This window comes from Hypomesus nipponensis, chromosome 21 (genome assembly GCF_054491055.1).
Source record: "Hypomesus nipponensis isolate SF chromosome 21, ASM5449105v1, whole genome shotgun sequence".
NCBI lineage: Eukaryota > Metazoa > Chordata > Actinopteri > Osmeriformes > Osmeridae > Hypomesus > Hypomesus nipponensis.
The window spans coordinates 10,760,562-10,883,499 of record NC_140381.1 but is presented as its reverse complement, the minus strand read 5'-3'; the positions used below and the strand labels follow the sequence as shown (position 1 = coordinate 10,883,499).

Here is a 122,938-nt window from a genome sequence, read left to right as displayed (position 1 = left end):
AACGTTGTCACCGGCAGTATTATTAGCTAGATGGAATCGCAATTCAACCCCTACCATCTGCTGACTGAAAATATGCCCCCAAACACGTAAATAAGTTTGATATTTATTTAGGGGGAAATGGCTTATTCAAAAAAGGCTTGCTGGAAGTGATCATTATCAGTCACAAAGCCAAAAGCGACTCTTCGGTCTCAGTCTAGAGCCCTGCCTGGAGATGTTGAATTGTGCTACGAGCAAGCTACTGTAGCCTAGCCGCTGTTGCTAGCCAAACTACACTGAGGCGATTGTTTGAATGCCATGGAAATTAAAAACGTTTCTTTTGACATAAGGTTTAGGCTGTGGCATTGCGACGCACCACACAAGCTTGAGTATAAATACATTCTTTAATGTGACATTACTTACTGTACATGCAAGCAGTGGCGGTTCTAGACAATTTTTATTGGGGGGGCAGTGTTTAATCAGAGGGGCACATTAAAAAAGGGAAACAAAAGATTTTTCAAACATTAACCTTTAGATGCGCTTTTGAACGCTCACATGTGCGACGCTACACCTTAACGGGTTAAAGACTTTAATTTTGTTTTACATTAAAATCATACAAACGGCTCTGACTCTTCCTCTTCCAGCTCCTCAGTTCTCTCAATACCTTGATATGTTTTGTCTGACTTTTGTATTTACTGTGGCAAAAAAGGCTGCAATGTCCCTTCCTCGGTTAATAATGACTACTGGAATGTTAACTTATGTGATTGTGAATGTGAATTTACAAATGTGTGTAAAAAAATTCAGTCAGCTCAGGGGGGCTACAGGGGGGGCCAGGGACATTTTTACAGGGGCACTGTCCCCTGAAGGCCCCTGTGTAGAACCGCCCCTGCATGCAAGTCTTGAATTGCTTAAATGTATAATGCTGCTAGTACACCAAGGCACGATACGATACTTGCTGTGCAACACTATGCACATCGTATCTAATGCGTCGTTGCTAACGTGTGCCGACGTTATGACGTAGGCTAGCACTGAGTACCCTTCGTTGACATAAAGCACTTTTTGCCTTATGTCAACATAATTTAAACTTAAACTATGCAACGGAACGTAAATAAAAATACAAGCAACTCAATCACTACTATGACGAAACTTTTGACATTGACATTCTCTATGTAGTCCAAATATTGACAGAGGCTTAGGGGGGCAAAAAGAAACAATAAAAATAACTAGAAAGGTGTGTTTGCTGAAAGCAGTTGAAACAATTGTTTTGATGGCTTGAGTAGTGAAGAAGGTTTTACCAAAATTTTAAAAGAGGTATGTGCTTTAAACAAAATGGTGAGAAACGGTGTTAAAAGTATATCTGTTATTGTTATGCATTGCAATATTTTCTTACTGTTGAAAGGAGAAAAAAAAGTGTAAAAAAAAAGAGTATCGTATTGACTTTCATACATTTTTAAGCGTTAAACATACTTAAGAATGAAAGACTGAGAAACAAAAAAAAGTTTGAAGTTAGAAAAATTATAGTAGTGATGAAGAGTATATTGCATAACAGTTATCAATATCACAGTTATCAATATCATAGCAGACAAAAGTATGTCAGGAGTATGACGATGAAAAAAAGTGTTGCTTTGAAACCAAAATGGTGAGACAGTGTTAAAGTATATCTGTCATTGTTATGCATTGCAATTTTTTCTCACTGTTGAAAAATTAGGAAAAAAGGGGGATGAAAGGGGTATCTTATTTAATTTCATGAATGTTAAAGCGTTATGTTTGAGCCATTTTATATTTTATTTTATTCTAAAACCTTTTACATTTTTAAACCCTTAGTATTAGTTAGACTTGTACACTTCTTATTTTAGATTATTGTATGTTTAATGTGTGCACCTTCCTGCCACAGTAAATTACTTGTCTGTGGAATGTTTCTTGGCGAATAAAACCCATTATGAAAAGCATTAATAATTGAAAGATTTAGAAACAGAAAAAAGTTTGAACAGTGGAACAGTGAAGAGCGTTGGCCAATCGGATAAGTTCCTTGTTTTTTGTAATGTAGCAACCGTCGTTCATTAGGGTTCCTCCGGTAGGAAGGAAACTATAGTTTTTGTTAGTGTTCTTATTAGCGTGCCTCCGGTAGGAGGGAACCTATTGTTATTGTTGGTATTCTTATTCTTATTAGGGTTCCTCCGGTAGGAAGTGATGGCATTTCCACCCCATTGCGCCAATTCTTCTGAAACTTGGTGTACATGCCTCATGTCTCATGAGGAACAAAAATGTTGTGCTGTTAAGCAAAGGATTGGAGGTAGTGTTGCTTTCGTCAACGGAAATTATGACTAAATATTGTCGTTGACTAACCTTTATCAAGTGACGAAAACGAGACGAGACGCATCGTATCTGCTGGTGATGTGACAAGGACTGTAATTAGATGTACAATGCAATATCGTTGACGAATAAAAACGAGACAAAATGTAGTTTACAAAATAAAAACGAGACAAAATGTTATAACATAATTTCATTTAGTTTAGTTGCGTTATTATTATTAGCTAACTTATGAGACTGTGCTTACCCTTACAAAAAGAAGTATATTAAAGTATACTATAAGTATACTAAAATATGGATAGTACACTTTTAGTTCACTTTTGACGTAAGAAGTATGCTCAGAAAATAGGTGACTTTTAATATACTTTTAAGAAGTATACTTAGAAAATAGTTCACTTTTAACCTTTAGAGGAGTGAGTTCTAAATATTACCGACTGCCACCAGAGTGAGTAATTTTTTCGAAACGAAAGCTAGCTAGCTTTAGTTAGCTTCCGTCACCTAGCAACCTAGCCTAGTACTCGTAGCAATGCTACTACCTGCTAGTGTTACTTGTTAGCCTCCTAATTGTAAATTTTGAAGCCATACTATAGCGTTTGTCATATAGTTTTTGTCTATCGGAAAATAGTCGGTTGGAATGTTCAGAATCACATATGTGTGACGGTACTCTGTGGGGCCCGCTTTCGAACGATCACATATACGTGACGTTACTAATTAACAGGTTAATATCTCTGTACAATACAGCTATTTATACCATAGTCTGGGTGAATACTCAATTCTGATTGGCTGCAGGGGTGTCCATCATTGGGTGATAATGGACACCTTCTGCGTCACTGCAGCAAAACTGTCTTTTCACCGTTCTAAATTATTCCGCTGGCTACACAGGAGCCTGTACAAAATATCTGAAATAAGTAACCATAACAACAGTGACGGAGTCAAAGCCTCCTTTTACAATTTTGAAAGACTTTAACAAGCTAACTTGTATTTACAACAATGAGTGACTTCAATATTTATTTTCATTTATTTTATTTGAAAAATGTTTCTTTTCTGAATGTCGTGTGTCAGTGTCACGTAACCGCTCATCTCACATCCCATTCGCTATTCACCTTGCTAGTCTATCTACTTCAGACAGGCTGCGGCCAACACGATAGTACAGTACTGTAGCAGCAACTGTACACATGGCCGATAATTTTCTTCTTAAAAATCTTGATTTTTGGGGGACAATGACATGGCTCAATAGTTAGCTAGTTTTGTTGTTCAACATACTGTCAAATTATAATCACTGTTTGGAGAAAATGTCAACTTTGATGCGGTCATCTCACATCCATCTGTTATTCAACTCGCTCCACAGGCTGCGGCCATACTGTAGCCCAGTACTAGTATATGGCCGATATTATTCGTGAAAATCTTGATAAAGATTTTGGGACAGTGACATGGCTGGTTAGCTAGCAAATCTTATTATCAAACATAATGTAAAATTATATCTACTGTTTATCAACCGTACACAATGTTATTGCCTCTGAATCTTGCTAGCATAAGGTTAGCTTTCGGGCTAATAGCTCAGCCAAGGGAAAGCCGGTGTTGGTTCTATGAGCTGAGCGGACTATAAAATATCAGAGTTGGCTAACGTAAATACATGTTAGACTCCTTTTGCAAAACGCCTGAAAACATGAATTGATGTTTGTAAAAAAAGTGACCATGGTATAAGCGGGATAATGCCCTTCGAGGTGTCCAATATAATCTGATAATGGACTCCGCGGAACAATGCTGAGCGTCGGACGGTTCACGCCTCCGCATCGTCAATTATCAGGTGATATTGGACACCTCGTCGGGCATTATCCCTTACTTGACTGAGTCTGGAACAGGGGCGTTGTTAGACGCTTTTTACTGGGGCACGTGCCCCAGTATAAATCTGCTGTTCCCCAGTAAACAATTTACTTTATTAGTCAGTGCATTAATTTAGACTGATAATCCCGGAAAAATAAACGCAGTATCCCAATCAACGCTTGTGCCTGCATAATTCCATGTCAACGCGCTCTTCTAGCAAATAGCACTACAGCAGGCACACAAGTCCAGGTGTCGGAATCGTACACAAGTAAGGTAGGTAGGCTAAGAAACATTACAAAACTAAAGAAAGTTTCCAAATGATAGGCCTACCGAGCATCTTATTTTGACTAAAACATAAAAACATTATTACATGAAGCTTATAAAACAGTATTTGCGCTCAGATTAATGCAAACATTTTTGCGCTTGCATTCATTATTGATGTCCCTGCCAACATATTTTATCAGGGGGGTGCTGGCGGGGGCTTAATGATGGTAAGGAGGAACTGGAAGTAAATATTGGCCCTGCACTTTGATCCAGATCGGCCCACCAGAACTGGCCCCCATATACGCCACCAAGCATATTCTGTGTTCGATGTGATGCGGGTTTGGGAGTTCCATCCTTAATACGAGCGCACGTAGCACGTAAGACAACATTTGTTTGGCTTTATTTGAGCGAGAAAGAGTTGAGCTTCATGTAAAATAAACATAGCCATTTTTCAATTGGTAAAACCTTGTTTAGTGAAGGTAATTTCTTTGTCTCTTAATTTTCCAGCCCCACCCTTCGTTTCTTAGCTTGGTTTTCCATCGTTATTCTTCTCCCGGTGCTCCCGATTGCCAGGCCGCTACTGCGCCCTAATTAGTAGTGCCCTAATTGCCAAGCCGCTACTAATTCTCGTGCTGTCAGGGGGTGCTGCATTACCCTTAGAACCCCTAGTTCCCGCGGCCATACCTGCCAATGCTGATATCAAACTTGCGCCCTGAACCAGTAGCGGACTGGCCATCGGGAGCACCGGTAGAATTCCTGGTGGGCCGAGACACTTCTGGGCCGGAGGGCCGCTTGACTTATAATTTTACTACTATTAACTACTATTAAAATGTCAGCAGAAGATTGAGCGACGTGATTGGCCGGCCGGCCCTTTTCCGCAAGGCCGGTTGGTCTATTCCAAATGAACGTTGGTCTGTGCAGCCCTTACCCCACCCCCTTTATCTCGTAGCTTAAAGTTAGCTAGTAAAGACTATATAACGATCAAATACCAAGATAATAAACGTAAGGGGCTGAAAAATAAGAGACAAAAAGACAGGTTAATCTTCACTCTACAACGTTTTACAAATTGAAAAACTAAAAACTATTTTGCCATCAAATGAAGGCCAAAAAAGTTTCGCTCGTGCACTATGTGCACTCGCATGAACTGTTAAACTCCCTAACTTGCATTACATCAAACACAGAATGTGGATACATTGGCAGGGCAGCTGTGGTGGCGTGTAAGGGGCCGGTTCTGGTGGGCCAGTCTGGATAAAATTCCAGGGCCTATTTTTACTCCCAGTCCATCCCTGCCCTGGGGTCTCATTTATAAAACTGTGCTAGGATTCTTACTAAAAGTGTACGTACGCCCGAAAGCCTAAAATGGCGTACTCACACAAAAATTCAGATTTATAAAACCGTGCGTACGCACACCTGTACGCAATGTTCCCTTTATAAATCACAGATTACCCACAAGTGTGCGTACGTGAATCAGCATTGTACCCCGCCCTGAACACGCCCATTTTTAACCATAAATAGTCAATGCAAAGCGCCTCATGAATGCTAATCTAGTATCTCATCATGACCCTGGCATACGATTGTTCTTTACGGTGAATCATAGCGCATGACAACTTCTCAGACACTGTTAGCCTATTGGTGGAGCCCGAAAACTCCGAAAATGTGGTGGCCGGTAGATCACCAATTTAAAAAAACTGTGCGAGTGGTCAACTGTGCCAGTGATATACTGCGAGTCGAGATACAATTTGAAAACAAAAGCGTTTTGTTATGAACAGTAATCTATTAAAGTCTGGACTGATAACGAGGACGTAGAGTGTAGCGATTGCACGGGAGCTTGACAACTGTATTTCCAGTTTTTGACATATGAGGATATTTGCACAGTATTAAATAAATATATTTAGTTATAGGCCTACACGGTGTTCTGCAGTTATCTAAAGGTAGGATATGTGATGTTATCCTGTATTCCATGAAGTCGGGGAATCTCCCCCTCCTGAACTCCCGTAGTAGACAATCTGATGGTGAGGAAGCCCTGAATTTTTATTTAAAATTTGAGTTGGATTGTAGAAGGTGTTTATGGAACAAGATTCACTCAGTACAAGCGCAAATAACACTGCTGGATGTAATCTTCATGATAATCATGAAATTGAATGAAAAAAACGTGTGTGAGGAAAACAAAATATATAAATATTACGAGTAATGTTCTTCCCACATTCAATTTCTGCAGTCTGACTACAGTACGGTCATCTGCGTCGCCAATTCCAATTGTTTTCAAAATGTGCGTAGGCCTACGGGAGGGTCAGAGTTTGCGTGGAGGACCGCACATTCTCTTGTCAAGTTTGTTTTTTATAAATCACAACCTTTCCGTGGAAAGTGGCGTACGCACATTTTCAGCCACGTTTTGTGCGTACGCAAGCTTTATAAATGAGACCCCTGGTCTGGAAAGAGATCAACTCAGTTTCAATATCTTATAAAAAGTCAATAGGCAACCCTTACTAATCATAACATTTCAGAAGTTGGTGTGTAGCAGAGAGGTTAGAGAGACTGGCTTGTAACCTTATGCTCATGAGTTCCCCAGTCAGCCTATTGTTGGTGGCCAAACATGAAGTAGTTTTGCTCTCTTGTTGTCCAAGTCTCGATCTTCTACAGTGTACATGTTTATAATATTTTGCCATTTTGCGGAGGAACCCGCATGTCTGCTTGCAGCTATATTTTATCATTGTTTTTGTCACAAAACACATTCAATAACTACATCTTTCAAATTACATTCATTCTTTTCTCACTTCGACACAACAACTGCAAAACTCTATGTACCTACAGGCCAATTTGCAAATGCTAACATACTGTTTTCCAAACTGTTAAACATCCGTTCAAAACAATAACATAATACAGAACTGAATAAGACAGAAATTAGCTAAACTTCTTTAGTAATATTGTAATGAAATGTATTTCGAATCAAAAAATAAAATGCTATAAAATTATCTCTATGGAAGGGGTGTGCTAGGTGAGGAAAGGGATGCAGAGAGAAGAAATCAGCCAACATTTGTATGGAACAATGTGGCATGTCACCACTCCTGTGCAGTCACTGAGTGGTTCGCAGCCCATCCCAGAATGGTGTCACTTTTCTTCCCACCTTACTCTCCATTCCTCAACCCCATAGAATCATTATTTTCCTCATGGAGGTGGAAGGTTTACTGTATGACCACCATCCACATGATCAAATGTCCCTCCTGGACGCAATGAATGCTGGATGCCTGGACATTGCCAGGGATGGATCAGGCATGCCAGAAGATTATTTCCTAGGTGTATTGCCCTAGATGACATAAGGTGTGGATGAGAACCTATAGCCAAATGCAGAAGATTACAGTAGCATTACTATTGTGTCTGTATCAGTGGATGGTGTGTGTACAAATTCTTGTATTCTGGAATTAGTAAAAAAAAAAGAAAGATATACAACATATTGAAGCATACTGCATCATGTCTGATTCATTCCAGTAACATATATTGCAGTGAATTCTAAACAGTAGAGAGGTGTCCTTGTTTTACATAAGACAACATTGTATAATGCTACCTTGTTGTTAGTGATTTTTAGGTCATTGTTTTGTGGGTGACAAAGTATGTTTGTTGGATGTCAACCTTTGCTAGTGTTATGGAAGAATGAGTTGATTTGAGATTTGGTAGTTTTAGTGCATTTTGAATGTGAAATTAACTGCTGTGCCGAGCTAAAAGTTGGTTAGGAGAACTGTGTCAAGAGTTTTGAAAAAGTGACGTAAGTATTGAGAAATGGGTCCTAGCGACTGTAAAAACTGTTCTCACCGACTGCATCACAGGCACATTGCACCAGTGACTATAGATTTTGTGAATCCAGATAAGATTTGCAAACAATTAACCAACAGAGGGCACCCTTCACCTCTGTAAATAGCAGTGCAAATAAGCAACGTGAGCAACATTACCTTACCAAAACACCTCTTCCAAATTAGAAAAGTACACAACCTATGTCTGGATACTTCTGATATGTGATGGTAGTTACATGTGAGAAAATACAATTATATTGCAGGCATAAAGAAAGAAAATCCCAAATCATGTGGAACTTTGTTCTTGCCTTCCATTTGTATGTACTTTTACTTTTTGCTTGTGTCTTGGGCTTTGTATTTAATATAGCACTTCACCCACAGGACCCAGAATTATTCTGTTTTGTTTGTGTCCTTTGCAGCCCAATTCCAACACATATGCAACATTTTTAATGCCTCTGACTTTACATTCAATTATTTTGTATGTCTTCTTGAAGTCTGCCATAGCCTCTGCATTTTAAGCGTTTTTTTCCCCACGCATCAGATGTCTTGACACCCGGCTGTCAAAATAATTTCAGTCATAGATAGAAGTGCTCTGAATTTTAATGTATGACATCTATCCAGATCAGATGATGTACAAGATAGACAAGAGGGTTGAACATTAACATAACATCCTCCATATCTCGCTCTTGTCCTCACTTTCTTTCTCACTCTCTTTCTCACTCTGACCTTATGTATCTCTTTCTTTAACACACAATGCAAGAGGATGTGTGAGATTTGAGTTGATGCTTATTGTTCTACATGCTTTAATCCTTTGAAGCTCTTGCTCCGGGCACTGTTGCATTCTGGGAGGACTGAGATGTCACAGGAAAGGCAGGTTGGGTGGTTTGTTGGTTGGTTGCAATCAGGTGATTTACTTGTAACTTGCAGCAACAATACCAGAGTAAACACAGTGATTTGGTTTGTACATGGATGAGAAAAAGGCAAAGTTGAATATATTGTTAAAGCCAAAATAGCCCTACTTGTGTAGACAGGTTTTCTGTACCAATAGCAACAATATTGTAATTGCCTGTCTCCAAATTTGAGAACTAATATGTTTGACATGGGTTATTTGGGCAAACTTGGAGTAAACTAAAAAATAGGAACTAAAACAACAGCAGAATGTGCTTATTTCATATGCATTTTAACATACTGTAATATTAATATACTTTATATATAATACTTATGATATTGTTGTCACCCCAGTCAACAGTTTAAGACACAGTTGTTGATGAGGATGAAGAAGAGGGCTTAAAGCTTTAATCAATTCCCAGGGATATGGAAGAGTCTTGTAAAATCTTCCTCCTTCCGAACTGTTTGGGGATCCCTCGCAGGGGGGATTTTAGCCCAGTGGCTGAGGCCACAGCAAGTAGGGGAATGAGAAGTAAGAGGGGGAGGGGGCCTCAAACGATAGCGCCTGCTCTCCGTCAGCTTCTTTGTCATGTGAGAATAGACCAACCAATTCCTTTTCATAGGCATGGAATAGAAACGTCTATTAGTGCTGAGCTTCTCCATCTGTGAACATCTAGGCTCAAATGTAAATGTAAAAAAGCCTGACAAGACTGGAAAAGACTAAATGGCAGCAGGGTGAGATTATCCTGATGGACTGGAAAGATTGGTGAAAGCAAAATTTTCAAAAAGAGAAATTACAATACTTAAAAAAACATAGACTGTAATGTTTTTGTCATTGTTATTTGTTGTTTGAGATGAATTTAGAGATTCCAGATGTTTTCCATGCACAAAAAGCTTTAAATCTCTATGAGGATATTAAAAATTAATTTGAAACAAGTATAAAATGCCACATAAATTATATTTCATACATTTTAATAAAGTTGTTGAATTTGAATCAAATTAAAAATCAAGAAACCATAATCAGTGTATTAGCTCCAGAGAGAAGCAGAGGGTGATTGACACTTGCTTTAGAGTTCCCTTGATCTGCATTTGACAGGGTTAAATGAACTAGAAAATGAATCACGACTCATGAATGTAATTTGTATTGGTATTGGTATATATAGTATGCAAATAGAGTACATTTTCCAATTTTCTGTGTAATCTAGTGTTCAGAGTCTTGGGTTTTGGGCCCCTCACCCAGCTCTCGTTGGCAGGTTAGAGGAGCTCTTCTTAGAGGAGGGATTCATGATTACCATGGTATGTTCTGTGATACATGCATACTCTGCATGCCCATGAGGATTTCCCATAAATCCATTCAGAAAGAGCTGCTGGGTCATCAGAAGTTCAGAGCCCAACCCACTTCCCATCTTGGGGATGCTGAGGTTAAGATTACTGGGCCTCATTCACCAAATGTTCTTACGAACAAATTTGTTCCCAAACCCCACTTACGAGGTTTTCACGAAGATTCTGGCATTCACCAATGTTTTCTTATTTGGGATTTGTCCTTAGGTAAGAACAGAAGTTACGCACACCCAAGAGCACTCTTACGCACAATTGAGAGCTGACATGTTTGCCAAAATAAGTAGTTATACCTTTTTCGTCCGTTCTAATTTAAAATTGAATATTTCTCTCCTTTATAATTTTCCAACCAATAATTTTGCAAAAATGTTTTGTTTGATTTTAATAAATACACACACTTATATTTCTGCTCATTTGTAAAGTACCTGGAATTTTTATTGTGTGCTGCTAGGCCTATAAATACAGTATTTTACAATCGCTGACAGTTTTTTCAATACCTTTAACAAGTTTTGAGGTAGCCCTCAAAATCCACTTTTCTCAGGATATAATTTTTTGTCTAGTAATTTGAATTCTTAATTTGAAAGGGGAGGCAAAAAAAATACACACTGCTGGCTGTTAGATTGTTTTAAAGTCACCTTTTTGTTCTAAAAAGCTTTTGAAAATATCATTGACGTCATACACATCGTACAACCAGAGCTACTGCATTACGGCAAGCTCTGGGCACTTACTTTTTTCTCTCAGGGCATCGACAACACAGCTGACAGGTTAGGCTCTCCCTGTCAATACACATGCTAGAAAGAGTTTTGGCTTGCTAATGTTGTTGCTAATGTTACTAATGCTCTGACATTCTGATTCCGCTTCGGATGCCATCAAGCGGGTCCTATCAGTCCTTCACTAACCAATCAGCATTCATTAGCAGAATGCTAACGTGTTATGGGCAACAACGACTCACCCTGTAAGAAATCAAAAGGACATAAGTACTCGTTCATTCAACTTTCGACCTATAATCCATGTTAAACATGCAAAAACTACAAATCAGAGATTCCGCTTCGTGTCGTGCCTAACAACTCCCCTTACCTGTTCTAAAATCAGCGTAAACCACTGCCTCTTGGGGATTATTGCCTAAATCAATCATCATCAAATTGCCAGCAGCGAATGAAATTTTGGGGTGGCACCTGGGGTGGCCAATCATATGTCAGGGGTGTCCAGTGACACCCCTTTGGCTCCGCTACTGCATTTTACAGATCAAGATGGCTCAAAAATCTATCGTTTTCCAGGTACAGCCAATTCGTTGGAGCTATTTTAGCTAACATCGTTGTTTCTTTAGCAAAGAAATGGAAAGGAAAATGTAACCCTTGTTAGTTTCACTTGCTAGAAGTGGATGAACCCTAACTCAAGTCACATTAGTTTTAGTACTGTGTATTGTGAGACACTCCCTAAGCCCCTTTTGCGTTCCCGCTCTCGCACCATTAACGGAGAAAACCATAAACAGAGTTAAGGTCAAGATGTTGATGTGATTAATGCCAAATAAGTGGCTTAGATGAAACATATAACTTTTTACCACAGACTACAATTAGAGACTGACTACAGGAAGATTTCGTAGAAGAACTGTTGGTTTATTTGGAACTTATCCTGGTGAGTTGATGTTGTCTAGCTATGATGTTAAAACGTTGTTCACACTTAGCTAACGCTACTGTACAGTAAATGTTTACGGCAGATTACGTGTTGAATGAAATTAATAGTCATTTAAACCAGTCAGGATGGGTGACAACTATTGCAAGTGTTCCCTGTCATGAAATTTGTCATAAACTTGTGTAATTACCGTGTTTTACGTGCATGTAAACTAGCTGTGTTAGCCAAATTTCGATACAATGTGGTAGCTACAAAAAAAGGATTTTCTAAGAATCGATTCCATGTAGGCCTACTTGACCTTGAAACATGAACTTAATTAGACAAATATTTAGCAAAATGTCATAAGACATACAAAACATATGCAACAGAGCATAGCACAACATAATACAGTGCAATTAAGCCATTTAGCTAACAAGATGAACATGAGTTTACCTTCTAACCAAGGTAGGCTATAGGCTAACGTTAAAACTACAGCATAGCTAACCTAAACTACGTAGCCTATATAACATAAGCCATTGTAACTGTAGTGCCCACCATCTCAAACATCGTGTAACGTGTATGACAGATTAAAAAACAGAAAGAGTGTATTGGATGTATTCAGGACTTCGCCGCGACCACTACGAACATTGATTTATTTGGTATAAATGCCAGTTGTTAGCATCGGTGCTGCGCCTCTTCTGGACTGGGCTCACCTTGAATTCTTTAAACAAATCCTGATGACGATCTTTCAGTTGCTTAGCTAAATTGCAAGTATTACCTCCCATGATCTGATGAACACGGCACTATCTACTGCGGATTAATTATAACGGTCATCTGCCTCAAACGCAAAGTAGGCTATTTCCAAACATGACTTTTTGTGCCTATGTTGTAAACAAGTCGAGATGGGGCGATCGCTGCAGTTGCCATTTTGGTTTTCTGAATGTAAACGTCGACTGGAACACCTGAATACTGCCCCCATCAGTTCCAGACCAGAAGAGGCGCAGCACCGATGCTGACATCTGGCATCGTCGCTCACGGTGCTTACGGTGCTTCAAAAAAAATGGGCATTGTCGGTGTTTTGTTATTTTAGGGTGATTGTTTGTATATTTCATGTGTATTGTATGGAAAAGTTGTTATTGATTATCTGCATTGAATAGCATATGCCACCTGTTTTATTAGTGGTAGTTAAGGTCTTCATTGATATTTCATATTACAAGCCATAAATTCAATTGATGATGATTTAAGATTCCTATTGCCATTTCACTCACTGACACTACAGCACTACATTATATATTTTATACCGTTACTATACCACACTGAATGTTCTAGATAATTGAACTTAACCATTAAACTTGACACAAAATATCCTTATCAGCATCTCCCCAGACTACTCAATAGATTTACAATTTTAACCTATTGTTAAATATAACGCACACACTTGCATATTACACACTTTTATTGATGTATATGATGTATTGATACTTTTATAAATATAACTTCATACTTTTTGAAACATTATCTGATTGGTTTGCTGTTTTTATCGTGGGTTTGGGTGGATATTTTGATATAATTAAGCATTACTGCAGTCCTCCTATATGAGCCTAGAGATAACATACCCCTGAGTGAATCTAGTGACAGATATTTTAGAGTTCCTTAATAATAGTGTCTACCCAGAGTCTCTCTGTAGACATGGGGTTACAAAAAGAAAAGGAGAAAAACAACGGGCACTGCAAGCAAATGCTGCTCAATGTAGAAGTATAGAATACATGTTTAGGCCATCAAAAAACCAGAGTGTTGCCAGCCCGAAGATAAAGCTGTACCAGAGGCGCCAGGTGCAAGTAGCCGTAAGCAGCTGTATTTTCAACATTTAGAACTTTCAAATTTAATTCCAAACCATATTGTTTAAATTTTTCTAAGAACTTTATACATTTGGTATTACTGTTAGCCAATATATAGGCTATATATTTTAAATGAAGTAAAATAAATGGCCAAGAGAAAAAGGCACTTGTCTAAATATACACAACATGTTTTTTGGCTTTAAATAATAATGTGCTATGTGGCCCAAATACAATTGTCTTGATTTTCTGTTCTGTGTATTAAAGCAGGGAAAGAGATGGAGGCTGCTGTGGTGACCGGGTCCAGTGGAGAGACAGGTGCAGCACTGCAACTGTACACAAGTCAGTCTGTTAACATGGTTATTATATGGAAATTAGGTTGTTGAATTGATTGTCATTATTGAATATAGTTAACTGATTATTATTCTTTTGCAACATCAAATAGTAGATGCAGAAACAAAGACAAGTATGGAAAAAGAAAGTGAGGGAGAAAGTGAAGGGGGGGGGGGGGCGGTCTGTGTTTCAAAGTCCCTGGCTGTTTTTCGGTCCCAGTCTGACCCTGGTGACAATCCCATAGATATTTTAAAAACTGAAATAAACCCTAAGCTAATAAGAATAAATAGATAAAACTTAAGGGAATCAGGGAGAACAATTAATTGATACTTTCACATTGATTTGGGGAATTACTATTTTCTTATTTTTTGTGTTCTTGTCATTGAGTCAATTGCCATTGTTGTTTTGTTAATGTGTGTTTTGTACATGAGAAGAAAAAAAATAAACAGAGGTGATAGAGAAACAAAATGTCAAAAATAATAACAACAATTCTACTACCTTCTGTAGTGCAAACAGTAACATCTTTCCAAAGAACCACATATTCTGATACATCTCCCTTTGATAACTTTATTATTCTCTGTAGAGGTGTTAAAGTTAGACACTCATTACACATTGATTACAAATAATTGCAGTTTTATGTGGCAACAAACATACGTATTGGTTCAAGCCATTTACTATTCCAAGAACATTATACTCTACATCTACGAATATAACAGAACTCTGCTATCTTATTTGAACAAGGTCAGTTCTTTGCATCATACACTACATCACACTACAGGGATGGAGCAGAAGTAGAAAATGCCATTGTACATAAGGAAAATGCCATTGACATAAGGAAGTAGGAGCATGTCCCGATGATTACTGGCCCAAAAGCATCAAAGATGGTGATGCAAAGAAGGACCAATAACATTTAAAGGACACCTTTTGAGGTACAACTCTATTTGGACAACCTGTGCATCTACAGCTCAAACAAACTCCAGCCTAACTTATCAGAGCGAAAGATGCTCCTTTTTATTTTTTATGCCGAAAGGCAATTACTGTGAGCTCCAAAGCTCTACTTCCCTGTGACCTGGTTATGAGCTAAGACTTTACCCAAACTCACAGTTTTAAATGTGTATCTGGAGTTGGGTGAGTGAGTGTATGTGAAGCTGTTGGGAGGGTTCTAGTTATTAGGTCAGTTGGCATTTCAGGGAGGCCTCTGTGGTTTCATGTCTGCATAGACATTTCTATCACTTGTACTTACACAGTGCTGCAGAAAGGGCATTTCAGGTTCAAGGCCAGTGCTTTCCAGAGTTATCAGGACATAAACAGAGTATTATAAATCACAAACTTAATTTAGTAAGGGATAATACAGACTGTGTTTCTCCAAGATCCTGTTGACAGTTTTCATAGTTTAAATTAACACAACTTTCATCACTATATAACTAACATATTGATAAAAGAATATCTAAAAACAATATCACACTGATATAACTACTGCCTGCAAAAACATATATTTCAAGCTTCACCTCTGAACTGTATCTTTTCAATTTATAGACTATATGTAATCTTTTGGCTTCAGGTGGGGTTGGAAGGTGATGGGGGTTCCAGACCAAGAGTTGGGGATGCAGGAAAATGGGCCTTGCAAACTGTGTCATCATCCCCTTTGACAACCCCACAAGACTTAACAGATTTCTGACACACAAAACACATGACTCAAAGGTATCACAAACTGTAGGAGTTAATTAGCCAAAGTTCTAAATGTAGTTTGGTTGGTCGGTCCAAGGTCTGAACGGTTCCACATAGGTTTAGGGTAAAACGAGAACTTATGCAGGGCTCTATTTGGGGCCCCAAGAACCAAATCTGTGGGTAACTATTTCATGGATTAAGTGGAAGAGTTTTTGATAATCATCCTTCTGGTTACTTCAACCCAAACGTCTTCTGTCCAAATGGAGATCGTTTAAACCAACAGCTGCTGCAAATTAGGATGCATCTGCAGGTATGCAAATATATGCAAATGCATGGCCTCTTTCCCTACTGGCTGCTTTGAAGTGAATAAGGGGGAGTCAATGGTGGAGAACTTGGACTTCTAGCATCTGCTACAGGCTGTTGCAAGTACTGTCCCTCAAGTATTAGTGAGGCAGATTTCCAAGATGGAAATATAGTCCATAAATCATGTGCACACTGTTAACCATTGCTTAAAAATAGCATGCTAATATTTAATTCATGTCCTCCAAAGAATAATTGTTTAATGTTGACTAATTGAGAGACATTTTCTTAAATGTTTTTTTTTTTTTTTTTTTTACAAATTGAGATTTTATTAACTTTTACTTGTATGGTTTCTAATGAAATCTTCAGAGGACAGTTTTGAATAATTTATGTTAAAAGTTACTCTGTCTAGCCGAATTAAATGATTGTTTTCATAAATGTTTTTGAATCTATATTCAACATTGAGTTTAGAAGGTGGATGAAAAAAAAGGCCTGAAGAAAAACAGCAGGAAACGGTGCATAATGTCTGGGTAACCAGAAGTTAAATATACCGGTATATGTGTGTGTTTTTGCATTCGTGCATGTGTGTGAAATGATAAGTGGTCAAGTTTTAACACTTCAACGACTTTCAAGTTTTTCTTAAAGCATCAATTGGAGCTCTGTGGATATTCAACATTTAGTAGACTGTGTTGTTTAGCCTACATTCAACTAAGTGTTCAATCTCATTACAGTATTTCATATTATTTTCTTAGAAATAGACAAATTTGTCCTTGATGGACCATTAGTGAACTTGATTGTCAGCAGGGCTTCTTGGATGACTAAAAACTTACATTACATTTAGTCATTTAGCAGACGCTCTTATCCAGAGCGACTTACAGTAAGTACAGGGACATTCCCCCCGAGACAAGTAGGGTGAAGTGCCTTGCCCAAGGACACACCGTCATTTGGCACAGCCAGGAATCGAACTGGCAACCTTCTGATTACAAGCCCGGTTCCCTAACCGCTCAACTCAAACTTTATGGCCAAATATTATGCAGTATTCAACACTAGTATACTCTATACTAGCATATCATGATCATTTCGAGACAATACCATATGGAATGGCTGGATTCTGAATGGACATTTTAATATTTATGTTTACCCAGTGTTTCCATCCCCCCAACACCAGCCACCACCAATCCCCCCTGGCATCTCACAGCAATTCTCAATCTGAAGCCAAGTAGGATCATAAAACAGGGAAATACGCTGAGCTTTTTAAGACACAACCACAGACTTTGGACATTTTTCTGAAGAAAACGGAAGCACTGTAATTAGGCTAATTTCATTCCTCTCTACGCATTTCCAGAGCATCTTCTCATGATTTTTTAATATTTCCATCCTATAAAACCTACATCAAACAAAACAAAAAGACATTTGTGGGTCAGACGATGTGTTTCCTAGCCTCTGTCTGAGAGGTATGCAAGTGCTTCTGAAAAATTATATGAGACTGGTTGGTTCAACAGTACAGCAAACATCTGTTTAACATTCCCACCATGTATTGTCATGCATCCTTTGATCCAATCATGCATTAACAAACCAGAACTGAAGCAGGGCACCTGGTATCCACACTAGGTATTACAATGCACCAAATCATTGTCTCAAATCACATTATAATTTAATTTGGCATAAATGTTTTTACACGTGTTACAGTCACATGAATGCCAGCTACTGAAAGGAGGTAGAGTGTTGGCTTAATGTTGTATTATTTGAGTTGAATCAGCAGAAACATGCTGTAATTATTTTCACTAGTAATCATGTGAATTATTGTCTTTTGTATGATTCTTCAAAGTGTAGAAATAGTTGTTTTGTAACACTAAATCTGTGACAACTAGGATATAAAAGAGACTAAACTAAGACTAATTTTCGAAGTGATGAAACACATAGATGAGGGATGAAACACAAGGATGTGAGGGTTCCGAAACACCTCAGTGTTATAACAACAAGAGTTGTGAATGACTCTTACATATATTTAGACAAAAACACATAAAGGTCCATAAATGATTTAGAAGACACATTCATCCAAAGAAATACATTCATAACAAATTTACAAATAACTTTTTGTAGAAACACTAATTTGTAGCAGTTAATGGATCCTGTTTTATGAGTGTATATCAATTGGTGGACACCAAACATGATAAACACTGTTTCTCTATGGTTTTGTGGGCAGCCACAATACTAAAAAGTTACCTGAAAGTAGTTTTTCCAGAGATCAATTAACAATATTCGGGAAATGCTTTGAACCTGTTCTCTAAGATAATGCCTCTAAACTTTAGAAGTTAAACGTATAAATAATTATAAGAGAGGAAAATATGATATACTACAGCAGGAGTCCCCAAACTACGGCCTGCTGGCCGAATAATGCCAGAGACATCTTTTATTATATATATATATTTTTTTAACAGTTCACACTGATTAATATGCATAAGTAAGTAAATGTTTGGATTTCAATAGCAATGAATATGAAAAAAGGTAATTACGATAATAGTAATAATGCTCTTTTAGGCTATTTCCCTTGATATGTATGGATGTATGGTGCATAACAAAATAATAAACTAATTTAGCATATAAATACATTCATAATAATTCATAACAAAATCTCCACAATAACACTGGTAGTTACTCTGGCCCATGTAATTTTTTGTTACAGACCGACCCAGCCCCATATTAAAGAAAGGAATAATTATCTGGCCCTTGCAGAAAACAGTTTGGGGACCCCTGTACTACAGTATAAGGTCTGTTTAAAGGCTAAATGGTGGCATCTCAAGACTCTTACCATGGGCGTTGTTACACATGCAACTCTAGTGGGGCACAGGCCCCTATTCATATCCCTTTTTTTTCTTCCAAGCGTGCTGCACACAATGCACTTGGCTACTTGGCTATAGAAACTCCCCTTGCTTAACCCACTATACAACAGTTCAGGGACGCAAGTTTGAGCTTTCGCAGGGACAACATCAATAGTTAATGAGAGCACACATTTTTTTTGCATTCATTTTCTGTGCAAATACTGGTTTTTTGAGCTTCATGTAACATTGTTTTTAGGTTTTAGTAAAAATAAAATGATTGCTATAACATTAAAAAGTGGGGTGGGGGGTGAGCCGCCGGGGGTAAACCTTGCCTCAGGCACCAAATGTGCTAGGACCGTCACTGAGCGCGGTGACATGCATCAGTTTGTGTTTTCGGTTTAACTGCTTTGATTTTACAAGCGTTGATTGGGATACTGCGTTTATTTTTTCCAGGAATATATCAATCTAAATAATGCACTGACTAATAAATTTAATTGTTAAAACTCAAACTTTTGATTTAACTGGGGCACAGCAAATTTATACTGGGGCACATGTCCCAGTAAAAAGGGTCTCACAACGCCCCTGACCCTTACTATTAGAAAGTGGTTCATGCAAGTCGTGATGCTACAGCCTTGCACCATATTAGGCCTTCATAAAAAAGGAACAAGTGGATTCAATATACAAGTTTTACCATTCACAACTTACTGTATGATATTTATAAAGACAAATATTTATCAGACAGCAGTCTTCCAAAATCTTCTTTTTCAGATCTACCACCTAAGCAGATGGTAGTGGCTCTGCTTCCCCCACCAACCATGACAGTGTCCATTACCCAGCATGCTGTGTTCTCTGAGGCACTACGGCCTACTCTTGCACCAGCTGGAAAATGTGCTTTTGGTTGGAAGGCAAGCCACAATGAGCCACATGGAGACACCGGTAAAAGCTCTCCTTTCGGCAGGACAATATTTCACGGTTAAACAGAAATAGGCCAGCACTAAATAGGAGCTGAATCCTGTTTCTAAGAATACCACCGCCTCTGGGAGTTTTTTGGGAGACTGTGTCTGAAGGTTCAGGTGACTACTCAGTTGTGAGTCCTACACTTAGCCAGTGGCCTGATCTCCTAATGCCAACTGTAGTTTTTGCACACTGCACCTACAATTTATTGATACTAGTGCACAATACCTGTGATGCAGTCAGTGATTAAGATGCAAGATAGGGCACAGCCCACGATGATGTCAAGTTAAGGATAGATAGTGCAGTGCCCGTGATGCAGCTAATGATGACAGTTCTTCTCAGTGGCTTTGGTACCTATATTTATAAGATCACAATTGGGTAAACGAGCACCCCATTTATTTGCTTACGTCAAGAAAAGTTGCCTGGAAACGTGATCGCGGATATAAACAGGGGACGAGCACAAAAGGGAACATCAGCAAATCTCTGATTTACCTGAGCTGAATGAGAAGAACATGGAGAAATAACTTGATAATCTACAGTTGCCTGCCTTTATTGTAGCACGTTTTACAAATGGTTGCACACATACGTGACGGTTGTTTGTTGAGTTTATTTCCGTTATTTTAAAGCAGATTTAACCATTTTATAGGCTAATGAACGCTATTATGCTCATGACACAACAAATGTAATTATAGCCTAATGGAGGCCCTAATTAGTTATAATATTGTGGCATGTTACAGTATCAATATAGATTGTTGGCATGTTATTCTGGAGCAAAGACTGAATGAATGAATCATCATGTCTGATAACCATATTGTTATGGTCGTTATATTGTTAGAACATTATGTCAGGTAACACCATAACGATGGCATTAACAATAAACTAGTAATAGTAAGCAACACTCATCATCATTATAACATAGGCTTAATTTAGCTTGTTTTGCCGTCCGAGCTAGAACAACGAAGGAGCCAGATATTCAAGTTTACAGTTTTTTTTATCCGACAATACTTAAGCAGTCAAACAAAAAACACGTAGCAAATAGAACAACGTATAGGCAGTGCACTTATAGCTAATACTACAGTACTAATAGTATTCATTTTCGTAAAGTTCACATGTATCTGCTTCTTGATCGGACCACATTCTGACAGTTTTCTGCTATGCTCACAAGCTCGCGACTGGTTTTCGCAAAGTATGGCGTGTACAGCTAGTTGCAAGCATGCAAGAGTTTCGGAGGTAGGAACAAGCTTCTGCGCAAGACCGGACTAGTCGGTCTGGAAAGATGGCGCGGTCCATTTGGCGCTCTCGCTTGCCTCACTGCGCCACTGAGCACTTTTCATAGAAATGAATGGGGACGCCACCTTGGAAGACAGAAGTAGTTGTCTCTAGTTATATTAACTCTATGATTCACCCCCAGAGACGCTAAGGGTCCGAGGCGGGACATAATCTCAGCATTCATCCAATGACCGTATAGTTTCGAAGCACTGAAAAAACTGTTCAAAGCAGCCCCACTGAAGTCCATAGAAGCTGAGCTTCAACAGGGATATGCACTGTGACGCTACGGGAATGTATGAGAAGGAAATCAGTCAGTCGACCTGCTAATATATGTAGCTGATTCTGAAAGAACTCGTCTACGATATGAACGTGTTCTAAAGCATTTTAAATGTTAAAACAATAGTAAATATTTGACCATACATTTTTTTTTTATTGCAGGGAAGAAATCGCCACTGATAGTAATGTAACACGCACCCCTAGCCAGCCACAACGTCAAATACATTGGAACATGCAGTCAGCGTGCACACACAAAGCCCAGCGAACACAGCCTATTTATAAACAACACGATTGAACAAGTTAATTATCAGGTTGTGGCCGCCTACTGAAAAGAACATAGGCTAGATAATCAGTGTGGGACTAGTTTAAATCCACTAGTGTACTTTTTTTGAAGGCAAAGTCATTAATCAAATCGTTGAAGTCAATTTGGTGAAGCAGGTGACGCTAAGAGAACGTGGATTTAACTACGGGTGGGTAAATGCATAAAAAAAAAAAGATTGTGTGTTTTTTTTTTTAAATCTCCCGTGGCCGGGGCCCCTTAGTGGCCGGGGCCCCTTAGTGGCCGGGGCCCCTTAGTGGCCGGGGCCCCTTAGTGGCCGGGGCCCCTTAGTGGCCGGGGCCCCTTAGTGGCCGGGGCCCGGGCAGCAGCCCCTCCTGCCCATTGCACAAACGCGGCCCTGTGAATATGACACGACAACTGACTGAGGAGGCTAGAGTGGTAGGAGTAGTGCCTATGTCCGTGATGCGTGCTGGTGATTATAATTGATTTGGTGTTGAGGGTCCTGTGCATATTTGCAATGTGCAGGTAGTTTTGACATCAGTAAACAGCTAATAACCTAGCTAATAACCTTCCAGGTATACTTACTTAAATAACCCATGCACTTTAAATATTGTATTTTTCTTAGTTAGCTAACCCATATTTCATCAGTAAAATAGTCTTGGATTTTCTGTATCCCACTGACACAAATAATATTGTGCCTGTCTTTGGGCTCGCTATGTCTATGTCGTTTCGGCTCGCTAGAGCTGAGTGCAGTTCAGTCAACTCAACATGTCCGAGAGTTGAGAGTAAAGCAAGCAGAACTTGCTGCAAATAATTTTTGGGAAAATGCTTACCCAAACAACGTAAATCAAGGCACTGCACTCCGTTGTATTATAAAAAAGACACCCGCAAAATATGAACTGTGCAGAGTGGCTGGTTCTTGAGATAATCGTTGGAAGCTCGCGGCCCTAAAATCCGATTCAAAATACAGATACACAAGCAGACAAGACAGAGATTCCTGTCATTATTAGAGAAATAATAATAATAATTTGCAATAAGCAAAGATGCATTAGGTAGGATTTTGTATAAAGGGTGCATGGTTGAACTGGTAATTCCCAGTTAGCTCTCCGGCAATTTCTTTACCTCATTGTCTTTTTCTTGACACATCATAACAGCCTATTGATTATTAAATTGTAGAATATAGGTAGACTGTAGTGTAGTAAACTACAGCAAAACACATTAAGCTGTATTTACATTTTCTAGAAAAGATACAAGAGCAAAGAATTAGACTTTTTGTGATCCTATTTGTTGGTGAGAGAAGTCATATATGTGCACTGCATGTTGTTGGCTACAGTGAAACTGTTAAATGGCTCCTATGGTTTATAGCCTCTTTGATATAATAAGATTGGAAAACCTCACAATTTGCATTTGCGTTTCCTATTTCATTACAGTAATGGAGTTAGCTGTACCCTACGTTGAATAGAAAAAAAGGGCTGGTGCCAGTTGCAATTAAAAGAAGTTAGATGATATTAGAACTGAGAAACTGGGGTTTCCATGGCAATGCACCAAGTTGATGTCATGGTGATCACTGAAATGACACAGAAGAAAGCTGTTCTTTTTTTATTGAAGAGGGTTGTATTCTGCACCTACCTTTGCCCTATTTGAGTTTCATTCGGTAGTTCAACTGTAACTGTTTGCCTCATTTTGGGGTATTTCTATGTACCTGTGTTATCCTGTCTAAATACTATCTTTGATGTCGCTCCTTGATGTAACATGTTACACTCATGCTTTACTGTGGATGTGTCCTTTTCTCTTGCTTTTACCGTTTTACTTAGAATCCTTGTTGTATGATGTGTTTATCTTGCACCCCTTTTACCCTCAAGTTACCTTTTACATTTTCCAGGCGATCACTGTAAATGAGAATTTGTTCTGAATGACTTGCCTGGTAAAATAAAAGTTAAACAATAGTATAAAAAGCAACAATTGTTAACATTGTTGCAACATAAATTGTAAAAATGATGTTGGTAAAATTTATGGATTATTGTTATCTGAGATTAATTATGGCAACATTTATGTTTGAGTGTGCTTTTTCCTGCTGAAAAGTCTTAGTGCTAAACAGGACCCAAAGATTCTTCTGCAGACTAGAGAGGCTGCCAATCGATCCAATCAATTGCCTGTGAATGATCATGTAGAACCCAGAGAAGCCTTGAAGAAACGGAGATAGGCAATCTCTGATTAGCTGACCAATCAAACACGACACATGTTTTTCTGGTGATTTTATATTTCCCAGTTTGTAACAGTAATCCATGGACTAGAATGAGAAAAGAGAGAGTTTGGTAATGATAATGCAACAGTGCCATCGCCTCTAGCTGCAACCGACACCACCCTGTCTGTACAGCTCACAATGTGGACCAATGCATCACAACATACAACAGTTCCTCTGGGATGGCCTGGGCTGTCCAGGTTGACCTGTTTGTGACTGATTTTAAACCCTGCAAAAGAATGCAAAGTGATGAAACATTCCCAATTAGCTGGCGCACCTCGTGCCCACACAAGCTCATAGACCACGCAGTCCTGCCTTTTCTCATGTATAATTCACAACGACTATCGCTATGTTCATTTTGGAAGAGAAAGTCTTTCATTCATTATGAATATGTCTGTCCGTCTGATAAGGAAACGAGAAAGCAGAGATTGGTTTCTTTCTATGAATTTGCATAACATTTTGTTCATGTAAAACTGTTTTTACATGTCCTAAGCTTGAACTACTTTCGATGTTTAGATATTACTTTAAAGTTCATAATTATGCAAATGGGGTATATCATCAAGGTTCTCAAAACCACACAACGGGGCAAAGGCTCTGACTGGTATACCTGCATGTGGTCCCTAACCCCCACACATTTATTACACTCACGAGGTGATGCCATTTTTATCCCGAAGTGTGCGGAGCAGTGGAAGATGTGTGTATCGGTGTCAGGCAGTTAGGATTTGTGTGTGCAAAACCCTCATGCAGTGTATTCACATAATGAATCTCATTACTAATTACATAATAAGCGTATAGTGTATCTTTTATAGGCTCCCTTTAAAAAACCGAAACCAAACATGATAAGTCACACTCCTCCAAAGACAATCTGAGCCGACAACTTGAAAACCATTGGACTTAAGAGATGGGAAATGGGAAAACTAGTCTGTGACAGGCGGTTATGACCACAGCCTGGCTTCACCCCCCCCCCCCCTCTCTTCCCGTCTCTGCAGCTAGGTTGCTAAGCATGCCTCTGCCACATCTAACGCTTGGATGCACGCACACGGAGGAAAGGAAGAGAGGAGGGAGGAGGGAAGAATTTTGTGCAGACCTAGTTTGAGAAGACACAAACCTCACACCTCAAGAGAGAGAGCGTGGAACACACTATCTGAAAAATATTTGGTTGAGAGTTCTTGCGCACACTTAACAGGAGAGTTGACAATTCCGCCCATCTTTGCGTCCTTTTGGAATGTGGACATACGACCGAAAAGAGCTTTACGATAAGTGTAAGTGTCTCAAGTGCATTGACATTTTTAATTTATAGGTTCACCGCACTGAGATGGCTCCAGGATAAAAACGTGATGTGGAACACAATGGATCAACAATTGCAAGCACAACAAGCAATTTTGACCAGAGTCTTTCATCGAAATTAAGTGATTATTGAAGAGAACAGTCTTTTGAAGTAAACAGGATTTCTATCAAGGGTGAATAGGCTGGTTTCCAGGAAATCAAGTTGAAAGATAAACTTTCTTCCTTGTCTTTAAGCTTACAGGTTATCTGTCAAGGCTCAAAAAGGGAAGTGGGGTGGTTTTTGTTGGTCAATTTAAAGCAACATTTTTTTAATTGGTAAGATTCCATCTTGCATTGAAGAAGTATTTATGGTGTTTTGAACATGTCGGATTATAACTGAAACTAAGCCGTTCTCTGCGCTGGATATAATCATTTTTATGTTTTTTTACTCTGAACCACTGTGTGGAATTAGTGCTGGGCCCTACTAATTCCCATTGGCATCAATGCAGAAATATAATTCTGCAAATCATTATGATTGATTAGGACTGGAGAGAAAACTGTAAGTGCGTGGTAGAGTCTGTTTCCTTTTACTAACTGCTCATAAGAGCTTCTGGAGGACATGAAACGCTGGAGCTTATGTATCAATATCTGACAGTTGCCTAAATGTTGGCTGAATTTAATTGGCTAATAATAATAATTGGATGGCTGAATTTAATTGTGCAGAAATGTAGCTAAAAATTGGAAAATTTGTGCTTGCACCAGATAATGGGATAATGGTTTTACATAACTAAATGGTATGGATATATATTTATTATTCATTTAACTTTTTACTTCACAGAATCAGTCAGATAAGTATGTAACTGACTCAAATTGACTAGTTGTATGAAAGGTAAAATAATATGTAGTCACGGACCTCTGAAGTTAAAGTCTTGGTGAGAATCAGGCTCTGTGCATCCTTAATGATGATTTGTACACTCCAGTACCTGGTGTGCTTCTTGTGTATGGATCTCATATTATTGGACGAGAACTATCACGAAGTAGCATCAAACCTTGTCCAAAACGATTCATCCCACAAGAGAAAGGATATCAGATAAATTGTCTACGCATGATTCTCGTTTACTGAAGCCTTTTGAACCTTGATCACTGCTAACTCTCTTTTAATTAACTCATTAAATTATTTGTGGAGAACCCACTTTTTGAAATATGAATTCAAAAGCACTGAAGTGATCAACATTATTGATCAACTTGTTGGTGCACTTTTGGTGGGACCGTTTCTGTTGGTTTAGTATGGTGCCTCCACCGCCCACCAACAAGCCCCATGTCTGCCTGTCGACCATCTTGATAATGGGGAGTATGGCGTTGATGGACGCCTACCTTGTGGAACAGAACCAGGGACCCCGGAAGATCGGCGTGTGCATCATGGTCCTGGTTGGTGACATATGCTTTCTCATCGTGCTGCGCTACGTAGCCGTGTGGGTGGGCTCAGAGGTTCACACTGCAAAGCGTGGTTATGCCATGATTCTCTGGTTCTTCTACATCTTTGTGCTGGAGATCAAGGTCTACTTTGTCTACCAGAACTACAAAGCTGAGGATGGGAGAGGCACAGTTGGCGGGATAGGGGCAGACACCGGGGTCATGAGAAAGGCCCTCACCTTACTCCTGTCCATCTGCATACCAGTAGTTTTCATCACCTTGGCTGCCACAGATCACATGGAGTACGTGCGGCCGCACAAGAAGAAGGAGGAGATCAGGAGCCGTCTTTTCTGGGTGGTGGTTGACCTGCTTGATATTTTGGACATGCAGGCTAACTTGTGGGAGCCTCAGAGGAAAGGGCTCCCCTTATGGGTGGAGGGACTGATGTTCTTTTACTGCTACATTCTTCTGTTGGTGCTGCCATGTGTGTCGCTAAGTGAGATTAGTATGCAGGGTGTAAACATTGTGCCCCACAAGATGATGCTCTACCCAATTCTCAGTCTTGTGACCATAAATGTCATAACAATCTTTATTCGTGGTGGGAACATGTTTTTTTACAGGGACACCAGGGTGTCTGGGATACTAATAGGTAAAAATGTAATTGCCATCATCCTGAAGACTTGCAGCTTTGTACAGTACAGGAGACAGATGCATGAAGCCCCTCCACCACTTCTCGGGATAGATATGCAAAAGAATTCCATTCCCATTGCACCAACGGTGCCCATATCAATGCCCATGTCTATGCCCATGCCACCTCAGGTAATCATTGAGGACTTTACCACTTTACCAGAGGAGACAGATTGTGTAAGTGACAGAGAATGTGACCAAACGTGACGCAGAATCTGATGAAAATCAAATTTTGACAAGGTAGTAATGGAGTGGATGTCAGTGTCACATTGAGCTGGTGCCCCACATGGTAGTAATATAGTTGGATAAAGGGTTCTGTGATGGAAACCCCCCAACATATAAAGAAAACAGAACAGCTAAATATATATTTTTAAACTGTTGTGAAGAATATTGTGATTTCTTTAATTTTGGAGACGGTTATTATTGTGTTTTTTTGTGGATATTTTCTCTTTTGAAGGGAATTTCTATTGCAATTAAAATACAAAATAAATTGAAACCAATCAACTTATTTGTAATTACTGTCTTGTATGAGGGGGTGGAGATGAGTTTGTATGTTTACTCTGGTGTGTGTGTGTGAGTCTTATGATCTATGTTTTTCTTTTCAATCAAAGCAGTTTAAAAACATGTCAGATTGCTTCTGCTTTTGGTCATTTCCTATTGGTATTGTTAGGTGTTTCCCCTCAATTGATTCTTGCCACTTACCAGGCTACCATTGTAATGAAGATGTTGTTCTTAATGACTGCCCTGGTTGAATAAAGTTTCAATCTATTCAAAATTAAGTATTTTATTTTCCTGTGAAATGTAAAAAAGTTGTTTTTAAACTTGATAAAGTACAGTGTGTCACTGTAAATATCACAATGAGCACTGTAAACAATAGTAGTTAGTGAACATGAAACTGATACTCAGTTAACTGATACTCAATATGAAACTGATACTCAGTGTAGAAGCACTAATACACCTCTGTCATCCTTGAATCACAGAAGACTGTGTTCCAAAGTAATGCTTACACAACTCTGTTTTCTGATGTGGATCTTCTTTAAAGAGCTTCTTCTCCTTAACATTGTAAGCACATATTGCACAGCGAGGACACTTGACAAGACAAATATAAAAGCAAGCTTTCAATCAAACAAAAATGTTCTTCAAACCTTGAAATAAGAGTTCTAACATAGCATCTAGCTTTTGAGCCAAACACTGTACATCATATGCATGGAGAGAAGGATCTCTGTGTAGAGATATGTTTTTTCAAAGAGATATATTATTACCACTGTCAGATGGAAAAATCAGAGGATAGAGAAAGCATTGGACACAGTGCAATGCAACACCAAGTGACAAGTTGGATACGAAAGAAAGAGATAAGAACCACCTTGATAGAAATACTGTAATGTGCTGAGATTTTGGTATTACACAAGTCAAATTCAGAACTTTATTTTTAGATAGATTATTTACATCAAATGTTTTACTGTATCACAAAATGTATATTGCGTTCATGTACAGCCATATATAATGTTTATTCAAATGTTGCAATATTTGATTATTAGATTTTGAGTAGCTACTGATTATTCATGACATTGTTTATGAGCATCACATGCAACTTGAATAACTTATTTCAAGCAGTAGGTCACAACCCTTATTGTTTATCCTTCACTTTTTCTTGATCTAAAGACTTAATGACGTGTGTGTGTTTTTCTCTGTGCGTGGGTGGAGTATACACATGACTGACTGTTTGTGTGACTATACAGAATTGTGTGTATTGACTCAATAGACAAGGGAATATGTTCTCATCAGAAATAACACAGCTTAGAAATAACACAGGCACTCTAACCATTAGCCTTGAGACAACATACCCCCCCACCTCCCACTCCCATTGTTGTCATGACTTATTATTCTATTGAAGTATAGGAGGTCATGTGTGTGTGTCGTTCTTTCAACCACCCACTTTTCTCTCCAGCATGCCAGTAGCAGGCTTTCATTTCAATACCATGACAATGAATGCTTCCAAGAACGAAATTATCTTTGGTTGTTACACAAAGAATGGCATTCGTCAGCCCATCCTCAGTTTATCATTGTTAACAGCAGTAAACAACAGGTTTGCTAAAACAACTTTTGAACTACAAAGCTACCTAGCCTTAATCTCCAGGCTCCAGGGGGTGGTTCTGGGGGTTGTTGTGGCTAGACAGTGTAGTGTTGTCCATCCGGCCCGTCATTGATCTGGGTTGCCACTCTAGACCCTGCGATTTCTACACTTCTGATGAACTTCGTCTCTACGCTCTGACTCTCCCCATTTGCCCCACCTGTCCTCGTCTCGGCCCACCATCACGCCAAGTTCATCAAGAGCATCTCCTTGGAGTATTCTGTGCATCCTCCATGCAATATCGAAGCAGCATCATCACCTTAGGCCACCCACTCTGGCTTTTGCTTATTAGGTTTGTGTGAGTTATTCATGCTTAAGACAGTCGTTGTATTTCTCTAATCTCCATCTCGCGCCCATTACAAAAGATAGTGGGGAAGGTAATAGCTCAGTGGTTAGAGCACCAGACTGCTAATTAGGAGGTTGCAGGTTCACATTTTAAGGTTACTGTGCTTTAAGTGAAAGTGTAAATAGTCCAAGTAACAGACTGTTTACATACTACAGTCTTTTTTTGTCACATCTGGACATTTCAAAAAAGGACTGTCAAACAAGTTCCTAACATTAACATCATTCCACTCTCTAAACTAAACTGGCATGCCCTTTCCCAGCTTCTACATCAAGAATGGTCCACTTAACAGCAAAATTGGCTGTGCACCAGTCTGTGAGAGGCATAATACATGTTCAGTAGGGCCTTGGGCAAGCCAAATGGATTCCTTAACACACACCAAGGGACTCTAGCGATATGGGCTCAGATTCATCAAAAACAATATGGCCCAGGGGTCAGCACATGGTTAATATGGGCAATACAGCAATGTGTATGACCCCACTGGCTCTTGGAGAGTTAATAGCCTTTGGGGTATAACGCTCACAAAACTAGACCAACAATAGATTAAATAGAGACAGTGGGGGGAATTGGATAGGAAGTGTGTGTACATGTGTGTGTATGCGTTTCTCACAGGCAAAGATCAGAAAAGATTGACCATAATTTATCAAAACACCCTTTGCCCAAAGAAAGAAAGAGAGAAAGGCAGACAGAGATGGAGACATAGAAACATAAAGAAAGCACAAGAGATACTGAATAGATCAAACCATGTGACCAGGATTTCCTATGCCCCTACGTATGTATGTAGGCAGGCGCGGAATAATGCACAGGCTTGCCTAGGCTGCAGGGGGCCCCGGATTGTTTTTTAATATTTTAAATGTAACCTACTTCAGCGGGAACAAAATAAAGACCCTAATTGTACAGTGCCCCAAGAGTGCACACCACAGCAACATTAGCGAAGCAGACAAAAGTTGAAAACACAACAACATTAACACACAACACAACGACATTAACAAAAACAAAACATTTATAAAAACGCTACATTTCAAAAACAATCTACTACTTACAACTCAACAGCAGCTCTGCATTATGTTCCCAAGTCCCCTTGTATTCAGGATCTGAATACTTCTTCCACCACTGATGTGGTGATTCTGCCTCAGTACTGCATTGCACTGATGCAGATGCTGAAACCTACTTTTTGGTTAATAAAGCTAAAAGTGATTACCAGCTTGCAGTTGAACTGTGAATACAGGGTATTCTGTTGCTTTGCTGTTCATGTTACATTCCGTTCATAGTAATTGTTTTGAGGCTGTGGAGGCAAAGGGTTATATTCTTTCCAGTTACATCTCTTATATACGTATATTGAATATATACGTTCTTTGCTAAAGCTAGCTTCCGTTTTGCAAAAATAACTCACTCTGGTGGAAGCGTCGAAAATATTTAGACCTCACGCGTTAGGCCCGATTTTAGCACTGTAGGAATGTAAAGAAAACACTGTAGAGTTGGCTGTCTTAATGTGTGTGTATGTCAGTTCACCTTATTTGCATTTGGACCATTTCCGGTAAAGAACAATATTTAAGAGGGGGAGGCTCACACAAAGAGCAGCCTAGGGGCCCCTGACCACCTTAATCCGCCCCTGTGTGTGTGTGTGTGTGTGTGTGTGTGTGTGTGTGAATGCATTTGTCAGCCTTACTGCAATCAGTGAAGCTCAAACTAAATCCAAGGGAACGGATAGAAAAATCTCATAGAAACCAAACAAACACCAGTCCATCAGATTTCACTTGTTCCCAATCTCCAACATTCCTCAGACACAGTATGGCCTTTGGCCGTTGTATTGTAAGAGATTTAACTTTCCTCAATACCTTACTTTGCTAAAGACGAAGTTGTGATATAGGCATACCTACCAGTAATAAAGAAAAACACATTACTATGTTTTCTAGGGCTGTCCCAGTCTAAGATTTTCTTTGGTCGACCAAGACTCGACTAAAACGTCTGAAAATCGACTAATCAAAATTTGAAACGCTTAAAAAAAAAAAAACATACAAACATTTTTGCGATCTGACTCACTGGTTGCTGGACATTGCAGATTCAGCCGCTAACAACTACTAATAATAAAACTCATATCACCAGTCCCTTTGTAACCGAATGCCTATGGTATTTAGTAGCCTATATCTTACAATGTACTACAAATAAAAAATATTGTTTGTTAAATATGCAAATCATCAGCGCATGCTTATCACTGCCTGAACTTGAGGCATGCGAACTTACGTAGAAGCTGAGTGGGGAACGGTGCAACAGAGAAAGATTTTCTTGTCTTGGCCGGAGAAGATAATGTCATTCGATTTGGATGTGATTCTTATAGTAGGCATATTCATTTTTCAACCCAGCGTGTTAGCATGAGCGAAGTAGGGCTAGGCCAACTTACACTTTTCAGGTGGTAGGCTACATCCTATGGAAGCAAATCGTGACCATTTTCCAGAAATGCATTTTCATTTTAAGAATGTGGCTGTATTATTTGACTCATAAATGAAGTTAGTAATCAATCATTCTATTTGCATTTTAATTTTCTTCTTTAAGACTGCTCATTCTTTCCCTTAATTAAAATGAAAACGAAACAGACATTTGGAATTTAATTTTCAAGATATGCCCAAGCAAATAGATACCAAAATTCAATTTGAAATTTAAAATTTGAAATGCATTTTCATTTTAAGAACGTGGCTGCAAAATCGTGACCACAATTCAAATTCAAATGCATTTCCAGAAATACATTTTCATTTTAAGAACGTGGCTGTAAAATCGTGACCACAATTCAAATTCATTTCCAGAAAATGCCATTTCCAGAAATGCCATTTCCAGAGATGCCATTTCCAGAAATGCATTGCCTCATAAATAAAATTATCCTATTTGCATTTTCTTCCTCAAGACTGCACATGTTAGGCCTATGCCATAATCAAAAAGAAAACAGAGCGGACATTGCATTTTTATTTTCGTGTTCTGCCCGCAAATAACTAGCCTGGTCCTAACCAGACCCTCGTACATTACATTTGTACAGAGGGTCTGGGATCTCTCCATTGACAAACGTTAACTTCCTAGAAGACGGGTCCTCTGTTGAAGTTTAAAACTATTGGATCCGCCCAGAGCCACTCTGATTTGCAATAACCAATTACAAGCGTTCGCCTTAGCCAACTCCTTCACCACTACTGTAACGGAGCTATCTGCCGTAGCTGGAAAATCAAACTTTTCCCGAACCCCATGGGGAGGAGGGCCACAACATCATGGCCACCAACAAAACTCAGCAAGGAATGTCCTTGTTCTGGCTTTAACCTATGGATATTCGGCAGCGTTGCTGCCACAACCGCAGAATAGTTTCGCTCTCATCTTTCTCCGCCGCCATTACTGAACTACTCAAACTACCAATAGGGTCCAAATGCAGTGCTCCCTCCTCAGGCCAATAGGGTCCAAATGCAGTGCTCCCTCCTCAGGCCGGGCAGAGCCAGGCTAGCAAAGAACTGCCCATAATTCGAAAACGCATTCTGAGCTGCGCAGCAGAGTGACGTCAGTAGCCGCTCTTCTTCAGCTCCTTGCCGACCGAGCTACCCATCTTGTTCGGTAGGGGGCGGTGTGCACATACGCATTGTATTACATGGCAAATCTGCCGGGAAATTGATTGAATTACCGGGTCTTTAGAGGACGCATCACAGATCATGGCGCTCCCTCAAATTGTGCAGACACTGACAGAATTAGCTGAGCTGGTAGAAACTAATAATATATCTGAGTCTGATGCCCGTGACCGAGTAGAACAAGTCATAGAGAGCTTGGATACATACTCTGCCGTCACAGACGTACACATTAATGAGGTTGCCATAGTAAACCTCTCTTCAGTCCTGGAACGGCTGGATGCTGTGGAGCCTCAAATGGGACGGGGACGACCAACCATCCACATTCCGTTCGAGTCCATCGAAAACTATCTGCTAAATGAATAAATGTAAACGTTTATATGAACTTTGCAAAGTGCCTGGTTCTTGAAATGATCGTGGGAAACTAAACCCACTAGACTTTGTACACGCACACACACACACACACATACAGACATTATTAGAGAGATGCTCAAACCTGACCATCCCCATTGCACCTGAAACCATGGAAACTGATAACAGCATGCCTGTTTCAACTTAGATTTTATCTTACACTTCCATTAACCCTTGGGAGTTTTATGAAGGTCTTTGACAAATACAAAATGCTTTATTGTAGCAATTACATTAAAATAGGTATTGCAACATAAATTGTTTTGCTCCCTCACTATGCTTATGTATCACAGCAGACTGACACTTTCGTCAGTGTGCTTGCGGCATCACTGCCATTGGTTCTGACATTATTACAAGATGTCATATGGACTCGCAATGGAAGTATTATCTATTCTCCTCCCTACATTTGCTTTCCTGTATCTGTTAACATACAAACAAACAAAAAACAAACTACAAAGTATTTTCTTTTGGAAATGGTCACACCTCTGTCCGGCTGTAGTTGGTATTTCAACAAGTAACCTACAAAAGGCTTAAGCGTACCCTTAACTTGTAATACACTATAATCCTGATCCTTCCTCATGGCAATCTTGTGAATATTACTTCTACATACCATCTAGTGTATTCTTGCCTAAAGGCATATTTGATATCTTTAGTTTTGCATCCTTTGTAAGCTATGTTTTTATGTCATTAGTATTGTATTTGTTTTTAGTAAACTGCTTTGTTTTTACTGTATCCTTTCCCCTCCCATGCATTGATCCCATTTGTTTATCTAGATATGTTAGTTATTATTTCCTGTCCTTGAAGCTTGTTGACCACCATTTAGACATGCACTCCTACAGCATAGTAGTAGGGAGTCAGATGGCTGAACGGTGAGGGAGTCGGGCTAGTAATCAGAAGGTTGCCGGACCGATTCCCTGCCGTGCCAAATGACGTTGTGTCCTTGGGCAAGGCACTTCACCCTTACTTGCCTCGGGGGAAAGTCCCTGTACTTACTGTAAGTCGCTCTGGATAAGAGCGTCTGCTAAATGACTAAATGTAAATGTAGTAGTAGTGTATAGCATTGTTATATTATACTGTAAAAAAACAAGTGCTCTAACCCCAGTTAAGCAATGCAATTAAAGACATACAGTATGCATTTTAATTAAATCCAACTGCAGTCAGATGAAAATATCAAGCATAGACATGATATCATCACCAAGATCTCAGTTAAAAATAGGCTAAAAAGCAGCTTTTGCACCTAGAAAGAAACTAGAATGAATGCATCTCATGAGAAAGAAGAGTGACATTCTTTTTTCTCATCTCTTCACACCCTCAGGTTTCTTCTATTTAATTCAAACAGCAAACTCAAGGGGCTCAAACCAGTTCTCTGGAATATTAAAATGGGTTTTGGGGAGAGTAAAAGACGGCCTTAAGCTGAAACCTGCCATGAAATCATTCTTTCATAGTGTAGATCAAGAACCGTATAGACAATGTCCATCCAACAATGAAAATATAAAATAAACTTGACGGGAAAAGAATGGTGTCCTAGTACCGCATATCCTTGCCTAATGCATAAACTGTGCAGTCCCTCTTTAAAGTGGATATAGAGTTTCCACCCAATCCCCATGGCATCTTACATTTACATTTTAGTCATTTCAGTCATCATACATCTTAATAGATGTAATGGACTTAATTTGTTGCACATTTCACAACAGCATGTTTTCTGTGTGAAAAGGGATTGGAAAAAAAGGATGCTTTATTTTTTTTCTTCCAATAGGGATTTCAATAAGGCACACAAGGCAATATAAAAATGAGGACAGGAAAAGAAGTGGGGAATAGTTAGACAGCCCTTTGTCTTAATACATACTGACACTAATTAGATCCAATTAAAATAAAGCAGAGGTAATAGCCAGGAAAGTAACAAACCAACCTATTTTAATCACAAGAGCATTGTGCTGATACACAAGACTGTGATGGCACGCAAGTTCACTAAAGATGAGTCACATGTACAAAACGTGTTTCACCAATTAAAACTAATAGATAACTGCCATAACTTTGTTTGGGTACAAGTCATCTAGAAAGTTAAGGACTCAAAAGTGTAGGTGTCATATTTTTTGCAGCAAAACTAGCAATTGATGATTTAATCCAAATTAAAGTACTGAAAATATATATAATATATCTCCTTAGCTTCCAGAATAGAGCAATTAACACCAATAATGATTGGTGAAAACAACTTTTCTGGTTTGCAACTGTGACACTGAATCTACATTTTTCAACCAAATGACCCTTTGACAATGCAGCTATGTGATGATGACTATAGATGACTGCACTGAGATAATGTCTCAAGAGTCGTAGATGATTCCTGGGCACCTATCTAAATGAATTTGAGATTCTCCCAGAAGGTGATGCATGCTAAGTACCACAAACTGGATTCAGACAACCAAAATAAAACTGGGAACCAGCAGTCTAGCAAAGCGGCACAAGAAAACAAAGTATGACTTCAGAACGTCACATCTTTAAAAAGTGTGAAGAGCAGGTAGCTTCTCATCCTTTACCACTGCTTGTATTTATACAGGTCATCTTAAAAACTGAATTGTGATCATTCTCACCTCTGGATTTTACCTATTAATATGCCAATTATCCCCCAAAATATGAGATTTATAATTGTAAGATTTTGCATTTGTTCACGTTGTTCCTAAATTGTACTAGATTTAATTCCTTTACATATTAACATTTGATGAGAGTGACTTAAGTGGTTGAGCACAGGAAGTTATGTAGGTCCCAATAGAAGAGTGCCTTATCAATATATCACAGCTCCACCAAGTGGTAAGAGCATACATGCAATCGTGATAGGGAAGTGTTCAGGGTAGTGTAATGCAGTTTCAAATGCTGGAATTATGTCCTCTGTTTAGCAATATCATCCTCCATTCCATCCTTAAATGTGTATCTTATGCATAGTACTTCCAGGTTCCATGTAAACAAGTCAGTGTACAGACTATTACATTAAGTCATTGAACCATTAGATAAAACGAGATGTCTGTTAAGCACCATTCATAAACAACTACTGATGTCAACACCTGACTTAAAGTGCCAAGTAATGCAATTGTCATAACATACCCTATTTGACCACAAATGTTGTACAAAAAACTACAAAAAATAATGTCTGTGTTTAATAATTAATCTTCTGCATACACCAAAGGTCTAATACACCTTGCATATCTGACACTTAAGAAATGCTTTCACGTGTGAAGGCATACAAAGTCTGTAAGGATTTTACAAAACCCTGACACAATAATGTCAACATATGCTTTCAATAGATTCAATAGAATTCAAATAGATATCCTCACCCAAACCCTCCCAGAAATACAACCCTCCCAGAAATACATCCTTAAGTGTTCACTTGAATTCACTGATGTCTATTGGATGTTTTTCACATGAGGATGGACAATTCCAGACTATCTCAAAGCTCAAGAGACCAGAATGTTTCACCCTCATTCGAGTGGCCAGGCTTCACTGGTCCTTGTGCTGAAAGGGCAGCTTTCTACGGTCCTTGCCAGCGTTCCTCTTTCTCTTCTTGCTGAGGAAGTTCTCCAGCTTGCCGCTCCTCTTCAGCTCGTTATACTTGTCGGCCAGTTCCAGCTTCTTCTTGTCGGCTAGAAAGGGGTAATTACACAAACCAATGTCAGTAAGATAACATGGACAATTACATTTAAAATAAATATAAATGCACTTACATTTCTTGAGGAAGTATGGTTTCAGGCCCTGTCCAGCCATTTCTCTCTGTTTCCTCTTGAACTCCAGCTCCTTCTCCCGCTGTTCTTCACGGCTCTTCCTAGCCCTCTCCTGGTTCTCCTAAAGCCACAAAACAGGACCAAAATGAACTGGATAGCAATAGCACCCTTCATCTGACAAGAACAAGCAAAGATGGTATCAATACTGTGACCTTAGGTGACTGTGGGTGGATTTGAGTGCAGGTGCAGCTGGCCAAAATGTAACCCGTTACCTGCTATCTCGTTAGTAGCAGCACTAGAACCACTGTGTATGGTGGAAATCTCACCATTCTCTTCAAGAGGAACTGCAGTTTCTCCTTCGGGTTGGCCATCTTTGTTTTCTTTAGTCTCTTCTGTACCACCTTAGGAGCACAGAATTCAAACATTTTAAATGTGTTCTACTCATAGTGGTGTTGTGCCATCCCTGAAAGAAATCAGAACGCAGAGAACTCACAACAATGAAAGTTGTACTTGGTTGTTAACTTACTTCTTTCTCACGTTGCTTAATGTCATTGATGAACTTGTAGGTTTTCTCAAAGATCTCAGGTTTGTATTCGCCCGATAGGTCATCGAATCGAGGGTCTCTGGACACCTGGATGTGAAGAAAAAAAATGATGTATAAAAAATTCATATACGAAACTGTGGCCTGACAGAGAACCCACACACAGTGTTAACTATGGACTGGGCTCAAAGGTTCTTACCGCTTTCTTTACAGGAATGACTTGTCTAAGGTAAGGGGCAGGTCTTTTGGCTGATATTTCCATGGGCCTGGTGAATACACCGCAATTAAGAGTTGTCTGAGACAAAGCATCCCACTTACAATCTCAACACCATGCACATGGAGTTAACCATTACTTGCTAATATAAAATTGTATACATTACCTATTTCTATTCAAACGTTTCCTTTTCTGAATGGGTTGTTTACCCTTGGTGGTGCCATATGCTATTTCATTGTATACCTTTGTTCCAACTTTATTTTGAAGTGTCATTATATCCTCGAAAGACATTGTGGAAAGCTCTGAAAGATACATATTAAACATACTTAATGCCAGCATAAAATTATCTCAAAGTATTTTTTCCTCCATTGAAGGGCCAGATAAGAAGGTATTGCACTGTTTAACTTACTGACTTAAAGATACCCACCTTTTTTTATGTCATTTTCAGTATCTACTTTCCCTTCTCTGTCATCGATTTCTGAATGTGCACTGTTTTCATCAGCGTCCTTTAAGTTTTCTTCTTCTTCATCATCATCCTCCTCCTCATCTTCATCATCATCTGACTCCTCGTCATTCTCACTGCAATCATCCCCTTCAAACCCTTTTCCACTTAAATCTTCTCTTTCACTTACTGACTTGTTCTCCTCGTCATTGATGACAAAATGTTTTTTCTTACTCAGCAGAGTAAAATTTCTCTCCATTTCCAATTCAGAGTCTTCATCACTAATGTTAGAGCCAGCACTTAACTGAACTTTGGCCTTCGTCATCTTCTGTGAACTGGACTTAACTGTTGAATCATGCATGGTCTTAATTGTTGATTTATTGTAAAGAGAGGTCATAGTAAGCTGCAAAAAGAAATAAAGAGATCAACACAGCTCATGCACAGATAGTGAAGACATTATGACAACTGGTGAGGTTGCTAAATCTGAACTGTTGTGCAGTTGTTGTACATTGTTATTCACTCTGAGATAGCTAGAATCAGCTGATATCACAACAACTTACAATCCTGCTGTATCTAAAATATCTAATCTAACATGCTAATTTGTTTGTAATTTTGCAAGACTAGCTAGCTAGATTCCATGTACCTTTAATGCTAGGAAGGCCACGGCTTTAGCTATCATCGTTGCACTACTAGCTATGTTAGCTAGCTTCGTTCCATAACAAGCTAGCTAGGCTAGCCTAGCTATCTTTCTGCACAAAACACTTAAGGATATTGTGGTGATAATAATAAACATGTATCTGAGTGTAATGACGACGAAATACATTTTGAATACACTTACGTTCGAGCCGGCAAATCTTTACTCGACAAAACGACAACACGTCAACTAGCTAGCTACATGTGGCTTCGACCAGCTGTGGGAAAAAATGTACCTACAGTGTGTGCTTTCTATTGCATACGCTAGGGGGCAGCAAGGTTTCATCATTCCTATTGGACTGAAGTGGACCTAAAATACGTGGTGTAGGCTAATGCACCAGTATAATTTACAGACTAGTATTAATATGGACCACTGTGAAGACTTTCAAGATTAGACATATATTTTTATTTCATAATCCAATTTGCATCCTCATAAGGATTTACAAGAGTTTCCCATTGTCAGTAATCTTGTTTAAATGTAATGCCATTGTGTCGATTGAGGATCTGGAATTTATATAGTGTCAGTTAGCTAAGAGGAGAGAGAGTTACACCAGACAGGAGTAACACTATAATGACGGATCAAACACTGAGATTATGGTTTGTTGCAAAGTGTAATTGAGGCATGAAGGTCAGATAGCTTGTTTTTTTATAGAGACCACAGAGAAAACGCAATAATAAGACACAACAGCTGTTATACAGAAGAGCTGGCTGATGATAAAGGCACTCCTTCTTTCATCCTTATGGTCTTTACAGCTTCCTTCCTGGTCTAAGCACAGGGCATAGGGAAAACGAACAGTGTAAAAAAACATGCCTACAATACTACAGTACAGTGTCATCATTATGAATCAATATGGTAATATAAAAAACAAGACAGTGATAAAAGAAGAGTGAAAAGAGTGAAAATAACAGTATTCTAATACGAATGGCCAACGAGAACGATGAGAAGAAGGAAGGCACAACAACTTCCAAGTTGAATTCTCCAAGGCCATTTTTAGCCAGCACAGAACCTGTCAAAACCTGCGACTTCCAACAGAGAGCTTTACAAAAGAGCATAGGTCACTGATCATAACAACGAGGTAGTCCCAAATATTGCAAGCAGCCAAAACATGAAGCTTACATTGTGAAAAACTAAACAAGTGCCAAAGGGAAGACCCATAAGAGCATGCAGTTATACAAGTTACAAATTAAAACAACATGAAACCCAAAAAGTAAAACAACATGAACCCCAAAAAGTGCAAGACTGTACCTGTAATAGAATAATCAACAGTAAAATAGTTCACAGCGAGTACAAGAGTTAACTTCGTTATAACTAACCTACAAGAGCAACAAGTCTGTCAATAAGAGTCATTGTGATCATGGAGGAAACTAACATCAGGTCCAATCAAGCAAGCATTCCTAAGTGCCGTTGTACTCCTGGAACAAGTGCGTCTTGAGCCTTTTCTTGAAGGTGGGGAGACAGTCAGTGTCCCTGATGGAGGTGGGGAGCTGGTTCCACCATTGGGGGGCCAGGCAGGAGAAGAGCTTGTGTTGGGACCGGGCGGTCTTGAGCGGTGGGACCAACAGGCGATTGTCTGAAGAAAACCGTGACGGGTGGGGGTGTAAGGCTGTAGGAGAGACTTGATGTAGTCGGGTGCAGTCCCGTTCACTGGTCGGAAGGTCAGTACCAGAGTCTTTGATCTGATACGATATACTTGGATTTACATAGATATTTGGCCAAATTTAATTTCGACATTGGTAAGGGACTAGGTAATATTATTATGGGTAACCCTTTATACTAAGGTTACATTAACTACCATGTAACTACCTAAAAATACCTTCCTCAGTCTTCTCAGGAAACATATTGTGCATTCATGATATAGGTGGAGTTGTTGAAGGTCCAGAAGAGGTCGTCAGAGATGTGAACACCCAGAAACTTGAAGCTGGTCACACGCTCAACCTCCGCCCCATCGTTGTGGATGAGGGGTTGTGGGCATGGTTCTTCTTTGTCCGTTGGTGGTCCAAGATGATCTCCTTGGTGTTGAGGGCAAGGTTGTTGTCAGCGCACAACAATAGCTGGTGTTGGACCTTCTCCCTGTAGGCCGTCTCATTGTTGTTTTTGCTCAGGCCATTTACTCATCATCAAATCTCCTATGGATCCTGCTCCAACCAATGGAACCCTCAGGGGTTACTCTTCAGACCCTCTGGCGAGTCTTGACCTCCAGATCAAGAACCTTCCGGCTGATGTCATCACTACCAACCTGGTTGTTGAGCTTGTTGCAGGCCCTGACAGCTCGCTTTGAGCCTCCCTTATTAACATTCTTTGGCGGTTCATGTGAAGGTGCCGGGTGCAAGCATATGCGGCTGCATGACTCCTCGGTGAACCGTCTGTGTCGACCAGCCATGTATGTCAAATGCACCCATGAAGTGAGTCACAGAGGCAATCACAATGAACAACGTATGATGTCATACCCTTACCAGTATCTGGTGCTGTTACCAGTTTGACTTGAGTTGTATTAGTTGTTTTCACAAAATGTAATTATGAATTAATAAAAAATTACATAAAGTATGTAAAAAAGATAGCCAATTACATTTAAATACCTTTGACACACTCAAAACCAAAATGTGTACTTTGCTTACCCCCTGCTACGATAATGCAAGTGTGTTTCACAACCAGAGTGTCAATAAATTGCATGAATCATGGAAGTGTGTGTGAAGTCTTTGTTCTCACTATCAGGGTAACAGGAGCTGACATGACATGGTAAAGAGATGAGCTACAGACATAGGAATTTTAAGTAATGTAGCCAGGGCAGGGCAATAATGAAGTGTTGAAAAGGTGGTGGATGTTTCTCCATTTGAAATTAACAAACTACAATTGTCTTAAATTCTCATTTAAAACAGATTGACATGCTCAGTACTAAGGGTGTATGTTTTAAATTATATTACCTTCTTACCCAAAGTCCACAACTTGTTTTATCCTACTATTTCTTGAAAAGCAGTTGTTTGAGATCACTGTCTCTATTCCCCAAACAATTTTTCATATATGATATTGGCTGTAAAAGAATCCCCAAATTCGCTGGCAATTATCAGCTGTCATATTTATACCGTGGATATGTGCAGGTGATGTCACAATGCAACCCGACCCATAGATAGGACACCTGGTTCAAATCAAGTGAGAGCTTGAAGCCTTAGTAAGCACAATGTGTTTCCCATGTTTGTCTGCAAATGTTTGGTTTGAGACTGTGGAACTAAAGATACTGTTACAAGCAATACATCAACATTTCATTTAGTTAAAACATAATGTTTACTGAATACACTAGCACTGGTAAAATATTTAGCTTGAACAAATGAAATAAAAAGTTTTAGGTGTCCAGATATAGACAGAGTGTGGGATAAAGAGGGCAATACAGTAACAAAGAGAAAGAGAGCAGTCTGTGCAGAAGTGAGGTCCAGAGGTGCTGCATATTTGTTGTTCTTGTAAAAAGCATGACCTCATTGTCCAGCTGTGAACAGGCAAAGCCAGAGCAAGAGACAGACGGAGAGAGGGGGAGATAAAGAGCCCTCGCCCCTCTGTAACTCAATAGTGGTATCAGAGCGGCTTCTTGTTTGGGGAGGAAGTTTTTACAGCCCCCAGTTTACAACCCTCACTCACTCTACCCAGTCCTTGACAGAAAACGATGACCTCACTCGTCTTTAATGAAACTCCCTCCTCCCTGTTTCCCTCCATTCTCTGTCTCTCTCTCTCTCTCTCTCTCTCTCTCTCTCTCTATCTCTCTCTCTCTCTCTCTTTCTCTCTCAGAGAGTCAGCCAGGCAAGGAGCCAGACACTTTCCTTTTTCAGTTCTACACTCTTCTCTTTATCGACAGTGTGGTAGCTCAGAGGAGGCACTCCTCCCTCTTCTCTTCTCACATTGATTTCCTTGATGTTGCACAGGCATTCTGAGCACATTTCATAGCTTTGGCAGACAAGTCAACTAGACGGCTCTTCGTTTTCTTGGTCTGATGACTACAGGTTCTGTTTTCTCCTATGATTCTGAAGATTTCTCTTTCTGACTCTGGATGTTTCAGTCAGTAAGGGTCAGATTCGGTTAATTGTGTCATTTTCCATTCCCAACACGGAATGTCAGCATAGATACCAACCAGGAGGAACCATGTCAGAAGGAGTTGTGAGGAAAATCCAACCATTCACCATTGGGACCAGGCTGTCCATTCCATCTGAACATAAATGCCATGATTTCACAGACACCTACCTGCCAAGGGACGAGATTCAAAACTACGAGAGCGACCAAGCGGCTCTTTACATGGGTCAGCCCCAGAGAGGGCTGGTGACTGCTAAACCTGCTTGTGTGGCTGACCAGGTCAACAGTTTGGATGCCCAGGATGAGAGAGCAGAGGAGGATAGAAACTGTATTTCATCCCCAGTCTGTTCAAGGTCTATCAGAAAGATAGCCATTTGCAGCAATGCTGAAGCCATCTCTGTGTCGCCCTGTGATTGCAACAGCAACAGCAACAGCAACAGCAACAGTGTTGATCCTAATCAAGCATCCATGGGAGTAAACCTGAGGAGAATATCTGATCCTCAGTTGAAGGTAACTTTAAATGATAGTTCTCTAACCTGCTTGTCTTTTTTTCTCTCATCTTGGATTTCTCATCATGTAGAGCCAGCATCTGTTTGCAAAACTATTCCTTTCATTCGTTTTGTTGAGTTTGAACAAGAAACTGTCAAGTTTTAAGCAACATGGTGCTGATGACAATTAGTTTCCTTGACTTTTGTGAAATGCCTTGCCATTTGTTTACTTTAAACGACATCAAAGGGTATCAGAGCAAAAAACCGAAGACTTAATTACATCCACACTCGTGTGACATCATGTTTTTGTCTTTCTTCTCAGTCTAGTATGTAATGCACCCATTACATAACTCTTGTTTTTCTCTAACCAAGTAGCAATTACAGAATACATGGTTAAAGACTGACTGACTAACCACTTAAAAATCCTTTCTTTGGATGATTTCCACAGAAGCTAGCAACACAGCAACATATTTATTAAAAGCGATATGAAATTAACATTCCTTGTGTGCATTGTTCTAGATTGAAGCCCAGCATGATGTATATGTTGTTACCCTGGTGTGGCATCGTCCATGCTCAAAACTCAAGCCATGATGTCATTAAGCAAGGCAAGGCCACGTTTCAAATGATCTTCTTATTTCCACAGAAACTACTCACAAGTTCCGTAATTGAAGGGCCTGTGTAGTAAAAATAGTCATTAGGCAGGTTGCCTTTGTGGAGAATAATTCCAAACACAATTTGTACCTGTGAATAAGGGGCTTGCCAGAGGAACAGATGCTAAACAGATTGTTTCGGTAATTGTGGTGTACTTCTGGATCTAACAGCATTCGTTCAGTCAAATAAATCTACATTGTTAATAATTTGATGCCAGAACAGCATCTGCAAGTGATTGATTGAATATCACAAACTTATATCATACAAACTTAAAATCTGTTTATTTTAAGGAAAGTTTTTTTTCCCCCCAGTATTAGTATCAGTAAGAGCAAGTATGAAGACAATGTACCACAGTAGTAGTATTTGTCAAGCAAAAATAACATTAGACACCCAGCAACACTATTTTAGTATTACCTTTCTTTCTACTCTGTCGCTCTGGATAAAGCGTCTGCTAAATGACTAAATGTACTCTGTGTGCAGGCACATGGGAGGGGAGAAAAAATGACTTGAACAGCAAAAAGACGAGCAATTATTTGAAGATGAGGTCATGGTTTTGGCACTCTTTCTCCTCAATTCAGTATTGTATAGATGGGTTGAGCAGCACAAAGCCTGCCTTATCTAAGGGCCTTTAAAGTCACAAGTTACAATATAAAAGTTACTGTACATAGTAACACAATCTATAAGACACCTGTTTTTATATAGCAGCATTTAAATGCAGATTCAAACTATCTGTGGTATATGATGCTAACATGTTTACTTTTGACACTTCTTACAGGGAACTATAAGAGCTATGAGCTATTTAAAACCCTTTGTGGGCTAGTGGGATATGTAAGCTGGGTCTCAAACAATAGCAGGGAAAAATATATTGACAGCAAGTTTCACGCAACATTCTCTATGGCGATGCAATGGAGAGCTTGCTTATTTAAAGCATTGTGCAAAGGCCAGCATATTGTTTTTTTATGATTTTCAAAATGGAAAAGTACCTGTGACAGTGTCTTTTTGCACGTATACATACGTGTACTGAAATTGTGAAATTGTGAAAATTAAGTACATAATGGGCCAGCAAACCAACATCTGTCCTAGATGGAAACCAGGTCTAGAAAGTTTCTGATATCATGGTAAACATGGTGGTCTATATGATTTAGCTACACAGGGTGATGTAAGAGGTCTTGAAAAGATAATGTGCATCAGTCCAACATTTTTGCAATGAGGTCATCGGGACAGAATGCTTGTCCACAGTGCAGACTGATACGGAGTGGTTCCACAAGGTTACAGTTATGAAATTACAAAAACACACACACATTTTTTGGGGACGTACGAATGCAGGAATAATGAATTGCATTTTGTGTATAGCACACAAGTACAGCAATTGTCAAATTTCTCTTGACAATTTGGAGTACAGCTGTAATGTTAAGATCATTTTAAGGTACACTTCCTGAGGTATGTTGGAGGCTAATTACAAAACTAGATTTTTTTAGCTCTCCTTTCACACTGTCCGCCATCGAGGATTTCAAGAATGTCGTGCAACGCAAGAAACAAGCAAACAAATAATGTATACGATGATGTGTTAAAAAATGTGTCAAACACTTGTTTGACCTAAAGTAATGTTTTCCAGAAATGTACTGCAGTTCGACTTAGTATGTGTTTCATATTTAAACGTGTTTTAATGATGAATCCATTGACAAGTACCCTTTTGCTTGCTTGTGCTCTGCTGTCCAGATGTGTGTATGTTTAGGCTTGAATGTGGACCGCTGCAACTCTCACAACTGTTTAGTTAACCGAACACTTCCAGACCGAAGCATTAGTCAATAAAAGATAAAGGGAGGAGAGGAAGGGTAAAATGCCATGGTATATTAACCAAATTGGGCTCTCATTGTGAAGTTAACTCAGGTCTCTGGCTCTGAAGGTGTTTATATGCACAACTTTTCAGATATATAATATCCCAAGAGGGGCTGTTATCGTGCAATATCTCACTGTACTGCACCAAACTAGACATTGCCTTTTTAACAGTGCTTAATTACACAGATACAGTGTGATTTTCATAGTATATTTTCCATTCCGCAGCACCTACCAATAAACCAAGAGGATACAGTTAGCATTTAAGTCATACATACATACAGTATATTAACTAATCTTGTAAGCAACTACCAATACATTTTTTGTGTGTTTTAATGGCTGTCTGTACAGGTAGACACGTGGTTCAAGAGGAACCTGGAGTATGGATGCAACGTACTGGGATCTCCGTCACAGGACTCAGAGGACATGTTACCCACCCAACAGCGAGATCTCAAAGACATCGAAAACTCCCTCATCCAGCTGACAAGAAGTCTGGATGTGAATCAGGTTAATGTTTACCTATCAGTACATGGGTCATTTTACATACTATGGAATGTATTCTACAGTTCCAGAATCACACCTCACAGCGAGAAGCCACCTCCCTGAAATGAGTCTCTGCAGGTTGGGATGTCTGCGATGTGCTCATGTGGTGCAGTTGGCTTGTAGATATTTTTTTTAAAACCTTAAATGAGTAATTTTGTATTGAATTTGTCTAGCTTTTATATAGCATCACAGTTTCTGAGATGAAAATATACAGTTTTACTTCAATTATCAATGGCACACTTTACCCCAATGTATTCTCTCTAAAGGCACAACTTACCCTGCACTGGGGGCAAGTTGTGCCACAAGACCACTTTTTTTCAGAAAGCTATATTTCTTAAATACTATATTTCAGATCCAGTGATTGTTCCCAGGGATGCACCTCATCCCAAAATATATGTACATATTTTAGTTTGAAGCATTACTGTCTTGGCCTCGCTTTAAAGTAACTTTAAGTAAAAACTGACACAACTTACCCCACTCTCCCCTACTATTTGTATGTTAAAAGAGGGGCATGTTCCAGTTATGTTTTTTTAAAGCTATGTTTATTTGTAATTGTTTCTGTAGGATGAAAAAAAATGCAGAGCAACATATGTGGACACAGACCAACAACGAGACAAGCAGGAGAAAATTGGACAAAGAGAGAGAAAAAATATTCCCTCTAGAGAGAAGACCATTACACAAACGTGGGTTCTGTTTGGAACAGTTACAGTAAAATATAGTTTTTAGAAAAATGCATTTAACATAAAATGCAGACAAACATAGACTACTATTGTAGTAGTAAAATGTGCAGCATTGTCATCTTTCTTCTTGGTTCACAATTTTTTTTAATGGTTTGTACAATAGTGTCTGTGGCTTATCTATGAAGTCATACATTTGTATTTGTAAACATTTCAGACTTGTAAACATTGGTTTAGACTAAAACCTTGGATTGTAAAATCAATTTCTGAATTTTATGTTTTTTTTTGTGTCTTTTTTGTATCATAGATGGCTGAGGTTACAGACACTCTTAAGGAACTACCACCAAGACCTCAAGCTGGCTCTTGATGTCTCCTCGTTCTACCAACAAGCAGATAACATCATCTGTGCCATGCATGGGAAGGTAAAACAGCATAGCAGATAGCCCTCCTCCAAAATAATATATTGCACCTGTAACATCCATATGGGATAAGAACTTAAACAATGTGATATGAAATAGTATTGCATAATTATATGATATATTACAGTTACTGTGAGGAAAATATTGGATTAACCTAACATTCGTCTCAATGTAGAGAGGTCACCTCTCTGGGTCGAAGGATCAAAGAACCAGTGGATACACAGAAGTCAAAGATATCGAGAGTCAAATTATGGTACGTATTGCTAAAAAAGCAGAACCTCGGATATTTGATACATATATCTAAATCTGCTGAATCTAGAACCTAAACAGCGACGTTAAACCATGGAATTAAACGCTTTGGTGGACTAGTAATCAACAGACCTCCTCGTAGACATTTTTTAAGGGGTTTCCCCTAACTGTTGAAAAAGACCTCTGTGACTATGTACTATGTAATACTTCTGTGTTCCGTCTAACCAAGGTCTTCCGTTTTTAAGAGAGTGGGTCTTTTTCCAAGCCAGTAAAAATCCAATCCAAATGAATTGTGTCATTTCCTTCCACGGCCTCTCTGCCCCTCCTTTCGACCACGCTTTCTCCAGATGCTGGATGAGACGGCTTTGCGGCTGTCCGACCTCCACCCTACCCTAGCTGCCAGAGTGACACGGAAGCAGGCTGAAGTACAGGAAAGTTGGGGCCTTCTCCAAAAGGAAAGCAGGTAAACAGAATATCCAAACATTTAGCACGTTACCAACGTTCTGAGAATGTGAACCCTGTTGGCTCCACTGTAATGACAATTCCTTGTTAACCTCCATGAGTCTTCATGCTAAACTTCTGAAAACATTCTTACAATGTGTTCAATGTATTTCTGGAATATGGAATATTTATTCAACCTATGATATGGGCAGCATCTTCTGTTTTTGTTTATTGGAAGAGGAGAGAGACTATAAGTGTTTAATTTCAATAATAGGTCAATGTACGACTTAAATCAGTTGAAACAGGTGGATTGGTGCTTGACTGAAATTACACCCATGTGTGGTTTTCCCTTCTTTGCTTAAACTATGACCTCAGGACCAGGCTACTTACCCTGGGCCTGTTCTTCCCACTGTAGCAAATCACTAACATGTGGCAATTCTGGGCATAAAAACACAACAGAGCTAACCATGGCTACAGAACTTTGGTATGATTCGGCAGCACTTCAAAACTATCTTGTTGTTGATGAATACAAGTCAATATTTTACGTACAAGTCAAAGCATTCACATCACCTAAATAATCTAGATGAACTCATGGAAAATTACATCCAGATGATAAGGACTCTAAATGAATGGAAAACATATTCTGCAAGAAAGTTAATGTATTCCTTTTTTAGTAACACTGTTGTTGTGCAAGAGTGGTTTTGGCATTGCTCAGACAATACCATTAATGGCAACTGTTGCTTACACATTACATTGCCCTAATAAGCCACTTAATCTTTCTGAGAGCTAATGCAGAATAAATAATGGTCATAGAATCAAAATTGAGAAATTCATACTTGACATTCTCACCATGTTTTTCACGTGACAAAGCGCTAACGCATACAGTATTTTGAGTTGAAATCTGTTGAGTTTAATCTTATTAGAGAAAAAAACTTACTGTACACCAAAATCAGATATGGATGAATATAGGAAAATACATTTTGGTGGAGTTTATATGATCAAGCTGCCCCTAATTTATACTCCAGATGTTTGCAGAGGGCCTCATAAGTATGGTATGGCACAGTGGCCAGAGAGAGATGGATGTAGCTTATGAACAGAAGGACACTGGTCAGTTCCCAAGTCAGTCATTTCTTCATAGGTCATTTGAGTCATGCACTTAATATGCTGGGGCAGTATCCAGCAGCAAAGAAGGTTGGTGTTAGATAATGTAGAGTCCTCAGCACTCTTTGATTATTTAGGAAGACAAAGGAATTAATATTTTGTATATGGTATATCATATTGAGATTTGATGATAGCAATTATCCACTTTTATTGATGTAAGCAAATAAATGGGGTGCAAGTTTACCCATTTCGGATTGGTTTCAAATTTAACAAAAATCTGGAAAAATTATTCTATAAAAAGTTAGTAGTATGAGCCAGGTTCGAGAATCGAACAACATTTTTTGGGGGAGATAGTTTTGTAAATATTTGTAATAATAATCTATTAACTAGAGTTGATAGAATAATATTGACCGGAAGAGCCGGATGTCTGACAAGAAATGCCATACCACCTACATCCATCAGGGCCGTTGCTTCAAGCCAAGGGGTGGGGGTCTGGGTTGACTATGTCTTGTTGTGGCTAGTGGTCCAATATCACTGTCCACCATTTTCTTTTTTTATAACAAACTTTGGCAACACTTCATTTTAGATATCTATATCCCAAACACTACAGCACTCCTTTTTTTGACACCTCCAAGTTGTCCACTCCCTGCCCTATAATTCCTTTTGAAAACAAAAGCATTTCCTGAAACCATGACCTCACCGCTTCAGAGGAGTATGACATAATCTTTTTGGAACTGGCCAACAACCACTCAGTCACCCCCTAAAGACAAAGTCTGTCTGTTGAGATTGTCATTGTTGCGTAACATGTCATTAGCTAATTTAATATATCTCAGAGCACAGTACATCCTTTATGTCTGAGACACAGCCTCGGCAGATGTTTATGAACATGTTCAGAAGTGCTAAGTGTGGAGTGTAAAGGAGTTGCAATTTTTTTTTGTCAAACTACAGTATATAACACAGAAGATTAAAAGCAATAGTATAGCATTTGTACTATATATTTTTGCAATATTTTTGCAATATTTTGTACAACATTATTTCTTCACCAAGATGTTAGACTGAAGACTTCAACTTCAACTTGAACTGCAAGACAGACTTAATGAATTTAGAAATATTGTCCTTTTGCCTGCCAATAACTCGATCATGTATACTTGTGTGAGTGAATAATGAACAGGTCTATATATGAAAACTAAATGGCATAAAACACAATAATAAAATGAAAACTATCACTGGAAGAATTTAACATGAATGTCAGACCTCTAGCACATTCAATCCTTAACAAGATCCATACGAACCTTTAAAAAAAAAAAAAACATTGGTTCCCGAATAATGTTACCAGTGGTCATTTTACTTCATTCAGTCTGCAGAGTGGTTTGCATTTTTGACCTAACCATTTGTATTCACCTGAACATTCTCATCTGCAGGAACATAAAACCAGACCAGTCAACTACCCATACCATAGGCCTCTCTTGTAATGACATTGGTTCTTCGACTCAAACGAGAGAAGTGCAAAGTACTGAGGAACATGAAGCCCACAAAATTATGGGAAAGAACATCAAGGAGGAACAGAATCGCCTGAAAGAATTTCAAGTTAGAAACATTTTGACATCAAATTGCTTGATTACCAATACATTTTCATTTATTTGTAAAAATCGGTTAGGAATTGCACACAAATTACTTCCCTATTTGCACATGATGAAGGATATGATATTCTTTATAGGTGATGCAAGTCTTTGAAATCCATGATAAGTCAACGCCTGATGAACAAAACAGAAGTCCTCACAACTATACCTACGCTACATGTGACTGCACTAGTAATTTAGATAGTCAAATAGGAGAACAACTTTCAAGAGAAAGGTATTTTCATTTAGAAAAAAAAAATATTGCTGTGGCAGAAAACCTAGGACAGAAATGATATTATGGAGTTTGTCTACAGAAAGGAACACACAGCCCATTCAAGCACATGTCCTCAGAGGCACCGACTTGAGCTTGGGATCCTTTTTCAGGACTCTACAACATCAGCTGATAAGGTACCTGCCAAAAATTATGCCAATCTCTCAAACAGTTGTGACTCTTGGATGTCATAGTGAGCTGTGCTATTGTAAAAGTAATTAATAATGTAAAACCACTTATTTCTAAAATGTTTACTGCAGCAGTATTGTATTGTTAATAGGAAACTTTTGTTACCTGGAGAAATTCAATCGGTGATGAGGTAGTGGTCATTTCCTCTTCTTTTCATTTCCGCTTAAGACACTCTTATGGTTGAAAGACAACGTTGCTATGGAACTTCCCCATCAAAACACTGATGGTCTAGATGCGGAGATGATAAAAAAACTGACAGAAACTATTAACAAAGTTGACGAAATCTCCAAGAGGCCTACATTTTGTCAATCCAAGAGTGTAAGTAGACTCATCTTGCCTGGCCACAATGTAAAAGTGTCATGAAAGTAGTTACATGTTTATTTTCAGATACCACTCTCATTCCAGATGGTATCCTTTCCTAAAACACATAAACAAATGTGAGTTAGTCAATTACAATTTGTAGTATTTTAAATGCAAAATGATTGTGGAATTTGACTGAAGTTTGGAATGTGTTGGTTTAGTAGGTACTTTAATTGTTTTCAAATTATGCACATCTTGTTTTTTAACAGGAGGAGGCATGTGAATTCCATATTCAGCAGCAAAGCAACATAGACATGAAGGACCGCCTTCGGCAGGTTGAGAAGTTGTGGGAAGTGCTTAGAAGAGCAAGCATGATTGACACGGACAGCTTAGACACACACAACTTAGAGGTAAATATTTCCTTTGAAAGTTTACTGACTTTACAGCTTTAACACACACGTGTTTACATATATGTATAGTCACCTCCGGAATTATTGGCACCCCAGGCAAAGATGAGTAAAAAGTGAAAAACAAATATCATCTTTTTGTTATTCAGCTTAATGTCACATTGGTAAAAATGAAAACAATCCAACTTTGAATTGAAGTAATTTTTTTTTGAAAAAAAATCAAGAAATAATGATTTTTTTTGTGAAACCACGTGTGCCACAATTATTGGCACCCCTAGATTTAATTCTTTGTACAAGCTCTCTTTGTCAATAAAACAGCACCAAGTTTTCTCCTTAACATCTATTAAGGTTGGAGAATACAGAGGAGGAGTCTGAGAGTCTGAGAGCATTCCTCTTTACAGAATCTCTCCAGATCATTCATCAGGGGACTGAGATGGCTATAGAGGAATACAGTTTTTGCGTTCAGTTAAAAAAATGTATATGAATTTGGACGTGTTTCGGATCATTATCCTGCTAAAAGGTCCAATGACAACCCAGGTTTATATTTTCCTTCAATGGAAAATACTTCACCGTGGGGATCAATATATTTTTGGTGTAACCATTCTTCTTTTTATGCCAAACCCACCATTGGAGAAAAAAGCCTTTCCCATCATCTCACCACAAACAAAAGCAACTGGTGTTTGCTAGACACTACTGAAACTTTGACCTGAACAGTGTTCTATGGTCAGATTAAACAGAATTTAGCTTTTTGTCAACAAACACTAAAGGTGAGTTTGGAATAAAAAGGATGGTTATACAAAAATTATCCTGATCCCGATGGTGAAGTATGCTGCAGGTTCTGTGACGTTGTGTGGCTGTTTTTCCTCCAAAGGTCCTGGAAACCTTGTTAGAGTACATGGCATCATGAAATCCATAAAATACTAGGACATTTTAAATCTGAATATGGCTGCCCATTGAAGGAAAAAGTAGGTTGTCATTGGATCTTTTAGTACAGTAAACGGATCTAAATTCACACAAAAACTTAACTGAACAAAAGCAATACTATGGCATAGCCATCACAGTCCTCTAATCTAAACCCCATTGAAAAACCTGTGAGCTGCGCTGAAGAGAAGAGTGCACAAGGGAGGACCTAGGACCCTGGATGATCTGGAGAAATTCTGTAAAGAGGAATGCTCTCAGACTCCTAGCTCTGTATTCTCCAACCTTAATAGATGTTAAGGAGAAGACTTAGTGCGGTTTTATAGTCAAAAGAAGGTTGCAAATGTAAGGGTGCCAATAATTGTGGCACACATGGTTTCAATAAAAAGAAAATAATCGATGACAGATTTTTTTTCTCAAAATGAATTTACTTCAATTGAAGGTTGAATTGTTCTCATTTTTGCCAGGGGTGCCAATAATTCCGGAGGTGACTGTATGTAGCCGGTGTAGATCAGTTAAACTCACTCTTCAGGTATCTATATATATACCTATAGATACAGCACCCATCTGTGGCTTTTCATTGGCGTAGCTGGTAGTGATCGCGCATGAGATGTCGAAGGTGGAGGTTTCGTTCCTGTTTGCGGGCGAAGATCACCAAGTGTACCTTGGCGTGGCCGTGTCTGTTACATGGATAAGGAAATATGAGTTTTGTCTTTTGTTTATTTCATTTCACAAAGATACAATTTGGTTATATTTGGTTATACCATGATCTGTGTATTTGATAAATTGGCTAATTCTACTGTGATGTATGGTACATTCTGAATTTTCTTGATTTTCTCTGCAGTTATAGTAAACTCCATAATTATTGGCACAACTGGTAAAGATGAGTAAAGAAGAGGCACAAGTAGTTAAAAAAAATTATCTTGATGACAGATTTTCTTTCCTCTTAAAAGTTAGATTGTTCAAAAACTTTCATGACACGTGAAATTAATCTTAAAATTAATCTTAAATTTTAACCGTTTTTACTCATCTTTACCAGGAGTGCTAAGTAGTCCAGAGTTGACTGTACATAATAGTATATTCTGAGTTCTGAACACACAATTACATAGCATGGATTCTGAATTAAATAACTTTCTTCAAAAATTCTTCATAAAAGCTACTATGATTTAAATAGATTTCCACACCTCTGCATTTCTCACCTCCATTTTGGGTCCTGGAAAGATAACATTTTTGTTTAATTAGGAAGGGCATGGATATATGTCAGAGCACTTCAGTATGGGGTTGTGATAAAATGTATACTGTAACTTATTCTGTATACAGTACCAATTATCCCACAATCATATTTTTATTGATGGAAAAAACTCAGGACACATGGAAAGACCAACTTGAGCCATGTCTGTCAGGGTGCCAAGAACCAGTGGATGATGTGAAGCCCTGCATCATCCCAGGAGTCCAAAACCTTTCAGCAACCTTGGAGGATTGTAAAACTGGGATGATGACAGAACAGCAGAGATGCCTCGAACAAGACAAATTCAATTACGTATGTACTGTCCACACCTAACCAGCATTACCTAAATTTAGATCTTCATACAAACATGTGACTAACCTTTTGGCTGTACATGTGACTACCAGGACTGCACTTGGCCAAAAAAATAGCCATTAAGATGAAGAAGCTAAACTAACGAAAATCTGGATGTTAATATAATAATTCCGGGGAAATAATGATATATCTTGCCCAATTGCCTCTCTAATAAACACTAAAACTAGTTCAGATCCCCTAGGTAAGACAAAATATCATGAAACAAAAATGACAGGTCTTTTAAGCTGTTTTTTAATTGATGGCAGATCCCTACTAAGTCAACAAGTGATGCTGCAGATGTGGGTAACCCTATGGAGGAGTTACTTGGGGTTCTGGAGGACCTCAGTGAAGCAATGAATGAAAGAGAACACTCCCTCTATCAACATCCAAACAATCCAGAACTAATATGCCAGGTACAATAGCTCACTGTACACACAGTTTTTCTATTAGTTTTGCTTAGGTACATTTATCAAACCTTTGATAACTTTTCTACTTTAAATAATGTTGTGCATTGTGTTTTACCTGCATCACCTGTGTGTCCTCTTGTGTGTGCCATGTGTAAAATATTTGTTGTACATATGAGAATCAACCCTGTGTATTCCACATCTACAACCTTGTGTATTTTATTTTACAGTTTTGTTTACAGGTGTAGTTATTTTAAATGTTTTATCTTCCCTGCTGTTAGGCTGCAATTTCCACAAAAAAATGAATAAAGTACCTAGCTACCAATCTTCCTATTTGTATTGATAAATCAAAGGAAATATTTTACAACTCACAAACAGTAGTATTTATTAATTATGTGAAAATTGACCTATTAAGGTTCCTTGACTTAAATAACATGTCTGAAACCTTCCAATGTCCTGTCTCCTCTTCTAGAATTCTACACAAACGCTGCACATCAACCAACTTCTGTCCAGGTGTGCAGAACTTAGTATGGACATTTTGGATGCCGAGTCTGATATGGCGGTTCGATGTGAACCTGATAACTCTGGCCTGGAAGGACTTCAGGAACAACAGGAGGAATTGGAGGTTAGAATTGTAACATCAACAGTTATTGTTATCTTTTTCCCCCTTCAAATTCTAACATACAGTGTGAATAATCTGCTTTTGAGACAAGGTTTGTTATTTCAGAATTGTGACGATTGTAAACTGTATATTTTGTAAAAAACCAACTCAATGTCATTGCTCAAGACAAATTGGACTTAAACAAATAAAAAAGACTGACAATAATGACAGACTATAAGTAACATACTTATTAAAAAAAGCTTCCCAGAGACACAAAAACGGGAACTTTCCAAATCTGAAACCCCTTTTGAGTGAGTGTTAATCAAATGTTTAGGTCCAACTGTGCAACTCAAAGTTATATTTTCTATTTTAGATGGGCTATCGGATTATCAAAGAAGAGGTGGAGGAGATGGATAGACATACCTCCCATGTACAGGCGGTTTTATCTGAGAAAACCATAGGTGCATGGGAAAATGTCCAGACCATCCTGCAATCTTTGGAGGAGCTTACCAGGAGCATGGCAGAGAACCAAAGCCGTCTTCAACAATTTAGTGAACTGCAAGACTTTTTGAGAACCTACCTAGCCATAATGTGAGTAATGCAGAAAGAAGAGTGTTATGAATTCCATGTGAGACCTTGTTAAGCCATTATAGAACAATTTGTGTGCTGGCTAGGTTGGCCAAATGTGTATGTTCTGAAGGTATTTGTGGCATCTGCGTATGGCACCTTCTGCATTTTCTTGTGGCTGTTGTATTTCTCTATTTGTTTTGGAGAGTTAAACAGAAAATAACAGGAATTTGAGCCTATAAATAATTCATCAGAACTAATCATATCTATTGGAACAAATGTACAGAGCCACCAACCAATTGCATGTTTCTGTCTTGATTGTCTCCATTCCAGTTCCTGGACCGATGAAACGTGCACTTGTATATTCTCCGATGCTTTGGCAAATCAGGATAAACTTCATGAGTTGACAAAGTCATCTGAACTAGACCTCAAAATCCAACAGAAGTTTGAAGAGTTTGATTCATTTGCTGCAGCCGGGCAGAAGCTTATAGCAGAGGGGCACCACCTGACAAACATTGTGAGTTACTTATGGGGAAAGATGAAATACCAATATTTGATTAAAAATCTCTGACATTTTATAAGATCTTATAACTTCACAGAGTGGTCTGAATTCTGACATGCAGTTGGCTACCTTTAGGTCTTGTATCAAAAATACATATGTTAGGCCTACCCAATAAGAAGGAGATCATGGAAATCATGGCCCAAAATGTTTTTCTTACAGATAAATGAGAGAACTGATGAATTGCAAAGTATGCTGGGGTGGATGTTGGCGCACTGGAAGGTGAAGAAAGACCAGTTGAATCAGGAGAAACCTGAAAAACTAATGAAGGATATTTCTCTACCTGGCCCATGGATACTATCGACACGTCAGCCCCAGGTAGAGTGTTCAATCTGTACTGATAAAGCAGCAACAGTGGAAATAGATTAGTCCTGTTTTCTGAATATGCTTCTTTTAATTTGCAGTGTCGTCATCCTGGGATAGACATCAGTCAACATTCCAAAAGCTTGCTCTCAAAACATAGGCAGGGGGCTGCGAAGATCCATATTGATGGACCCAAAGCGGAACCAGAGAGCAGTCATCAAGGACAAAGTGTCAATGTCTCTAAGTACATTTCTCACCAGGGCTCTGTAGACGTGGTAGCGGTATCACCCAGTCTTGTTCTTGAGGATCCCCATGCTGCTATTACACCTCTAGGGGGCAGCATCAACCTCATCCTCAGTTTTGATCAACCAACACCAGTGCCCAGTCAGCCACAGGGTTCTCAAGAGCAGAAAGAGACATTTGAAACTGTGCACAGGGTCAGTACCCATTTTCCAACTTTATGCTATTCATATTTTAACATGCATTTGAACACAAACAATGCTGTGGATCATTACGATAGTCCTTGTGACAGACCAACGCTGTTGCCCATCTTGTACTGTTGTTATTTACATGATAGTTTGTTACAATTAACCTGGTGGGAGAACTGTTCCTAGATTAGTAGGATAACTATTAGTAGAGAAATTAAATGCCAATATGTTTTTCTAAATAACTCATACTCAGTCAATTTTGAGCCAGTGCTGCTGCAGCTGACTATAAGAACATTTCTAACTCACGGGATATATAGAAAAACTTCACCATATGTCGATATAGTTCACATTTGTATATCATTGTATGCACAGGTACTAAAGTCGTTTTGAATACTAGTATTTATTGAATGGACCAATAGCATGTTTTTTATTACTTTCATCTGTTGCAGGTGAGCACCTATTTGCAGGTAACAGATGGAAACAAAGTGACAAGTCTAGTGAACAAAGAAGTTAAATCAGCAACAACTGCAGGGACTTCCCTTCAGTCAGCCAGCCATCAAATTAGCTCAACCACTGCAACGTATGTACAAAAACTCAGCACTGTTGCACTCCCTTCCATAACCAAGACCAAGTCCGACTCCATTCTTAGCCTGAACAGGGCAATGAAGAGAAGGAAAAAAACAACACACAGACACACTGTCACTGGTGTCGTCGGAATGGACAAGCAGGATGGGACGCTCACTGTGCCTACTGGTGCCCCACACAGAGCCAACACCTGGCCCCTTGAGGCAAAGCATGAAGAGCATGCTACCCCTAAAAGTCCAGTCAATACAGAACTTCAGCTGTACATAAAAAATAATTCAGTTGTCACCATAGCAGATACCAAATCTTCACGGACATCAAATGTTCCTTCTTTCCAAGTGCAATGTGTCAAGCCCTCTAAATTTACAGATGGACATGAAAGGAGCCCATACACCATCGCTCTAGGGTCGATGTTGAGTTTGGACTTGCCTAAGAATTGGGAGCACAAGTCAGACATGAGTTACATAGACAACACAATTCAGAGTGGAAACACTGACTTGAAGTTTGATAGTCCCAAGAATCAGCTGTTGAATTCCTACAGACTGCAATCTTTAACTAGTGTATCGTCTAAAATCATTGACCTACAGACTGTCAACCACAGTCTAGAGGAGGAACCAGAGAAAAAGGATATGGAGAACGTCAACTCAGAAACTGTCTCTTTTCAGTGTCTGCTTCCCCTTGCGAAAGACTTACAGTGTGACCACAGCATGAGCATAAGAAGTCTTGAGAACTCTGTCACGCTAAAAGAAATCCCCACCGACTCCACTGGCGTTAAAGAGGAAACTGAGGAAGACCTTGGCGAACCAGAAGTCCGATATGAGTCTCATGAACAATGCACTGAACTCAACCGCTTCCCCATCATTATTTCACATGATCACCCTTGCACTGAACCGTCACACAATCCCCACAAATGTTTAAGCGTTCATACAAAGATCCGGGACCTGAATGGCCACATATACCGTCCGTTTACAAAGCAACAGTTCACTAGTCAAAGTGACCTTATTGTTCAAGAAGTCAAGGCCTTTACTACTGGTTCTGGAGTTTTCGAGAGCCAGGGTATAAACAGATCGGAGCAGCTCATCGTCTACACTGAGAAAAACTATTGCGTGTGTTCTGAACATCTTGTGTCCAGCACCGCCCTGGGAAAGGAAACCTCACCCAGCAGCTCTACGGGAAGAGCATCAGATCCCGTCCATCCAGACCACTGGCAGTTCGAGGAAGAGGAAGAGGAACTGCAGGATATCTGGAGTGGCATGGACAGGGAAAGGAGTACAGCTTTCCACAGATGTGAGGTGCGGGTTTAGAATGGTATAGTTCAAAATGAGGGTGCTGTTTTTTCTATTGTTGCATAGACCAGTGACAAGAAGAATCTCAAAGTACACATTGAATAAAAAAAATGTCATGCACTTTTATTTAAGACAAAGTAAGTGTAGTGTGGGATGCAAACATACGTAAAAAAAAGGCTTTAGTTTCAAGCATACATACAGAATGTAATTGTAATCCTAAATATCAGATTACACACCAGATTACTCAATGGTAGTTCAAGACAACTGAACATGGAGTAAAATGAAAAACTGGTATCTTGTCTTTTGAGATCTAAATTGCTTTGTCTCTGTTGCATTTAATATAATTATTGCATGTGCGTTTTTTTCTGATATTTCAACTAATCTGTCTTTTTAATTTACCATTCCATCAGTTTGTGGTGGTCATGAATCTTCTCTTTTTCCCCACTAGGAGACACTCATGCCTGCTGGAGAAACATGACCTCTCTCCTTGTCCATATTTCAGCCATTCAAATCTGAATTGGCCCTCTATCATTGTTCTTGGGCAATGAATACCTACAGCGTCTTGGTGAATGGACATTGTGAAAAGGTGGAGGACAGTCTCTTTCCCATGCATACACCATGATAAAGAGCAATTTGTCATCACAGCAGGATTACATTTTATTGACCTATTATAACTTGTTGCAGGCATTTTGTAATTAACTGTTTTTTTGTACAGCTGCCATGGTGTAGTTCTATTGCCAAACACAATAGTGCAGTAGGAAGTATTATTGATAATGTTCAATGAGAGTCATATCAGAAATCTATTGAATGTAATCATATGCCTTTTCCTCTATTGGAATACTTTTCTGTGGATTCCAATAGCCAAAACTTGTAGAAATGTAGCAGCACTGACCTTCGCAGTTATTATTTGGCTACTGTCTCTTAGCAACATATCTGTTGACCAGCATTTGTCTGAATAGATGATGAGTCAAGATGACTCATGCTGCCCTGGAACTCTACCCTTGACACATTGAATCATCTGTAATACTTGTCTGTCATTTTTATGACTATTCTTCTAACAATCTGTGTATGTAGCACAAAATATCAATTTTTTAGTTCTGTATTTGCACTCAAAGAATCCAAAGTTTAAGCTGTCTATTATAGTTTACTGTAGATACATACACTTTTCACAAAAGACACATCTAAAGATATCAGTGCTGTCATTTTCAAGTCAATGCATCCTTGCCTGTTCTTTTAGGATCGAAAATAAAATAAACTAAAATACACGATACTAAATCAATAAATATGGTATCAGTTCTTCTTCTTTTCACCCATCCAATATTCTTAGATTTGTTTTACAAACAGGCTTCTCCCACACTTAATGTAAACAGCACCTTTTTGATTATCATGATATTTGTCTTATTAAACACTACTTTTATATGTGCTGTGGGTCCATGTAATTGCAGACACTGGCCAGTTAGAGACAGTGAAGAACCGCTTTAAAATTTCTTGATTAGATCACATAACAATAGAAATGTTATTGTAAACTTGACAAGAATAAAGTGAGAGTTCACTGATGCATACTTAATATAAATATATATATATATTTTTTATTATTGTAAAAATTTGATCTACACCTTGTATTTCATCGCTTTAGAAAGAGGGGTGATTGACGTTGAGAAGAGCAAGTAACCAGCCACTTCACGGTAGGTTTCTTGAAACGAATCAGTAGAGAGAAGAGGCGGGTCTTTAACCGGTGCTGCCAGCGCAACTCCACAGAAAGGGCTGAAAGAGAGAGCGACTGATACGTCGGCTGGAATACAGCGCTTGGTTTATTTGTTTATTAAAGAAGTCACTGATACTCAGTAGTCAGTTCTTGCTACTGTGCAATATCGTTCTTGAAGTAAATCGCTTTGGATGCTATGACATTGGAGGTGGATCCGTTTTGAGGTATGATATCTTAACTTGTCGGTTTGTTTAAGAAGTTGCCTGGCGTAGGGAAAACTTGCTGAGTATCTCTTTGTTTGGCAAAACGTTGAGCAAGATAAATTGCGTGTTGTGTCTTGGCATCAATATCTATCTTCAGCAATTATTTCCGTGTCAAGCAGCAAAAAAAGATGATTGAGAAATCGAATCTACAACGGAGCTGTAACTTTTACAGCCTATGGGTGAGCAATACGACTATAGGACAATGTAAATGCGTATTTGATTTTATGGATGCCTGGATCATGAACAGAACGAACTGTTCTTAAATGCAAAGTTGTATTGATTCATATCTCGATTTGAATTCTGCAGCAGTAAATTGGTTTGAGTTACAGGTTTGATACAAATCAACGGTAAATCCTGGTTGCCCTATTTTATAACCTATAATAAACAATGAGATGCCCCAAAAAATGGTAGGCAACATGAAGCTATGATTATAAAATTTCCTTTTGAATTAGGTGCCAATTATATAATGCTAGAATGCGATTTCATGTTGCAATAGCCTAAGCCATGGAAGCAAAACTGATATAAAGTGGTTTGGTGTCTCTACCTCATGTTTGAAACATTGACAGTACAGCTGTTACCTTCATCAGCCTGCTTGGGTTCCTTTCTAATCCGTGGTTATTTGTGCAATAGAAAACAGTACTTTTGATTCCAGAGTTTTGGAGGAGCGGATACTAAGTGAATGCTTGGATCTTGCTGGTTTTCTTTAGATGTCAATCAGAATGAAGATATTCCATGTGGTTTATAAGAAATGGGAGATTGAATGTGACCCATCAGCTTTGAAATGTCTATTTTCCCTACAATAGACCAAGTAGTGAAGGCAGCAAATTAGATGGATGATTTTGAATTAATCTAACTGAATTTCTCTCATTCTTAGGCTAGACACATACATGTAGTTATCCTTCATGTTTTGTTTTTACTGAATCAGAGTTCAGAATTTGATTGTAATAAAGTACTGCATTTCAATCATAACATTTAAAATGTCTATAGACAAATAAGAGATGTACTGGGATTCTTAAACTCTTAAAATCCCCCCACTCACTCAATTTGACTGAATTTCTCAAAACGTTTGGTCCATACCCTTCTCACATGGCTAAAATCAATAGCCTTTGTTGTGCCAAGCTCCCAAAACAAGCTTAAGGGTGATTTGCTCAGGAAGATTAGCTTCTTTTATCTGAGTTAGCAAAAGTGCCTGTCAGCACTCAGCCCTTCTCAATAGCACCCTTTAGGAGCTTTCAACGTTCCTTGTGAAGGAAAGCTAATTATAAGGAAGGGCCTTTTGTTTCAACTCCATTTTTAATCCCGGAATGCTGGACAGCTGAGACAAGCCATGCTGTCTGTAGATGTGATGGGAAAGAAGGCGAGAGTATTTTGCAACCGCATTAGGCTTTCTCAGAGCAGTCCACGGATCGACCGCGAGCCGGTGCCCAGTGGAGTCAGGCTTAATCCACTTATTCATATCTATATTCTCTCCTACCCCACCCATGACTGTTTAAGACGAATGTGTACTTACGGTAGGCTTAGTCGTTTGGGATGTTATGTTAGCTGGATCTGTCGTTTGCAGGTCAGGTTTCACTTCCTATCCTTCATATTCCAGCCTCCTCGTAAGCATCTCCGGACTCCCAGGGGACATTAAGCAGACACTGCGTGGTTCACTGCGAGTATCTTGCATGGCAGGGGGGAGATACAGTCTTCATGATCCAAGATAACGGAAAGGAAATGCTTCCTGATGTGCCTCCACGTTCCTATGAAACAAGGTCACTAGCGGAGAGGGAACCTCTGATTGAATGTCAGCAGGCCTTATGTTATAGACTAAATACGATCTTATATCCTACATATGGCCACTTTTAAGGTGACGTTTCAGGGTGAGATGTTTGACACTGCAAATATTTAGAGTCCACGTTTAAGTCTTCTTAGAGAGGCTAAGAACAATCTTTTCAACCAGGGAGAATCCTGAGCTTTTGCGGGTCACCGTGTAAACAAGTGTTACGCAAAGGGAGAGACCCAAAGGGACTGAGTTACTATCTACTTCAATTTGTTAAAATATTACCCCTGAAATATCCTGCATCAGTCAGAATTACCCCAGTACTGAATAGTGTGCTTAATAAGTGTGATTAACCATGGAGCTAAGGCGAGCAAAAACAATGAGATAAGACATTATAGAGAGCCCTGTCATCTTTGACTTTGCACTACATACATGGCATTCTGTACAATACATTTTCTGTCGAATAGTGCATATGACCACTGACTGGTCACGTGTGGTCATTGTGGCATTTATATAGACTCAAAATGCTGTTTTCATCTCAATAGCTCTTTTTTTATAGTGTCTTTGGCTCTTTTTCAAATAAATTGGTCAAACTGATTCGGTATCTGGTATGCTATAGGAAATGAAGACGTACTCTGCCTCTAGCTTGGTTGATGTTTGTCCACACCCCCCCATGTTCACCCCCAGAGTGTCACCCAGAGCGTCTTCGCTGGAAACCCCATGGGGGTGTAGCAAGAGACAGCAACCTTTCCACACTCTTATCACTTCTCCTTTTTCCTACCACCAAGGCAGGAGATGAATGCTCCCCCGTACTACACACGCTGTGAAGGGTTGGGTTGCAGGTCGATGTCAAGATGACTCCTTCCCTCAGACCTTAAAGAGTTGCTTCTAGCTCTAGGGTATGGGGGGGGGGGGGGGGAATTGCTCTCACTTGCGCTCTGCTGACCGTGGTGACATTCACTCGAATCACCTGGTCTTAGCGCCCATCTTCATTCAACCAGCTCGCTTGTCTATCTGTCTGCCAGACAGACTGTTAGGCTGTCACGGGGTCTAGCCCTTAAAGGGAGAACTGGATTAACAGGTTTAGTACTGCAAATGGAATTACACGCTTTGTTTGTTTGTGTGTTTAATCTATTATTAGTTATAATCACTGTAACAACTACAGGCCTGTTTGGGAATATTTTTTAGCAAGCTTCAGCAAAAAAGTAAATGTGTTTGTCGATAGTGTACTGACAATCAAGGCTATGAGGATGTAGATTTGGTGGACTAATTTATTTTAAGTGGTGGGAGATAAAGCACTTATCATCTATGTAACCCGCTGAAATTTAGGTGAACCTTTTGGATAGAAGCTGTGAGAGTGAATGTGCCACTGTTGTTTTTACTTTGCCTGTCTACATTTAATGTCTGATATAAGGGTCTTCAGAAATATCACTTAGATGTAATTTCCACCATACCAGGATTCACTTTCCTCTCTTCCCTTTGTGAATATTGTGCTGCAATGTTCTCCATGTCACTCCTTACCCAGCACTACAGACTCCTAAGGGAGAGGATCTAGCTGCTGGCAAGGTCTCCCTGAACTATGCTGCCATCTGCCCCGACACCTGACACCATTGCCCACACTTCCATCCAAACGGTGTTCTCCATAAAGACATGTTGGTTCCTATTAATGACTGTTTAAAATGACGACCATGCCGGAACTTCTTGACATTGTTTTTATTTCTAAATTCTAAATGATCATGCAATACATTACTTGCATTCCTTCTTTTCGAGGCTGAAAATAATCTTGGTTGACATACTCTTAAATATTTCACAAAGCAAAACTATGAATGTAGACCGTTGGAGTACACTCGGTCTCTCCTGTGGTATGGCTCAGCCTTTGCTTTGACCTCCTCCCCATGCACTGCAATGTGGATGCATTGCAAATTAAATTTGACAAATAGCTGCTGTGTGCATTTTTTTCAAACATAAATATAATTGGGTTCAGGGCTGTTAGAATGGATGTCCTGGCTCAAATGTTCATAGATTGCAAAGATAGCAAAAATCTATTTGAATATCCTAAGCATTTGATTTAAGAAGAGTACAGTCTTCTATGTCCAAGTCAGTTTAGCAATTTCAGTAAATACAGATAAGTATCACTTCAAAATTACACCCTTCGGTATTTGAACACTCCTTTGATCAAATGAAAAGGATAGGCAGATCCTACGTGAAGAAGCTCTAAATTGTTGCTCGCTTTTGAACCTGACATAAATCTAACCACAACGAGAAGTGCTTCAACGTTGAAACACGGCTTAGAACAAACATGATTCTATTAGGCCTATAATTTACCAGAGGGTAAAGGGTGTTTTCAGGATGTCAGCAAAACCTGTAGGTAGAAGTTTGAAGGATTTTCCCTTTTGTTAAACATTGATTTGACAGTGCTTCCTCTGTTTCCACCTGGGGAATCCCAGGAGGACCAATCAGACAGTTAATGAAAATAGGACAATGCAAAATAACCCTCATCTCTAATAATGCCAGGAATCTGTTTGTGTGTGTGTGTGTGTGTGTGTGTGCATGTGTACAAATTTGATTGGGTTTAGTTTCCCACGATCAGCTCAAGAATCAGGCTCTCTGCAAAGTTCATAGTCTGCATATGTCCTCTTTATAACGTTGTTTGGATAAGCATTTCGACATCAAATAATGTAAAAAGTCCCGCCCCTTCACTCTGATTGGTCTTCTGGTCTGCAGCGATTTTCCTACAAATACCTCGAGAACCGGGCACACAGTTGTCCTTTTTATAATCCAATGGAGTGCAGTAGGCTACTGAAATAGAACTAATGTGATTAACAAAGGCATTCACAATTAAATGAAACTAAGTGTAATAGCCTAAGGAAATAGGGAAATTCTGTTTTGTTATTTAGAAGCGAATTCACTTTTTACATTTACATTTAGCAGACGCTCTTATCAGTTCTTACAGTAAGTACAGGGACATTCTCCCTGAGACAAGTAGGTTGAAGTGCCTTGCCCAAGGACACAACGTCATTTGGCATGACGTTATGATCAAACTGGCAACCTTCTGATTAATAGCCCGATTCCCTAACCGCTCAGACATCTTTTAAACATTTTTTTTTCGTTTAGTTTATTTGAACATGTAGTAAAATAAATAAAAAAAATATATATATATACACAGACATGCGTACATATATACAATTAAAATGACAACTTAATAAGGTCACAAATAATTGTTCAATTGTTCATCCCATGTTCAAAAAGGAGTAGGAAGAAGTTCATAACAAACTTTAAGTCCTACCCCCTTTCTCTATTTTTATCCTCTGACCCCCACTTTTACAACCGATATTCAGCAACTTACATAGGAGCTGGCTAGTGAACAGAGCGACAATTGAATATACTTTCACTATAGATTAGTGAATTTTGTTACATACATTTGTGTTTACTGGATGTCAAAACCACCAGCACATTGCAAATGTACAAGCACTGTATGGTGAATTAGGCCTACAATTATGACAACTGGCTCAACCAGTGTGCATGTAACGACTTCTGTTGTGAACTAAATGTTTAGATGTTTGCTGTGGTAAGACAATTTAACCGACAACCAATAATGTACATTTTTATCAACCTAACATTAGCCATTTAGCTGGAATAGATTTGGAGGTTGAATAAGTACTTCAGTATTGTGTGTGTGTGTGTACCACCAATTTTATCACGGGCATTATGCACTATTTATAGTTCTGAAATCTTAAGAAATCTGTATTTGTGTGTTTCACTGACATCTTAATCACCGACTGCATCACGGGCACTGTGCACTAGTGTATGATAAGTTCACCATCAACTCTTTGGCAGGTATAGCAGTATTGGGGTGTTAATGGAGATGAGTCCTAGAGCAAAGCAAACAAGACATTGTTAGAGACTTTTATTTCAAGCATTGTGAATGTTGAAGACGTTAAAGTCGTAGGAGAATTGATGAATGCTCGGCAGTGTGTAGGCTGTCTACTGGCAAGGACTTTTCAAGGCTTGTCTTGACTGGTCATTGACGGGTTATCATATTAGAATGTCTTTTTTTGTTATCTGCCATCTGTTGGATCTTGACAGGAGGCTGATGTGTTCCTTCAGCTTTCCTTAGTGTTTTATAGCTTTCATGAATGACTCATATTTAAGATTGAGCAACATTCATTGGGATTATCCTTAAAATCAACCCTCTTGCATTAATGGCAGCATTGGATGACAATATATTTTTGATATTACATTTACATTTAGTCATTTAGCAGACGCTCTTATCCAGAGTGACTTACAGTAAGTACAGGGACATTCTCCCCGAGGCAAGTAGGGTGAAGTGCCTTGCCCAAGGACACAACGTCATTTGGCACGATCTAGCAACCTTCAGATTACTAGCCCGGTTCCCTACCCGCTCAGCCATCTGAATGTTCAGTTCACAAATGTTCACAAAATATAACCCTGTTGTTACATTTATTCATTGTATTTTGTCCATCCAATGAATTTGCCCCTTGCATCATACTCATATCCAATCGGTGAAACAAAAACCAAGGGCTGTCAGGATCCATCTTATTTTAGTTCCAGACCATTTTATTCTTTCAGATTTTCATAATTTGATGAGTCTTGCCTTTGCTCCCACAGTACAGCCAAGAAAGAATTCAAGTGACTCTGTCTTCTCCTTGTGTTAGGATAGTTTAGGGGTGGGGGGTTGAAGACAACGTTTAGAAAAACACAACGTCCTTGTTCTGTGATACACATGACAATCATATGCTAATAGGATACACTTGACTGGCATTGTTTTACTCCTTGTTATGCTTATAGGGTAACAGATGGAACCATGGATTTAGATGGGTCAAGGTGGAGCTCTCCAACTGCCCTGTTTAACCTCTCAATCTGACAATACACAAAAGTGGGGGAATTTGGAAATGGACCTGACCCACTTATTGTCACAGTTGTAATCAAACAAAAGAGATGATGATAATTATTATTGAGTACAATCCTTTAGATCTGTATGCATTCTGGAAAGCTGAGCTCAAACTCAACTGATTTACATATCATATCCATACTCAGTGGATGAGATGTATTTAATACATTAGGGGTGAAGCACTTTTGCTTTAAAGCAGATGGAATAACAGGTCACTTTTCACCAATAGACCCTTTTTAAGAAGTCACAAAGTCATCACCCCAATTGCTATGTCCAGATGCTGACAACCTCCAGACGTTGTTATCCATGGGTAACTGCACTGCTCTAGGGTGATATGTTGTCTGGAGCGGATAGGTGACCGGCCTTTTGGAGCAGATAGGTGACTGACCTCACTGGTCCCTCTGGTCTTGAATGGGAGAGTCCATCCCTACATTCCTTTACTGCGCCAAGGCGAGAGTGACATCTCAACAGGAAGCCCCTGCAGCTCTGCTGGGGCATTCCAAGCCCCCACCCCTTCTGCTATCTGGCACTACTGTTGTAAATGATTTGGATTGCCAGTTTAGCCAAAAGGGGGGAAATTATGGGTGTGATTATTCTGGTAGGGAACTGTTGATGCGGACTTGATAGGACAGTTTTCAAACTGATGAGTGCAAACATGGGTGACAAGACACATTTTTATGAATGTCAAAGTTTGTAATTATTTTTGGGGATGATCAGCTGGTGTCATGTAAAAATGAACACCTGTTTGCTACTACAACTCTGTACAAAGCATGCGATTGTTCCAGACTAGAGGTTTTCAACATGGAAATCTACTGGATGAAATCATATTGAACAGATCATCTTTCAGGTCTGAAAGCTACAACAGATGTGTCTTAAAGTAATTGACTGTACTGTAGAGTTTGTCTGTCCGTGAATGTCTGGGGACACATATCAAATTCCCTTTTTGTGAAACCACACACATTTCTGAGGCAAGCTCTTTTTATAATCTAACTTTTGTAAACACCATCTGTGCATATTTTTTTCTCTGAACCTTGTACTCTTAAGTTTCTATTCTGTTTTTATATCTCACCTCCTGCTAAATGTGTAGTACTGTAGCTAATATTAAGCTACAGGAAATACTACTGAACTGTGTGTCTCACTCCAGAAAATAACATCCATATTGTTAATTGATTCTTAATGAAGAGGCCATGAAATCTGTTGTTCAAGGTACATGCTGTGTTGATGACCTCGGATTTGAATTGAACATGACCTTTCAATCCACATGGCGCCACGAATATTGAGTTTTCCACCACAGCAGTAACAGTTCCAGTGTTGGCGAAAACCTATCGTCATTGTGCTGTTTCGCCATTGGATGGTATCAAGAGAATGTCTGTCCTCTTAGCCATCCTGTTAGCCATCCTATCACAAAGGGGGCCCATTTGGTTGCAGATGACCTCAGTTGTTCAAGGTTAATTGGAATTATGGTTGTTAATCAAGAGTGGAGACTGCATCTAAAAGCTCTTACTAAGCTCAATTAGTCTCGCTTCATAGATGATTCAAATGGGGAATGGGTAGCAACAGGATAACGTGCCCTCTTCTACAGTAATGGTCTTCCTGTAGTAATTTTTACGATGTGTATGTATTTTCACTGCCATGTCAATTATGGGCTGTTTAACCCTACATTCGTAACAGTCATAAAACCTCAAAGGTATTGTTCATCTAATTTAAATTAGCTTGATAAATGTGTTAAAACAATGGGCCATGACTAGAATTGGGTCTGGAGTTTGAGATGGATGGAAGTGTTAGATATTAGGCTTAGATGCTCTCAAGATCAACGTTTGTGAATATTCAGTTTAGTGTATGTGATTGTATGTGATTTCTGACCTTATGAAAGCTGTGCAAACAAACATGTTGTGTTTTTCTTCGGCAATGTGATTTTTAGCAGGAAAAAGTACCAAAGCTGATTTTACGTTACCATGCTACTCCACTTAAGTGTGTTTGACTTTTGATGGCAGTGACTCTAGTGTGTGTGTGTGTGTGTGTATGTATGTCTGTGTGCTTGTTCATGGGTGTGTGAAGAAGCAGGACTTTCAGTTGGCCATGCTAATGCTCTCTGACTCAGCACTCACTGTGCACTTTATGCTGTCTGTAGTAAGCAGCTAACACACAATTTCCCACACTGAACCTCACTAATGTATCAGAAACAGTGCCACTTTTAGCACAAGGAACCAACATGTGTTGTGGACACTGGACAGCCTGATGGCCATTCAAGTCTAAGCTCTTTCAGACACACATGGGCACAAAAACATAGACTCTGAGAAGTATACAGTTTCCAGCCCTGCATGCTCATCCTCCCTCGCTAATGTGGAGTGGAGGGGGAATACAGAATTGAAGTAGAAGAGCATGGAGGTGGGGGAGGAAAGGGGGGATAAAGAGATGGAGGTTAGCACAGCTGGAGCAGAACACGGGGGGGGTTGGTTGAGGCTTCCCAGACCTGACGCCAGACTTCTTCTGCTGGGACTGCCTAAGGCTTGGAAGACTCTGATGTACCCAATGGGGCATTAAACATGCATTATCTTCACCCACCTCCACCCCTTTCTTTGGGCTTCTATGCAGCTTTCTGTCTCTCGATCCTCTCTCTTCCCCTTTTTTCTTTCTACCACTGTCCCATTCACTCACTAGTCAGTTGCGACCAGTTGTGTCTTCTTGTCTGGCTCTTGCAAAGATATTAAACAGTTTGGTCAGAGTGGCAAATTAACAGCTTTAGGACCATAAGAAATCCCTCCAGTGTGTGCAGAAGTTCTCTTGTGATAGTAGTTGTAAAAGAAAAAAAGACTTTGGGGAGATTTCCAAAATCCTGTGACTCACTTCTGTGTCAGCAGTCGGCATCAATGATGACTACCTCTCAGATACAAGCAGGAAAATGATGACGAAAGGGGAAAGAGTCAACGGGTGTTGTACTCACTCAGTCCTGTTCTCACACACCGGGCCAATGTAAAGAACGGCCAAAGCTATTAGAGGCCGACCAGATGCACTCAGTAAAGTGCTAAAAAGCCATACCATAATACTACTGGTTACAATGAGTTCCAAAACACAAGAGAACTGCATAGTCTGTCATTAGGTGGAAGCCTTCCTCCTTTTCATGGCCAGGCAGCTGTAGTCTGTTGGTTTCTGCAGAGGGTTAGACAGATGCTAATTAAAGCAAGCAGCAGCAATGTCGTTAACATCTTTTGCATACTGTCTCCTGGCTGCATCCCCATAGTCATTAATAGGGTGTGCGTGATGGTCTGTTTTTCAGTAAAGACAAATTAAGCATTTGTCTTCTCTCTCAAAGTATAATTTTTCCATGAATATTTTGTTGACGAGAGTGACTTTCCACAGTAGTCTGTTAAGGGGCTGCATTTGACGTTCTACATTTTTTTTTATTTTACAATCAGACTGAATTTGTTTTTGTTTTTTTGTAGGCCAGAATTAACATTTTTTTATTAGATTACAGAGTTATACATTTTGCTTCCTCCAATTTTCTGTCAGTATTTTTTGAGTAACTCTGCTGTGTGTTTTTGGGCAAACATATATAAATTCCTGTGTGTCAATAAACATCACTCAATTTAATTATTTTACACACACGTCCTGTGTGAATGGTTACACACCAGTCTAACTGACAAAAAACGGACAGAAACACATTTGCAAAGACAGTCAGTACAGCATGATATATCTTGTGAAGTTAATCCCTCACAGGTTTTTATTGTAGGCATTAATTCGAATTTGAAGAATCTCTCACCAACACCCGAATCCAGCACACACTCGCATACATGCAAAATGAAACTCTTTTCTCAAGTGGGACTGAAGTCTGTTGACTTAAGCTCACTGGTTGTACTGTAAAACAGTGAGGTCAGGTAGTTAGAGCATCTGCCAGTGTTGCCCTCCCCTTTTGTGAAACACACACTAACACATAAACCCACACATTTTCCCGAACACACACGTGCACTCAGACAATTTCCCAAAAAACACACTTCAGCTACCAGATATGCTGCAGCAATGCACACAAAGGCTTGAAAGAGCCTTAAATTACGGCATATCTCCTAAAGGTTTTCCCCCCAAATCGACAACAGTGCCAAAGTATATGGCCCTCGCTGTCAATCAAAGGTCTCGTTACAGACACATTAGTGTTTTTCCCAACAGAACGGTTGCTGTCATTCATGGGCTGTTGCCTAGAGACTGGGAGGATAAGAACGACGTGACACACCATGACCATACAATCTCTCCCTCTCTTTCCCCTCCCCCTTCCTCTCAGTCCAAGTTACTTACTTGGTCTTTCAAGTAAATATCTTATGCTTAAGAGACGCCTTACCTTACACTCTCACAGGCTACAGGGAGTTCATACAATATACAGCAAGTACAATGTGTCTTGAAATCTCCCTAGTGTATTTGCAGAAATGGGTTTATGTGTGCAGAGACATGAACAGCAATCTCAGTCTTGCAGAGGAAATGACTGGCCTTTTCACCAGTTTCCCTGAATCAGAGTTCAGGCCAAGCCTGACAAGTTCCTAATAATTCAAGCCAGTCATCACACTCACGTGGTAACAGGGCACATTGATTTTCAATAGCAGCCAACAGTCTGGACTCTTCAAGGTGTTTACCACTCTTTGTTTACCAAGGGAGTGAACGTTTCTTTAAGGACTAGGATGATATATATTGTTTGGACTTTCAAATGGGAACAGATCTGAAGTGTTGACCTCGAAGCAGGTTTTCTCTCTTCATCACCCTCTCTTTCAGCCCTTGGGAGTTTCTTTTTTTTCTTTCTTGGATTTCGTTCTCTCGTTCCCGTTCCTTTCTTTCTATCGATCTCCATACACATCTCTAGCTCTCTCTCTCTTTACCTTTCTCTCTCTCCCTGAAGCTCTTTTTTTTAATCTCTCCCTCTTTTCATTTGTCTCTCTCTCTGTCCCCGCCATCTCAATGCTCTCGCTTACTGGTCTTTACCTCGTTTAACTCCTCCCGCCAGACTGACTAGGGGACAGCTGTCTACCTAGTTTTGAAGCCGGTGACCCACAGCTCTCCACTAGAATGAAACTCTTGCACCCTCCCCCTCTGTCATACATAATCACCGACACACACACACACACCAAAGAGGATTCTCTGTTTTAAAAAGAATTGGATGGACATTCTCAATGACTAATGTTTTAACCCAGGTCTGATTTGTTTGAATATGTGCAGACAATATGGTGTTTTTTTGGGCACTTCTGGTAAGATGCAAAACTGCATTTTGTTGTACTGTACTTGTGCTGTTCAATGACAATAAAATATAATTTAATCTAATGTATTCAGTATAGGCCTAAAATGTTTGCCTCTGGAGAAGGCTTTCCCTAACTTTTTTGAGGCTGAATCCATTATTGTGGTGACAGTGTGTGTGACACTCCAGGCACTCTGAAATCACTGGCAACTCGCATGCTACTTTTAATATTGCATCGGCTCCCTGACTTGGATATAATCTCTGTTGTGTGAAGCACAACTCAACAAGGCTTCTATTTTTGTGGAATGTGCTCAGCTCAGTGATTCAAGCCGCAAGTATCAACTCTCTACTGTTCAAGGTTTATTCAGTTAAGAACATTCAAAAACAGATTAAGGGTTATTTATTTACTTTAAGCTTTATCATTCTTTTAGAGGGACAATTTGGTTTGTGTGTCCTGGAATGAAGAGAGATGAGCAGGCTTTGTTACTGGCGTTGTTGAGGATTTTCCCTAAATAGTTTGGATTTTGAGCCTAAATTATCTTGGTATCCTTCCAAAGACAACACCAAAGAAAAGAGAGTCCAAGTAAAAACCAGCTCCAAAATTGGCCAAATGCACACATAGGTGCCACACACATTTTAAACATAGATACAGCCTTCCCCAATCACACGTTTGCCAGACAATGACCTCAGCGTATGTCCACATGGTACTTATTTAAATTATTCCACATTCAGTCTCTATGAAAAATGTGTCTACCCCTTCATACCTTTCTCCTATTATTTTGCTCCTATCGGTGGGAGGTCAGAAATATGCAACCACAGCATATGGCCTATAGAAGGCTTTCATGAGGTCTCAAAGCGCTCGGTCCCTTTTCTAGCTCTTTTGAAACCTCAAAATCGTTATGTGGGGCGAAGTTCCTTCACCCTCCCAGCCCCCCATGAAAAAAATGAAAAGGCCCAGCTCAAATCCTGCTGTTTCTCCTCTAAGGACTCTTTCACCGCCTTAGAAATTTAGGGGGGTTGCAAGTAGGACTAAAGGTTATTGTGGCAACACAATCATTTCATTTATCTTTTTTATCTGCGGAACAGATAAGCTGAATGTCAACCTTTTTCAATATGTCTTTCGAGGAAAGGGAGAGTGAATTGTCATTTGAAGGTGAAGCTGCAATTTACTTTACAATCATTATCTTTCTCTTAACTCGATTTTTGAAGTCTTTTTATTCAGTATTTTCCACTGAGAAAGAAACTGCCTGCAATTCAGGCCAAATCCTAAAGGATTACCAAAACTATAGTCGAGTAGTATCTGTTACAATGAAGAACCAAAATGACGGTACATTTAGATCAAGTATCATTAATTTATTATATTACATGAGTAGGGATGTAATAACATATTATGGTACAATATATCTGTGCGATGCCAACATTTTACAATATGTAGAGTTATTTCTACGATATCACGCCTGTTTTATTCTATTGGTTGATCCTCAAGCCTGGTTGCATCTGCGGATCTGCATTATTAATGTCATATGCGGGCAGCATTTATACAGTACTTGTGCGGCCTTGTTGTGTAATTATTTTTGGACTAGACAGCTCTATCACGCAAAATTGTTCACTTGTAGTGCAGGAAAACATCACAAAAGAAGTTACTGTGGTTTTGTAAACAAAACATCAACAAACAAAACAAAGCATCTTCCCCAATATCCAAAATAGCTAGGTAGCTATCCAGGGGCGTTGCTATACCCTTTTTACTGGGGCACGTGCCCCAGTATAACTCTGCCACAGTAATATCTAAAATTTGTGTTTTAACAATTTTCTTTACTAGTCAGTGCATTCATTTAGATTGATAATACTGGAAAAAAAGAAATGCAGTATCCCAATCAATGCTTGTAAAATCAAAGCAGTTGAACCGAAAACACAAACCGATGCATGCCTCGCCCGCAGAATTCCATGTCCGCGCACTCCTCTGTGTTTGCTATAATAGCCACTGCAGCGCTGACGCAGAAGTCCAGGTGTCGGCAAGTCAGAATTGATGTAGGCTAAGAAAACATTCAGAAACTAAAAATGTTTCTAAATAATTGGCCTACTGATCATTTTATTTAGACTTAAACATAATAACAACAATATTACATGAAGCTCAAAAAAGAGAGCCAAAAAGGAGAGCCAAACCTTGCCTTGGGCGCCAAATGTGCTAATCTGCGAAAAAAATGCCCATGGTAAAGTTAGTTTGAAGTTCAACATTCAACAGTCATTGTCTTGTCTTGCAGAATTTACTACACATCAAACTACTGAAGAGGTAGGCTAAGAAGATAGGCTGATCATTTGATTTTGGTTCATACTCTCTTTTACGACGACTCGGGCCAGGTAGGTAAAAAAAAATAAAAAAATTGGAGGACTGGGGGTAGTATTCTGAGATTAAAGTCGTAAATTTGTGAGAACAAAGTAAGAATTATACTTTTCAATAGGATTCAGCAATAAGGAAACGGGCTACTTCTGCTTTTAACCCAGAATCACCAGATTGTAATAAGCATTCAGACTTTGAAGAGACATTGCAGTGATTTGGGCCTATTCAGAAGAAAACATCATAGACCATACTTATTTGGAAGAGGTGATAGCTTTGTGCATCAGGAACTACAATGCAATGGACAGATGCAAATGTAGCCGGTGTGAATCAGTGAAACTCACTCCTCAGGTATGTAATGGGCCATCCGCGTCAACGAATAGCTAGCTTTTCTTTGGCGTAGCTGAAGTGACCAGAGCTTGCCGTAAAGCAGTATCTCTGGTCGATGTGTATGACGTCATTGACATTTTAAAAGGCTTTTTAGAACAGAAAGGCAACTTCAAAAAACACCCAGCAGTGTGTATTTTGTTTTTGCCTCCCCTTTCGAATTCAGAATTCAAATTACGAGACAAAAAATGATATACTGAGAAAAGTTGATTTTGAGGGGTATAGCTCCATAGACCTAGCCTGGTCCTAACCAGACTCTCGTACATTTCATTTGTACATAGAGTCTGGCCTCGCTCCATTGACAAGCGTTGACTTCCTTGTTTGCGGGTACTCTGTTGAAGTTATAAACTATTGGATCTGCCCAGAGCCACTCTGATCTGCCATAACCAATCGCTGGTGTGTGCCTTAGCCAGTTCCTTCACCACTACTGTAACAGAGCTCGCTGCCGTAGCTGGAAAATCAAACTGTTTCCGAACCCCATGGCGAGGAGGGCCACAACATCATGGCCACCAACAAATCTCAGCAAAACTTGTTCTTGCTCCAGCATTAGCTGTTGGATATTCTGCAGCGTTGCCACAATGGGCCAAATGGCTTCGCTCGCATCTTTCTCCGCCGCCATTACGGAACTACAACACAAACTAGCGCACAACATCAACGTCATTGTTCTCAGCCACTCCCTCTGTTGATTGACTGGTTGAAAATCAACCTAAAAAATCTGACTTACGTACCTAATGGCCAGACCCAGTACAGAAGCAAAATCAAAATTGAGCGGAAGTACGTAGGAGGGCAGAGCCAGGCTACCATAGACCTCCATTCATTCTGCACTCGCTCGTTAGTGCCCTCATATGGAACTAGAGTGAAACTGCAACCCGTTCAGAACCCGGAAGTTTCCAGAGAGTGGTAGTTCTCCCAAGCCTGGCTGCCAGCCCAACTTATCCCCGCCCACCAAAAAATGTGGTCTGGAAGTTGGGTCTGGGGGGGGCACGTTTGGGGAAAAACTATGTCCTAACAGGAGCTGTTCGGACCAATGAAATTGTCAGGACGGGCTTTATACGATGATGGACAGATGATCAACAGTAACGTAATCAACAACGTTACGAAAGAGCGCTTGGGTTGAATTCGTTTTCAACAAACAACATATTACGTTGCTCTGATTGGTTGTAGGTCTATTCAATTGAGCGAAGAGGCATTTGTTTTACGAGTTCGGTTGAAAAGTTCTCCCCATAGACATTATAAAGAGTAGATGCCGCATGACCGCTACTGCCTGCTGGCGCTGACGAGCCGTGGGGCCGCCATCTTGGAACAGGCAACCGCTCCACTCAGTGTAATCTGTTTGGTTGGGGAAATGAGCTGTCAGCGCATTTAATTAATCATACCGAACTGATTTTCACGCGACTTGCTGTGCTGCAAAGGTCATACATGTAGCAGGGCATAGTTATTCTTTTCACAAAATACAAAAATAATAGTTTGGTAATGTTAAATCTTACTTGTGAAAAGTAATCCCCCGAGCCCTGTTTGCAATTGTCTGCAGATTTGAGCAGGAATATGCTGCACAGGGCTGGCATCTTGTTTATTCTGATGCTACGCAACGAGGAATTTGCCCTGTCCAATATGGCAGCCGCATTTCTCGCACCCAGCAGCCAATGCGGCGTCTACTCTTTATTATGTCTATGGTTCTCCCCATATTAGACATTCTCTGGTACCCAGAATGCCCTGTGGCCAGCTGAAAAGCTACGAAGTTAAGGGCATTAGCTTAGTTAGATAAGCATTGTTTGGAGTTCTATTGTTGTGTTCGTTCTGTTTTGATATGTGCCATGCTATGGTCTGTAGTTTAGATAATTTGAGTGTTCACCCTGATTGGGAATTGTGTGTAGTTAGATGGCTATCCAAGCTGTCCAATGAGAAAGTGTGTCTGGATAAATAAACAGTCATGAACATTGTTCCACTCAACGCTAGCCAGCGCAATGGTATTGCTGTTCTCGTTTGAAGTGCAGCCTATATACCGGTGCGGCCTATACGCCGATTTACAAACACAAAGCTCCCATTCTGGTGGGGTGTGGCAAATGCAACTTATTTTCCGAAAAATACGGTACAAGTTTTTTTCTCGCAAATTTGTGACTTTATTAACTCGGAGAAACTCCAACTTTTTTTTCTTGCCAATGTACAACTTTAATCTCGGAATATTACCCCCCTCCTCCTTTTTATTGCACTTTTTAAAGTTTGTTACATTATTTCAGTAGTCAGTTATAGACATAATATAGGCTATTCAAAGATTGGGGCTCAAAGGTGGCTAATACAAATATTGTATTTACAAATGTATTTTAAGTTATATTGCGCTTTGTTGGTATACTGTCTGCTGGAATGTAAAAAATATAAATACCTATTTTGAAATTGTAATTTTGTAATAAATATTTTATTTGAAAAGCAAGACAGAAAGTACAAATGAAATATCCAAATGAAGGCATGCAAACCCAACTCGTTGCAACGCATGCAACTTAATTTGTTGTTGCTTGGATGGCAGCTGTGTGCTCAACTATTAGTGCCTCAGGTTATTTGGGGATGTTTGTTTGCATCAAAAGATTTATGACCAAACTGTGGTTGTATATTTCTGTGCTGTTGTGTTTGGGTGTGTTGGGGCCTGGTTAGAGGCCAACGGTGTTCACCTTTTTAACTGCACCTCCCCACCTCTTCTCTCCTAGAGTAGGGCTTCATCCTAACCTATATAGACTACTTTTACTTTTAGTATTGCAGCTATACTTAACCTAGGGCTTACTGCTTTGTATATTTAGCCTTTTAAAGCATATAGGTCTGCTATTATAGCATTGTCTACAGTTGACATCTGCTCCACGGCGCAAAGGATTATGGGGCAGATAAGCCAGAAAAGCATGCTGGCTTTCATAATACAACCGGTAGCATTTCACAGTATGTCATCCTGGCATTTAACGGGACAGAATAAATAATAGTCCAACACTGTAGTAACCCCAACCCCCCCAAAATCTCAATCTAAAATGACAAACCTGTTCCTTCCCTTCAAATATGATTTCTGTCTTTTTTTGTAAAAAATGTTTTATTCCAAAGTTGACTGGCACCACATTTCCAGTCATTTTTATGCCATATCCTTTTAAATTGGATTTGTCTTTATTGAACAGAAATGGCGAGCTGCAGCAACTGTGGCCAGTTGCCTCATGTCTTTCTATTTCCAGCTTGGAAGGTGCATGCTGTCTTGTCTCTCATTGTGTGTCTGTATTCTGCTGGTGAAAGGGTGTTGGTTGAGGGTTGGTGCAGCGGCAGAATACATGTGGGGTTATGGTAATGAGATGGCAGAGGGAAAACTGAAGCCGGGGGGGGGTTGGGAGAGGAGGGGGGGGGGGGGTGTAGGCCTTGTTGGAATGAGTATGGGAAACAGGGGAGAGAAGGGTGGGAGGGTGGGTAGCGAAATCCCCCCTCACAGTGGGGTGTGAGGACCTCGCTAACTCTCCGTTTGCTCAACCTCCCCGCCCCCACCCCCCCACCACCACCATCTAGACCACCAGATGGTGGATATTTAGGGATGCGGTGCTTGCTTTACTTTGTGTAGGCTAGGTGTTGAGGTTGTCAACCGTTAGCTCATAAGGGGAGGGGCAGCCTCCATTCAAGCAGAGGGCAGTGAGAGCTTTTGGAGCCTCGCCAGCTACCTGCTGCTCTGGATTCATGGGGATTTCAATAGTTGCCTCTCTCTCACTCTTGCTCGCTCCCCAGGTCTTTCTCCCCTGTTTTTCTTTTTCAAGAGCATTGCAGCATGAATGATACTTGCCTCTCTAGGTCTCTGTCCCTTCTCTCACTCTTTTAAAATCGCCAGACATTTCAACAAGCTGCTGTCCTCAAATAGCTCTCTGGGAAATCCCGGTGGTAAACCGCGTAGGAGGCTCGCTAACGTGAAAGGACTGTTTCTCCGTCTCCCTCTCTCTTTTCCCAGTAGCTCACATGCACTCATTTTCTCTCTTTTACATCTCTCTTACCATCTCCCCATGCTCTCAACTGGTGTCAACACCTGTTTTAATAGTGTGTCTTTAAGCTCCATCCCTTCCCCTCCATTTTCTGTCATTGTCACAGGTCACAGCATTACCCTATTGGTTCAAATCAATAAAAAAATTACTTTGGACATCATGGCCTTATTTCTGTTCGAGTTACATCTATCCATGTGATTGGTCTACATGTGCGCCCTTGGATTCACATGTGAGTGTTGCTGTGCCAAACATTGACGTCAAGCAGATCCTGAACAAACACAGTACACAGGGACAACATCAAGAGCTGTGGCAGAGTGAAAACAGGCACCCCCCTCCCCCCCCCCCACACACACACACACTATTCTTTCTCTCTTATCTGTCCTATCTTCACTGAAAGATGTGTCCAGAGGCCTGTGCACGTAGGTAATGTTTGTATTATGTGAGGATCTCACTATTTGGTAAACACACTGTATAAGCATACCTAATCTTTCTGCTGCCCACCTCTCCCCCCACACATTTTTTTTACAGAGTGGTTAAACACGATCAGAGTTTTTATCTAGAACACCTGTCCTTCCCAAACAATCCCTCAATTATCTTTCAGTCTTTAGCTCCAGGGCTAACTGAAGACTCACCTGTCTGCTATAAACACAAAAATGCTTGTGCATACAATGGTATACACAAGCTGTTTTTCCACAACCCTCAAAAAAAATCCAAGCCAAACAAACAAACATAAAACACTGAACAATGTTTGGTATGAATACAAAGTTCCTGAGTGGAGCTTTCTAGAAATGTCCTGAGAAGGCTGTTTTGCTCAGAGCTGTATTACATGGGGCTAGTATGTTTAAGTTTCCAATGACATGCTGTAGGGAAGGAATGCTGGGAGATAATATATAGTAAGTACTGTGAGTGGGAGGCAGGAGGAGTCAGGGAATCGGGTTAGTAATCAGAAGGTCGCTGGTTCGATACCCGGCCGTGCCAAATGACGTTGTGTCCTTGTGCAAGGCACTTCACCTTACTTGCCACGGGGGGAATGTCCCTGTGCTTACTGTAAATCGCTCTGGATAAGAATGTCTGCTAAATGACTAAATGTAAATGTACTGTAGTAACACTACAATCTGCAGAACACAGTTGGGTCTGTGCCACTGCATCCAGACAGTAGCTATATTTAGCACAGCAGGGTCCTAAGGTTTGTAGAACAATGCAGTGCATTTAACCTTTCTACTAAACCAATAGAGATGTTAGGTATTGCAAAAGTGGGGTTGTTAAAATTTAAATAACTAAACATTAGCACATTTAAATTCCACATGCCTTTTTGTGAAAACAAAACAAAAAAAGAGATATATGGGTTGACTTTTCTAGCATGAGTGGTCAGGGTCTTTGCTTGTTTTCCAGCAATGGATAGTCCCAATAAATGATATCAACTTGTTTAATCTGTTTAAGGATTAGCTAATGTAAACAACTCTTATCTTCCAAATGGCAGCTCGCCTCAGCCTTAGCTGGGAACTGTTGTGTTGCCAGGGGTTGACCCAGGGTGAGAAAGAGTTCTCGTGGTGTCTTGGCTTTGATTTATTCCAACAGCTGATACTGGTCGGCGCCGCCCAGTCAGCAAAGGGTAGCTCTTCCTCGCTTTCATTGCAACTCCCCAAGGCTTGTATACTGGCAACACTAACGTCATCATTTTAGGTTGCCAAAGATGAGGGGGAGAACTGACACGGCAGACAAGCAAGACAAAAACAGAAGGCCATTGGAAGCCACACTACCTGTACTTGCACAAGGCACTGAAGATGGGTGGTTAGTGGGACACACGGTGTGTGTCTGGAGGCCAGTGGGGCAGCTGGTTTGTTCAGTAAAACAACAACCTAGCAGTGGCACAAATGTTAAAATCAAAATAGCTATATAAGCCCCCTAAACAAACACACACAAACGCTCCATGGACACCACCCCATAAGGGTCTTCACAGGGGGTGTGGCGTCTTTCATCTACTCCCCAGACTGAGACACCCGAGTGTTTACTTTAAACACCTTGGTTTTTCACATTTCCTGGGCTTTTGTTTATTTTATAGCCTCTGTAGATGCCTCTGTAGATGTCCTCCTTAGGTCCACCTATCCTAAACAAAAGCTAAACTATAGATTGTTTCCTCATCTACATATACACCCCCCAGACCCAACCTCTCTCTTTTGCCTTCCACAAGGGAGTTGTAAGCTTCATGTAAACGCTCACTGATTTGGCCCCTGGTCCCTGAAATCGGAATCAAATGTATGCGTCGTGCTTGAGGGGTAGAACTCTGGCGTTGGAATGTATATGTGAACCGATCCCCGCTGTCGGACCCAGAGAGCCTGCTCTGCTTGGAATAAATCCTGGTGGAGAACCCCCACCCCCCCACCCCGGCACAGAAAGCATTATGTGCCACAAATGGGGAAGGGGGGGGGGGGGGGTCAGGCGGGCGTCTGGGAGGCAGGAATGTGAAGGGGTGGGAGGCTTAAACTCAGGCACCTAACAAGGCAAAAAAATCACACACAGAGTAGAAGACGGGTGGAGCCCACGCTGGCTTAGTCCTTTCTTAATGATGTGTCGGTGCCAGTGTTGGTTGGCCATGAACAGTGCGCAATCCATGTAGGGAGTTGTAGCAGGGCCCAAGTGTTGGGCCACAATTTTGTAACCCTGTGCTCCCCCCGCCTCCCCAACCTTGATTGGATACAGGCCCAGTTTGCAATGAGAGCCATGTGAGCTCATTGATTTTGGGCCTTAAAGGCATATTGCGGTCAATGCCTTGGCTAGATTTTTTATGACTGCCTGAGGTGTGGCCATAAAGGACCAGTTAGGAAAAAGGCATGATCTCTTTACTTATTTATTTACTTATTATTTTTATGCTCATGAAATGTTGTTGTTGTAGTAATACGCCATTTTCTGCCATGCAAATTACAAGTGTAGCCAACTTGAAAGTGTTTAGCAAAAAGGCACTGCCCCTTTAGCACATCTGTAAAACTATTTTCACAATCTACCGTGAGACAGTGCTGACATGCTTGTAAAACAAGTAGCTAGAGTGAGTTTTCTTGAAGTGTGTTAATAATGTAAAAAAAATATTATTACTTGAATCATCTACAAATGTCATGATTTTGCATCTTAAATATCTATTTTGTATGTAGATTACAACTGTATCAGGTCAAGATATGTGTTATGTTTCAGTGTAAGTACACACTGGCAAGCACACACTAAACTCTGTTTCATTAATCAAGAGCAATAATTCTCCTTTTGATCACTACCCTCAAAAAGGTAGTCTCAGAAATCAAGAAACAGTGGGCCACACAAATATTCCTTATCATTTCATCACATCACAATTAAAGAAACAATAACAAAATAATTGTAGGCGTAGACTTCTGAAGGGCACTCTTCAGAATGCCCTTCAGAAGTCTATGCCTACAATTATTTCAATGAAAACATATATTTGTTTCCCATATAATATTAACATTTATATTTAGTAATTTAGCCTTCTGATTAATAGCCCGACACCCTAACCGTGTTGTGTCTTTTATTGCAAGTAGAGAAAAGAATGTCCCAGATTGCTGCTTGTTAGGATAAACTATTGTGAAGACAGTATCAAGAATCCCTAGCACACTTAGCACATAGTACACTTAGTCATTTTAAACCCTCCTTCCTTACAGAGATGAAGGGTACACACGCGGAGAGACAACTGTGTCTGTGGATTTGGGACTGGGCAGCATTAGCTCTGGCTGCTCATTGACCTCCTTTCCTGGTATTGTTCTCATCATTATCATAACTTGATATGGATTCTGTTGTAATCTCCTCCCAATTCAGCCAAGGAACACTGCCATAAGCAGTCTGGAGTAATTGTGTCTGAAATCCTCCCAAAATTATGACTGTTGGACTCCAATCTGTATCTAAATAGAACACCGGGAGAGATTAAATATATTACGCACATATTACATGATCTGAAATATCTTGATTAATGTTGGTGTTGGACTCGACAACCCCAGTCTGAATGTAGGTTATTTTCAGCCTCTGGCTGAAATCATAGATCTGATCAAAGTTGGTCCTACAATTACAGCCCCACCAGATGTAATGGTAATCAATGAGAAAGTGTAACAAAAACTGGTAATGACATAGTCAGGGACTAATATATTTTCTGTGAGGCAACTGCATATATGGGAGGACCTCATGACCCTATTGTTTTAAGATATTAGTGGTTTTCCAGTCCAGTTCAATTCACAGGGCCAGATATAGAGTAGATTGGAGGGTTGGTTTCCCGTTGCATTTAGCTTCACTGTGTTTCACTTTGCGGATCAGATAACAAAGAATAGAACTACTGTATGTGTTCTGGGGAAGGATATTCTAATTATGTTCTATATTTACTATATCTGCTATTTAATATGCTGTGTTAAACCTGGTTACTAATGGAAGTCTTAGAACCAAAGCCATCCCTTTTGGTTGGGCTGGAAGCTCTCACATGCATGACAGGTGGGATGGGGTGGGGAGAGGGGTGAAGGAAATGTCATCTATCCATATTCATCTTGCACTTTCATGATCTGGTTGCTCTCAAATGGTCAGACATCAAGGCCATGCATTTAATGAAGGCTCCCTCATCCCTCCTTTCTCCTTCCACATTTTATTAGTGGCCTTTAATAATAAATGGACGCATCATTGGTGCAGATGGCATGTCTTGCCCTGTCTCAGGCACCACACTGTGGCGTTTCCAATTTTAGGATAGGTGTCTTATGTAGTTATTGCAAATTGTTTTTTACACCTCCTGTGAGTTATTGATGCTCCATGCTCGTTTCAACCCCGGGTACAACAAAACCTTCCACACACACATGAAAGGATGCTCAATCTTCTGTCTGGATTTTTGGGAATGATGTAGATGGTTCAAAGTTTAAATATATTGCATGAATATATTGTATGCACTCCAGTTACTTTTCCAATGATGGTGGTGTTGTGGTATTATCACTATTTTACTTTTTATTTAACATGCCTAAATACATCTCAAAGATTCCAGCAAACCCATAAAAACAAACATGTCGCTTTGACATATTTTGATTCAAGCATATCGTATCAATTAATCTGGGTTGGATCTTGTGCCTTACTTGAAAGATGGATTTTTGGATTATGAAATTAACTATTGTGTTCTTTGTCCAATTTCAGATTGTGATACAAATAGGACACCAATGTGGCTGTTACAGACTGATAAGGACACCTGTAAGGATTAATATCCTCAGTTTTTTCTCAGAAGAAGGACTCCTCTAATGGATTATGGACCTGGTGAAGTCAACTACTTATTAGTTATTAGCCAACTGAGAAAGAAGAGGTGCAACTGCTGTGAAACTCTATCATATGGCTTGTATTAAAGAGCAGAATTGGATTGAGGGGCGCCTGTGCTCAGGATATGAACGCGCCTAACTTCACGACAGGAGACTTGACAAACCTTTCTGGAGTAGTCGAAGATTCCCAGGGCTCCAATTATTTAATGCAGTTGGACAACCCATTCAATAAGAAGCTCCAGGCCTTAAAGGGGAATATGGGACCTCCAATCCCCCATGGGCAGGCAGCGCCAGCCAGACCCAAGATGGGTGTCCGGGCAAGAGTGTCAGACTGGCCCCAACGGAAGGATGGCTGGGAGGCCTGCCCTCCACCGAGGTATGACAGCCTAGTGCCATCCGACCAAAACATGGACGCCATCCCCGGAAAGAGTCAGGAGTTGATTGGCAGCACGGACTTTGAAGAGACCAAGTACCCGCTCTGCGACCTCTTAAACCATTCACCTATGAAAGGCTTCGCTAGGGTGAAGAGGAGCAACAGCGAAGTCACCATAAGTGACATCGGAGCTGAGGATATTGATCATACCACCATCAACCCCAATACTGGGGCTACCTTGCGCCGTGAGTACGGGAGCACTTCCTCCCTAGAACGGCAGGGTCTGGCCAGTGAAGGTTTCTCAGCCACATTAAGGGGTTACCACGCAGAAGTTGCTGACCAACCCAGTGCGCCTCCTCCACAAAGCTTCCCTGAACTTTTGCGTTTCAACACTGCCCTGTCCCCAAGTCTTCAGACTGCTGCCCAGATTGCGCGAGGAGACATTGTCTGCATACCGGGCTACGACTACGTTGACAGTTCCCTCCTCTACAGTCGAGAGAGGGAGCGCTCATTCATCCAGCGGATGAAGTCAGAAAAGGTGGAAACCTCAATCTTCCGGAGACTGAAGACTATGAAAAGCGAGGGAGACTACCTAGATCAGGAGGATGTCGGACGGTTCGGCAGGCCCCTTAGTTACCAGAAGTGTTTTGCCCACTATGATGTCCAGAGTGTCCTATTCAACATTAGCGAAGCTGCTGCTAACCGTGCTGATCTTGGCCGGAGGAAGAACACCACCACAGGGGCTTCAGCAGCCTCCCAATGTCAGGCCTCTGGGACAGGGGATACCGTCATGCCCATACCCATCTGTGAATCGCCAGTGGGGAGCTGCGAAGACCTTGGACACAAAGCAAGCATGGAAGCAGATGAGGGGGACGGGAAAGGCAATCATTTGGTTCTCAGTTGCCCTTACTTTCGTAATGAGACTGGGGGTGAGGGGGAAAGGAAGTTGGCTTTGCCCAAGGCCAATAGCGCCACCTATGGGAGTGTAGGAGAGGCTTATACACTTGAATCAACGCTAAGTACCCGCTGCACCAATGCAGGTGTGTCAGTGCTGGAGATGCCAAGAGAGAGCCAAGCCTTTCCTCGAGACATGATGAAGCGCTACACCATCGAGCATGTTGATCAAGGAGCATACTACTACCACAAGTACTTTTACAATAAAGGTAGGAGCCCATCTAAATGTTGAGGAAGTATTCACATAGCAAAGAGCAACTTATACAAGTATTGCAAGCACTGCATTGTTCTCATAAGGTAACTGACATGCAAAAATTGCTTTTTATATTCATCAAGCAGCCATATTTAAATCCCAGACACCACATCAACTCTATGCATTTCCACTTTGAATTTGGCATTGCTTATTATTTGCCTGTTTTGACCCTGATCTCAGGGGACTTACAGGTACTTTAAATGTCCCTTCCATGTCAAGAGTGCATGACATTTTGTGAGGTAAACATTTCTGACGTTGATAGCTGCACTGCCATAATCGGTAACTCAAGAGTTTTACCCTTTTAAATGATTTAGAATCCATTGTATGAAAAAGGGATGGTCAATTACCATATGCCCCATGTCTGAGGTAATAGCTTTTCCTGAAGTCTTGCACGCTTGAACAAAAATATTACAAAAATATGATTAATATATATTAATAAAACACACGAAGTTCGCCTTGACAGGGGAAGCATGTATGTTGTCCTGAAGCATTGGTGTATCTTGGTTGTGTGTCTTGTTCAGTATGATGATGAGGTTTTGGTTTCAGTTCCCTCCGTATGTGTCCACAGCCCACACAGCTTTAAAGTTCCTTCCATTGCTGTTCTTTGATCCCCTCCACACTGTAGCCTCAGCCTAGGGTTAGAACTTGTGTCTGCAATTTGTTATGCAGAAATGGGATCAAACCAAACATAATTAGGACATTTGGTTGAATAGAATTATGTTAAAAGGGATTAGCAATGGGAAATATTCTTCAGCCTGCTGTAATGAAGAAAAATGTTTGGGGTTGTAAAATTAATTTATGGAATTTTGGAATTGTTAACACATGTCGCGTGTCACAATGTTTTGTTGCTGAGTTTATGCAAACTATGTGTGCCCTTGATGAAAACCATTCCTTCCACTGGTGTTTCAGTCAAGGTGGGCTTGATTTAAAAACATTTTTTATATGCAATTGTTATTTGATTGTTTTCGGATGCATAAGCAGTGGATAATTTAAAAAAAAAAAATTGGCAAAAGAATGTTTTATATTTATATAACCACATGAATGCACATCAATATCCAGGTAGTACATGCTTATTAATGAATGATGCTGACTTTCACTCTCAGATCACCAGAACTACTTTGGCACAGATGAGATTTTGGGTCCAGTGGCGGTCAGCGTCCGTAGGGAAAAACTGGAGGAAGCAAAAGATGGCACACAGTACAACTACCGTGTCACCTTCAGGACTAGTGAGGTAAACTGACCTGCATTGAGGGGGTGTGTTCAAAAGACTGTTTGGTATAATGTATGTTTAGCTGATATTGGGGAAAAATAGGCTGTTCATACCCAGGTTCACACATTCTTGGTCTGGTAAATTAGATCACGTTTTTTTTTACAGTTAGTAAAAATTCTAAATAATACAATGGAACAGGGATCTGGCCATGTCCCTATTGCATTGTCTACATTTTGTTTAATCGTCTAAAGTGCAGAGACTTGTAGATTTGATTGTAACATTTAACTTTAATAAGGGTGTTAATGGAAGACTTACGGGTTGCAGACAATTTGCTCTTGCTCTTGCTGTCCCATGAGTTACATTTTAGTTCCTAAAACTTTGTCCGTGCTAGGTGTAAGCTAAGTAATACATTTTATTAAGCAGAAAAAAATTAGACAATACATACAGTTGCTACAATGCTCAACTCAAAACTGATGAACTCAGACTAGCACCTCAGAGGAGGCTCTTTTAATTGACCTGCTCTTTAATTATGTTGGTTGAGGTAAAACCGGGTATTTATTATTCTGCTATTTCCCAGACTTATAATAATATAATTTACGTGGTCATTCTCCCTTCACCAAACTTTCTTTTCCCTCAAGCTCACCACCCTCCGGGGAGCCATCCTTGAGGATGCGGTCCCTTCCACGGCCAAGCACGGTACAACTAAGGGCTTACCGTTGAAGGAGGTTCTGGAGTATGTGGTACCAGAGCTGAATATTCAGTGTCTTCGGCTGGCAATCAATTCACCCAAGGTGCCTGAGCAACTTCTGAAACTGGACCAGCAAGGCGTGAGTGATCTTTGACCAATGATATTACCTAGATTAAAACTGTTGGGTTTGATCAATTCTAGTTAATTAAGAGATGTTACTCTTTCAAGTCACAAAAACATTTTTTTCTTTGAAATTAGAAACATTCAGAGTTTTTTTAGTTGATGAATGCACAGTGGGTTCTATTTATTCTTCCTGCATGTGTGGAAACTCTTCTTCATAGGATATATGACAGGCAGTTGTACAATAGTTATCCTGACCTTTTGTGTTAAGAGTCACAATGCTGAATTCCCAATTTTTATGGAAAGAATGAACACCCTGGGTTGTTTTCCTATACTAAAGCTAATCCCTAAGACTGAAACTTGAATGGCGAGAGTGAATGGAACGTGGTTTAGCCTGGTACTTGTTAGAAACCACCCTTCAATGAAACGATTGATCTGAGTGAAGCTCCTGAGTGAGGCTTCCTTTAAGGCATTGATCTGGTTCCTCAAGTTGTTTATTATATGTGCTGTAATGGAATTTTCTCAAGACTCTGTCCTAATTGGTTAATGGATTAAGCATTTCTGTTCTATTGGTCTAAAAGCTGCTAACATTGATTGTATTTTGGTATGGTCTGGGAAAAAGTACAAACCTGGCAAGCTAACATCAAAGCCAAGTGGAAGAAGCTTCATTATTTTGAGATGATACACTGAATTCAATATTACAGGGATGAATATCTCAGGGGATTATCCTAATTATATTAAAAGTATTTTGATTAATTCACCCCTAGACTTCCGTGACTGTCACATATTTACGTTTATAGATATTTTCTCGTCTTTACTTCCAAGAGGGCAGAAAAACAACACCTTATATTGCCATGTAACTCAATGTGTAAGTAATCTAAGAGGTTTAATGAAAAGGATGGATCAATTTAGCTTTTCACTACTGCAAACGTAACATCATTTTAGTACAATAAAATAGTATTAATGAGATAGAGTTTGTCTGTTTAGTCAAAAAAAAAAAAAAAAGATTGTAAAGCTGAGACTGAGATGAGCAGCAATTTTAACCTCAAGCATATAGGGGATACATCTTGACAACCATTTGGAGGAGACTAAATTAAATGGTTTACCCATGTTTTGCTAGCTTCCTCAAAATATTAATCATTCAAAGTGCTTCAGTCTCTTTTCCGCAAATCCAAACGATTCGACCATCACCTTCTGCTTAATGTTTGCCATGGGTTGCTATGACAACTGCTGTTGTGACACTCACCAAAGAGCCCCTCTTGTGTGTTGGAGAGAAGGGAAGACGTGCTAAAGTTAGCCACCTGCAGCTTGAATGAAAGTGAAATTGTTACTCGCAAATCTATTTTCATTTTAGCAGATCAAATCACAATTTTTGCCTAGCGTTGAGCAGCCCTGTCTCCCCTGTACAAATCCCTATTTTGCATTGGTCCCTATGATCTTGGTTGTGGGTTGAAATGTTGCCTTTAAAACCCCTTCTCATCATCCCCCACCACTCTCCCTTACTCCAGAAGTCTCATAAATTATTCAGGACCCAACAGTTGGGTGTTGTCTGATGGGCACTCTGAATGAAATTACTCGCCTTTTGTGGTGTCGACTCCCTGTTCAGATTGATAGCACACTTAGTACGACTGTCTCAGCACCGGTGTCAGGTAATGGATATTGATAGGTCGAGATAAAATGCACTTGCCAGTAAAACGGGCTGTCCTTTACAGCTTGCACAGCGCTTTAAGCCCAATTTAACACTACACACTGCTCACATCCACGTTGTAAATCTACAATGTTATCTAAAGATACAGACAATGAGGTATTGTATCTTGTCATGTATTTTTGAAAGCCACTTGGAATACGATTCAATAGGAAATTGTTATTCTATTGGATAATTGTGATTAACTGACACTTAAATATCATTCTACTTTAACATAAATGAGTACCCTGCTTGTCTATATAGACAAGAGACATGACAACAGGTGTCTTGTCATTCTTATGAAAATGCCAGAAAGCCTTTGCGTCAGACCCAAGCATTTGAAAACAATACTTGACATACTAAGATGTGATTGAACTGCCAACATTTTTTTATGTCATACAGCTAAATTTTCAACACAAGGTGGGAATCTTATACTGTCGGGCGGGGCAGCGAACGGAGGAAGAAATGTACAACAATGAGAATGCCAGCCCTGCCCTGGATGAGTTTCTAGATCTGCTGGGTCAAAGAGTGAGATTGAAGGGCTTCACCAAGTATAGGGCACAACTTGACAACAAAAGTAAGTGTTCAAATGTGAAAATGTATGTGAACTTGTGCAATAACTTAAAGGTTTAACCCCCCTTAAAAAAGTGGAAATAATTTTTTTTCTTTTTTTTTATAAACTTTTTTTATAAAGTTTTTACATGTTGCATTACTGACCTGTTCTTCTCAATCCTGAACATTCGATTCTTTCTTGTCTGTTTTCATGATTAGAACATCCATTACTTTGTATTGTTCTGTGTCTGTCAGTCTGACCTCAATTCTTTGTTTTTGTGTCAGCGGATTCCACGGGAACCCACTCTCTCTACACCAACTATAAAGATTGTGAGCTGATGTTCCATGTATCCACACTGCTCCCATACACTTCCAATAACAGACAACAGGTGAGAGGACACATCTTTAGGTTTTAAATGAGAAAATACTTTGTTATACAAATAATTTAAAGGTAAATTATAAGCCACACACATTAAACATTAGAATACAAAACATTTCAAGATGATGTTAATATTTGATATCAGTGACGGCTGCTGGTCTTTCAAAGAGGGGAAACTCATTCTCGACCTACATCCAAATTTGTTTCCACTTATTTGGCTAGTTCACTGGCTAGTTCACCCCTAGACACTAGCCAAACCTACTGAATGAACTAATGAATGAACGAACAATCTAACAAAACAATATTAATCTCGAAGGAGGAAATGTGGAAATTAGGTAAGATAAAACAAGGAACATGGTGTATAATTGATTTAAATATATGAGGAAAATTGGTTAGCAATTTCGCCAAGCAAATACCAAGAAATAGGTTGCTGTAGTTTGTCTTTCAACTACAGTTGCAAAATCCGCGATGGGACTGAGCTTGAATAGACCAATTATTTGTTTGTAAACATTCAGGATGCGCGCGCAATGTGGTTGCAGAAAACCGGGAAATTATAGCCTTTATAATGGCTAGAAAAGTACACAGATTAACGCAAATAGTTTGATTTAAAAAGACCAAAAAAGCCGAGGAGGACAGCCTTTAAGAGAGAAAGTGATTCCCCATTGATCGGTGCTTCAGAATTTTGATTTGGGTCACGAAAGTCTTGAAATTTGAGTGAGAATGTCGCCCGGTAGATCGCATAGTCTTAGGCGGCGCCATGTCTTCACGTCATGTCACAAAGTTAATAATTTTACAGTTTTAAAGTTAATTCTACACCTAAAAAGTCGAGCAGGGCAGCTTTCAAGAGATATGGGAATTCTGCTTTTAGCCAGCTGGTCCGATTTATTTTTGAGATTTCTGTAAAACTGTCAATCTGAGTGAGACTGCGTCCCCATTACACTGTTTTGACATTGTTAGCCTCAGACTCGGGTCGCTCACTGGCAGTGTGTAGAATGTTGTATTTCACTCCATCTACACTATATACGTCAGGGAGGACTGTCTTTTGTAGATACAAGCCTGATAACCAGCATCTCAGATTTCTTTAACCAAGCCTGTTTCATTTTGTAGACGAGACTGCTGAAGATAGCCAGGTTCTCGGATTTCTTTAACAGAGCCTGTTTCATTCGTCATTTGCCTGAGAAAGTGACCTCAGTTACCCAGGCTAGTTTTGCCCGATCACTTGGTCAGGCTATTTAAAGGTATGATGACCTGTCCGACACTCCAAGTGTATTATACCCGGGAGACGCTCGTCTCTTGCATCCGACTTGCGCAGTTGAACCTGTGTGACGTCGTTCTGACGTAGGGGGAAAATTGGTCTATAGTTTTGATGACTTTTTATGTACAAAATTACTGTCAATCAAAAGGAGATGCAGTCTTTTAACAGACCCTCCAATCATCATGCGGAAGCCCAGCGTCCAGGCCAGCCCACTCCTCCATTCACCCCCAGAGACGCAGAGCGTCCAGGGTGGGACCTAATCGCAGCATTTATCCAATGACCATATAGTTTCGAAGCTCTGAAAAAAACTGTTCAAAGCAGCCCCATAGTCCATGGAAGCTGAGCTTCAACAGGAAAATGCACTGTGGCACTACAGGAATGTATGAGAAGGAAATCAGTCAGTCGACTTGCTAATATATGTAACTGATTCTGATTGCATTAAATTTGATATGAAGGAATCAAGTTGCTGCATAATGGTTTCCCATAAAGACAAGTTAGTTCTGTGAAACAAAATATTGTTTTTCCTCCGTTTATTTTGCAGTAGTACATTTCAACTTTCATATATCCTATTGCATGGGCAATTGTATATCCTGTTTGCAACTATGAGTCAAATGCCCTTGTTTTATCATTATTGCCATCATAATAGTACAGATTGCTCAGTGGCCTTCCGTTGCCCACAGCAGACAGCTGGTAATTTTGGACCTTTAGTCACAGTGTGCTCTGCTGAATTAGAATTGGCATTTCTCATTTTAGTAGCCTGTGAACTGTTAATGGGAAAGAAAATTGCTGGAAATGTTACCGCAGCAACAATTCTGCATGCAGTTGCCAATTAGCCGTGTGTGGTGTTTGTGTGAATATGTCAAATACATATAGAAATGGTGGAATGGCACCCTGTTTTCTTGCTAACAGGAAACAGAAGTGTAACATGTATCGTGCAGAGAATTCCAAGGACTGTTAGCATAAACTGAAAGGACAGTCCTTGTGACAAATTAGTTTTACCGTAAAATAGCGCCTGCACTGACAGCAGCTTCGATTTTAGCCCCTTCTAAAGCTACATCCATCTGCTGATCCAGGACATACTTTACTGTGTGAGTGACATTTCTGGAAAGCGTTTCCCATTTGAAAATCGAGCCAGTGTTATATGATGGCATTGCGTGTGTCTTGGACCTTAATTAGTGGACTTTGTGTGATTTGATGATTTATCCCTCTTTCTGGGATCAGAGCTGATTGTCTGGGATTAGCAGTAATCCTCCTGAAGGTCTCCAGAGAACAGATCTCTTTCTCTTAACTCCCTGAGCTGGGCGGCTCCGCCACAATCTTATTTGCTCACCACCTCTGTCGAGGGAGTAAGGAGGCAGATCGCACTCTTGATTCAGATGTGTCTTAATCACATGATATTTACTATCAAAAAATTCACTGTTGCTTGATTTTACGCAGATAGCTAAATAAAATTCTAGGTAAAAGCTCAATGATAGAGCTAATGCACAGTATTTGACCCAGGTTCAGAATCATTGGGTGATTTGAATTTGATGTGTAATAAGTGATATGCTTACCTCAAAGTTGACTTCTTTGTCTTGTGTTTCCTACTTTTGCAGCTTCTGAGAAAGAGACATATTGGAAACGACATAGTCACAGTCATTTTCCAGGAACCTGGTGCTCTTCCCTTCACTCCAGTAAACATCCGCTCACACTTTCAACATGTCTTCATCATAGTCAAAGTACACAACCCCTGCACTGAAAATGTTTGCTACAGGTGAGCATAGTGGCATTCATACAATGCACTTTGGGTGAATAATTGTGTGAGAGGATACAAGTACCTTAAGGATTCAAACTAATTTTGTTTAAACGTATTTGGTTCGATTTTTGTGTTTATTCCAAATCAGGTTATGTTAAATGATCCAGAGGACCCTCATCATTTAATTTTACTATACCTATGTTAAACATTCACTTTGGAAAACATTCTATATTTGCATCCATTACCATTGGTTGTAGCTGCTACAGTATTCCTTTTGCATTAGGAGTTTAATCGTTTGAGTTGTTTCTATTTTTGGGTTGTGGATTATTATCATGAATATGACGTTAATCCTCCAAATAACCCATTCTGTTGTGTGTTGCTTTGTTTGTTTATTCTTTAGCAATATTATAGGAGTAAATTAAATGGAAAATGTTGTTTGTTATTATTTTTGTACTTAGATATCAGGCCGAACAGTGTGTGGTGACAAATTATTGTGTTATGTGCGATGACATGTGACAAGGCTAGTCACATGGTGACATCCTGTTGGACCTGATGCCTTTTAAAAAGAGCACTTTAAAAAACAATGTTCTTTTGTTTTACATTTATTTATATTTTTTCCTCCCTTCACCAGTGTTGCAGTCACCAGATCAAAAGATGTTCCTGCCTTCGGTCCACCCATCCCCCAGGAAGTGATGTTCCCAAAGTCAGCAGTGTTCCGGGACTTCCTCCTGGCCAAGATGATCAATGGTGAAAATGCGGCTCACAAGTCAGACAAGTTCCGCGCCATGGCCATGCGCACGAGACAAGAGTACCTGAAAGACTTGGCCGAGAATTTTGTCAGCGCCACGCCGGTGGACTCATCTGGCGCAAAGTTCAGCTTCATCACGTTGGGCGGCAAAAAGAAGGAGCGTACAAGACCTAGGAGGAACGGCCACCTGCAGAGCACAGGGGCAGTCACCTGGGCCGTGGTGGCCCGGGACTTTGGACAGTCGGCAGACATTGGCTGCCTGTTGGCTGTCTCCAACGAGTTTGTGGTGCTGATCGAGGAGGCATCCAAAGAGGTGGTGTTTAACTGCTACTGTCGGGACATCATTGGTTGGAGTACGGCGTGTGGGAGTGTCAAGCTGTTCTACGAGCGCGGGGAATGCGTGGTGTTTTCGGTTCAGGAGGGATGTTGGGATGACGTTCGGGAGATCATGCAACGCCTGGAGGCGAGTATATAAGGATGCTTTCAAACTTAACCTTTACTGAAACAACATCCTTATCTCGATTTGTAAATGTGCCCTCATTGTCAGATTTGTGTGTTGGACATTTTACCTTTACCAAAGAGGCCTTATCTTGGATGAATTGGATATTAAAACACTGTTTTAATGGGTCAGGGTTTTCTTGTAAGTTGAAGTTGGCCTGGGAACTGCAATTTACCTCTCTAGAAGGTTGTTTTAAAATGGCTTAAATGAAGGGTGAGCCATTACTAATCTTGTTAGTTTAAAGAGTTTACCTTGGGTGAGAAGAACTCAATCCCATGCTCTGGCCAATCACTGCACTCAGGGTAATTGTACGTCATAAACTCTTTGAAACACCAGAGGGAAATTGTTGAGACCAAATATGTTGAGACCAAATATGAAAAAATTAGGTGAGAAAATGCTAGTGGTTCTGAGAAAGAAGCATAACTTGTTGTGGTTCACATACCATGTGCCTCATACCTCAGACAGTCCATTTTGGGCCATAGGATTATCCAAAAGTGTACATAATCTCTTCAACAAAAAGGAACTGGGGGTTGTATCTCAGTTGAGCTGATAACACATCGACACTCTCAGCCGGTTGGTGATGAACACTGTGGCCAAGTGTTCTTCACATAATTAGAGAAACACATGGCTCATGCCCCCTGATTCCCACTCCCATGTTTTATTGGAAACATACAAACAACCCTCTCTTTGCCAACCTAAATTCAGTGCCTGATGTTTCCAATAAACCCAGCTACCAAGTTGAATAGGCCATGCTGTCTTTCTAAGTAGAAAGAAGGAATGATTTAAGCAGTTTGAAGATTATTCAATAATGTCACTTTAGCCAAAGTTAATTAAGGCAAGCGTTGACCCAAGCCAGTGACAGTTTTGCTATAGAAGATGCAACCAAAATATTTAAAACTTGGTTGATAAATGCCAGTGCTACACATGCTTATTAGTAATGTTTACACATTTGAAATAAAATTAACCAAGCCTTTATTTGGTACTTATTATACATTTTAATGTTAATATTTTTATAATGGAAATTAAATGTATTCCAATTAGCACTGTATTAGAAGTGTCCAATCTAGTTGTATTTTAGTATGCTGATGGTTCATATTTAAGTATAATGTTTTGAGATGGTTATAAAATATTTATATATATTTCATAGTGTACATTATTGCTCTTAAAGAACCCTGTCTTTCTCCACTTATTTGCACCCTTGCAGATTGTCAGCCGTGGCTGTGAGACAGTGGAGATGACCCTGCGGAGAAACGGTCTTGGCCAACTTGGCTTCCACGTCAATTTCGAGGGAGTTGTGGCCGATGTGGAGCCATTCGGTTTTGCATGGCAGACTGGGCTACGTCCCGGCTGCCGATTGGTGGAGATCTGCAAGGTGGCTGTTGCATCGCTGTCTCATGAGCAAATGATTGACCTGCTCCGCACGTCAGCTGCCGTCAGTGTGGTCATCGTTCATCCGTATGAGGATGGGACTCCAAGGAGGTCAGTTCACTGGTCAGCCAAATAAAAGTGACCAGAGCCACTTTTATTATAATTGTTATCATTATTTTATTATTATTTTAACAAATGGACAAACAAAGAAAAAGTTCAATATTACCTTTACCTTTTAAAATACAGTAATATTTATAATATTTGCACAGATGTGGTTTGTTAAGCAAGCCATTTTTACGAATCAAATTAAGTAGACAGCAAATTGATTCCAGCATATCGACTTGGCCTCTTGTTACAACACCCCAGGGTGCTAGTACCAATCTAACAGTGGCACAACCAAAGCACTGTTGAGTGAAATTTCAAACACGTTGGGGGAAAAATGTAGCCTAACTCTGCCCTCCTACGTACTTCCGCTCAATTTTGATTTTGCTTCTGTACTGTGTCTGGGCATGAAGTACCTAAGTCAGATGTTTCAGGTTAACTTTCTACCTGTCCAATCAGCGAACAGAGGGAGGGTTAGAGGGAGGCTGAGAACGATGACGTTGATGTAGTGATATAGTTTGTGTTGTAGTTCCGTAATGGCGGCGGACAAAGATGCAAGTGTCCGTTATGCCAACGCTGCCGAATATCCATAAGCTTAAGCCAGAGCAAGAACAAGTTTTGCTGAGTTTTGTTGGTGGCCATGATATTGTGGCTCTCCTCCCCACAGGGTTCGGGAACAGTTTGATTTTCCAGCTACGGCAGCGAGCTCTGTTACAATAGCGATTGGTTATGGCAGATCAGAGTGGCTTTAGGCAGATCCATTAGTGTTAAACTTCAACAGAGTACCTGCTTACAAGGAAGTCAACGCTTGTCAATGGAGCGAACCCAGTCTCTCTGTACGAATTAAATGTACGAAAGTCTGGTTAGGACCAGGCTAGAAAAAATTATGATGGTCAAATCAAATAAAAATGTATTTGTATAGCCCTTTTTACAAGCAATGTCACAGAGGGCTTCACATACGCCCATAGAACTGCCCCTCAACTAACCTAAACCCTCAACCCTATACTTGTTGGGCTGGTCGTTGCAGTAACTTAGGGATGCAGGGAAGCATCCAAGCTAATTATCTCCATAAGCCATGACCTAAAGACTCATTAGGTTAATCCATGTTATTGATGTAATTCAGCCACAGGACTCACACAATGACTGTGCAATATGTAGATAGATACTGCATGGAGCAATTACTGCCCAAAAATATTACGTATGTTGCCTGCCAACTGGTATTTAATGCCATGTGAATTTGTGTCACCTTTTGATGCCTTGTGCCTGTGCCATTTGGAGAGGTTATGTATTTAGTGGTTAAATCAAAGAAGAAATGGCTGCTCCCAGTCCACAGTCAAAATGACTTTACATTTTGGAGAGTGATTTTTATTTTTTTAATGTTTGAAGCTATTCAATCAATTTCTAGTTTTAAGCCATCTAGACCAATGATTCCCATCTTGTGGGTAATGCAGGTGGACCGCCAAGACAATGAAAACTAAAATATATATATAAAAAATATATATATATATGTATATATATACATATATACTGCTGGTAAAATATCATATTATTAACAAGATATATATTACATTTAGCCTTTAATTCATCATGAACAAAATGTCAATAGTTACGCTTGGCACGTTTGCTATTTAATATTAAGTTATATGGAACTATAGGAATGGTTGTAGTTATGCAGGTTACCTCTCTTTACAACGTGTGTTTAATGTGGCACTGATGGACACTTTGTCGTCTTTGTTGGCTCAAATAAATGTTGCCATGAAAGTGAACTGTTTGGCGCCTGTGGTGTTGTTAAACGTGTGATAAGAGCGAATTAAGTGAACGGGTATGTACGGGGGCCGCAAAAAATATTTGAGCTATGCAACTGGCTTCAAAGTGGAAAAGGTTGGGAATGGCTGATCTAGACAGTTGGAAGCATTCTGGAAGCATGGAAGATTCTTCCTTGCCATTTACCTAATAAAAATGTAATAAAAAAAATCACGTTCTTTAAAGTACCTCATACCAGTGGTAGTATGGTATGATATGGATGGAAGTATTTAGGGAATTGCATGTAAAATCATTAAATGAATCACCTTTTACTTAAATAATGCATGTCTCTCCATTTGGATTTGACCTATTTGTATTTTTGTATTTTCAGGAGCTACACTGAAATGTACCGCGTGCCAATGGTGGAATATAAAGTGGATCACGAAGGAGCACCCACCCCCTTCAGAATGACCACTGCTGCCTGGCATCGGGTCTCCGCCGTTCCCGGCGGTCCACCCTTATCCCGTGCCTCACCGACCCAAGGGCCCAGCCCGGGACAGCAGATGTTCCAGTACGTCCATGGCTCCATCTCCCGCAGCACCTCCTTCGACAGGAAGCTACAAGATGGAACCAGGTAACCTTCCCCTTCCTTCTCCCAGTCCTTTCTTTTCATATCTATCTGTTGTCTGCTTCATGATGGTTCTGATTTTCAGAAGAAAAGAATTCACCTTTGTTCACGATTGAAAAGATTAATTCCTAACTATTTAAAACGGATAAGTCCTCCTTTATCACACAAAACTAATATCCACTTGGCGTTATTGACGTAATCTGCCAACACCACTTAAAGGATGTTTTATGTCTGGGTCCAGTCAGATTAGATTTGAGATGAGGAAATGAGAACAGATAAAGGGAAGTTTCTAAAGCCTTAGCCGTTTGCTTATTGTTATTATGTTATTGTATAACATTCTATTTTTGTACTGTATAGTAAAAAGTTCCTAATGAGTTGTGCATTTGTGTAATTATCCTAATGGACACAATGGGAACCTCTATCTTTACTGGCCTCACAGTAGCATTTGCATACCCCGTAAACAATTAGGTCAAGGTTTTCTAATGTGATTAGCATAAAATTTACAAGGGGCAAGCACATGACTGGAAAACTGAATCCAACAGGAAACAACACAAGACTAAATATGCATTTGTGTTTGACCATTTCTATGCTGTGTCAGTACAGTCCTAAAGAAAGTAGTACTTCCATTCAAAAGAATTTTTTTTGGATAGATATCATGTGAGATAAAGTATGTACCATACTGTATATCAATTCAGGCCCCATGTTTGGGAGAAGTGGGTTTCATATAAAGCCTCAGTTATTTTCCTTGGCACATTAAAGGGGTGGGAGTGATGAGGTTAGCTAGCGTGGCTTCTTGTCATGTGAATATTTTATCAAGCTCCTGGGTGTCAAAGCTTTCTTTCGGAGTCCCTTACAATCTCCTGCTGTGGACTGTCCTCAATGTCACACACACGCACGTAGTGAGCTGGGAGGCCAACAGTGCTCTGTTGTCTGATAGCATTCTGTTACATGTCAGCTGTGTTAGGTTGCTGTGAATTTATGTGTATGTGTGTTTGTGTGATGTAACAGTTGTGTGGCAACTGTTTTCATGCATGCACTCAAATGTACAAATGCTGTACATGAAAATTCACGCATGTGTGATTGCCATGAATGTTCCACTTATGGAAACCGTAGCATATTTTGTGTGCTGTTGTTTTTATTGTGGGAAAATGAACATTAAGTGTTATGCTCCTGGTCAGTGACTGAACACAATATGGCATTGATTGCTCTTCCTCAAAAATACAATTATTTTTGGCATCAACGTTCTTTAGATTGTAATTTTTATTTTGATTCAAGCATATCTGACATTCAGCATCAAGAGCTGGATATTTAGATTCCTATTCAGATTCAGAATTACATAATCAAAAACCTGGTTAGGAACTGATGTACTCAGTATGCTGTTGTGGGCAAAGGGCATTGGAGTACTGTAGTATCTATGCAGTACTGGGGTGCAAAATGTACCTGCATGGGTGAAAGTAGTGAGGCTATTTGAAACCAAATGGTCAGTGCTTTTCTGCAATGAGGGTCTCCATTAAACTTTAGGTGTGCCAAACCCATTTTTCACCAGAAAGAGGATGACAAATTAAGACTTTTCTGAGGTATTTACTAAGTAAGCATGCATTAATGTACATGACATAGAACCTACCATAAGCTAAATAGACACTAACAAACATACTACACAAGCCATGCATGTGCACTAGAGTACGCATTTAGCTTTTGTCCACTTGGAAACACCATGTCACACTGTGGAAGACATTGACTAATATGCATGTGTGTTTAGCAAAACACATGAGCACACAATATTGCTGCTTGGTGTGGCAGGGCTCTATCATGGTATGCATTTAATTCTAAGACTTTTAAATATTTTTAAATATAATATGTTGACTTTATGTATCATCTTTTTTTACAATTTGTTTTCCCCTCAACTTCATATGTATCTGTATTTTCCCTTGGTTCTACCACTTCTGAAAGACAAATATGACTTTAAGGGAAAGCATTCCATATAACATTTTTACAATTGTCTTTTGTTCTGAAAGAGCACAATCTAAAGGCAAGAAATATAAATAAATTAGTATTTGTCAAAGTGCTTTTAGGTATCCTAACAAGCTTTGACTAACATTTCCTTCAAACTTTCACTTATAAAACGTGTGTCTTTGTCTTGGGTATGAACATGTAAGCTATGTAGAGTAGAAAGCATGATGAGACTACAAACAGTGCCATCTTTACCTTTGGGTAATACATGTAGAAACTCTGAGTTCTTTGTTTGAGGTTGTGTGAAGCCTTATTGTCATTTGGACCCCCCTTATCACTACAATCCTTGCCAGTCTGCTAATTGGCTGACTCCATTCGCAGCTGCCAAGGCTTTGCCACAGTCCCCATCTCTCTGAGATGCTGAATATGCAGCGTTTCCCACCCCATCTGGAAAGAACTCATCCTCTCCTCAACCCCCCTCCCTCTTCCACCCCCAACAACCTCCCTCCTTTTTTCCAATCCCATCACTTCCCCCATAGCACCTTTTGAAACTGCCCTCATGTTTTCCATATGTTCCATGGTTTTGAGATGTTTGGCGTTCCTTTTGGGCCAGAGGCAGCATCAGGTTTCTCACCCAGGAGATTTACCATCTTCGTTAACTGCTTGGAGACAACGGACACTCTCTGCTAAGAATAGCGATTGCCTCACCCCATGCAGGATGGAGCCTCTCCCTGAGTCCCTGATACAGTGACACATGCACCCTCCCCTTTCTAAATTGGAGGGGGGTGAATTATACTACAACTGCTTTTAGTCACAGGTCTATCATGAATAGGCCCACCAACAAGCAAATGTGTAAATGTTTTTTCTTGTGAGTGCTTATGTGTTTTTTGAGGATAAGCAAAACAACAGTTGTCGGTTTTTAATTGCCAACCAATCCAGAACATTGCTATTCACTGTTGTTGCTTTAATTGTTTTATGAAGAAAATTCTGTTTGATTCATTTAATGTCATAGCCGGCACCTGATATATTTAGATACAATACAGGTTACATTAACAACATGTTATGTGTTACGATGCCCCAGACATACCAATATCCAAATAATCCCTCTCTTTGACTCACATTCTACTTAAACCCCTCAGTAATCCCTAAACGCAGCATCCTCATGTGTCTCTTCTTTTACAGCGTTAAGGATTATGAGATATCTCCCACGCCTTCATGTAGCAGAGGGGAAACAGGCCAGCTCTACTGTAGCTCTCCCAGTAACCAGTCCACTTCCAGCGATCCAGGACCAACTGGCACCTGGTCCCAGAAACTTGCAATTAATGGGTAATGTGGGCAACATCTATAACAACTGAGCGTTAACTTGGCCTGGCATTGCTAATATCCTGTAGCAGGGATCCTAAGCTGTACATCTTAACCTATTTTGGGAATGGACTGAAACAAGCAAAATAATACATTATTGCTGTTATGATCTGTTCTTACCGTTATGATTTATTTCTGTATGCATGTACACATTTAGAGAAGTGGCATGCACTGAATCACCGCTATTGCTTGAAATTCCTATTTATACACCTGGGTAAGTGGAGGATAGAAAATGTACAGCCACCAGCTGGTTTACCTGCTTGATATTTGGTCACTGCAACGGTATGCTTTTTCTTGGTAAAATTTACCTAGAATTGAACAGTGTGTGTGTTAAAAGGATCTCACAATAGAGACAAAGGAGGAGAAAAAAACTAATGCGTGGATATTTGACTATCTTAGACCAGGCTGCATTTAAGAGACAGTTGACTTAAACTACATTTGCTACACAACAGTATTTATGAAGAGTAATCTAAATACTTCAGTTCCAAAGACACCAACCAGAATTTGAAGTTTAGTAAGTAGGTAATGACCACAACAGTCACACTATATACAGAATGTGCATGCTACATATTATACATAAAAATTGTGATGTATCACAATTTAACATGTATCTGGAATTGGATGACACTTCCAACACAACTCCCCCCCCATACCCCCAACAAGCCCCTGACCCCTCTGCAGTCCAGACAGGGAAGTCAAAGCAACAGCCAATGGCGGACCACCCCTCTGGCTCAGGTTGCAGGCATTCCAGCAATATCCCACATTCTCCCTCGTGGAAATGTGACTTGGCTGCCATACTCTTTCAAGATTGTGTTAAGCCAAGGGAACGTTCTAGGAATAGCTTCCTGCTACGGCCTAAGCACAAAGGCCTGTGATGGTGAGCTTGATTGCCAAGTATAGACCCAGAACACATTCTTTGGCTTTGTTAATACGAGGAACAAAGAAAAGACAAAGGCAGGTTTGGATTTTGAAAACTCAACTGACGACTCAACGTTTCCTCTCTTTTTTCCTCCCTTCTTTTGAAAAAGACACTGATCCGATGAGTCGTAGTTTGTAAAAGCTGTGCTGTTGAAAGCTTTCTTGACTCGTCTGATACTGAAGAACTAGTGACTACCTCAAGAATGAGAGAAGGGTGCAGGGCAGGAAAGTAAAGAAGGGTTTTGGATGAAGCCGTGTGGTATTCCATGAACCGTTTTTGCAGGTTCATGTGAAATTTGACTGAAGAAAGGACTATGTTGGCAGTCTAGAAGCTAACATCCACAGCTTCCACTGACCTCAAATACAATTGTTGATGCATTTGTTGAAGCAATGTCCACATTCCACCTTTCATACGAAAAATGGCAGCAAAATATCCTTTGTTAATAGGTCTCAGTCCCCTGCTCTCCTTGACCCACCTGTTGATAAGGAGGGAGAGAGTCGGAGAGAGGGAGAGCCCAAGCTTGAGAGGACCAGGTCTGCAGGTATGACTTAACACTTTCCCTCCTACCTTATTTGAGGATAAAGACTGTAATAATAATAGGATTTGGGATACATGAGTCTACTGCAAATAATGACAGCTGCACACAATGCAATGTAGGCAACTATGATTACAAGGTTGTGTGTTAATTCTAGTGTTATGTTTGAATCTTGAACAGAGCTTTCTGGAACTCGAATTGACCTCAACTCACTAAAATGACAGCTATGTCTGCCACCAGAATGTTAATAAAGAAATGGTGTCTGTATCATAACATGCAGTGACATGGCTTCCTCTTCTTTCACAGAGGCCAAGTGGCACCATCCCTCCACAAAGATTCTGAACATGAGGGAAAGAAGCCAACCAAGACAGGGAGCTAAGGACTCCAAGTTCCAACGTGTGAGTATTAGAAGTAAAAAAAAAAAAATAATAGCAAGGGAAAATAAATTCCAGGGCTACAATACAAATATACATTTAAGAAATGCTTCCCCTGGTCGACTGCACAGTACACTACCACAGTTCGACCAGTTTACAGTTTTTCCTCAATTGCGTTGGTTCAATTCTCGAATGAGAATATTTTGTTTTCAAAACATTAAATTCAAATATCCGAACTAGTCAACATTTTAATTTATTTATAATAAACATTTCCATGGTTGACTGCCATGGTGAAAAAATATTTTGAGCAGTACGGCTCACACAATGACAAAATGGCTTTTCATTTTGGTATCATTGGCCAATTCACTGATGCAATAACTACCTTTTGAAGCATGAATTAATTAATTATTAAATGTTTTGGGTGATAAACTACCTTTTGCAGACATGCAACAAATTGTAATGTCCCATTAAACAGTTGTGACAATTGCACAGATTGCATAGTTAAGACAATGTTAAGACAGTCAGTAAGTAAGTTAGTATGACAGATGTTATCGCAGATAGCATTTGGCAAGCATCATTTTGTCCAATGAGGTTTGGAATTTGAACTTCCAATTTCAGCTTGTGGTGCATAAACACAATTTGCAGAGAAGTGAACTTCATTCAAAACCAACTTCACCTAGTCAGTGATGTGGTTTTTGTGTTGTCATCAACATGAATAAATAAGTAGTTTAGTTATAGCAACAGTATGTTATTTTATTTTTTTCAGTCATCAGCCATTGACAAATGGTTTTATAAGAATTCTTTGAGTAGTTATGCACTACCCGGGATCTAACATTTGAGTCAGAGGACATCATCATGAAACAAGCATTCAATTATTCAACCCAACCTTCATTGCATCCAATGCCAGTCAAGTGAAAGTACCCCTTAGGAGAAGCCATGTAATTCAATGAAGGCTCCTCACAGGATAACCGCAATACTCCCAGGACCTCTTATTTCGTCCTACATGCATTAGCAAAATGCAAGACATCCACAGCCATCGTTCGAGACCGCAACATGATCTGCTGGGCAGATGGGCTCTTCGCCTTTCTCACACGGTCACTTGATCTTTATCTGACCGGGTGTTGCTTTCAGTGCAGTGGACAGCTCAGTTACCGATACAACTCGAACCATGTGACGGACGTCCAACGCAATGCCTGCGTAGGGAGAAGTCCCCATGTCCAGGGCAGGTAGACCTCCAGCTGACAGATTTGGCTAGAAAAGGTCATACTACCCTTGTTGGTGGCTAAATTCCCGAAACGGCAAGCTGTCGCTTCAAGTTTAGTCAACAGTTTTTTGGGGGGGGAAGGTCATGTGACTTAGCTTGTGACTTAGCTTTCTTTAAATGTTGGTTCTTTATCAATATGAAAATTAAAGTTTTGTCCCCCTCCCAAATCTGAAACGTAAGTTTGGGTTGTTCCTCCTCACCCCCACCAAATGTCATGAAAGAAACAAGAACCAATTTTCCCTATGGAGAACTGCATTAAGCATTTATAGTGTCGACCATCCATTTGGAAAGGCTTGGTTATGGAATTTTCAATGAATTGGGCCTCAGAAATAATTCATTTGACTATTCTGGCATTTAAGTGGAACTGAGATTGCCTGTGACTAACTCACTTTTAATAAGATTAAAAAGTTTATGGCATTATTTAAATGTACCAGTGGCCTGTCTAAGTAACACAAATTATCTTACACTAAATGTGTAAACAGGGTTATGAGCTTACCATAATTGTGCTTTATGTATCTACTGAATAACCCAACCCATTGCAACATTTTAATAGTTAAGGCTAGATAAACACAGAAAAAAAACTTTGTGTGGTGTATTTACTGATTCATTATTATAGAAAATAATATATACTAACCCAACATCCTTTTTTCATCTCCCTTCCCAGTCTGGTGACAAGGGGTGCTCCAGCCACTCAAGCAGCAACACCCTCTCCAGCAACGCCTCCAGCGGCAGCAGTGACGACAAGCGCTTCGGTTCCGGGGATCCGATGGACCCAGAGTCCCTGGGTCTCACGTACATCAAGGGGGCATCCACCGACAGCGGCATCGACACGGCCCCCTGCATGCCCCCTCCTCCTCCGCCACTTGCTGGGGCCGTCCCTGCAGCCTCCAGGCTGGTACTGCAGGACTGCAGAGGGGAGCAGTGGCCACTCGAGTACCCAGGGGGATACCATGCAGCAGGGACCCCTGATGGAGGGCTGACCCAGGGCTTCACGCAGGCCACCTCTGCTGGGAATGTGACCGATGGAAGTCTGGGAGATCTGAGTGAGATTTCCTCCATGTCCAGGTAGAGATGGCCTGGAGGGCTCCTATCTTTAGTACTAGGGGTGGGAATGCACCAGTGACTTCATTCTGTATTTGGCTTGTATTTGCTTCAGGCCTTTTGTGCTTTTGTTTACATATTTAAATATTAAAGTATGAGGCTGCAGCAATATAAGGTGTATACATAATGGTGAGTTACTTTCTTTTGTTGCTGCAGCAGATCTTCTTTAATACATTTACGAAAAGAAAAGTTCATGAATCATAATGGAGTCTGGATTGTTGTAGAGTTTGAATGGACAATAATGGGTCCCCTCACTACTTACCTTTCACACCCTCAACTCAAATGCAGGCTTTAATAAATAGCTAATCTGTTTGTAAAACACCAACCCCCCGCCCCCCTCACACACACACACCCCACCTTTCTCCCCCCAAAAATCTCCCAACCTTCAGTCACTTCCCATGGATATTTGTTCACACCTCAATGTCGGGGGTCAGTCAAGGGGAGATGGGCAACACAGCATCCTGCTGGGCCTGGACTTGAAAGGTGACAAGTAGTGTTGTGAGAGGCCCACTCTGCAGCTGTGGCATGGTACTAGCTCCCAGCAGTGGTTTACGCAACCACTTAACAGATTGTGACACAAATATGCCTAGAATAGTCCCATGGCTCCAGCGTCATTTCGTTTATCGGACTGTCATCAACTGAACTGGGTTGGCTAGAATCGCTTTGTAGTGGCTGTGGTGGAAACTGGTGTTGCTGGACGTGTCAGAGAGCAGGATTTAATTTGAGCTGGTGGACCCAAAATAATTCTGTTTACCCTCTCTGAATTTCAAATTAGCTGATTGTTGAGACACTTTGACCTTGGAAAAATGTAGACATGTTTTTCACAATGGGTTATTCTACTGTTAGTTTACTGTGAAATGTACAATTTAGTGACTTATTCTATGGTAATTGGTCACGTTCCAAACTTTGTTTTCTTAGTGGGTCTCGACACTCCGGCAGCCCCTCAGAGCGTGCATTGAAGACAGCCTCTTCCACAGACGCATCCAGAGTCTACAATGTCTCACCTGGTGACACATCATCTGGGGCAGGGCTTAATGGTCCCGCCCACCCCTGCCAGTCACCAGGAAAGGAGTACCTGATGGGCTGGAAGAAAGCAGAGGATGGTACCTTAGTGGAGGAACCACAAAGGCCAAAAGACCTTGCGTAAGTAAATCAGCTGTGTAATGGCTTACATTGTTAGCCATGAAGTGGCCATAAAGCTAGACTTTGCAATACATAGTGATCTTGAAGGTAGCCTTTACCATATGATCTGTCATAATGCAATTTTCTGGTGGGAATTTTACTTTTATTCCGCAGATCATTCTTCTTGGCGTATTATCTATGTGAATCTAAGAAAATTCTATAATAAATCATTTAGTCAATATCAAGGTGCTTGGATTGTGCCAGTTAAAGTTGATACAGTGCACTTACCTAGCATGTACATTACACCAAAGGCTCACTTAGGCAGACTTTTATCAAACAGGACAGCCATATTAAATATAAACTAAATTACACTCCATACTTGGCACTTGTCTTGTCTTATTAGTTTCCTAAAGGTTGACATCCTTCCCAGAAGCAAAGAGTTCAGTCTTGCGTCAATAGGCTAGTGTGTGTGATCAAAGAACAAAAGTTTGATTAATGACAATGCAACTGAACTTTTGAACATCACATTTGTGATCAGCATTCTTCCTCATTCATGTATGGTTTCTCACATCAGCATCAATGGTTATTTTTTTATGTAATGTTTTTACTGTGCTGTAATTTTGGGGGGATTAAATGTAAACAGGCTTCATCTTTATAAAATGTTCCACTACAGTTTCTTTAATCATAGTATGACATTATTAACAAGGACTTAATATACTTATCTCTTTTTATCATTTTGTAATAGTAAAAGGTAACACTGCTAATTATTGTGCAAATTAGGTAATGTACTGTACTCCACACCAACTTGGCTATTCTGGTAAAAGCTTAACTAGTTATAGGTATCATTTTGAGCCGTTTATGGACACATTGTTTATGTTTCACATGAACATTGCTATTATTTTCCTCCTTTTTCATTTTGGATTTCAGTGGAGTGGAGAGCGTTTTGTCTTTTCTACTTAAGACACTGACGCTGAGATCCAGGTATATGAGCATTACTGCACCTATTGGTATCACTTTATTTTATGGTCTGAATACTTGTCTTTACCTGGTATTTCCTTGAACACTAACTTAACACTCAAATATACAATAAAATACCATTTAAATTGGTCACATATGAACCAATGTACAATTGGAACATAAAACATTGTTTCAATGTAATCTAATATAAGGTCAATATCGGTAGCAAGGAAGACTGAAATAAAGTGTTACCCACTAACTTCACTTGCACGGTGTGTGCACATGCCCCAACCTAACCCGTTTTCGCTGTTATCTGTTATAATACAGTTTCATATCTGGAACTGTAAATCATGGTTAACTCTGTACGTGTGAAAGTCATGGCTGTATCCCTGTAACTTAACGGTTATGTCTTATTATGGCTCTGTCCCACATCTACCACACAGTGCACTGCGCTACTTGGCTGCTATCAACAGTATAAAGTGTAGTGTTAATGCGCTGGGGATAAGATTAAATGAAAACCGTTTTCATCCCTGAATGGAAATTCAGAATTTAGGATCTCTAAAAGGCAGGGAAAAGCTGGTTGGAGCAATGGTACCAAGGTCATCCTTGGTTGTCACACACATTACGGCCATCACTGTTTGGAACCCACTGCTTTAAACAAGAACACAGGCCTAGTTTAAACAAGCCAATTTATCTCAATATTTTACACATGTGTATTGCAAGTGTCCACCTCACCCTTGTCCCAGAAGTGTGTACTTACCCCCCCCCCCCCCTCCCCCCTGGATTTATGAATTGTCAGCTGTCATGGCAGGCCTCAGGGCTGGAAGCCATACTCACAGCGGTTCTTTTGAAGGCTTGTCGATCAATGAGGTTTGGTGAGCACGTGCACGTCTTTTTCAGCAGAGGCTGAGAGTAGTCCATCATGCTGTTGTGACTGCCCCCATCCCCACTTGCCTTTCCACAAAGTTGTGCAGTTAGTGTGTCCCTCCCGACATGCACACACACTCCTACCCCTGCTCTTTCCTTTACCCGCCGCTTGATTTTCTTGTCTCTCTCTCTTTCTCTCATGTATTGTTGTAGGCTCCGTGCCGTGTTTGGCACAGATAGCCAGCTCCAGCCTGGCCTGAATAGGGAGGCCTTCCTGAAGATGATGCTGCCCGACAGCCCCCTTGGGCAGCAGGGCCCGGGGAAGGTGAGCCTTGACCATACCAAGTGGTGTAGCAGCCCACTGTCTACTGGGTCTGCTCTGTTTTGATCCTTTATCTGGCTGATATGGACCATCACGACAGAATACAGAATACAGAATGCATGTATTTAGAGTACAAAGGGGGTATAAGTACTACGCCAAAAATGCGAAATGTAATCTTTATTATGTGAGGGTGTGCTTGGTAAAAGGAGGACGTTGGTTTAGGGATAATGTTATCAACAACAAGTATCACACAGTTATCTATAGATGTGCACCTCCATGATTCCCTACGCATTATCCTCCTCTCCGTTAACCTCACGCAATCACTTCAGACGACATGGATGTTAAAAGGTGACAAATTCAAACAAGCCCTTTTGTCTGGGGCTTGTGATGCACACACATTTTTCACATTGCAGCTTGCTCAGCCTGTCAAAAGGTTGATTTGAAAGTAGCACATTCAACTCCATCAGCCAACAATGTTGGAGGCCTCACTGGCTGGCACAAAGCCTTGTGGTTTATTAAGGAGAGGCAATGCGACCAGGTGACGGTTGAAGGGTGTAGGTTGGGAAGAGCAAATGGGATCTTATTTGAAAGCTTGTATGTTTTTTTTATACTGATTTCTCACTTGATTAGTAAATGCATTTTCTTTGGAAATAAAATGTCTGACAATAATATTCCTAAATTATGCCCAATTGCCAAATTATTGTTTTGTGTTACAATTGCAAAAATATGATGACATGCATAAGATAGTAATGTTGATAGAGAGAAAACAATTGAGTCATTTTTGACAGTCCATGTAGCAAACTGTATTTAAGATAGTTTATCTTAGTTCTACAGTCATTAGACTGAAAATTGGAAGTGTTTTTTTGCAGCTGCCATATTAGGACTCGTACTAATATTGCCATTATTCCTCCTAACTGAATTTGAAGAGCCCTAACAATTACTATATCCCACTGAGTGGAAACTCGCTTTTAGTCTCCCTTGTTTTGTTCTCTCTCCCCTCACCATTATCTTTCTATCTGAGGGCACTTTTGAGACAACTTAATTATTGCACATTTAGTTTTGCAATTTTCTGAAGTTTTCTTCAGCTTTTAGCTTCAGCAAAACTAATAGAGCGTGGTGGTGAGGTGGTGAATTGAAAGGCCAGAGACGCTTGGTGTTTGTCCCAGGCTTGGGAACCACAATTCACTTTTGGTTAGATTCTCAGGGAGATAATTGACTAGTTAATATCTGAATCCAATTTTAGAAATGTTCACAAGTGCGTTACCTGTAACCTTGAGTGCTAAACAGTTAATGACATGAAACTCTGACGTAGGTAAAAATCGTCTGCTTGAGCACCGACCCTAAAGTATGCGTGTTCACAAATCAGTCGTTTATCTGTACTATAATATGGATTTAACCATAGTAGACCTAGTAGGATATGTAATCGATCACTCAGAGGCTCTGGTAAATTCCTTCGGAGCGTGGAGATCCACTGTAAGTGACTCAGAGGCCTTAAGTTAAAACCTACTCCAAAAGTCTATGTTCATAATCAGTTAGCCGCATCAACCAGACTAGATCAAAGTTTTCACTGCCCTAGCTTGATAGATACGTTTCAAGGAGAACAAGTAACTTAAAAATGCACAATAATAGTTTATTATCTAAATAGTAAGATAATCAATGCAATGAGAATGAAATATTATCAAATACAAAACATACCTTCAGAGCAATGGTTACAAAGGTATTCACAATGAAGACTAGGTGCCTAACGCACCGGAGCTGTATCGTAAACAGAACTCAGTGATTGGTAAAAACTTCTTCCTATATTCACCCAAACCTGACTAAAATGGGGACCGACCATATGACAGAAAAGTTGTCTAACGCATACAAATTCAAATTGGATCATTACTCAAGGCTGCAGTAGACCAAGTGGTGCCCTTGCAAGACAAGATAATATGTTAAACACATGTTGGTCTGCTGCAGGCACAAACTCTGTAAACCCTGTACATGTAACATGTTACAGTATTAAAATTATTACTAGAATGTAATACATAAAATAAGAAACAAAAGCATATCAAATATGACTCCTAAAAGCTGTTTAGATCGATATTTACAAGAACACAACTTTTAATGATAATTTCAGAGTCTTCCTCTTCAACTGTTGAGATCACCTCTCCAGAGGTGTTTCATTAAGGTGTGATTGTTTTAGCATTCATGCAAATCAACAACTGTCTCAGACGAGTGTCTGGGTGACCAGTGACAAAGGGGCTGCCAAAACAGCCCTACAAGCAATTACCAGTCAGGCAAAATGTTTAGTCAAATATAAAGAGCTTGCAAAACAAGCTGTCTTTATGCTTGTTTTGCAAAGGTGGTAACCATTTACACTTTAGCAAGAACTGACAAAAATGTGATTACATTATAGTGAAGCAGCCTTAGTTAAAGACTGATCCCCCTATTTTGACGATCTGAAACGCAAGTATCAAAATGCTAAGCGCAAGTAACTTTGTGGGCGTGACTTCAGCTTGGTTGTTATTTTGCCGGCGGGATAAATGACTTTGCGCTTGGCGCAAATCTAAAAAGGATTGGTCTGAAGTGGCTACATTACTAATGGGTGTGGTTTCGGTTAAATAGTCATGGGAGGAATTTGTCACCGTTGTTACAAATAAAGTTCAAATACATAGTAATTTATTATGTAAATCTTTTTATAATCATTTAAGCCATAAATCAAAACCCCATAAATCAAAACAATGTAACGTAGCTCCGCAGAAAGAAGACCTTGGCCTCGCCAGCAGTGCGCACGGACCAAGCTGGCGCCATTGACTTTAAACCACGTTTTTCCTGGTCAGTAGCGGAATTGTTTTTCGGAAACTGCAAGATAGCACCAGGGAACGTTTGCGCCTGAACACGCCTCCTTTTTCGCTGAACCGCCCACGGGAGCGCAAAGTCATTTTGATGTGCGTCTGTGGAGGGAAAAGTCGCCTTTGCGTCGAGTGCAAACTAGGAATGACACTTGCGTCGTTGATTAAGTCAAGTGCGCTGGGTGCAAGACAGGGCCCTGAGTCACCAAAAAAAGGATTAGGACTAACATACAGTAGACTTTGCTGTGAAGAGCCCATCCTTCCCCATTCCTTGTTTCACCAGTCTGTTCTACCACTAAACTGCAATACCATGTTAATACATTGCTGCTAACTCATGCATTGCTATGTAAAAGGTAACAGTAATGTATAAACAGTTTTTGTTGTTTAGGGCATATGACAATTTTTTTTATTTATGGTAATGCAGTAGTTCTCCATCCTTCACATTATCAGAATCAGAATCAGAAAGGAATTTATTTGCCATGAAAGTTTGCACAGACAAGGCATTTGCTTTGGCAGGAAGGTGCATACAATAAACATATAGGAATCATACATTTCAATATGTGGTTTAATTAAAGTAAGGGTACATAAACTAACAACACTAAGTGGAATCGAATAAAAATAAAATATACAATAAAATATAAGTTGCCGTAATTTACAATATAAAATACAAATATTACAGAAGATACAAATGGTACAGATACAGTTTGTAATGAATTGCAAAATGCAAATTGTTTTAAGACATGAAGTCATTAAAGTCAGTGTGAACTCTTGGCCTTGTTGAGGAGGCCAACAGCGGAAGGGAAGAAACTGTTTCTGTGGCGTGAGGTTTTGGTCCTGATGGGCCGCAGCCTTTTACCGGAGGGTAGTGACTGAAACAGGGAGTGTCCAGGGTGGGAGGAGTCCACCACAATCTTCTTCGCTCGCCTCAGGGTCCTCGAGGTGTGCAGGTCCTCGAGGGAAGGAAGATTGCAGCCAATCACCTTCTCCGCATTATCCATCTCTTCTTGTTCCTCCCCTCTCACCAGACACTCACCGGATGCCATGGCATCTTACCTGCATCTCCGCGGCGCTCCCTCTATCGAACCCTGTCCGATGAGAGCCTGTGCAGCCATCGACGGACCCTTTCGTTGGTCAGCTCACGGACCTCTCTTCTGGACCAGACCCTGGCCAATGATATCCTGTTCAGCAGCGCAGCACCGTACCACAGCACCCTGCCCTCTCGCATGGGCCTCCGCATCGGGCAAGGACTGCACAAAAGTGAGTGTTTGCCTTGGATGTCTTTTCATAGCTCCAGAAAGTGGGTTGTTTGTCAAACAAATATAATGGCGAGGGTGCAGTATGTTAGCATCTCTATTGTTCATTAATGGATGTAGCTAGAGAATGTTTTCAATGACCCTGATGTGTGTCCCATAGAAGATGGTCTAGAGTAGACTGGCATGTTTTGCATTCATACCTCATTAAATACAAACCTTTACTGTAGGTCTTGAAGAGTAACAATGCTCTCATTGACAAAAGCTAAATTCATAGAAAAATACCATACTAGGGTTTCCATCCGTAAGCATAAAAATGTTCTTCTAATCTTTATTCATATGTTGAATAATAAAACCGCCCATGCAAAGGGTTCAACTTTAGCAGACACTGATCCTGGCATCAAGCTTGTTATCACAAGTGTTTGGTGAAAAAAAGATAGTGAAAAAAAATCCTTTCTCATTCCGGTTATCTTTCGCTTAGCAAGGTCTGTTGAGAGGCCAGGTAGGGTCAGAAACCAAAGGGAGGATGAACCTCCGGCTGTGCACATAATCAAACATCTAGTCTCCAAATGCTGACCCTAGCGCCAGTGACCTCCCACAACTCAGGTTAATTGTCTGTCTGGCAAAGGGAAGCTCCTCTTCTTTGTGCTCATTTAATCAGCTTTTCAGTCTGTGGCAGACTGTGACATTGGGTAGAAAAAAAAATATAGCAGTGAGGCAACGTGTCTGCAATTTGAGTACATAATTGTCCTCCCCCCCCCCCATCATGTCTAGCACAATCGCATCTGCTCAAGCTGGAACGAATTGACTGGAGGCTGAGTTATAATGGCCTGTACAAATGTGTTTTTTCGGTGACAGTTAATATGAGACTACACAACCTTTATTTATTTGTAATAAAAGAAAAAGCTACGCATTTGGTACAATCTATTATTCCTTGTTTTATGCACAGGCTTGATTCATCATCAGTACTGTACTGACAAATTGAATTTAATAAACGTACAGAATATCCATCACTGTATCTTTGAACTTGCATTGTTCTGTTGTGACTGAATTGACTATGCTGGCCAACAATAATAAAACAAAATCATGTAAGGTTAGAGTAGGAAGAGAGTGAAAACACAGACTGGGCCTTTTCTCATGTACCTTGTATTGATCAGAAATGTATTCTACAGATGACCTTTGGTTTTCTGATGGTTCCCTGGCCGAAAGGGCCAAAATGGCAGATGGCAGCCTGATTCCTCTCCCAGACACCACCTCTGGCCTAGACTGGTCTCACTTGGTGGACGCAGCCCGGGCTTTCGAAGGTAAGCCAAACATTCCGATCCATACCGGTATGGTGCAGTTGCATGATACCACTCACAATAAATATTTGTTGATGTTTGACTGCTTGTTGTTGCGACAGTGTGGATGATGATTACTCATAAACAGTAACAACTATGCTGACAATGCTCACAATGAATAATGTAATCTTTCGTAAGTGAGTGGAACAGCTAGCATTTTTTTAAAGATGTATTTTAGACCTTTTTTGGCTTTATTTAAGACATTTTGAGATAGACCTAATGTCTAAGTGACAGAGGGAGAATAGACATACAGACATTTCCCAAACCGTAATCGAACCGAGGCAGATGTGTTGATGCACCTGATGAGCCACTATTCATTCTCGAGTTATAAAACCTCTGTGTCAACCTTACCTTGTCAAAACAGTTAGGCTCCCTTCTTATTTTCTGTATACCTTGTGCCAAACTACCTTAAGGTGCTAATTGGAAGGAAATGAGAAGGAGAGAGAGGCAGAGATGGAGAGAGTATTTTGGAAAATAGGAAATGAAGCCATTATCACTATGCGAGCACAGCAAGGAACCACTTTGCAAAATTCAACGCCACCTCACACTGTAATAGCACCCTTGCTTGCACACTTTGTCTTAGACAATTATAGCCTCTCATGACACGTTTTAACCTTGTTCTGAGTAATTCAGCGTTCTGGTTAGCTGGCACAGAGTGGTGTGTGTTTTGGTGTTATAAAGGGCTGTTAGTTGGCTTGTGTTTTATGATTTTCACAAATGGATTCCTGTCCTTTGTTACCTCTGATTTATGATGAATTGATGTGAAACGTGAAAGGTTAGAAACCAATTTTCGTTTCAGGTCTATTTTAAGATAGTGGGTCCGAGCTTACAGTTAATCTTGTTTTGCCACTAATTACAAGCATTTCAGTTGACATGGAATGTAATGGTTGTGTGTGTTTTAAAGATGCCCAAAATGTGCAGACTTGTTGATCATCTAAATCGACTTTTAAGACAAGTGTTTGCTAAAAAGTGGTGAGAGGTTACAGTGGATGCACTTTAAAAATGTTGTAGAGGCACGGTCGTTTTTGGTTGTGTATGTTAGGGAAACAAAGGAAGGAATCGAATATGTTCAGTGGATCATGGGAGTGCTGACTCGCGTTATTAGCTGGTTGTGGGATTTGAGTAGCTTGCCTTGATTAGCCCTCACTCGCTGTGGTCTCAAGGCTTTGTTGCTAAGAACATGGAAAAATATGCATGCTAGCATTAATTAGCAGCTAAGGGGGGGTTGTCATTTGCAAGCATTTGTCTGGTTTCCATAGACCTATGTGTACTGAATGGGACTACCTATATGTAGTTACACATGTATATGTATGAAGTACATTTTATGATGTGTTATATTGTTAAAATGTAAATTGCTTGTGTATTTAAATGAGCAATTCTCTCTCACACACACTCACACTTTCACAACATCTCTCTCTGTCTTACACACACTCTCTCCCTCCTCCCTTTGTTTTCCGGTGTCACAATCACCTCGTCTGTGATTTACACTTGTCAACGTTAAGACAATATGCGCCCGGCATTTAGAAAGTGAAGAGTGTTCATTAAAAAAAGCAACTGAAACACAGAGAGGAAAGCGACAGGAAAAGAGGTGCAATTATGGTTGAGATGTTTCCAGCTGCAGCCAAGCCCCGCCCCTCTGCAAAATGACTTGTGTTGGAGAGAATCCTCTCTTCCTGTCTCTTGCTCGTCTGCCATCCATTTCTTTTTTCCAAATACATTGCAATCCGAAGCAGCATTATCTCTGAACACATCTCAAAGCCCAATGGAGGTGGAGGAAGCTTGACCTTTCACTATAAGCCTAACCTCAAAGTCCTCAGGATTTCATCTGTGCAGGGATATAAGCGAGGCCATTCTGACTTTTTCAAATGTTCTGCCTTCTCCCCCCCCCCCCCCCCCTCCCCCCTTTCAGAATTGTCTTATGCTCTATTTCTGGAAGGTAACCAAATTGTGCTGTGCTGTGCAAAGTGAGAGTGCTTATACCTTACAAATACTGAGACTAATAACTGCGTGAAATTCATTTAAATCTCATTCGTAACCTTCCACTGCTATACTTGCGACCCTGTTCACCCATTGAGAGCGTAGTTACAAGTTGGAGCTTTGTATGAGGAAAAGCTCCATAAGGGCACTGCTGACTCGCAATCGGTAAAGTTTATTTGAGAATTGCTTAAAAGCATACAGTATATTTTTTAATGAGTAGTTTGTAGCTATTATGGCAAAAATGAGGGCCCTTCAAAAGAAAAGTTTACCATTTATTTTCACAATTTGGGATATAAAACATTCATCAAGTTCACAAATTGTTTATGCTTGTTGTGTGTGCGGTGATAATTTCCTGTGTTCACTGAGATTCAAAATCATGGGCATTTATGCAAACAAAATGTGTGCAGAAGTTTTCTAATGTCAATACATTTATTGGTATAATTCATTCTGAACCTTCTAAAGGCATTGGTCACTACTACTGTAACCCTTTCTTTCTAACTTCAAAGCCCATACTTTTTAATGGACTATGTGAAGGCTGCAACATGCACCACTTTTCTCTTAAATACTGCTTTTTGGCCCATTTGTCATGTACTGTACTGTTGTGACACAGAAGTGTTTCCTCTGAACAAGGATGGAATGGTATATAACTGATCAACTGTAATAAAGTTGTATTATGCTTTTTAACCACATTTTCAGGTCTGGAGCTTGACAAGGAGGCCAGTAGCTTGTGTCTAAAGAAAGACTCTCTAGGTGACTGCACTATTTGATCTTGTTGGGGTGTATTTGGTGTTTCTCATTCTTTTCCTTACAACCTTTCCCTTGTGCCACACCAAGATTATTTCCCCTCTGCTGCTGTCAATGCATCCTCTATATGATCTTTTATGATGCTTTTATATATGGCTACTAGAATTGTAGGTACAATAACCACTATGCAGCAATCCTTCTTCTCCTGTTTAGGCTATTTATAGCTGGCTAACTTTCTATTTCCCCTAACCTGACTCTTTTCAGTCTCTGCCCTTGCTGATCTGTAATCGTTAACAATTCATAATCTACAGGTTTTGTTCCAATGCGCAATCTATCTGTGGTGATTTTTATAGTGTGCATGCACTTGGATGTTGGTGTGCACTTTCATTTGTTAGATTTTAAGGTTGTGAAAACGTAACGTTTTTGTGTGTGCGTTTCTGTCTTGGTTAGCCGACCAGTCATCGTTGTGTTCCATGTCAGATGCCGAACAAGCCCAGCAGGCCCTGGAACTCTCCAAAGAGCTTACCCGGAGAGTGGCTGCCTCTGAGAGCGCTGCCCTAGAGCTAGGGTAGGTTATTGCACCCACATGTTTTCCAAAGCGTTGGTTAAATTATACTAATCTAATTGATAGTGAAGCTGTGGCACTCTTATAACAGCAGTTAGATTTGATCATGATCATAGTTATATGAATTCACAATGCTGTCACCATGTTAATACTAATGCAATTAAGGTATGTTTCATTCAAGATCTTATCGAGCACAGTAAGCAACAATAATTAACCTTCTTGAACAATCTTCATCTCTGCCAAGATGTGGCAGTACCAGGCGCTGAAAGTCATGTGAATTACTTGGAAAGCCAGACTACTATGAAAGGTTATATTGTTATTGGAGACAGATGATGTCTAAAAATGGTCTTTCCGTCCCTGTGTAGGGAGAGTGCTCCTGCTCTGCTCACCGGCAAAGTCAATCAGCTGGAAGAGATCCTCATGCAGCTCCAGTACGACCTCCGAAAGGTAACGTTCCCACGGCCCAAGGCGTATCGCTGATTCAATGAACCCAGCTACACACAACAATAGCAGGAATATAGTCCTTCAGCAGATGTTAAAGGAACACTCCTAACTCGGCTAGATGCTTCCATGCCTTAAACAATGTTCAACAATGTTCAAACAAGACAATGTCCAGATGATTCAAACTGGTTCAATTGGTTATGTACACACCTCAACCCACAAATATGGAGACTATGTGCATGAGTTAATGTTGGGGTCTATTTTGCGCACGTTTCTTTTTTAGGTTGACATATGTCATATAAAGTACCAGTCAAAGGTTTGGACACATTTTCCCATTCAAATGTGTCCAAACCTTTGACTGGTACTGTACATGTGTTAACAGGCTACAGTACATAATTGTTCTGTTATAACCTCTGACTGATGACTTCCTATAAAGAGTTTCATGGCAAAGATTTGACAGGGGGGGGGGGGGGGGGGACAGTACATAAAATGTACTGTTGTTTACATGTATTTCAGTATGTACTAGATGTTGATAGGAATCACTAGGTACTTATGAATACTAGGTCTTCATCATGATATCTTATTTGAAATCTTATGAGCCAAATGTTTTCTGTGTATGTGTGTATCATCCCCACAGGAGCAAGAAGACAAAGCCATGCTGCAGGAGCAGGTCCAACACTTGCGTCAGGACAACCAACGTCTGCACGAGGAGAGCCAGACGGCAGCCGCCCAGCTCAGGAAGTTCACCGACTGGTTCCTCCACTCAGTCGACAAAAAACCCTGAGCTGCACAACATACATGTACACACATACACACACACTCACACACAGATTTACTATTACATGGCTAACATCCCACACTAACTGAGCCAGTGGCCATGTTTGATAAACAGTTACTGGGTATAATAAGTGAAATATTGTATATTTGAATGCCAACGTTGATAGAAAAGTAGTGAACTAGCATCCTAATACAAATAGTCATGGTTTGAAAGCAAAACCTTGTGAGTTGTTAACTAAAATTGTAATTTGAGTGTTGAGGGTTAGTCGTGACTAACATGTCTGCAATGACATGAACTCGTAACAGAGTTGACAGTAAGATAAAGGAATATTATGGAAAGGAAGGGAAGATTGTAGCAGAGCTGTTGGGACTATTTGCATATTTAAGAAGGAACATGTGAATTAAATGAAAGAATGTAACTTATGTAAAATCCTATTCTTTGCTAGATGACAAGTGTATTGGTTCGCAGTCAGAAACCAGACACAAGTCAGTTTCAACTTCAGCTCTATTCCACAGAATCCCCCTTATAAGATATTAAAGCATTTTCTGGAACAGGACCTAACCACAGTGTCCTTTTTAGTTGAATACAAGTTTTGATACTGTAAGTAATTTTGTAGGTTCATCGTTGTAAAATATCCAAGCAATAAATATGGTAATAGTCACAAAACTGTTATTTATGGTTAGCACTGATTGTGGTGTTGTCAAGATGCGGCTGTGTTGGACTTATTTTTGACATATTTATTTTGCAGGAACAAAAATGTGCCTGACTTAACCAGTGGTGTATGGGTAGTCTCTTCAATTGTTGTAATTGCACATCATTCTTTTCTTTGTCTCATCACACCTAGTCCACAACTCACCGTCATTGTCTAAGAGTAAGTTGTTCAATTGAACCCTTCACCACAACCGTGGTATGCATTGCATTGTATTGTATGGATAATTTATAAGCCTTGCTCATAGCATATTGGACTTTGTTAGAATTTGTTTTTTATGTAGTGACCCTGAATTTCATCATTTCAAGATGATTTAATTGTCATATTGTGTAGTACATTGACATGATGACAAACCCTCATGCAGTATAACCTTTGGATTCAAGTTGTTTTTTAATTTTGCCGTAGTCCTAATAAGAATATTATAATCCTATTTGTATGCAGTTATCCCAGAACACAATGTACCAGATGGATCCAGATCTGTGAAGCCACTTTTTAATTTGTCTTTTATAAGACAAATAAAGTGTTTGATGTTTTTTGTACAGTACTTCAGAGAAAGCATCTTGTATTTAACACTTTTATTTAAACCTCTTCAATCCATCTTTTTTTTTTAATAAACAAGATAATTTTGTTCCTTTTGCACTAAAATGAATAGCTCTGTTTTTGAAATATGTGTATAGATGGCAAGAGAAAATATATAAATATATACATATTAAATGGGGTTATTTCCGGAAAGTCCAACATTTGGATGCTGCTAGAGATCAGCTTGTTGTTTTGTATGCTTTTAGTTCTTTGTAAAATGTTCTGTTAAATATGGAACAAAAACGTTTGCTTTTTTTAAATAAATGTAGGTTGTTGGAAATAAACAAATATTCATGATTGAGTCATTTTAACTTTACCAGTGTTTATCACCTTTTGACCTGTAACCAGAGGAAATAGGTTGTTTTGATTTAGTTTTTCTTTCATGAAATGTTACATGTTTACCGAAATCAAAAGGTATACATTCTAGGCCATTTTACACCATCACAGTTAAAATCCTCACATTCATCACTATCATCCCCTCACATAATGGCCTTAAAATGGTTTCAAGAGGTTTCTAGTTTTCCTGTGGAAGAAACCTTTCTGAATATCACTTGGTTATCTCTTATCATTTATGCTGGATTTTGGGATGAACCCTCGAGAATGTGTGAATAGATTCTAAAAAAATAAAACCTAAAGGACATCAATGCAATCTTAACTTACCTCAAACTATTAAGGCAATATAACATAACATAAACTAATGCCATTAGTGATAAAGTTCCTGTGCATTGTGGCATTTATAAGGCTTGGAATTGTGAGTGGGAGGAAGTGGGACCATTTCCCAGATGGCCACAAGCTCAAGCCAAACATTTTGGGTAGCCATTAGTTCACCTCTCTCACATGTGGTTTGACCACAGTGGAGGAGCTGAATGAGGGGGGAAAAAAACAGCAAAAAACAGTGCACCAAATACTTTGGGGCTGTGTCCAAGGGTTGAGG

The 122,938-nt window shown here is 40.0% G+C and overlaps 4 protein-coding genes across 12 annotated transcripts; 3 read left to right on the top strand and 1 right to left on the bottom strand.

The window, feature by feature from the left end:
• The first annotated feature begins 11,743 nt into the window (after window positions 1–11,743).
• LOC146237971 (transmembrane protein 121-like) lies at window positions 11,744–28,072 on the top strand. Of its 5 annotated transcripts, none has more exons than XR_014740644.1 (3): window positions 11,744–12,020; window positions 14,099–14,173; window positions 15,726–16,561. XR_014740644.1 is itself a non-coding variant. In XM_084685992.1 (3 exons), the coding sequence occupies exon 3, from the start codon at window positions 26,529–26,531 to the stop codon at window positions 27,546–27,548; it is 1,020 nt and encodes a 339-aa protein (XP_084542118.1). In that variant the 5' UTR covers window positions 11,755–12,020; window positions 14,102–14,149; window positions 24,965–26,528; the 3' UTR covers window positions 27,549–28,072. The 5 variants fall into 5 exon arrangements, 4 of the variants coding, with proteins under 4 accessions (XP_084542118.1, XP_084542117.1, XP_084542116.1 ...); XM_084685992.1 differs by lacking the exon at window positions 15,726–16,561 and adding an exon at window positions 24,965–28,072 and having other exon boundaries at window positions 11,755–12,020; window positions 14,102–14,149; XM_084685991.1 differs by lacking the exon at window positions 15,726–16,561 and adding an exon at window positions 24,965–28,072 and having other exon boundaries at window positions 11,755–12,020; window positions 14,102–14,173.
• Window positions 28,073–36,947: 8,875 nt separating this feature from the next.
• rrp36 (ribosomal RNA processing 36) lies at window positions 36,948–39,702 on the bottom strand. Its single transcript, XM_084684754.1, has 8 exons — window positions 39,562–39,702; window positions 38,709–39,126; window positions 38,448–38,583; window positions 38,267–38,333; window positions 38,053–38,157; window positions 37,853–37,927; window positions 37,530–37,647; window positions 36,948–37,448 (listed from the first exon to the last, which is right to left on the bottom strand). The coding sequence occupies exons 2-8, from the start codon at window positions 39,118–39,120 to the stop codon at window positions 37,306–37,308; spliced, it is 1,056 nt and encodes a 351-aa protein (XP_084540880.1). The 5' UTR covers window positions 39,121–39,126; window positions 39,562–39,702; the 3' UTR covers window positions 36,948–37,305.
• A 3,561-nt stretch (window positions 39,703–43,263) lies between these two features.
• Window positions 43,264–61,150, top strand: LOC146237969 (uncharacterized). The gene is made up of 20 exons (XM_084686072.1): window positions 43,264–43,980; window positions 46,797–46,952; window positions 47,553–47,671; window positions 47,973–48,087; window positions 48,260–48,337; window positions 48,681–48,796; window positions 51,297–51,462; window positions 51,593–51,729; window positions 51,809–51,902; window positions 52,123–52,272; window positions 52,524–52,664; window positions 54,946–55,119; window positions 55,425–55,571; window positions 56,035–56,187; window positions 56,537–56,754; window positions 57,064–57,247; window positions 57,452–57,607; window positions 57,694–58,029; window positions 58,470–59,894; window positions 60,337–61,150. Exons 1-20 carry the CDS (start codon window positions 43,543–43,545, stop codon window positions 60,364–60,366), a joined length of 4,533 nt encoding a protein of 1,510 aa, XP_084542198.1. The 5' UTR covers window positions 43,264–43,542; the 3' UTR covers window positions 60,367–61,150.
• A 509-nt stretch (window positions 61,151–61,659) lies between these two features.
• sipa1l2b (signal-induced proliferation-associated 1like 2, genome duplicate b) lies at window positions 61,660–122,305 on the top strand. 5 transcript variants are annotated; one of them, XM_084684951.1, is made up of 24 exons: window positions 61,660–61,817; window positions 76,004–76,100; window positions 85,608–87,259; window positions 88,407–88,534; window positions 89,152–89,340; window positions 91,408–91,582; window positions 91,843–91,946; window positions 94,787–94,944; window positions 95,558–96,137; window positions 97,378–97,652; window positions 99,778–100,020; window positions 103,147–103,290; window positions 104,692–104,786; window positions 105,087–105,178; window positions 107,083–107,483; window positions 108,438–108,662; window positions 109,569–109,622; window positions 110,679–110,790; window positions 114,647–114,878; window positions 116,044–116,175; window positions 118,885–118,938; window positions 119,383–119,500; window positions 119,863–119,944; window positions 120,576–122,305. In XM_084684951.1, exons 3-24 carry the CDS (start codon window positions 85,849–85,851, stop codon window positions 120,720–120,722), a joined length of 5,151 nt encoding a protein of 1,716 aa, XP_084541077.1. In that variant the 5' UTR covers window positions 61,660–61,817; window positions 76,004–76,100; window positions 85,608–85,848; the 3' UTR covers window positions 120,723–122,305. The 5 variants fall into 5 exon arrangements, with proteins under 5 accessions (XP_084541077.1, XP_084541076.1, XP_084541080.1 ...); XM_084684950.1 differs by lacking the exon at window positions 76,004–76,100; XM_084684952.1 differs by lacking the exons at window positions 61,660–61,817; window positions 76,004–76,100 and adding an exon at window positions 61,994–62,035.
• Window positions 122,306–122,938: the final 633 nt, after the last annotated feature.

Excerpts from the sequence above, each read along its gene's own strand:
- LOC146237971 (XM_084685992.1), top strand. The coding sequence starts at position 26,529 with ATGGTGCCTCCACCGCCCACCAACAAGCCCCATGTCTGCCTGTCGACC.
- rrp36 (XM_084684754.1), bottom strand. The coding sequence starts at position 39,120 with ATGACCTCTCTTTACAATAAATCAACAATTAAGACCATGCATGATTCA. Across the intron at positions 38,334-38,447 it reads AAACGTTTGAATAGAAATAG|GCCCATGGAAATATCAGCCA; the intron begins GTAATGTATACA and ends TGTATTCACCAG. Across the intron at positions 37,928-38,052 it reads TTAAGCAACGTGAGAAAGAA|GTGGTACAGAAGAGACTAAA; the intron begins GTAAGTTAACAA and ends TGTGCTCCTAAG.
- LOC146237969 (XM_084686072.1), top strand. The coding sequence starts at position 43,543 with ATGTCAGAAGGAGTTGTGAGGAAAATCCAACCATTCACCATTGGGACC. Across the intron at positions 48,088-48,259 it reads TCTGTGCCATGCATGGGAAG|AGAGGTCACCTCTCTGGGTC; the intron begins GTAAAACAGCAT and ends GTCTCAATGTAG. Across the intron at positions 52,273-52,523 it reads CATTTTGTCAATCCAAGAGT|GAGGAGGCATGTGAATTCCA; the intron begins GTAAGTAGACTC and ends GTTTTTTAACAG.
- sipa1l2b (XM_084684950.1), top strand. The coding sequence starts at position 85,849 with ATGAACGCGCCTAACTTCACGACAGGAGACTTGACAAACCTTTCTGGA. Across the intron at positions 88,535-89,151 it reads TCACCTTCAGGACTAGTGAG|CTCACCACCCTCCGGGGAGC; the intron begins GTAAACTGACCT and ends TTTTCCCTCAAG. Across the intron at positions 119,501-119,862 it reads AGCGCTGCCCTAGAGCTAGG|GGAGAGTGCTCCTGCTCTGC; the intron begins GTAGGTTATTGC and ends GTCCCTGTGTAG.